The sequence below is a fragment of the Pezoporus wallicus genome, unplaced genomic scaffold, assembly GCF_028554395.1.
Source record: "Pezoporus wallicus isolate ANWC-B61680 ecotype Strahan unplaced genomic scaffold, APGP_CSIRO_Pwel_v1 contig_593, whole genome shotgun sequence".
Taxonomy (NCBI): Eukaryota; Metazoa; Chordata; class Aves; order Psittaciformes; family Psittacidae; genus Pezoporus; species Pezoporus wallicus.
In genome coordinates, this window is record NW_026642342.1 from 6,637,333 (window position 1) to 6,781,511 (window position 144,179).

Sequence of the window (144,179 nt, forward strand, 5' to 3'; positions counted from 1 at the left end):
TGTAATGAATTCCCTTCTCCTCTTGCAGAACACAGGTAACCTTCGCTACAATTAATGAAAGTTACTGATCTCATTTTTAGAGGAAAACTATGCTTTTCTTCAGAAGGAGAAGGATCAGTAGAACACATTACAAAGTGGCAACATAACAGTCAGACAATTACACATTAAAAGTGTCTTTTTTCATTTGGCATTGATTTGGAGTCAAGATATGGCAATGACACTAAAAAAATACTGTGACAATTAGTACCTTTCTGCCATTTCCATATTCCAACACTACTTTGGGACTATCCAATCGCAATGTTCATACACCAGTTTGACACAAAACTACAAAACTATCTTAATAGCTTCATTTTGATATGCAGTGTTCTGCACAGACAGGCTGTACTGCACATTCTTTGTGCCCTCAAAACCATCCCTTATTTCAAGGGGAATTTGGGCTAGCTAGAGGATCAGAACCAAATCACCTGTTCTTTCTCCTCTATCTACCTACCATAAACTGGAGAGCTGTTTTTAAATATATCTATCTATCTATCTATCTATCTATATATATATATGCATTATATATTTTATGTAAGGAAGGAACACTAACCTAATTTCCCAATTGTTAAAGTGGTAAGTTAGGCTCTGTATACATAGGTATACATCTATTTGCATAAAGACATTGCCATTAAAGGTACACACATCTATGTTAGTGCACAAGACCATTATTTGTCTTAATGTTTGTGTGTGCCTTGATTTGGTATAGGATATTAAAAACCTCTGTTATTTAAAGAGCTTTGGCCCAAAGAACAAGAAAGGGAATGTTAGAGTGTGCTCCTCTCCAATTAGCAAATCAAAACATAGTAAACCAAAAATACCTGGAACAAACTTGAAGCTTCAAACATGACAGGAAAGCAAATGAGATGCTGTAGCTGTAAGCTGAACAAAACAAAGATCACTCAAAAGTAGCTAAACATAGCTGAAGTAATAGAATGTTATTAACCAAAGAGACCTGACCTTGAGGCTTTCTTGCTTAAGACAAATAAAAATCTTTTGACCTAAGATTATCTTTCTTTTGCTTATGTTGTGTAGTGATAGGACAAGGGGTAACAACTTTAAGCTGAAAGAGGGTAGATTTAGATAAGATAGTAGGAATAAGTACTGTGAGAATGGTGAGGCCATGGGGCAGGGTGCCCGGAGAAGCTGTGGCTGCCCCATCCCTGGCAGTGTTCAAGGCCAGGCTGGACAGGGCTTGGAGCAACCTGGCCTAGTGGAAGGTTTCCCTGCCCGTGGCAGGGGGTTGGAACTAGATGATATATAAGGTCCCTTTCAACCCAAACCATTCTATGAGTCTATGATTGAACTCCTATAATTAATACCTCATGTCAATGAGAAGGCTTAGGGAAAGAAAAAGTCATACAGACAAAGCAGCATTTTCCCAAACTGGCACAGATTTCACATTGAGGGCCCACAGACCCCTAGAACAGGTTGCAGTACTGCAAAATTAGTAGCTTTGTCACGTGTTGCACAACATCCTATAGAAGATCCAACAGGCTGTGTTTACCCATGCATTGTGTGCATGTATAGACACACACTCACACACACAGTGGCTTCCCCAAAAGAAAATAAGTCTTTTTCCTTTTTTTTTTGTAGAAAAATCCCTCCTCTTTTTTCCTTTTCTTTCCCCAAAGCAATCCTTTTAAATTTAAAAAGCTGATGTCCACACACAGTCTTTTGAACCTATGCCCTCCTACGTGCCTCCGCGGCGTTAGGTGGCACTGCTGCTGGAGCAGGGGGTGCTCTGCGTGCTGCCGATGCTGTGTGCTGCACTGCTGTTCTCAGAGGCTGGTGGGGATGTAGGCACCTGCTGCCTTCCTGTGGTTTCTCCTGAGGGAAAGGGGGGGCAAAAAGTGGGGTTGGGAGAAGGGAAATAGAAAATGTTAGTTGTCATGAAAACCAATACTCCATTCCTCCCCAGTCTTTCCCTTCTGGCGGTTTGTATTGCCATGTAATGAGTATCTTGGTGACAGTCCTCAGAGTACTGCTGAAAATCTTACTAGACTTTGACACCTGAGCATTGCACATGGGGAGAACAACACAGCTGTTTTCTTAAGCATTTTAAAAGCAGCTGATGAAAACTGCCAAGATAGACACTATCTTCTGTTGTCAGCTGTCACTCAAATGGGTCCCATTACATGACTCTGACCTCTTTATAGTTTTGCTGTTTCATGAAAAAAGGCCAATGAAATATAGGCTTTAGTTTTAGCGTCAGCTTATAGAGCAGCATACTCAGTAAAAGTGGACCTGAAGGCAATGTTCTTCAATCAGCTGGACAGCCACATACCCAGAGACATGGCCAGTTTTCTTTGCGTACAAAACCAACAAGCTACCCTGCAAGCTTGACTTGATTTACTCCAAGTATAATTTGCAAGAAGTTCCCCTATAGCTACCACAGTACACGCAGCACTTACAACCTGAAGTGAGAAGTCTCACCATTTCTTGTTAATTGTTTACTGATGGTAAATTCAAAGCTCTTTGTTACTTGCACTGCCAAATCAAGCACTAGGAGTTAAAGCCATATTTATGGCTTCTGATAAAACCTAGATTTCTGTCTGCTCACCTCACACCTCTCTGGCACCTGTGGCTCAGATGCTATGAAAAAAATCCATGTCTCAACTAAGGTGGAAGTAAAAATTATGTGAATACCTAACAGATCATAAAGAGGCCATGTAGGAAACCACAACTGACATTTTTAAAGTTACAGTGCTCAAATCTGCAACCTTAGCAATATTAAAATAGTCTCTTCAAAACAGATGGCAAGACTAAGTTTGTATGACATGCACTGTAGCTGGCCCCTCCCTTGAACTCCTCTCTCTCAGGCTACGAAGCTGTGATCCCAGCAGCAGTAACAGACTGCTGCTGCTTGAGCTGCAGACCAACCATGGCAGCCAGCGCCAGCAAAGGAGCAAGACGGAAACATTTTGCCACATCATGGGCAGGGATAACTGGGAAAAAAGAAATAAAAATCAACGGCTGTTGTATCTCCTGCCTCATGAGTTTATAGTGACACAGTTCTGCTCTACATTGCCCTGATGCCATGCGCTAGTTCTGCAGAGTTCAATTTTTCTTCCCTGCTCAGGATTTGGTAAAGCTCTCATTACCCGGTGTCTGCTTCAGCGACAGGTCGAAGACTGGAAGCACAGCCTGCATCGAGAGGGTTACAGAGCAGGGACGAGCCAGCTTCCTCCCCCAGGAGCTGCTCTGGCACATCCCCATGCCCTGTGTGCTGCTGCCCAGCTGCCAGAGCCCCATGCTCCTCCGGAACGAGGCTGTGGAGGAAGTGTGCCTTTAACACTTTGTGTCTCGGGCCAGAAGATGTCCTTCTGCAGGCTGCTCAGCATTCAGAGGTCTGCTACAAACAAGGGAGCTCTGAGCACTCCTCACAGCAGAGGCTGCATCTGAACTTTGTAATGGGAACCAGCAGCTTCACTGTTAGCTTGCGCCACAGCTGTAAGTGCACCGAAGGCCCCACCATGCACAGCTCTTGCCTTATACCCCACTGGCTTAGGAATGGGGAGGAAAAGGGGGACGGGACAGGACTAAACAACTAAACCACATTGCCCAGGAGACCAATGAAATGCTCAAAAAGAGGGCGAGGATCTCACTCTTGAATTCAAGCACTCAAACCGGCATTTACCCTTGTGAGCATGTTTTGATTCTCTTTTCCCCAGTCTAAGAAATATCTATGTAGCTCATTCACAAGCAGCAGATTTCTGCTGCAGGTCAGAATCTACCCTCAGTTGTCAGTAAATAAACTGAGTTTCAGCTCTAATTTGCATTGGAAATAGCTTTGCAACCCATCACAGGAAACTGTAGCAAATCAGTGCCTGCGTTATTATACTGTAAAAGCTTTCATAAGCCTTGTTTGGATGTCTTCCCCGCAACTCACTCCCTTCTCCTCCAGCTGTTTGTGTACAAGTCTTCCTTCTTTTTGTACTACGGGATATATTTACAAAGGCAGTGATAAGCAAACTCCCCTTCATTAAAGCAAAACAAGCGAACACAAACATGAGAAAGCAGTGAGGCAGTGAATCCTACCCCGGCAGCAGGAGAAGCCTCGATGGGCGTGCAGAGGAGCCACAGCTCCCCCCGGCAGGGCCCCTCTCAGCCCTCCCTGCAGCTCCGCTGTCACCCATTTTACAAACCACATGGTTACACACAGCTCTGCGTCAGCCTGGGCATGGCAATACAATCTGCATGCATTTAGCCATAAATTCACTTATAAGCTAAACACATGTTGGTTTTGTTTCATGGCAGAGTGACAAACGCAGTGCTGGGGTCCCTGTGCGAGCCCAACAGCTCGCTTTACTCCTCCCAGCTCCTCTGGAAAGCATCTTAGGAGGCACCTTTCCTTTGGTTTGGGATACGAGCCCCCTTCCCTATGCTGTAATTCAATTGCCTCTGAAGCACCTCATCTCTAGAATGCAATCAGCAACTCTGATACACCAAACATTTGTCAAACAATAACAAATTCTCAATGTCCTCAAGCAAAAAACAATCCAAATCACAGGGACGTTATGAACACAGTCTAGCAACCACATCTGGACTGGCTGACTTTGCCTGCATTTTATTTCCTCAACACCTAGCTAATCTGCAGTGAAGACTTTTTAAAGAATATTCATAAAAGTATGTAAAGAGATGTAAACTATCACCACAAAGGCATTTTCCATTTGCCTTTTTCATGTAAACAGCTTCATGTATCTCATCTTCCTGAACCAGAACTGCTCAAAATGGACATGTCTCATTTATTGACGGTAAACAAGCTTTTACCCATCTGAATGCGACAACATGCACTTTATTATTCACACTTAGGAAAGCTGCCAGTTGTACTCCCTGTCCAGGAAGTCTGAATGTTTGCTTTTCTATCTCCATTTGCCAAATATAATTGGTTGCTATGTTAGTTTATTTTAAATCAGATCCATAAAAAAGGGAGCAGTGGGGGAGGAGGGACACTTTTAACTTTCCAGATTTTGGAACATTTTACCCTCTATACTTGCAAGACTGCCTGGAGAAGGAAAAACACACTTTCTAAGTGAATGAAGTGACTGATATTCTCTGTAACACAGTTTACATGGGTTAGCAGTCTCACTAACTCATCAGACTTGCACATGTCCCTTCCTAAACACAGTCAATTATCCCTAAGACAGATACCACCTTGACAGATATTTATCTGGTTACATTTTGAAAGTCTGCATCCATGCACACTGCAACATTTGTGCTTCTTCCTAAAGACAGCCAGGTAAATTGGGTTAATTGTGGCAAATCTCTGCTACCTTCCCTTTGCTCCTCTCCAGCAGAACCCATGCAACTGTGGAAAGCTTTCAGTCACGTTCCATGTCCTTTCCCTGACTGGAGAAAGAAAAGTACGGAGTCCTTTTGCAGAGCAGTTAGCTAAAATTCCTCCTCTGTTGCTGTAATCCTAGCCTCCCCTCTCCCTTCCTCTACTACCTGTGTATCTTAGGACATTCGTACTCCATTATTAATTTTTTCAGAGAGTCTGGAGTATTCTAAAGCACAATTCTGATGCTTTGGCAGAAATCTGCCATTTCTGCAATTCAGAAATGACTGAAATCACCAAACCCCACACGTAAGAAAACCACAAACAAACCTTCAACACAACAATCCTCCTTTAATATCTGGAGATGAAATTCTACTTATTTTATAGTTCTCTTCTGCTGCCAATTGTTTGAGATTTAAATGTTAATGGCCTATCAAGATGAACAAACTAGGTCCCTTATGTAAAGCATATTCTCTATGCTAGAATGAGTCTGACAGTAGAGACACAGTCAGAAAAGCCTTTTGCTGTATTTCATACAGGACTATAGCAACAAAAAATACCTTTCTTCAGAAATTCCCAGTTGCCATTCTCCACCAGCAGTAGCCTTTGTCCATGCTCTTGAGCATCAGCTAAATGCTTTAGAATGAGCTCCTATGTTCCAACCTTTGGTCTGAAGTACGTCAGAAAAGAAACCCCCGTGCTACTTACAACAAAATATGGGATTTCAGAGCACAATTCAGCAATGCATGAATTCTCTAATGGCAGAAGAGAGCCACTCTGTAGATGAAATTTAGAATATCTCCCTCCTCCCCCCCACCTTTATTTTAATAAAGGCCTGCAGCCAGCTCCCGAATGTTTCCACTGCAGCTGGATTATCTTGTCTGCCACAGCAGTTGGCCTTTAAGAGACTGTCCCTGCCAAGAGCCCTCACTGCGCTCTGCTGCAAGTTGTGCTTTGGAGACAGAAGATACTATGCACAGAAGAAGTATGTGCACAGGAACACAGGTTCACCTTCACAGTCCTTTCAAAATCTGAACCAGATATTCCTAGGTATTCTTTATCATTTCTGCAAATCTCTGAGGAGTTACAATGTCCCCTTTCTTTCTTTTCTTCTCACTACTTTTGTCTGGCTTTTTTCTCAACTTATTTTCATCTCTCAAACACAAAGCAAGAGCAGCTGCCTGCTCTACTACTTGCATGCAGCCACTATGATGTACTTTGTTAATGTAATTCTTTTAATGGGATTGGTCCGAGTGCTATTGCTCCTGAAGGATTTATCATGTTGGCTCCTCAGTGTTCCTTGACTACTGACACACAACATGTGTCTACATGTGTCTCTGTTCTATATGTGAACAGAGACAGAACTTCCACATATAACTTCCAATATAAATTATATTACTTTAACAATGCTTAATTTTATGTTAATAAAATCTACCTATTTGGAAATTATCTTCTTAACTTACACATTCACTCATTGAAATTGCACTTACTTTGCTTCCACAATGTTTCAATAGTATATGAGGCAGAATGATACTGTTTATACATATTATCACAACCTTTAAATTTTCCACGTCCCAATTCCAAACAAGCTTTGTGCACAGCTGATGCATTGAGAAGTATTAAACTGCTTACACAAAGCTCTTGTACTGCCAACTAGAAAAAAAAACACACAGGTTTTGTTTTTTTTTTCCAAATTAACATAAGCTCCTGGGTCATAATATTTACAAAAGCTCTGACCAACAGTGCTGGATGCTCACTCCTAAATAGCCTCCATGAGGTTTTAGATGTTGAAAAACCCTGTGGTGGGCTAGAGAAGAATTCCAGTGCCCCAGAGCCTCATAGGTTTGAAGTAACTGACTTCATTTTCCCCACATCCAGAGATCTTGGAAGGGTCTTGTCAGGTCAGAAGTGGAAGCAGTTGGGAATCCAGCAGGCTGTATGGATCCTGAAATACCCATAATCCACCAGCACCGAAGATAAGATGTTGCTAATCAAAGCCCCATCAGTGTCCAGTCTTTTTCTGTACCACCCTGCAGATTACATGCAACAAAGTTCCCAAAACTCTCTCTTCTTTCAATACAGTACTGTGTTTCTGCTAACTTATTGTGCAAAAAAAATTTCTAAGATACTGAAAAACCACCTATGCATAAAGGCTGCACCAATTCAGGCACATTCCTGGTTAGTTGGTTGGACAAAACTAATTGAGAAGACACTCAACTTCTATCAATTTAATGTCACAGTTGAAGAATGGAGGAATAAATAATTGAGGCAAAATTTCTATGTAATCAAAGCACAGGAAACATTTTCAAGTCTAGTAACATTCAGAATACATCTATGTAAATGAAGCATTCTCTCGGCCATTTGGCCCACTACACATACTGATCACATCACATTCTCAGTCACATCAGCCTAATCTAGTAACTGCAAGAAATTTTTTAAGGAAGAGTATGGGAGCCAAAAGGGATCCATTGACTGAATCATTAACTAAATCTGAAATACAAGGATGCTACTAATGATTATGCATGAGGAATACTCAGTTTCATTCATGTCCCAAGTGAGTTTTCAAGATCTGCATTTAAAATTATTTCATCAAATTTCAAATCATGTTCATAAAACATAACATGATTCCATCCCTTTAGGGAAGGGCGGGTTTCAATCTGCCAATACGCACCAACAGGCTCATGGGAGGAGGTGCTGGAAACACCCTAGTAAGAGCAGAGAGCAAGGAACAAAGCCCAGAATAGCCTCTGCAAGGTGGGAGGAAAGGGAAGACCACATTTCCTGCAGTATGATCTGCATTGAGGTCTGTGGAAGCCCTCACCCTTACCTGTGCGAGAGTAGATGAACCAGAGTGCTCCTGTTAGCAGGGCGCCGATTACAAATGCCGCAAAGGCAATGCCCACCACAGTCAGCGTGTCCAGCCCGTAGAACACAGCTGCAAAGGTAAACACACATTATAAGCACTTCTCATGTTCAGTGGCAATAGTGGTTTATAGAAATTCACATCATACTTCCATGGGAAAGACTTTTACAAATTCATAATTAATTAAGCACTATTTTAAGGAACAGACGAGCTGATTTGCATCAAGGAAATAAAAGTGATGCTTTCAGACACTGGCTTCGCTCCAAGCAACTGTTCCACATCGCAAAGGGAAAACCCACCTCAGCACACCCAAATCTGGAAAATGCTGCAAAAAATTAAGCATTTTCAGTTGGCATTAATAACTTGCCTTCAATGATATATCCATTTATCTTACAAATGTATTTCTAAAGGGCTGAGATTTTTAGCAAAAGATGTTTTTCATTTAAATGCCCTAATACTCAAGCAAACTTTCCCCTACATCTCCTACAAGTTCAGTCTGAAATCTAGGTGGGGAACGGAACTGCTGTTAAGAGGAAAGAGATGCCAGCAAAAAGTCAGTGAAAACATAAATAGAAACAATTGTTTTTCACATTTGGCAATGCTTTCAATAACTGAAATTAATTCCAGAACACAAAAATAGAAGCATACACACACGCAAATAACAGTCTAGGGGAGAGGCCCTTTTGCAGTGCCATTTCCAGGGTAACAGCATCTGGTTCCTGCATGTATTGCCCCCCCAGTGTTAACCACCCAAGCAATGAAACTTGGCTTTTGTGGTTTTCTTTTTGGTGATTAGAAATACTTAGAAAAATAAAAATCATCACTTTTAGTGATCATTTGGGGGAATTTCTTCTCACAAAATTGATTTCTAGTTTCAGTATTTTTAATGCAGTGCACAAAATGGTTTAGGCCAGTGATTAGCATTTTACTAAGCCGGCCAGGAAATGAGCTGACTGGATCTTCTCAATAGTATCCTTCAGTGGAATTTCAGTCCTCAAACCACAACCAACACCCTCACTTTACATGTGCCTGCATCCAGCAGATGTCCCTATGGACATCCGCCAGTCCAAAACCTCCTGAGTTCCTGAGGGTCTTCTGGCAAATGTCTTCTCCAACAGTTCCTATTGGCAAGGGCCTTTCAGGACTCACTTCTGGGTGCCTGTGACCAAGTTTACATATGCAATAGCTGACAGATAGTGGCTTAGAAGTTTTTTTTCTCCCAGAAGCATCATTTCTCATTCCCCTTGCTATTTTGAGCAAATTTAGCCCCAAAGACATAGGGACAAGGGCAAAGGAAAAAAACCACCTTCTTTGCACTTCCTCTTCTCTATCCATTCTTGATTTTGGCTACAAATAATCTTCACCTTCCTGCTTATTACTGTCTTCTAGTGATGCTTCTCTCCTTTTCTTCCCTTCCTATTGACCCTGATTAACCTACTGCATCAAGACAACAGAAAACACAGAGAATTTAATCCATATCAAGTCAGTGATCTCATCTCCAGCATGACCTGTAAGTGCTGGTGCCAGAGTAACTGGGGATGTAGCCAGCTGTGGTGCAGGGTAGGAGCGAGGTTTGAAGTAGAAAACAGGAGCTCCGTCAGTTGGCATTGCTGCTGAAATGCTGGTATAGGGAAGCAGTGAAGGGGGAAACAACAAACACACATCAGCAAATGCACTTCCTAAGGCGGCATGGTGTTTCTCCAGATCTGATTTGCACAGGTACAAAAGGTCACAGCCCTTCATTCTAAACGCTGATCGGAATCTTTCAACCAGCAATACAGTCAGAATTCTGTCTTGTCCCAGAATTTCACATGCACACACACACACACACACAGAGAAAGCTTTAAGATAATTTTCTTCATTGCTCTAATACTCTCTAGATAAAAGTTTAAGGCTTAAAAGAGATTTATTCAAGAGTTACTTACGCAGCTGTCTCACATTTGGCTTTGGAAGGGAAGAATCTAATTAAAAACAAAGAAAGAAAAAAAGAAACAAACCATTAATCAGAGTTCCACATACAGCTTACAAACTATGCAAGCAACCTTCAGGACCTGATCTGACATAAACGCATTAACTGTAATCTTAATCAGGAATTTCAGTAAAACCAGCCCAAATTCAATAATCTTGCTCAGCTCAGAAGAATTCTGTTCGCGTATTGATCATTCCTTGGAGAAACACATCTATAGTACAGTTCATGCATCATATGTTTTGATGGCAAGTACACTGCAATTTTTCACACCCAGATGTCACCAGGTCTGACCTGTACTAACTCTGGTTATTCCTATATGGAGCTCTTAAAGATTTTGCACAGATTGCAAAGGCTGGTTTTAAGGTGATGACATTCATCTGAGTATTCATTAATGACAAACAGGAGATATCAATAAGCTATATCACAAAAATGCAATCAAACACTGGCTATCACAACTGAAGAAAAGTCAGTATTACGGCATGATACACACTGCTTTGTCCAAATTGCATGAGTATGCGTTGATTCACAGTTTCCTGAGTCCGTCCTACTTGGTATTCTGCTTTAAAAAGTTTGGTGATATAATGATATATAAGAAATAAACGCTCATAGCTATTATATCAAAGCTATTATTCTTGGCAAGAATATCAAATATCATCATTATTATCAGCATGTAACAGAAAGAGACAAGTAAACATATACTTGAAAATGAAGAATTTTCCCTTCTTTTGATAACTGGCTTCTCTTATCTTTCTCCAAATGTGCCACCTCGAGCAGAAGAGCCAGAGATTCTGGCTTCGGCCCCAAGGACCTGTTTGGTTAGCTGTAGTTTGTTTCTGGACTGCCCAGTAACCTAGGGAATCTCATTTAAATTCTGGCATATCTGAGTGTGTTCACTGCAACAGCAGTAAAAGGATTTGGTAAGACAGTGTCCCAGTAGTTGTTTTTGTATCTTTAGCAACTGAGAGAAAGAATTGTTTAACTGCTATCTAAACACAGCAGCTCAAAAATACTGCAAATAAGTATGTTAAATTACCCTTAAACCAAGACCATGCTTCTACCTTCTGAACCCCAAATGGCAGCACTAAACTGCCAGCAATATCCTACAAGATCATTAGGGTCGCATGTGCCTACAACATCCAAAAAAAGCATTTTATTCATTATCTGTGTGATTGTCACTTGTTCTAACACACAGCAAAAGTGTAACTTGATGCAAGATTTGTGAGGAGGGCTGGACTGAAACCAGGGAGCACTGAACAGTACAAACATGGGTAAGGGCACTATCAGTTTGTCCAAACACTCCACTAGCATATCCCAAATGCCAAGAAAATGCCTTCTGAGCTGAGGGGAGAATGAATTTTCCATGCTCATTCTGCCACTGGCCTCTCTACAGAGGATATAAAGTCTGCTAATGATAGGCTGCATCGCCCACTAACAATTCTCCCCAGTCATCCAGTTCTTAAACTTATTTTAATGTGATTTGCTCAGTGTAACACAGAAGCAGCAGGAATCCTTAAAGTCCAGGAAAAGCATCTAATTTAGAATAACCAGCAGCCAGTCTTTAAAAATTATCATGATTTTCTACAGCTTTATAGCATAGAGGCACTTGTTAGCTGCTCACCTGACATCCTTTCTATGACCTCTCTCCTTTTGCTGTGGAAATAATAATCTATAGTTTCCACACTTAACAGAAATCTGAACAATTGGTAGATTATTTCTACAGAAGAACGCCTATTTCTTAGCATTTAAGGGGCCACCATTGAATATGCCTCTCATTGAACTGGGGGAGAGGGTGTGCATGAAATGCAGGAATGCAAAGGCAAAGAATGTGGCATGGAGTTTTAGACACTTCCATTGGGATCTACTGCAATAATGTAAGCAATTGAGCTTGGAAATAACTAACAAAATTAGGAGGAGAATCATTCCCATTCAGACACACAGTTCTGGTTTCTATTACAGTCAATGAGTCATTCATAAGCCTATGTTCAAAGAACAAAAGACAGCACCTTTGCAATGACCAGTTTGTTCTGACTTTTGAAATATCAAGTGCATGACTTCTTCATTTAGCTCAGAAAAAGGATCCAATGGCAGTAACTCATGTTAAGATGCTTTACAACAATGAAAGCTGGCCTGTTCCCATGAAAGCAAATGAAGGACACCACACCCCTGAAATATCAATTCTCCTGTTCAGTATTTCTTCTGCAAATCTTATGCTCGCATATTGGCCAACAATGGCGTTTAGTTTTTAGAAAGGGGCTGCTTGATTCACTGCAGAACAACTGCATACCAACAAAGCTACGCTGCTAATGGGCCGCTTTGTATGATGTCTGAAAGCTGTGATATGCTGGAGAGATTTCCACCAAACACCCCACAATTAGGCTATATCACCCACAGTGCAACAAAATGCTCTATCACACTGGTGTCTTGTAACTAATCTTTATAAATTTAGCTCATCTTTGCACACTGAGAGCTTGTGCCGCTCACAAAGACAACATTCTCAGTGAAGCCCGAGACGGGAACTGCGCACAGTGCTCCACACATCAGAAGGGCAAGAGAGCTCAGAGTACGAGTCTGTTTATTGAAGGCTGAACTTCAGTTGCAGGATTTACTCATTCCCAATAGAATAACCACTAAGGAAATAAGAAAGAGAGCTTTGCAAAAAGAAAGAGTTGCAGAATCAGGCCCAAAGCACAGTTTGAATTCTACCACACTGACAGATCAAATACATGCCTTTAATTCAGAGTGGATTTGATCTGTAAATTTGTAAAACCCCCAAAAACTAAATATGAGCTGACTTGCAGAGTTAAACAGAAGCAGTTGTTGCTTATTTCCCCTAGCAATGCTGTATGGAACTTTACATTGTTTGAAGACTAAAAAGCATGCACTGTACAAGGGACATTACAGGACTTCCGATCTGCATCCTTTTGACACTCCCCAGAAAGCATTTCAAGGGGCAAACAGCCTTTGGACATAATTGGAAGATTTTAATGTGCAAGTGAAGCTACAAAAAGTTCTGCTTAAACTCCCATGCTAATACAAAAAAAGGAAAAGACAACACACATTTTCTTCTCCAAATGCACCAGAATGTGACTGATGCTGCCAGAGGGATTCACTACAAAAAACTTTCCAGTCCCATTGTGCTGTCTGGCATTATCTCATAACACTCTTCAGCATTTCCAACTCCTTCAACAGCCACACTGGTGGGGTTTTTCCTTAAAGATTATAGAATCAAAAAAGCTTGAAAGCGGAGCTAAAATCCCTTTGTGCATCTCACCTTTTGCTCTGAATATCAGACTTTAGAGTCCCCCAGTACTCTGAAATTCCATTGTTGTTATTTCTAAATATGTATTTACAAGCAAAATAAAGAAATCATACAACAGGGAGAAGAGTACTGCCTTTGATCTCTGGCCAACCAGAAGTTGCTGCAAGTGCTATTAATAAATATTCATACTTCTGAAAACCACTCTGGTGTAGGATGGTATTCCCTCCACAATGCCTGTCAAAACCACATGCCCAGAGATCAGTAACGACAGTCAAAAACCAGCAATGAACTGCCATGATGATTGCTGCCAGGGAGATGTCTCAACTAGTAACATCTTACAAACACAGTATCATAAGATCAAACAATGCCACATGGAGCACTCTAGCATTCCAACCAGCTGTATCTTACACAACAGTACAAGTACCTTCTGGTTTTCCTTCATGTGATACTACAACAAGGGGCTTGGTGAAGGTTTTCTTGTTGTGCATCATAGCCAAAATCATATCCACGTTGAGAGAAGTGCAAGCTTCATCAGGAGGAATGCACTGCAAGTGGAAGAAGCAGTGCATGAAGTCAGAGAGAGTCACCCATTGACAGCTCCACAGTTGCCCTATCATCAGTTTTATCCTATACTCTTTACCAAAAAAAGAGGACAACCTCCAGACAACCCCATTTAATGTACTGGCAAAGGTAATTCTTAGCTGTGCCTCAGGACACAACCTTTGCCTTCATTAAGGATCCTGTGACCTTCATGACAGGTGTTACTACTGAACTCAAAAAGTAGCAATTATTTTATGATAAATCTGTTTTTAAAAATCTGGTAGCCAAAACTGTAGCTCCCATCACATGTTGATCAACATTGAAAAGTCATCTTTAAGAACCCCAAACAAAACATTTTAAGGAGAATGTGCATAAACCCCAACGAAATTTCAAATTCTTAGAGCATGTTCTTTAACAACCAATTTACAGCCATTTCCATTAGTTCTAAAGCAAAATTTGGCAGCCCTCTTTTGTATCAGTCAGATAGCTGGTATTCTACATGTCTTTGGAAATTAGAGGTAACATTGTTTGTGCTTTGCATTTTAGGTAGCAAAGATAAATTTGAACCACTTGTAAAATAAAAAGCAATTTCTATTTATCCCATGTAACCACCTAATGCAATTTAAACAAAAACTGTAAATCATGCAATGCTTAGCATCACAAGTCTTATCTATTAAAGCCTTGACCCTAGAGATAAAATGTTCATGACATCAATGCCACAGAAAAAACATTTATTCACTTCAAAGTTCAGATGACAAAAAAATATCTTATTTTCATCTAAATCAGAAACTTAAGACTTCAATAAATTACTGACCTTTGGCAGTCCTTGAGTATCTTTATCTTTGTTGGTACACAAAGTCAACTCACAGTGAAGAAAGAGCAGTGAGATGTTGAATATTGGTTTAAACACAAAGCTAAACCTCTTTTTGTCCTTCTGTGCATATGGTATCAGAAAGTTCACCTTCTCAGTACTGTAGAATTTAACAGATTCATCTTTAGGACAAATGTTTTCTATAATGGTGTAGTCAGACATTCTATCGGGATTTGAGAATGGGGAAATGAAGCATGTTTGAATGGCAAAGCCCAAGGATCTGTCAGCTTTAGTCACAGACACCTGCATTAAAGAGAGGCGGCGAGATGTCAGAAATTGCATTTTCAGTTCACATTTCACTAATATTTTCAACAATTTTTCAAGCAGTTTTCCAGTGCCACTTCCAATCTGAACTATTTTGAAGGCTAAATGTTAAGGGTAGGCTGTCAAACTGTGAGACAGAAAAGCTACGGTTTCAAAACCAGCAGCTGCTTAACCGCACAACCATGCCTAAATACAGCAATCCCTTATCTTTCTGAAAGCAAAATTAAAACCCAGTCTAGATCAGACACATAGTTAATGCCTGCAACCGCCACCTGAAATGGCTCTGCTTCCCTTAGACATACAGGCTGGAACAGAGCTGTATGGAAGTCAATTATTAACTCCATGTCTTTGTATCTGCTTGAAACATTAATGAAAAAGGGCAAAAAAAGGAAAAGGGCAAAAAAGAAAGGCAACAGACACAGCAGAGAACCCACCCCCAGCCAGGAGAGGAATGCAGAGGCAGAGAGGAAGTCATGGTCTGACATGTGGGTGGCATTCCTGGACTCAGGGGGCAGGGGAGCCTCCTAAAGGATCCTTTTAGTTTATTGTAAGTCTGAAATTCATATTCCTTTATGAAAAATGACTGCAAACTTCCAGGACACTGATGCTGTTCAGCTGGGCTGGAATGCAGGCAAGAAATGCTACAGAATAATTAAGGAAAAAAAAATTAATGGAATTTGTGACAAATGAAGCATGTTGCTCTTAATAAACAACAGAAGTGTTGTGCCTCAACTATTAACACTGCCTGATGAGAACAGTTACACAAGAAATTATTTTCTTCTTAGAAGAAATGTGCTTTATGTGCACTTAATCCTGATGTGCTGCATGTATATTTAAGGAAGAGCCTGCCAAAGTTTCCTGTGGTCTGTACAGAAATTTTTGGATGCTATGAGTTGTGCAGTGAATAAAGGCATTTTTTCTCTCCCTTATGTGAGCAGCAATCAAATTAGAAATGAAGGGATGTGCTGAAGCATCTAAGCAAGAAAGACCATCTTCTAAAATGAACAGAAATAAACACTGATGAATGCAAGTCTCAAGTCACAGATACTGACAGTTAAATAAGCTGATGGCATAAACTAGTTTAAAAAGAGATCATGTCAAGGGCAGGAATGCTACACTATCATGAAACACCATCAGGTAAATAAAGGGAGGAATGATATTTCAAGGAAAGAAGAGAACTAAGTAGGATAGTGAGACCAAAATGTGGTAAGAAAGTGACAGAAGAGAACAAAGATGAAGAAAAATAGCCAAAAGATTCAAATACAAAGAAACATTTCTAGCAGAGAAACAAAAGGGAGCTATAGAATTCTTACAGGTTGTGACCTAAGCAATCTATTGACCAAAAGAATTATGTATATTAATAACAAAAGCAAAACAGAAACAGGAACAAAAATGTTAGAAGTCCGCGTCAGCTAAAAATGGAATCACAGAAGTTCAAAACTGATACAGGTTTTCCACTGTGCAATAAGAAGAAGCAGGGAAAATAAAGTTTTCTGCCAGGACAGGTGATGAAGAAATCAGAACATGTGTCTGAATAAACAGCTCCAGAACTGGTCAAATCCAGAGGCCTGGAGCCACGGGGATTCATCCCAGATCACTGAAGGAAGCAGCTGGTTTTGTCCAAATGAAAAAAACCACACACTTAACTGAACACAACACATTTTTGCTTCAACTGCCTTAAGTATTCTCACTGTGTAGAGAATGAGGAGGAGACACAACACATTGAAACAATGACAAAAACTGCATCAGTGTCAAACAGGCACTACACTTCTGCAACATGGGCTCCCAAAGAGGAGCTACCTTGGGCAAGGGAAACATGGCACAGCACTGCTTCTGGTAACATCTTCATTTTCCCGGCCTTATAAGCCCAAAATACTGACTGTATTGGTCTGAAGTTCCTCAGCCATATTACCGAATAACAAGAACTCTGAAGTCTTCATCAAGAAATGCCAGTTCAGAAGAAGAGCTCAGAGAACACCTTGAAATTCTGCACAGAAAAGCAGATTTGGCAAAATGACCCATTTACCTTGTTAAGTTCACCCATTTTGCAGGAATCTCTTGGTTTTGACCCAAAATAGATTGTCCTGCTTCTCACCCCCCAGTTTCTGTTCTCTGCAGCAACTAAAGTACCTACTCGTCTGCCTAAAGCAACTTCACAAAACCTTTCAACTGATAAGAACAGATCTGGCGCAGCTGCATGGCCTTGCAAACCGTTTCCATTGGTTTGAAAGCCTTTTTCAGTTTGTTACCTCTACGTATACTGGTCCATTCTCAGCAACAGAGAAGAGTCCTTGGGAGGGAGCAAGGAACAGATCTGTTCTGTACAGCTCCATGTTGAAGGTGACATTGGCGATGTGTGGTTCAGGAGGCCAAAACACACCTCTGTCATTCTCTGGCTGGTGCAGCGTGCAATTAAACTGAAATCAAACAAACCAATACAATAGCATCCTGAGTCAGGGGTGGAAGCTGGATAAGAACAAATTTGCATTGTACAATACAGTGTAAATCTTCAATAGGGTCACAAGCAATATAAGAGAAATGTGTTAAAAGACAAATTATTTGCTATAGAATTCATATGATTTCTTGTGAAGTGCCTAGTACAATGGGCATTTCTCTAGTGTCAGGTGCAAACCCAAGAGGGACATACCGCTATTTCAGGCCAGCTTGAGAAAGCAACATCTCCTTCATCAGCATCCCCTGGAAATCCATTATCACCTGATTCCATGTCATCATCATCAAAGCCACTGTTTTCGGCTGGTGATGACAGCTGAATAACGATCTGCACAAAAAGGATTGCAAATGCATAAAATTACGTGATAACTCAGCACTCTCTCTTCATGATTATTATTTCTTTCTCTCTTCAGAACAATACAAAGGCCAGAAGAAGTGCACCAGCTAAGCAGATAGTGAAAAGCACGTCTTAAATAGCCTTGTGCTGAACATGTAAGGTATGTAGGGTCTATTTAGAGAATGTCCCTTAGTTTTTTTTCCACAATTCAGAGCCAGCAAAGACACCAGTCTGGGTGCTAGTGTCTGAATGAGCAGCCTAGCATTTCCATTCTATTTCTGGTACTCCTACAACCAACACTGAAAAGAGAAATGGCTTTCTAAAGTGGGTTTTTTGCAACTTAGTTTTCCTTAACGCACTCATGGAAAATCACTGCAAGTGTTTGGGTCATTAAAGGATTTTCTCTTCTGTCATTCGACTATTTTTTTCAGAGATGTACACCTAAAACCACCATATCCCTTTCTTCATTTTTCCTTCATTTTTCTCTGAATTCCTACTGAATTGCCCCTCCCTTTTTGTCCTCCTTTACACACTTCTCCATTTCTTCACCTGACAATTCCTCTTTTTGCTTTCCAATGTTCTGCACTCTGCTGCTGTAAGCCCAGCAGCTCCTCAGCTAGTTCCCCCCCCTCCAGAACTTCATCTTGGTTTTCTTGGCCATTGAACAACTGCTCAGAAGTAACATATACACTCTTTGAGAGTCCACTGCATGCTGCTCATTTTTTTAGGAGAAATGCTCCCAAATTCTGAAAGATACCATACATGTTTTGGAGTGTCAGTGAGTATCCAAGACCATTACAAGACATGATGCAGAAAGGAGAAGAGGCAAATATCCATTTTAGTTTGGGCCATAATATAAGGGCAATTACAGTATTTAACTCTAGACCTGTGCTACTCTGTAGTTTGGAGATTTTTCTATCCACAGTCTTGGTCTGGGACTGTTTCTAAAGTTAAGTGCTACAGACTTGCCAGTACAGAATGGTTTTAACCAGGCAAGGTCAGATCAGATTGCCTTAGCCGTTTTTGGGTTGGACCATCATTTGCTGAGGTTAATTCTATGTACTGGAAAGCTCAGCATGAGAAACGTGTCATTACTTTCTAACCCAGATTAGCTGCACTGTACTCAACCTCATAAACCGAGTCAGCCTGGAAGCAGTTGCTTAGAGCTTAACTGGCTCCTTAGCATCATCCCTTATTCAGAGCACTCAAGAATCCTTTCATCGTGTACATCAACTGATGGCAAATATGAATCCAATTTAGAAGAGAGAAGCATGCAAAAATATCTTCTCCTTTTTCATATGCAATTCGGGAAGAAAGAGTTTCACTTAATGAAATAATGAATTAGTGAGTAATTCAGCATATGAATTAAATGGTATTGCTTTGTGGAATCACAAAACTTAATTCCTATTTCTCCTTACAGCTATGTAGTACTGTTACGTACAGGTACATCAAAGCTGCATAGGAAAAGATGGTGAAACTTCTCTGAGACTGGTATGGATGGTCCCCAGATTGCAGTCACGCAGTTTTGTAACAGTATTTAACTCCAACTCCTCCTTTTTCCTTTGGAATACTATCTGACCACAGGAGCACACTGAATGTGGAGCCTTCATATCTCCTTGAATACAGGGACTGTGACTACAACTAGGTTTGAGCTAGACAGGAAAAGATCTGGATGCATCCCTTTTGCTAAGACCAAAGCTAACTATAATGGCTTCCTTGTCCTTGTACCACTATGATGTGCAGCGCAGGAGGCTCTTCTTTGTAAAATACTCACAGAGTTAAAATAAACAATCTTGTTCAAGATATATGCTGTTCGAGTCCCACATTTGTTCAGCAAAGACTCCAAAATGAAATGGGTACCATTCATCCTGGCTTTGCAAGAGTGATCCAACAGCGAGAGTTCTGTCCTCGTGTAGCCACTAGCCTGAAACAAAGGTGCTTTGTAAGTGGCTGAAACACAATTGTGTTAGGCTCTTGCTTAAAGTGCAGCTCAGACTACCGCTCATGACTGCTAATAGGAGGAAGTGAAGTTCATTGTACTGACATTCAGGGAAGGTCACTCTCAAAATGCTGTTGTACAAGACAGGGAATAAATGTAACATGGAACAAAGAAAACAACAGGTTCATTATTAATCTACTGATTAATAATGCTGACTCTGTTTGGTCTGAAATGAGCTAAAAACGCTGTCTGTGTCAGGCTCATTTCCACAATGGCCACAAGCAACCTGTCAGCTGGTAGATGGTAAAGACAGATCTATTCAGGTCTCATGCAGCTATCAAAAGCAGCTTCTTTGTACTATAGAAGTTAAAACCAGACTGATGGCTGAGTACAGTCGTTTTCTGACAAACCAACCCCTCAAAGCTTTAATCAGAAAATCCCTCTACAAACTACCTGATTGTTGGGAAGAGGAAACATGATTTGAGTTACAACTATATTATAGTTTCCTCACCAAACTCTACTCTGGGAGGCTGGCTGGTGATGGGTATAGAATGTTTATTTTTTATTATCAAAATACAAATAAAATGATCTGCCCAGAAAAGCCTTCCCAAATTTGAGAAAAAGAGATCACACCAACCTGCAGAGAGTCTTTTTCTACAGCTACTGTCATGACTTTGTCATCACACTTTATTGACAGGGCCATATCAGCACTGCCCTGAGCCTCTTCAGGTTCTTTATGTTTTGAGAGGGAATGCTCAAAATCATGATTTATTAATGTATCCACTGAATCCCTGGATGGGAAGATTCCTTCTCCCACTGTTTCATGTCTTCCTCTGTTAATGTGAAAAGGAAAGGTCAGGCCATCACTTAATGCAGGATTCTTTGGGGCAGGCAGTGGGTTAGCACCCAGCAATTCTGTCAGCTCTGGAGGAAGGGAATGATCTTCTTCATCATTCATCTCTTCTAAAACAAAAGAGGAAAGAAAAAGAAAATTGAAAAAAGGGAAAACATTAGGTTATTAGATATTTTTCCTAAAAGTATTCAGAACTAATAATTTTCATACAAAAAAAGAATAAAATATTATCCAGAAAAGAAGTTCCTGAAGGACACCTAAAGCACCATTTTTGTATTTTCCAGATATCTGTCCACAATTCCTGCAGTAAGGGTTTAGTTGTTATTGTGACATCTGCTCTCGGTATATTTTAGTCCCTGCTAGAAATCTGCCTCACCAGGAGCTGAAAATAAACTATGAAGAGTGGGCCCATTATATGCAAAAGGCAATCACAGAGGTAAAAGGAACACCCCATTTAGAAAATATTCTAGTTTATTGCTGCTGAAATAGCCTAAGTGAAAATTATGGCATGGAACACAACACACATTCAGTCACTCGACAGTTGTGGAACTACTTACATAACCAAAGTGAAGTCAAATGAGGCTTAACTTTATACTATGTAAATGAGAACACTATCTGCTGGCTTACACACGCAACTGCTCAGGACAGAAGTCTCAACACCCACCCCAAGCAGGTAGTTTATCTGTAACCCAAGAGAGTCCAATTGATAAAATTAATGTGAACATCAGCTTTATCAAACCAGCTAAGCAACACTTCTAGTGGCTGAAGTAGTGAATAAGCAGATGCAGCTCTACTAGCTTCAATGGACATAGGTATTTTAACATCAGTAATGACTCTGGCCAAGTAACTAATTTGAGGGCTGTATTTATTCAATTTGCTCAGATTTTTATGGTAAGACAGTTTTGTCTGAAAGCAATTTAAAAGTTTATTTAATTATCTCAAGGAAATACTATGCTCACACTTTGGGGAAAAAGTATTATAGACTCAAAGCTGAGTTTATTAACTTACAAAATATCCAGCTACTGAAGTCCATTGCAGTGAAGGCTGAGCATGGTCAGCTGTAACAGCTTGTGAGCTAGATAAGCTATAACCATTTAATTTCACTATAATTTCAGGAAATAACACAATTTGCCTGGATTTTCCTCATCAAAAAGCCACAGAATACTTCTTTTAACCAGCATTCACAGATACTCCAACACCAGCTTTCTTGATGATGAGTAACAAAAGTAGCGCAACCCCCAACAACTGACAGAGCACCTTTCAAATCATCATATTCCTGGAAATACAAGACATGTTTTCTATATGCTAGAAGTCCATTTCAAGTGTACCTGTATCTTCAAGTTGCAGATGAAATCTGTTAGCAACAGGGGCTTTTGTGTAGGAAATAACTGGACTGTAGTTATGCTCATAAGCCCACTTGATCAAACTCTCATGTGATGAAGGAAGATCAGGTATTACTGATTTACTCATGCTCATGGATCGCTCCGTTTCCTTTCCAAAACCAATGCTATTTGATGTCTGCAAAGAAAAACTTGGTTCATGATTTATCATTTAAGGATAATTAAAATGGAATAGTGACACTGACTAAACATGTTTTTTTTTACTCTACTAAGTAACAGCAAGCTGAGAACACCTTGGAAATAAACCAAACTCTGCCACCTTAGGCACAGAATTGCTGCACACATGGAGAAAAGGCCCCCCTTCCTCCCAGGCTCTGCCAGGAGTACAATAAATCAAGGTAGCTCGGAACTGTTAATCCCTAATGAGACAAAGGCATATTTACAGCTGTATTTTCTTCAAAACTCAGTCGACATGACTTCTGAGGTAAGGGGCACTCAGGATGACAACTGATTCTTTCAAATGCCCCCTTCATTTCTTTGAAGAGAGCATTACTTAAACTACATATGGGAAAACCTTTGTTCAAATGAACATTACTGAAAAAGGCAAAACATAGCATGCTCATGAAGTAGAGAGCTGATACCAGCTAATGCTTCAAAGTCAGCTCAAATCGAGGATAGTCTGTGACTCCCTGAATGAGCTTCATGCTGTGTCTCCTGCAAAATGTTGAGTATGTTAAACAGGACTGAATTCAACCCTTAATAGAGCAATACGCAAGAGCATACACATTTATGCAAGGCCAAATTGCTTCAAAGGACAGCATACACTTTCTTCACAATAAAATTTCAGATTTCATTAACAATATAAGTTTTGCACAAATACATCCATACAGTGAATTCATAATGCACTTGCTGACCTCTTAGTTTTACCATTATATCATTAAAAATAACAGCTCCTCAGAGGTGGCCATGGAATACAGATAAGCCGCACAACCAGTTCCCTTTCGTTTTACTGCATAAGTTCTGCAAAACCTTCAATTTCCTCATACAAATGGGTGAGCAAAACAAATGTAAGAAGCATCTCTAGCTGTTAGAGAAGCAGTTAGGAAACATTCACTGGTATTTCACTTGTTTTTAAGTGCTTCGCATCTTAAACTAGTATTCACACAAAGCTAAATACATACGTATTTATTTTCATATACACAACATTACTATTATGCCTATAACAATCACATCAACAACTACAGAACAAGCTGAGTAGACACACAGCAGGAAAGGCACAACGACCCACTTGTCAAGGATTTCTGCAATGTGATCTAATTGCACTTTCTATATGCAGATGACACCATTGAATGCTCTACAACAAACACATTCACTTCTATGCCTGATTACCTTCATCATATAGGCTGCATTTTTTTAAATCCCCATTGGTTTCCCTCAATGTAAGCCAATCTTAATTCTCTTTCACTCTAGAACATCAAAAGATTGACCACACCAATCTCTTTTGCCCAGATTGCTTTTACTCAGTGGTTTGTATGGACCTGCTACCCAGCATCACTGAGCTCAGCTGTACGTCTTTGCCTCACCTCAGAAATGGAGCTTTTGAAGAAAGTAGTGAATAAAGCTTGTACAGAGTCCTGATGGAATGGCACAGCACAGTTTTCGTTTGGCTCCGTCCCTCATTTCTTCCTAATGACCCAGTTCTACATCCTTTAAACACTCATAGTTTCACAACTGAAGTTAAAGAGAATTTTAGGTGCAGAGCTTGAAGATACTGTTACCAGTACAGTTATCAATGACCAGCAAAGGCCACTGAAGATAAGAAACAGAAAAAAAGCAATAAGTATCCTAATTTTAGTGCCTTCCTACTGTTTTGGGTCAAAAAAAATCTCTTATTCTTCAACAGATACTCATCTGGATATGATTTATCACACATTTTCACATTACCATATGGCTTTGACTGGTTGGAATTATTATACTACCCCAACTTTGCTGGACCTCCCTCTCTGTTTTTCTTCTCTTTTTTGCCATGAAGAGACAGCTGAATAAACATTATCTCAGAATTTTACTGTCCTAACTGGCACCTGACCATTTTGTTGGCTTGTTTTTACCTCTCCACTCCATGCTGAGCCTGTAAACATTCAGTCCTGCATTGCCTCAATGAAACAAAACCAAGCACAAGGGCTTGAAGAAATAGACATAGTGAAGTGTCTTCCCTTGCCTGCACTGCCAACACCTTCACTCACAGTAGATGAAACCGGGCAACAAAAGCCACCTTCTAACCTACTGAGACCATTTCAGGAACTGGTGGGCAGTTGTTCTCCTGTAAAGAAGAGTGACTTTAAGCTTTCGAAACCCTCATGGGTTTGTTCTGTGCATTTCACCTCCCTCACTTTTTGCCCCTCAACACACTTACTTTCTTTCTGCAACTTCACATCTTTGCCCGCTGTGCAGCCCACAGCTTTCTCAAAGGACACTGAGTCCAAAGTAATGTGAATGGCAGAGAGTCCACAAGCACAGAAATACACAAGCACTGCACGGGGAGTAAAGGAAGGACAGACTGCACACACGAGTTGCGCGCACAGCCTGGGAGGAAAGCATTGTGTGTATATCACAGGCAGTTACTTTACTTATACTATTCCCATTTTACTTGATTTTGTGTTCATCCTCTTTCAGAGTTTCAAAAAACCCAGCAAGCTGGGAGCTGAGCCAGATGACCCAAAAAGTCTTTTTCACTTTGTCTATGAACTTAGACCTTAATAACTCATGGTCCTGAGTTTGAGGCAGCTTAGCACTAACCCTTCCCTCTCGGTTTGCCAATCCCCTCAAGACAATTCCGATTAGTACTGAGGGCAAGAAGTTAGGAAAATTGAAGTGCATGGAACTGCTTCAACTAATAAAAAGAACATTGTGAAACATTACCTAATTGTTCAGTAATGTTATTATGCATTGTCTAAACTTGGGCTTGGAAAGGCCTTCAGCTTAATAGAGATACAGAAAGATCCTAAATGCTGGACGTAGAGGCTTTATAATGACATGGGGGTGTTTAGTTCTCTCCCACACCCCTCTAAACGAAGGAGAACAAATACACATTCAGAAAATGAAGCATCTATACAAATGAAGCAGTATAGCAAATGAAGCAGTATGGCAGTTACAAATCCTAATATAAATATACAGTATTTTATATACTGACATTTCCATATATAGTATTCCTTTCTCTTTTCCTTAATCTAAATAAAATGTCATGTTATGATATGAAATACGGTACTTTGACTATCTCCAAGTGTGAAGTGAACTGATGCACAATTCTCTATCCTTAGACCTATAAACAGGCCTATTCAGGACCTGCAGAATGACCAGAACATCCTTTCCCGTCCATTAAATAAATATGCATCAGAGATCAAAAGGGAATTTCATCATCCACCCTAGACAATTTTTCCATTCAATTTCCTGAGCAGCACAGTAATTTATTTCCTTTTATTTCCCTGTCAAAATCTAGCATGAAATCCTGCCTATCAATCTGTCCTCTTAGAATATTTAGACTAAGCAGCCTTCTGATCTTGTCAGAATTGCCCTTGCACACATTAAAGGGAGAAAGCTACTAAGCAAAGTAAAATTCTTAGTAAAATGTTAGTATAGATAGCTGGAGTTTGAAAATGCATCCAAGTTACTGCAAAGCTTAATAAGGAGGCCACCCAGAAGTCTTGAGCAAACATTCAGCTCAACTGCACAATATGCTCTTAACTGATCACTTAAGACTGAAACAGGTCACACATCTATAGGCTGCAAGAGCAGTCCGATTGTATTTATCTGTTTATTTCAAAGCAAGGAAAAGCTCATTTTCTTGGTAGAAATGGTGTTGAGCCACAAAGCCTATAGCAAAAATCATTCTGCATCAGAATCTCCAGTTATGTGTAAGTATAGTTTCAGAAGTTTAGCTTTATAGATCCTGGGTTTATGTTTTTTAAAGCTTCCTGGTTGTGGTCTGAGGAGAGGCAAGTTCAGTTTGAACAAACATTGCTGGGGACAGAAGTACTGGCAGGGAAGAGGGCTAAAGACTACTAGAACCACAAGTGGAAGGAGTAAAAAAGCCTTCACTTCCACAGGGATGTATGTGCCATAGTATCTAGGATTCTCCATTCTGTACTCACAGACATCTTTCCAACTTCAGAGATGAACCTGTACATCCACTCACCAAAGTAACAGCAGAAAGGGAGATGAACATCCAACACAGTGTTTAGGGTACTTCAGCCGAAGCCAAAAAGACGCAGACCCTAAATCCTTGTATTTTTACCACCTGGTTTCTGTGATGTGCTGGTCAGTTTAATAGCCCATATACTAAGTTAATAAGGAAAAAAACCATAGTTTCTGATTTTACTCCTTGAAATGCAGTTAATAACTAGAAAAGCAGCTGAGAAAATGTGATCTAGCACTGTACCACGTTTAAATGGATTCTGTATTGTTGCAAAAAATGAAGGTGTCTCAACTTACAATCACTTCCAGCTTTCCTTGGATATCATGCGACTTGATAACCCAATTGACAGACTTTTTACACTTGAGGATAAGTACGACATCTCTGACAAGTTTGGTGCCTGGTTGAGATGGTTTAATGTCAACGATTATATCCACCTGGAAAGCACTGTATGTGGAAAATAGGGAGAAAGTCAGACCAGAATGCCAGAAATTTTCAGCTATCAACCTTCTTCCAATCCATCATGTTTCCACTGTCTGGCCAGCTGATTAAAATGCTGGAGATTATCCCAGGCAACACAACATGTGCAAAACAGATTGTTACTCCACATACGCTTAAATGATTTTGAATAACAATAGAAATAAAATATTTTTTAGATAAATCATATTTTTTTGTCTCTTATTTACAAGAACTGCGCTACTCATTTCAGCTATTACTTAGAGGAGGTTAGTTATATGACTAGCAGTTTGCTTTAGAATGTAAATATTGGTTTCTTATTTCACTGTGACAGTGCCTAAATATAGCTGTTGCAGTTTCCTTTGGCTATAACGATATTAAAGCTCAAAATCATACCTTAAAAAAAAAGACAAATTAGACAGGTTAATACCAAAAAAACTGCACAAATACTATATTGGGGTGGGTCTCTGCCTAGGAAGTTAAATTGTGGAAATGACTTTGCTTAGGATCTTGCATGTGTTGAAGAATTACACTGTGCATTCTGTTTCCAATACTTCTGGATATATACTTTCTTTAAAATGAAAAGAAAAGCAGATGTCCAGCCTACTGCCTGCTGGAAAATAGATGAACACCATCCAGATTTTCAAGACCTCAGTAAAATAAGTACAGCAAATGGGTTTGTACCCATCAATAATACCTTGTCATGCAAAATATTAGTTGAATAGGAAAACCTTTACTTCCAGATTGTCTTATGGGGCCATATGTCACAAGAACGTGCTCATCCCTAAGTAAGATACGCTAAGTATCTTGGGACCTTTGTTTCACCTCCTGCAGTTTTACACATGCCCAGGTCAGCTTCTGTATGTTTCTTTCTGGATATAAACTTTGCAAAAATAGCTGTGGATAACAGATAAAACTAAAAATGAAACAAGATGAATTTATTACTTTTTACTTTAAATAACAAAACATTTTGCACTGTTATCATCTGAAAAACAAATTCCTATCGTACTACCAGCCAAAGCCAAAAGCCCAGAGGACTTGGAGACATGGCTGTCATTGCACAACACTGCAAGGGACTTGCTGATGTTGACACTGAACAGCAGCTGTTCAGAATAGGGCTGCAACTCGGGCCACTCAGAGGCAGATCATTTGGGTTTACCTATACTCCACTTCTACTACACCTCAGCACATTTTTACTCTCCCAAGGTTGACAGGCACGAATATTCCAGGCTCTGGATTCATTATCTTGCAATGAGATAGTTACCCTTCTTGCAAAGACCCCTCCTCCTACCTCTATCTCCCTGTGTGAACGTTTCATCATAGAATGGATATGCCTAAATGTAACTACATGAGGAGTACAATTAGACAGTGCTGGATATCTAGTGTCTGCAGTACATAGACAGGATTTTAATTCTACCTGCTCTGTGAGGAAATAGTATTTTTCTTCTTGCATACAGAGTTAAGCAATTTTCCCTAACCACTATTTATAAGCCTTTTTGGACAGTGGACCTCTGTCAACTCTTAACATTTCTTGCAATACACACTATCCATTAAACTCAACTGGAAACTTGACAGAAAATACTGTTATGGTTCTGCAGACCCATACTGGAACAATTATTATGGACCACAGACCACTTGTGACCTCTGGACCACTGCTTGAAAGCCACTGCCCTAGGCCTCGCTGCCAGCTACCCCTATCTGTGAGAGGTCAAGATTACTTTCAACCTCTCTCTCACTTCCTCATACAGTGGTCCCATCTTTAACACTGTCTGTCAGATGTTGCTCTCATTCATCTTATTCTTGGAATAATCTGATTGACTGAGCAAGAAGAGGGGCAGGATAGAGTCCGTAAGAATTGTGCTGTGCAGCCTCGTCCAGCAAAATCCTGGGATCACGAAGCAGAATTCAAAACCTTTACATATTGAAAAACCAATCTCTATTTAAGGCAAAGTACTAAGGTCCAAGCTCTTCTTGTAAGGTTGAAATTACGATTTCAGTTGATTTTCAATAGACAGCTAAAATCTTTGGCTGTGATTTCAAACAGATTTAGTGTATTTAGACAATACTTTACCTGTATGGATTGGAATTTGGAGTGATTAGTTCAATGATGTGAACTTCTCTTTCTTGGACTAAGTGAGACATAAGGCACCCCTCTGCCGTTTTTGGTTGTAGGTATCCCGCAAGGTAATTTAACGAGAGAAAATTCTTCTCTATGTTGCACGAGGGAGGAAAAACTTGATCTGGAGGAGGAAAATAAACGAAAGCATATGCACCTTTACACACAGATATTAGCTTACGTGCATGTATGCACATTTACTTCATTGCTGCACTATATGACACAGGTCTTTAGGCTATAAAGTTCATCTATTATCTATCATAAGCACTTATGACAAATCAACATAATACGGAATAGGAGATCACTGTTGCAACAACACAGCATATACTCGATGTAAAAGATAAACTTCTAAACTGAAGAGTTTATATTTATGGACTTAGATATTTAATGAAAGAAAAACCCAAGAAAGAGAAATCCGAAAACAAAACTGAAGCAAATTATGGAGCATTTTCCAAAATGACTAAAACATTTAATTTGTTCCTTGCATCTTTAAAAGATTTATTTCTTTTGAAATTAACTAGCAGAATATGTGATCAATTCCTTCTCCCTTTAGAAAATGTTTTATTCTTGCTATTATGAACTTAAAGTATTTAAAAGATCACAGAAAGTATTTTCCATTTCCTTACTCCATATATTTTTCCTATACACTGCATAGTATCAGTGCTGTCTGAAGTCCTCTTGTGCATGGAAAATGTAAGAGAATAATGAAGCCAGTTATTGATATTAAAGAAGTCTGACCATAATATCCCTAACTGAAATGAAGAAATTCTAGAGTAGATATTCAATCTCTCTTTTGGTTTTAACTGCTGAGCTGATGATGAGCATTAACTAGCATACAACACCAAACATAAAACATAATCACTTAGCGTAAAGTTCTCATGCCCAGCCTACACTGCCATACCCAAAGATCAATGTTTCAGTTGAAGAATGGGAATACTTTGTATTTCTGAGATAGCTTTAACATATGAATTGTAACAACACACAGAAGGACTAAGTATCATGTTCACAGGCAAAGTCCTATAAGAATGTAATTCCAAAGGGCTGGCCCTTTGACCTTTGCTTTACAAAGAAGGCTTTCCTATTACAGTTAGAAGCAAGAGAGATGCTTGCAGAACTGTGGAAAAGCTCTGAAAAGCTCAGTTGAGACCACAGTTAGCACTTGCTCCCTAAATGAAAGCTGAAATGTCACCCCTGAAGAGCATTTGTGTGTGGTACACAGCTTTGCAAGGAGACCAGAGACAGGGCTGAACCCGGCCTCTGCAGAAACAATTAAGGAAGTTTCTTCTCCTGATTGTACACAAAGTAGCCTTTGAATATTGACCTTGCTGTCTTCCCTACAGAACCTATGAGAGCTGTATGAAGCTGTTAACAATTCATACTGCTCAAGCAAAGCACTCTTCTAACATCTGCTATGTGCCTTGCCAGATTAGCCTTGAATGCAGCTGCAGTTTTGACCAGCTCCTCCCACAACAGCACAGAATGGAAAAAGATCCCAAACGGCCTACACTGAGCTTGAATTTATATCTGTACATACACACACAGATGGATATACTAGGTACTTGCTTCTCAGCTGCCATACAACACAATTCAAGCCATAAAATAACAGCCTCTGAATAGTTCGTGGATAATTACACACGTGCTATCGTTTGCTATGGCAAAGAATTTGATTCCTGCTCCAGGCACTTTCATTAAACATCTCTGGAGCTCTCAAGAACTGCTGTTTTTGCCACCACCAGCACAGAGGTTCCTCAGCCTGGGCCTCTGCTCTATAGCATGCTTTTCTTCTGCAACAAATTTTAACTGTCTTGATGTACACATTTACTTCCCCCCCATGTATTTACTCTTGTCTGTACCAGTTACCAAGATCTGTGCTGGAACAGAAAAGAAAAGGGGATCTATTTCATCTTTCTTTGCTCACCACACTACTTTTTTAGTTTCAGGACTGTCTGCTTTGGAAAGGGACTGCAGGTATCTGCAATCAGTTAAAAATCTTACTAAACCAGCCAGCAAACAGTCACATTACGGACCTCTAATCTTGACAGACTCCCAGTATGGAATCAGGTTAGCATGTAATACTCTCAGCAGAGAGGCTCTGGCCAGCATGTGATGGAGCTGCACACAGCGGCCAGCAGCACATGCCAGGCTGCTCAGATGAAGACAGAGGATTGCACACTGGGATCTGGAGTTTCTGTGGGCAGCACCTCCTTCTTACAGGCAGCAACAGACACCGCTTTATTCTGCGCTAATTAGGTGCCATCTATAGGCTGTAGCTAAGCCGGGTAAAAGTTGAGCATCCTGGCTTAACTGAGGAGGTCTTTGTGAAAGTGAGTGCCATTAATCAGGTGTAACTCTCCAAGACATGTACCCTGGGCAGCAGCAGCAGCTTGATTCAGCAATACAAATCCCATCAAAGCAGAGCATGCCTTTCAAAGTGTGAGCTGAGAATAAGCAAGGCATATAGGATTTCCCCCAGCCACTGTGATGGCAGGGCTTTTTCATGTGTATTTTGCAGTTTACTAGCTCTTAGCATGACACAGATCAGAACCTCAACTGACATTTAATGGCAGGGTATAAATGGGAGCAGAGAAGAGACTGCAGTAGTCCCCAGAGGCAGGGTGGAAACTCTTGGCAGTGCTCATTCCCCAGCAGGACACACGGCTAAAGCCTGACACCATGCAATCACCTGCAAGTATTAAATCAAGCAAGTACGATGGGCAGGATACATGCACTGGGTACATACAGGCTACAAACTGAGAGTCAGGGATGCCACTCGTTACTGGTCTCCAGCCGGACATTGAGCCATTGACCACAACTCTCTGTGTGCGGCCATCCAGCCAGTTCTTTATCCACCAAGCGGTCCACCCATCAAATTGATGTCTCTCCAATTTAGAGACAAGGATGTCGTGTGGGACAGTGTCGAATGCTTTACACAAGTCCAGGTAGATGACATCAACTGCTCTACCTCTGTCCATCAGTTCTGTAGCCGCATCACAGAAGGCCACCAAATTGGTCAGGCAGGATTTCCCCTTAGTGAAGCCATGCTGGCTGTCACCAAGCACCTTGTTGATTTTCATGTGCCTTAGCATGCCTTCCAGGAGAATCTGCTCCAAGATTTTGCCAGGCACAGAGGTGAGACTGACTGGTCTGTAATTCCCCGGGTCATCCATTTTCCCCTTCTTGAAAATGGGGGTTATATTTCCCTTTTTCCAGTCATCGGGAACTTCACCTGACTGCCATGATTTCTCAAATATGATGGCCAGCGGCTTCGCAACTTCATTTGCCAGCTCCTTCAGGACCCGCGGATGGATCTCATCACTTCCCATGGACTTGTGCACATTCAGATTTTTAAGATGGTCTCGAACCAGCTCCTCTCCTACAGTGGGCGCAAGGTCTTCATTCTCACAGTCCCTGCATCTGCCTTCCAAGACTTGGGTGGTTTGGTCAGAGCCTTTGCCAGTGAAGACCGAGGCAAAGAAGTCATTCAGAACCTCAGCCTTCTCCAAATCCTGTGTATCCAGTTCTCCTGAGAGCTTCCTGAGGGGGCCTACATTCTCCCTAGTCTGTTTTTTATTTGCTATGTACTTGTAGAATCCCTTCCTGTTATCTTTAACATCCCTAGCCAAGTTTAATTCTAACTGGGCCTCAGCTTTCCTAACCTGGTCCCTAGCTTCCCGGACAACATCCCTGTACTCTTCCCAGGCCACCTGTCCTGCTTCCACCTTTTATAAGCCTCTTTTTTTCATTTGAATTTTCCTCAGGAGCTCCTTATCCATCCAAGGAGGTCTCCTGGCCCTCCTGCTGCACTTCCTTCTGGTTGGGATGCAACACTCCTGAGCTTGCAGCAGGTGATCCTTGAATATCGACCAACAGTCTTGGGCCCCTCTGCCCTCTAGGGCTGTATCCCATGGAACCTTCCTAAGCAGGTTCCTGAAGAGGCCAAAGTCTGCTCTTTTGAAGTCCAGCTCAGTGAGCTTGCTGCACGCTCTTCTCACTGTCCTGAGGATCTCAAATTCGAGCACCTCATGATCGCTGCATCCAAGGCTGCCCTGGAGAGTCACATTTCCAACCAGCCCTTCCCTGTTGGTGAGCACGAGGTCAAGCACGGCACCTCTCCTTGTCGGCTCCTCTATTACTTGCAGAAGGAAGTTGTCTTCTACACAATCGTGGAACCTCCTGGATTGCTTGTGCCGGGCCGTACCGTCCTTCCAACAGATGTCAGGGTGGTTGAAGTCACCCATGAGAACAAGGGCCTGTGAGCGTGAGGCTTTTCCTATCTGTCTATGGAGTGCTTCATCCGCAGGTTCTCCTTGATCAGGCGGTCTGTAACAGACGCCCACAGTGATGTCTCCCATAGCTGTTTTCCCTTTAACCCTGACCCACAAGCTCTCTGTGGACTGCTCACCTGTCCCCAGACAGAGTTCCATACTCTCCAGCCTATCCCTAACATAAAGGGCAACTCCCCCTCCCCACCTGCCAGGCCTGTCCTTCCTAAAGAGCCTGTAACCTTCCATTCCAGCACTCCAGTCATAGGAGCCATCCCACCATGTTCCTGTGATGCCTATTATATCATACCCCCGTAGACATGCACACATCTCTAATTCCTCTTGTTTGTTCCCCATGCTACGGGCATTTGTATAGAGGCATCTGAGCTGAGCTCCAACTGAAGCCGGCTCATTGGCTGGAGCGGCTGGGATATCTCTACATTGCTCCAAGCATTTATTATAGGTGCTGGCAACTGACTGGGTGTGTTGGGATGGAATGATGCCCCCCTCCCCCAACACATCGAGTTAAAGCCTCCTTGACCAGTCTGGCAAGCCTCCTACCAAAACTGCTCTTTCCCTTCTTTATCATCAGACCAGCTCCACCAGCCCCCACTAGACCCAGCCTACAAGCTTGGGTCCCATGTTCAAGACACCCAAACCCCTGACTATGACACCACCCTTTTAACCAGTTATTAACCTGGCTAATCCTCCTAGCTTTTTTTAGGTCCTCCCCTGTAACCTGGAGAATTGATGAAAAGACTATCTGAGCTCCAGAGCCCCTAACCACCTCCCCCAGGGCTCTGTAGTCCTTCTTTATGTTCCCCAGGCTACTACTATCTATACACATGTATCACCAGGAGTGGGTAATAGTCCGTGGGACTTACTAGAGCAGGCAGCCTCTCTGCCACATCCTTGATCCGTAAAAAAATTACTTTTTTTTTCTTATTTAGCTAAGAAATGTGTTGAAATTAGGCTCCCTCCAGGCTAGGACCTCTGCCCTGGATTTATACTGGATGCATTAGGTAACATTTAGCTAACTGCTAAGTCTTCCTGACTTGTACAATTGTATCTTATTGAAGCATGAAGAATTAAAGTGAATTCTGCTGGAAAACCTGTACTAAGATCACTTTCATCATGAGCAGTTTTGCTTTCTAGAATCTAACAGTGATTATCATGACAGTCACTCTGCCATTCACTTCACTAAGCAAATCAAACCAAGAACAAAAACCCCACTTCTTGTACCCCCTTCCTCCAAACCCTCATTCTGGTCCCTTTAAGTTCTCACTGTGCTCACCATCCCTGCAGTATCTGAACCACCAGTCTTCTGAATTGATAGGATTTAGATGCATTCAGCGCTGACCCAGTTTGCTAGTTCACTCAGCTGCCTTTCATTTGCAGCTTCTAAAGTGATTTCAGAGACCCATGGCATAAAGCTGTAGCTTTATTCTATGAAAGATCACCCTTCTTCAGATCTTTGTCCTCTGGCTTGCACTTTGTTTGCTGTATTCAGCTACAGCCTCCACTTCTAAAATGTTATAGGTCTTTCAGCTTCAGATCTTTCTAACTTGAGTGAAGCTGAAATGTAGACAATTACATGTACTGGTCACGTAGCAAGGAACTACTTTATATGACTACTTACAGATTATGAGTAATACTAAGCTGTGATTCACAAACTGGCAGCTGAGGGTTACCTGACTAAAGCACTTGAGGAGTGTGAGTTTTGTAGGAAAAGCCTGAGATGTCCAACAGTATACACTGGGATTTGTGGAATCCAGTGATTCCATTGCTCGCTCTGCAGAGAAGCAGACCAGGTCCACATCCCACATGGTTTCCATAGAACTCCTCACACGCCTAGTGCAGTTCAAGAACTGACCCTCTCCCCACCCCAAACAGATGCATAACCCCCAAACATACACACTTATTCACTCCTCTGCCAAGAATTTAACTCAAAATCAAACATGGTTACAGCTGAGCTAGTTCATAGCAGCCTTCTCAGAAACTGTTTATTCTGGTTGCCTGCCAAGTTCCATTTTGTGTACTGACTCTTAATTAAATTGTGTTTTAACACATTCTAAGGATGATGCAAAGCTCTCCTATTTAGTTGCCTGCTTTGACTGGAGATGTGCAAGTCAACACAATTTTATCTGGTTTTTGACAGGTCTAATTAAACATTCAACTCTGCAATGCAGAGACCACTACTCCCATTTATACATTCCAAGAGCACTTTAATAAGCTAATAAATATATTCCTGAATGATTTTCTGGCTCTGAAATCCAAAAATGGTGCCAAGAAAAATCACACAGGGGAACAGTGTACAAATTTGGCAGGATTTGGATACAGCCAACACAGGCATGTTCTGATTTTGGGGGGCAAACCTCAGGCTTCAGGAAATCAAATTATCAGATACAGGTGGTTAGCAAAGAATGTTTTCTTCACAGAAGGTTTTGGGCTGGGTTTTCTGGTAGCCAACTAGTTCAGCTATGAAGGGGTTTCTCTGGAAGTACTGCTGAAACACTACTAAATTAGGCTGCTGGTTCTAGTAAATGCTGAGCCCACCAGTACAGGTTGGACATTGACACAATGTTTGACTGGGTTCTACTCTTCCCATCACTGAGCTTCTTGAAAGACAACAATTAGTTTCAACATATCTGGACCATTCACTGCAATGCAAATCAGTTCCAGTTCACTTTTACCAGCCTTTATTCTTGCTGCTTTTGATTTAAGCTAAACCTAGATGTGTGCTTTGGCCTGAACTTGGATGACATCTTCAGAAAGCAAAAAAAAACCCAGTGAATTGCAGGCTAGTCGGTAAAAAAAAAAATCTTAAAACATCCTACACCTGCAAGAAAACAAATTTCACCTCCAATCATCCTGCATCATAGAGGAAGGTCTGCTTGTCTGCTTTCCCTGTGAAGCTCCTTTTACTAACTAAAAAAAGTTCTCCAAGAATGTTGAAGAGCCATGGCTCCTGAGTTATCCCTGGTTTATGACTGGCTCAGGTGGAATTCCCCTGCAGGAGGCATGCTATGTGATCAGCACCAGCTTGAGACAAAGTTCTGCAGAGGTTCATATTGCTAAGTTGTTCCAACACTTCTCAGATACAGAGCTGCAGCCCAGACCCTACCCTAATATATGCCTGTGAAATCCTTGTGGAGCTGGAGTCCTCTCCCACCTGCCCTAGGCCACCTGATGAATTTGGCATGCAGCTCACGGGGACAGGAAATCTTTCTGCTTGGGATGAAAACACAGAAAGACACCATACTGAGCCAGCTTCTGTCTGTGAGGAAAGCAGTAATTCTTTGTCCAAAGTAGTCTCAAGCCTTATACAAGCAAAGGCTACAAAAATCCCAACCCCAAAGCCCTAATTCAGGTTGTTCTAGAAATTACCCCCTACCTCAAGTTCTTCACTTCAGTCCTTTATACAAAAGATATCCAAACAATCACCACGAGTAGTTCATTCCTTTTTAAAAAGTGAAACTTTGACTCCTGTAAGATTCTGGCCAACTGCATCCATGTTTATGAGCATAAATTTAGGGTACCAGAATCCACTAGAAGTTGCCTAACTTCAGGGTCTGGTCTTTACACTTGCTCTTATTTCTCTGCCTTCCCCCTTCATATCACATCCCTTGGAAAATGAGTTGTTTAAAGATTCAAATAACTACAGGAAGACATTCTCAGCATCCAGAAGTGTTTATCAGTTCCATTGGGTTTGTTTTGGTTTACCTTCTCCTACTTTAATATAGATGTTTCTTGATATTTTGAGCTCAGTGAAAGATGTTACTGCTCCATATTCCTTCTGGGCCCACTGTAGCAGTTGTTCATTTTTCTCAGGAAAAAGCTTTTCTTCTGTTTCTGCTGACAAGGAGAAATTTCCCTTCTCAAACTGAACAACGGAACCTAAGGACACCTGATGGGAATAAAAACATAGTTTTAATGTGGTACATTTATCCTCACAGACAAGGTAGCGGGTTTAAGCAATGTAATCTGTCACACCCACATGCATTCACTGAAGGTGATTACGGCTTATTTCCAACAACGCCTAAACTTCACATGTTTTCACATCTGCATCATGATTCCTTTTTCAGAGATGTTGTTACAAAATGAGGCACCCCTCAGCCCAGCTGGGGTGCTAGAGTCCAAGATCATCCTGCTGCACAAGTGGCACAACTGTGCTGCAAGAGGAGCTGAACTGTGCAAGCAAGGGGAGGGCAGGAAGACAACAGGAAAACTAAGACAGGAGAGAGTAAATAGATGGTGGTCTGAGGAACTGAAGCAAGACAAGGATGTGAAGCTCATTAAAACCTGGAAGTACTCAAGCAACTCCTAAATCAGAAAGAACATAAGTCCAAGCCCAATGACAGATAAAGGCCAAGAGAGAAACACAGAGTAAGGAAAGAGAAAGGCTAAGAGAAAGGGAAGATATTTATTGTTGCTTTATTTACAGGAAGCAAGGAATTGCTTTAGTCTAACACATAAAACAGATGAGTTATACATCTTTGGAAAAATCTTTACAAATGTTACACTAACTCAGGTCTTGACTGGTAAAACCATAATGCTGTTTGAAATAGTCAAAATGGAGAAACAGAAAGTGGGAGTGTAACAGGTTCTGCAGGAAAGCCTAAGATTTTCAAATACAACTTCACTGGAGTGGCAATAGCATCATTCAAGAAAAGGCAACAGCACAGGGTCAGGCTCAGATTGGGACCTGCTTCAACTTGCATTGGACTCAACAGATAAACAAGTCGTTCCAGACTGATTGCAAAGCTAGACTGTGCCAACAACAACCTTTTGGCTCTCTTGCTTCTACAGAGGGACGTGGCCAACAATTTCAGAACATTTGTCAGCTCTCAAGAGGTCCTTATATCAAGTACTGAAAGAAGAGCACTTCTTCATGTGCCCAACCTCAGGAGCCACCACTCATCTATGCAGTTCCCTGTTTCCTCCTTCAGGGTGCTGGAGGACTGGGGCCTGCATGCCCTACTCAGGCTGGTCTTTCCATCAGCGCTTGATTCCACTAAGATCTAAAACATCAAGTCACGAATAACATGTGCTTGAGTGAGAAAGCACAGAAAGACGAACAAGCTTTCAGGTGTGACTGCATCAGTGAAGATTTCTTTGGACATACTCCCTGTAGTGGTGTGTTGCCCAATGCTTGCCCCAGTGTAGCACAGCCCTTACTTCCAGATCACTGCAGTAGGCTTCAGGAAAAAAGTACTATTTTCTGTCCTAAGGGCAGAATAGAAAGAAGCTTAATGCACTCAGCTGCTCTCTCCCCCTTTCCCTTTCATTCTATTTTTTTCTCCAACCGAAAATCCAAAGTGATTAATGATGATGACTGGAAGAGTGAAAAATACATCATAACAATTTCTAACCTGTTCTGAGTATTATTTACACATTGTAGCAGGATAATGGTTATTAGTATCTCTCTCTAACCTTTTAAACAACAAAATGCATCAATAGCAACTATTTAACAAAGATTAGCTGAGGTCAGGTTCCTGTTAGAGAAATGAACTAGTTGCAACCAACTGCTGCCTTCCCTGGAGCTGTTGCTCCCAGCGCTAGTTCAGGATGTTACACATCAGTTTGTTTAGCACCTACAAATATTTGTCAAAGTAGGCACATAAATTACACACTTTGGCACATGGAAAGAATTTCAAAACTCCTCCCTGTGCTTCCAGCTATTACACTAGCATTTACATATCACATACTCTCCTCTAAGAGGAGGCCCATGTAATTCAGAGTTCAATTTGACCAGGCCTGTGACAAAAACCAGCTTAGAAATCCTTCTGCCAGAAGAGTTTCCAAAGTTTAAACTAACATCTGTTTCAATTCTGAATGATCTTCCTCATTTGCTGTTTTGCACATGACTACCATAAAACATTTCCTTGAAATGAAAAGTCTTTATTCAGCATAATGCAGAATACACCATATTTTTCCAATACTCTCAAAACTTGTCAAATAAGAAAGCAAACTCTGCCATTAGAATAAATCAACTGCCTACAAATTTATAACTATTGTTCTCTTTTCCTAGTGTTATCTTTAACATGTAGTTATCAAGTAGCATTCACTTGATACTTTCATCACTTGAAAGCAGCCACACCATGGACTGATTTTACAGGGCACCTCTACAATGCTCCTAGCACATGAAGGTTTATAGTGTTCACAGTCTCGCAGGACAACACTGACATAGCACAAGGTAAGTATGCAGGGATCACATACAGAAGAACACCACCTCTTAGCAATGCTGTCTTTTACATCTGAGGCACGTGGAACATCTTTTTGGAGCTCTGGCCTAACAGTGCTTAAAAACTGCAGGGCTTGAGGATTTAAAATATCTGAGGAAAGTGTAAGAGAAAATATTATCCCTCCTAAATATTGAGAAAAAACCCCAAAGCATTAGTCTGCAATAATGCATTTTCACTGTATTTTTCATTTGAGATACTTAAATGTTTGCTAATACAACAGCTCTCTTCCTCAGAACACACTTGGCTTTCCATTTATTCCTAATTAGACTTGAAAACCTTCTGCATCATTCTGTGGCATGACAAATGTCTTCCTCAGAGACAGATCTTATCAATGAACCCCCAGAGCACTGAGCCCTAGTAGGGAGGAATGGAGAGACAGAAAACAGAGTGACTAAAAAGTCTGGCACAAGCATCCTCCCTACATGATCATACAGTAAATATCTTTAAACAAACATGAAGCTTATCATCATTTATTTTTCTAACCACATGCTCAAGTCTATTTGAAATGCTGGTTCCACTACCAGGTTTTAGAAAGGACTGAACTGCTGTGCCTGCCAGTGTTGGGATTTTTACTACACGGACCTAAGGCAAGGTTAAGTGAGCCAAGCACGTTATTTTTTCTGGAGAGAATTCAACAGCCTCTTCCAAAAAAGGCAACCATCACTGTTTCAACACCTGCCTTGAACATTAACTGCTTACTCTTCAGAACAAACCAAAAACAGCTTTCGCTAACATACTTAGGATAAGCCAGAGCATTAAAACCAAAAAATGCTTTAAGTATTTGGGAGTATATCAAGGAGTTTTATCTGTGCACTCATTACACAGCTGACTGGATGATTAAGGAACTGCTGCCACATACGCTTTTATCTCCTCACTTCATCCCCAGTGGTTACTTTCTGAGGTTGCAGAATGGAAAAATGTGCCCCAGGTCTATTTCTTCCTGTTGTTCTGAGGACATCAGAAGTGACTGCATTAGAAACATCCTCTGCTGCCGAGTTCACCTACATGCCTCACAAAATTCTGAGGCTAAATGAGGAAACTTCCAAGCCTGACTTGGAAAAATCAGTCTGCAAGACAAAAAGATGGTTATGGTCACTAACCACAGCAAGGACCACAGTTCAACAGGCACTTCTGCACTCAGACGAAGTGAGGATCAAGTACATGATTCTGAAAATATGCTACCAAAACATGAGTATTCTATCAAAGAGCAGAACACATTTGGGTACATATTTTGATTACACACACTGTTGCTCTGCTGACCATCGGGGAAAATAAGGACTGTGATTTCCTTTGCACTGTACAGAAGCAAGGAAACATACGTCCCCCATGCTGGGAGAAAATAAAAAACGCAAACAACTTTATATGTCCCTTAAGAAAATTTTCCAGTCTTACAAAACCTGACCTTGCCAGGCTGCTGTGGTAGTTCAGGACACCAGCAACCTGGCAGATGTGCCAGATGGTGTAAGTTACTACTCCCCAGAAAGAACAACTCTCAGAACCATCCCTGAGTTGTCTCAAATACATATAGTGGTGAAGGTGAACACTGCACACACTCAAAACAGCATCTTCTGTTTCCTATTTTACCTATTTCCTTCTCTCTTTCTAAATGTTTATTGCTTTTTGTTTTCTTTGAGCCTGATCCAAGTGGGATATTTACTTTGTTTTATGACATCTTAAGTATTTAATATAGCTATAATTCAGAACTCCCAAGTAGGAAGAAGTAGGAAGCAAGTTTGTAATTTAGCCTTGAAACAGAGGTAGGGACCTTTGGGAGATAACTCATTATACAAAGTTATGTGCCCATGACTACACAGCATGAACCAATCCCTCCCCTTACAGCAACAACTACACTACTACCCACCAAGGCCCCTCCAGCACAAGGGACCAACAAAGCCACCCATAAAGCCACGACAGAAGCAAATACACCAGCAGAAGAAAAGCAGCCCCCTTCGTAGTTTTATCTGAGCTATTCAGTATCAGACCTCTGGCAAAATGTGTAGGAGAGGAGTAAGTCTGCTCAGAATGAAACTCTAAAACTTGAACCAACTTGCACAGTGGCCAACATGGGCTTTAGACTCAGCTGGTGGTTTTTGTTAACGTACTTTGATGTGTTTTGGTCCCCTTCTCCATCTCCTTGATGGAGAAATATCAGGTATTTGGGAACTAAAAAATATCTCCTTTTATGTTCATAAACCTACATTCAACATTCAGTAATCACAAAGAGAACAATTCTCTTTGGTAAGTGACTAAGAAACATGCTGCTTTTGAAATGAAATGTAACATTCGTGAATCATCTATCAGCTTTGCATGATCCTTACCAACCACAAAGGTGTGATGCTTTCATGCAGCAGCAAAGCTTTTTTTTTTTAGTGTTCATAAGACCACATACAGTTATAACAAAATTCTACTTCCAGTTTTCGAAAGCAAACACATAAAAGCAGCAGCATTATCTTAGTTATATTTTAGATTTTAATTCTACTTCTAGGAGATGCTCAACTACAAAAGATGCTGTTAGGAATTAAGGCTGCTCAACACTTTCTCAGGATGAAAGCAGAACCTTGTGGGATCAGACTCTTGTGCATCTTTATGTACCTAGAAAGAAGATTCTGGGATTTTCAAACAAAGCTGAAACTGTGCCAAACCAAGTGCAACGTTCAAAACCCCCATGGAACAGTTACTAGAATGATACAAAGGAAACAAGAAAGAAAACAAGTTCATGTAAAAGGGAAATCTGTTCCCAAAGTTTAGGGCTCAGCAGGGGTTTATTAATAGCACACAGGTAATTGTCCACTCATCTCACATTAATCTAACAACATCTTCATGGACTCAATGTAACACGCATTTGATCTGAACAAAACAATGTAGCAGAAGTCTTTGAAGGGGTTGTTTCAAGTTAGATTCAATGTAGTGGAAGAAAAGGGGAGAATAAAAGCCTATCTAAGCAACTGCAGCCATAGTTTCCACTGGAATTGATGACTCAGTAACACAACCTGTTGTGATTTATTATCTCCACATCACTAACACCAATAGCCTGCCAAAATCTGCTGCCTGCCTCTGTAAACTTCCACTAGCTAAAACCCCTGTATACTCAACTCAAAGAAGCAGAGAAGGGAAGGAGCCGTGACCATACAGAGAAGACCACCACATATACCTGTTCTAGGCCCTTCAGCCTCCTGCACGATGGGTCTGTAAACACATCTCAACTACTAAATGCCTGAACGTTGTTTCTTTCCTCACTTTTGCAGCCTGGTTTAACTTAAACCCCCAAGTCTTTCTGTCTATCAGCCTCCCTTACTCTGAAAGTGGTGCGTCTGAGCTCCTAGAGGGACTGTGAGAGGGAGCACTCAGGATCAGTGGCAGCAATGAGAAACACCAGCATAAGATCCAAGATGTGGTCCATCCACACTCCTAACACAGAGTTTTGGTTAGAGTAATGACCCATGAAGACAGCCTGCTCCTAAAGCTGAAAGAAACACCAAGCAATAAAGCCTGAGTTTTGAAAGATGGTTTGAATCACCTGGGACAGAAAAAGATCTAGTAGGAACCAGGTGATACTCTCAACAAACCAGGTTCCATAAAGTACAGGACTTGAAAGCCACAAGAAAGGAGAATCTAAAGCACACAGACCTGCACCTTCCTTCTTCTGAAATTTACTGGCAAGTTGGTATTTTTGCAATATTTCTGTCCAAGCTGAAGTGAAAGCAGAGGACACCAAGGCATCATAAGATTTCCCTATTTTGGGACATCACATACCACATATAGACACTTTTTACCACACACTGCCTATTTGCTTCATGTACTGTGTATCTTGCTTCCTAAGCCAGAAATATCACTCTTTTCTGGAACGCCTTCCTGAAGCAAGCTTTGAATAAAAATAAAAGTAGAAAAAAAAACATAAAAAAACCCAACAAACCAAAAGAAGAAAACCAGATATTTAAAGATGCCTCACTAGGGTTATTGTACTCAAACTCGTTTTACTGAATGCAAGCAATGCATCACTTTCAAACATGGATTTACCACCCTGTCATGTTCTGCCATCCCTATTTCTGACAAAATCCTTCCACCCTACTGCCAAGAACTTCAGAACCACCATACATAGCCTGAGGTCCCCCTGATATTTAGGAGAGTAAACCAGTTATACAGACTTTAGAGAAGCAGGATCTTGGGGGGGGGGGGTGAACCAGACCAGGAGACAAAGTCTCCAAGGAAACTGACTATTGTGAAAAGCATTGTAAAAGTTACTGTTATTGCTTTTAATTAGACACTTCATGTTATTTTCACACTCTTTGAAAAGGAAATGGTATGGGGAGGGTGACAAGGAATATCAACTCTGCCAAGTGAAAAAGGGCAACTACAGGATTACTTCCAGCTCCTGAGTAGAAGGAGGATGAAGATCTACAAAAAAAAAAACAAACCAGACCCAGGTTTCTATAGAAATGCAATACTCCTTTTAAATTCCTCTTCAAACTGTTACACAACACTGAAAATCTCCTGCTTTTACTTTGAATAGTGAAAGGTCACTTTTTATACCAAATTTATCACTAGTCATGCATTTCCTATCCTTCTTCACTCTTCTCCTAGCAGAGCACTCTGTTCACATCTGGGTCTGTTTAACCAGTGATTGGAAATTTAGCCTCCTGATTTCCCGTTAAATACTAGGCACAGGAAAACAAATAGCACTTGTTTTTCAGTGAGTTTTGTCAATCATCCAAAATCTAGTGCAAACCATAGAACAGCCTGTGGTTTGGTGGCAGGGATCCAAAATATGTGAACCATATTTTCACGAAGTGAAAAGAATAAACCAGTTATTGGCTGAAGTAATAAGAACATGGCCTTTTTCTTCTTATAAATACAGAAATGACTAATAATTAAACTTACTCTTCTTTAAAGCTTTTTTCTTTTCACATCTCAAGCCAAGAGCATGTGATCTGGTTTTGTAGTTATCATTAATGCTATTGCTTCTTCCATTTTACTAACTTAATACACACATTCATTCCTATTAAAGGGGTTCCTCTAAGTAAGGTTATTTGCTTGCATAACTTACTCAATCATCTGAAAAAGTAACTCAGAGAAAGAGCTGAAGCATCACATCTTGAATCAAATATTATATAAAATCACATATGTTGAAGGGAATTTGAGATTTAACACTGATTTCTGTCAGGAAATCACGAAGGATTGGGTCCTTAATTCTCACTACTTTCACTTGCCCAGTAAAGACATTCCTAGGTTAGAAAAGCAATAGAGAAGGCTACCAAATCTAAATTAAAACTAAAAAACATCACTAGCTGAGCAGCACCCATAAACCCCTCTTTCTGGGTAGTTACATTAAATTGCTGGTTTTCTGCCAGGACATGTTCACAATAAATTGCTTTAGGGAAGCAGAGAAATAACAACTTGATGGAAAGGGAGGAAATTACTTTGTTATATGAAAACTTTAAAGTGTGGTGGTGGGAGATGTCTGGTAAGGTTTTTCTGCAAGACTGACCTAGAAAAAGATCACAGGTAAAAGCATTTTCTACAGGTGTTACCTAGCTTATGTAAAACTGCAATCTGTTGCAATCTAAACATCCTTTAACTTCCTCTCCCGCTCCCCTTTTAGGTTATAATTTTGGCATTTATTTCCAGCTGAGCAAAAAAAAAAAAAAAAAAAAAAAAAATTAAAATATACATATAGCACAGATATTAAGTGTTCCCCCCTTGCTGAACTGATCAGATTTTCCCAACCATGCACTGCTCTTCTGAGCAACAAGAAGACCAACAGTCCAGGCCAGGAACACCTCAATAGAAAATGCCGAGTCCCAAACTGTTGAATTTTTGAGATACGTAAAAAATACCCAACCAGACTAATACGACTCTATATACCAGTAATCGAACGTGATTTTCAATACTTAGGTCAGGTGGAGTTCATGCACTAACCCATTTCAGGTATTTTTGTACTGAAATGCCATAATACTTTAAGTATATTTATTTTTAACACAATGAGACTTACTTTACTAAAATCACAATAATTTTCCCAGCACCACCTACTTAACCCATCAAGATATATATAACTCATGCAGAGTCTGAAAATAACCCTGTCTATGCCAAATGTATTAACACCACATTACATACTCACTATACATTCACTTTTCTCTAACACACATATAGAAATTTACATCAGGTTTTTACCAAGATGCCAATACTTAAGACTATTCACTAGCATTTTTTCTGGTTTACAGATGGGGAAAGGACGCTGAGAGGCAAAATGACAATACCGTAAGGCAACAGGCTTTAATTTGAATGACAGTTTGTTCCATTCTGAGGTTTAGGTACCAACAGACATTTTGTGAAAATGAAACTGTGAGCTGTGCCCATGAAGACAAAGCACATGCCAAGCCACTGTGCTGGGTTAAGCTACATGCATCACATGATGAATGTAAGTGCAAAACCATACTTAATACACCAAATTCGTATTTTTTTGTACTGAGAAGCATTTACCAAGGAGGCATTTTGTGATTCCCTCTACACTATATGCTCAAAGGCTAGATTTTTGCCCCCATTCATTTTAAAATTTTGCCTAATGGAGGACCAGACTCAAGGCAAAAATCCACGCTTGAACTGTATGCTAAGTTAAACCCCAGACCAACTCAGTAGTACTGTATTTTCCTGGTCTTTACAATATGTGCTGACACAAGCTTTAAATCTTTTCATCCTTTCCTTTAAATAAAGCCTTAGTGGAAACTCAAACAACAAATTCACAGAGCAAAGGCAGCAGACCATCTTCCTAATGAGGACACAAAGAACACAGAGCACTAACTACTCTCTGCTCCAATATAAACACCATTTAAGCTCAGTATGCCCTAGTTTCTCCACCTATACAGTGGTACTAACAGCACTTAACAGAGTGCTCCGGTTCATTATCTGCTCATATCCTGAAGTTCTCTTCTTTCCTAGAAATAACCTTGGATCTTCTAATGCTTTAATCTGTATTTTTTATGTATTGATTTACTCAAAACACACCTCCCTGTAACAGTTTAAGAACTTTATTATGATGCTTTACAGGGAAAAAAATAGGAGCTAGCAATAAAAAGAAATAACCGGCTAGGACTTCACTAATGGTTACATGATTCTTTAACCCTGACCTGGCTCTAGGGGTGTTGTCTTTGTCAGCAGTAAGTCCCAGAAGTTGCCATTTAAACCTCTTACCTTTCTAACTAGGGATTAATCAATGAACTGGTGCAATTCATACTTTACATACAGTATATTAATAAAATTGTGAATGAATGTATTGCATGCAAAGTCTGAAAGAGAAGCTGGAAAGTCAATGATTATTCTGCCCGAGGCTTCCATAGAGACAGACACAATAGTTATGACATTCCTATGGTATGTGTGACACAGATTTCTGTTCTGAGCACAGAATTCGTGGGCATTAAAAAAGGTTTTTAAATTTGAAATCTTTTCTGATTCAAAATACTCTGCTCTCTGGCTTGGCTATACATTTAAGGAGAAGGAGCAGGACAGAGCTGCAGAAGTACAAGGATAAGCCAAGTATTTTCAAACTAGGGCCAAGGCAGCAAGCTCTGTGCTCTGCAGCCCTTGAAGCTGTTATTTACTTACCAAGGCTGCAAAACTACAGCCCCTTCATTTCTTTTCAGCATATTGCACTCACCCACAAGTGCTGCTAGGACTTCCTCAGCATTTCCCAGTGCTCTTTTCTTCAAAAAACTTTTGGGAAAACAATGCATTTGTCCCTGTGTGTAGAGTGGAACTGTGGAAAATCCATGGGGAACAGTTGAAGTTGTTCAGCCTGTAACCTTACGGCCTATCATCTCAACCACACTAGCTACTGAGAAACTGGTAGATGAAAAGCAGGAAAGCTGATGGGCTTCTGATAACAGGCTGAAGTTAGCTTATGCCTGCAGCTAAGAGAGCATACAGAGAATTCAGTTCTGTGGCGATAGGGGATGAGGGACTAAACTGGGAGAGGTAATGGTCATCAGTACCCTGGCATTTTTTGTTCAAGCTCTTTATAGAAAATAATAGAAACCTTAACACAGTGGAAGGAAGAATACATAGAATCAGATGGCACTTGTAAAGATCCAGAATTGTTGGGGACAAAATTGTTATTCAGTTGTTTAAACATGATTAGGGATGGGTCAACATTGAGAGCCAGTTCACTCCTTGCAAGGGAAAGGTGAGCTCCCTGTTCATATCTGCACAGTTTATCTGGGAAGTAGTCCTATCCTACCACCACAGGCATGTGCTAGGAGGATGGATGAAGTACCATGACTTTCAGCCCTTACTATGACCAGCAGAGCCTAAGAGGCTGGAGTACTGAGAGGAGTTATTGGAGTCCCATCAAAGAACCGAACCTGTAGCATCTACCAGCTACTGCTGCCCCACCTGAGAGACAGCGCACTCCTTCCTGCGGCATCAGGTTTAAACCACTGTGGCAGTTCCTGAGGTCAGACAATTTCTTGTTTGGCACAAATCATGAGTGCTGTTGCTCACATTTCCAAGCCTGTTTTTGTAACCAGGAGAGCTTGAAACAGTTTTCTGAAGCAAACAGTTAGCTAATGGTACAGTTTGGGCAGACAAGGCCCTAGGCACATTCCTATTGTTCCTATGCCCTAATGCAGTCTGCTGAAGCCCTGCTGAGCCAAGCCAAGCAAGCCCAGCATGATCGCAGCCTGAACACCAGCAGTCTGCTGAGCAGAAATAGATGATGGCTTTCAGCAGAGCACTTCTGCTCCCAGAAGCAAGGTGAGGGAAGAGGGAAATCCTGGATGAGAAGAATGAGGAGGAAGAAGAGGAGGAGAGAGGGGAAGAGATAGCTGAACTAGCTGATATGGAGTGATGATGTAGTAATTGTAGGAGGAGATCTAAACTGGAAGTAGATCCAAGACTTGATTAACTGATGAAAGGTGCTGTTTCTTTTGGCCGGGATAGGAATGAGGACTCTTACAATACTGTTCTTCATCATCTTGTTCCTCAGTCATTTTCTAAGCAGACCTGAACTGTACTGGTTGCACTAAGAACATATACCAGGAATGCTCAACAAGAAGGTAACAGTCAAGAGTCTCTAACACAGCAATGAGAAAACCTAAGATTATGAATACCTTAGAAGACAAAAAAAGCAAATGTTCTTTGCACCAATCAGTAACACTGTACCAAAACCAGGATGGAGTCCTTCAGAGTTCAAAATATCAAGGATACTTCTACTCGTATACCCTGATGACAGGAAAAAAATAAACGCAGAAAACTTTAGGTGTCCAGCAAGTGGTAAGACTCCTGATGCACTTAATGGTGTCACCACTATAGCAGGTCAACTGAGAGAGCATTGTCCCTTTCCAGTGCACTAATGCTGCAGTACTGTTCATCTTCCCCTGCTGGTGATAAATAAGTGACACCATCAAGTTCCTATCTGGTACTGCAGAAACAGTTTTGCCTACCACTGTCAGCTGTGCTGGAGGAGCAAAATTAAACCCTATAAGGATATAACTAAAAATAATCAAGGTTAGTTCTGCAATTAGACTTGAATACAGTAAAAGCTGCAACTTTGATAAAGACAACTCGTGATTAGACATGATGTCACACATTAAAAATTTCATCCAAACAAATTGTCTGTTTCACTACAAATAGAAAACTTGAATGTCCTGGCAAACTGTAAGGACATGATTTACAAATACTAGGTAATATTTGGATCCTACATTATAAGCAGTGCTCCAGTCTTTCTGAGAAATAAAAATGACTTCACTCTGGGCTTAGCTCAGTCAAAAAAAGCTCCATTAGAGGAGTAAACCATAATTGTACATATTGAGCTCAATGCATACACATTTTTGTTTTGGTCACAGACCACACAACTAGCGTCCACCCATAGTATTTCCCATTGCTTTAGGGCTTCTTGCATTATGGTACTATTAAACTTCTAATCAGGACTGGCAATCTATTATAACCTCACAGCTTTCTGAACTGGAGCGGCTGCTAATTGCACGATATGCACATCCCGAAGAGGCAGGTTTGCTGTCTTTACCTTGAATTCACCTAACAAGGAATTGGTTACTTTTCCCAAACTGCTTTGCCCTAGCACCTAACTGTTCCCCAGAGCCCTACACTGAAACCTGACCTCCTTTTAACTTGTTTTTTTTTTTTAATGTATGTTTGAAAACTTTCCAAATGAATGCCATTAACCAAGTCTTGTGCGACAGTAGCTATGATACAAAGCAGGCAGAGGTTTGTGTGTACTTACAAAGAAAACTCTTCGGATTCCAGGTGCCAACCTTTCTGTTTTCAGCTTCCAGACCAGAGGCAAAGGAGAGTTGAGAAGAAACACCAAAGGCTTTTGGTGAATATGCACTGATGAAATTGGATTCAAATGTAACATGACCTACAGAGGAACACATAAATATATGAATACCTCCTTGCAAGTTTCAAAACCAAAGTGAAATTTGAAAGGTCTTTTTTATATATATTACAGCTTTCAGCATTCAGACCTCATGACTCAAGATTACAGACTAATCTATTTCCCCTCAAAATCAGTCGGCAGAGCACAGATAATGCAAAGAATGAAACAGTTAACGTTTGTGCTGTATGCTTGCGAAGCACTGCTAAAGTGTTTAAGAAAACCTTGGCAAATGCTGATGAAAAATAGCTTATGCAAAAGGTCAAACCACTAAGCTGAGACTTGGAGAACAAGGAGATAAAAAGAACTGCAAAGCAAACTCTGGTTTCTAGATGGTAGCCTACAAAGCTGGCTTAGAGTACAAACCTCATCTGCTGATGCTATTAGGGCATAAATCTAACCTGCAAAACAAATGAAACTAAACAAACAAAAAACAGGAGGGACACATCCAGAAACACAAAGCAAGCACTGCACTAATTTGTGGAAGGAATTGCAGTAAAAAACCTAACATAAACCAGGGAAAGAAAACGCCTGTCTTCAGGGACTAAACAAATACATGTGGAAAATGATCCTAGGAAAGCAGACATCGTAGAAGAGAGGCAACCTGTTAGAGGTGACTTGTAAGCAACGAGTTTGCAGTTGCTGGAAGCCTCTCCTCCCTGGCTCCTTCTGTCCCAATGCTGTCCTTCTAGAAAGGACACAATCTCAGGCAAAACCCTAACCAAATGCATGACAGAACAGCCTGCCAGTGTTTAGCTTGTAACAACTTGTAACTGATATTATACTGGTTTTGCAGTATCTAAGATTTTAAGCAGTCAGCATTTGGCTTTATAGCTCATCCTGATTTACAGGAAAAAGGCTTTAGTGCACAATGGGGAGACGATCTATCACAGACTGAGCAGGCAAGCTGATGTCTCAACAGTGGGAAGCAGGTGGGACAATCACAATTCTTCCTAGGAAAAGTGTAGAGGGAGCAAACACAGCCACCAATTTGAGTGGTGGCATGCACAAATGAGCACACAGCTAATTCAGAATTCCTTTTGTCTCTTGCTAGAGAATTTGAAAGGAAATCTGAGACATGGACGGTGCTAAGAGTTCACTGCATTATTCTTACATAGCAGTAGGCATCAGTTTACTACTTAAAGTAGTGAAACAGCTGTCTAATCCCGTAAGTACACCTCTGGGGGCACTGAGGACATCCCTATCTGTTATCCTTATTAAAACTAGTTGGAAAACTGATATTAAAGGAATAATTCTGTATTGGTGCTCAACCCAAACTGCTTTAAAGATGTGGGGCTCCTCTCTTCAGCCAGCAGCCCAGGCAGCACTAGTCCTGCCTGCAGGAAGGCTGGGCACTACCACCTTACACCTAAAGGAGCCACCTTCCTCACTGCTTGGCTCAAGCTGTATTTGTGCATTTCCAACAGAAAACACACAATACCACAGATTACCACATCTCTCCATTTTCTGGAGAGAAAGAGGGGAAGAGAGGGGAAGAGAGAGAGGGGAAGAGAGAAAAAAATAAAAAAGAAGAAAAAATAAAAAAGAAAAAAAGAAAAAAAAAGGATAAAATACCTCATTTAGGTAACTGCAGGGTGTCAGCACTCTGAATGCTAACAGGATGACAAAGACTTCAAATGCCAAAGTCATGACCTTAGCTATAGGAACTGCTTTACAGTATCAGGCTATAATAAGAAAGAAGATAACATTATTTGTTTTACAAGGGTTCCACTTTGTTGTTCTGTCTAGAAATGGAGAGATGGAAGTAGAAATAAAAAGGTGTTTAGAACTGCTATTAAATTCATGGCTATTAAAAAGCTTTCAGTAATCCTTGTGGGTTTTCAGCTGTAATCACAGCTAATTAGTAATAAGCTGTTTAAACTATTAAATATTATTACCTTGTTCTGGGGTTATATTTTTTTACAAAGCACGAAAAATACTGTAATCTAAGATGACCAAAGCAGCCCAGTTCTATCTTTTGCAGTCCTGATCTGGCAAATATGAGATCAATTTTTATTCTGATTAGGGTTTTCCTAGCTGTAAATGGCATAAAGTGCATCCAGCTTAAACTTTTTTAAAGTTTCAAAGAGAAAGTCTACTACACTAAATGGAATAAATATTAAACACATGCACTCTTAACATATGCATCCATTTTCACACCCAATGATAACTGGGTTTCCTAAAGGATACTGATCCTAAAGGTAGTAAAGGCTAATGTAACTATCGATGAAATCAGCTGTAATATAGGTTTATGTAAATAACCAAGAGTAGGAAAACAGTAACAACCCTGTCACTCTGGCCCACATATACTCAGTTTGGGTTTGCACCCTGGTTGTGTTTTCATTAGAATGTCAAGTCAATGTAAAGAAGCAGCTCCTATTAGAAATCTTTAACATTTCTGGTACTTAAAACCTCTGGTATTTATTAAAACCAGAAGTGATACAAGAAATATGACACACTCTGAAAACTTCATCTCAGAAACAGCTAGGCCAAGTCCTTTGGGTAATAAGGAAATGGAGAAGTATCTCTGTTTCAACTAATCTCAGACAAGTTTATTCAAAGCCAACATCTATCAGACAAGACAGATGTTTTAGACTTCAGGAAGATTTCTGCCTGTCGGTTTGTTCACATGAGAGAGCATTAAGAGCAATCACACCATCTTAGTGAGAAAATCAGAGACTCTTTGCAACTGGATCTACCATCAGATTTTGTAGCTGCTATTCCTTTATAATTTGGAAATTAAATATGTATATATTATGCACATATATGACTATTTCCATATATGCATGGAAATAATCAAAGTTTGAGCCATATTCAAAAGTAGCGATGTATCTATCCATGCCTTTGGCTGGAACTGTAGGATAAGTTATATCACACAATGGAATTTTCCTGCATTTCTGCCTGAAATGTGCAGATTGATCCTTAAGAAAAGCTTAAGAAAAGCTACAGGTCTTGAGCACAAAATCAATTAATTTTTCATTAGCAAATTCAGTATCTCTGTGAAAGTTTTCAGAATAAATGTAACTTTGCTCATGAATGAGACGGCAACAAACCATAGAATGTGCGATTCAGATTCCTAGTCCTAAACTTGAGAGAGAATATAGTCAATGTGATCATGCTTCTGCAGTAGCCTCTGTCACCCTTATCATCATATTTTTCATCATTTGTTTTTGCTTCAGAGGAGCAGCTGGGCAGCCTTGTCTGAACGCGACTGCTCCCACTGAGAAGTCACACAAAATTAGCGGACTCCTCAGTATAATTATTCAAATGCTTGTTCTTGGTGATACGCAACAGTGGTATCTCTTATGGGAGGCTTTTTCCTGGCCCTTGGAAAGTTTTTTCCATCAAACTGCTGTGGGGAGTTACTAGCATTTTGCCAACAACCTAGTTGCCAGGTATGTGGGTTTTACCTTGTGTAACAGTAGTCAGTGGACTATCACACTTGGTTAAGCTCCCATCCTCTTGCCCTTTTGCTAGCTTCTGCCACGGTTGTCTCCACCCACAGTACTGCAGTGGATGATCTGCAGTGTTATCTCACCAAAACATCATTTCTGCTGGAGTGCCCCCACTGTGGCTCCAGTTAAGCCAGATACTGGCTGAATCCTAAGTGTTCTTCCCTTCCCCTGGCCATCTTTGTGTCTCACCTTAGCTTACGAGCTCTCCAAGGCACATCCTTTCTCAAGTGTCTAGACAATTCATAACACCTTCTGAATACTCCACAAATTAACAGAAAGGTACCGGATCACTTCAAACCACCAAACAAAATGTTTCTAATTAACAGCCAAAAAGCTAAGTAGAATTTTTCCCTTTCTTTTTGTATTTTCACTGGCAGCATCCATATTATTAAATACTTAAGTGAAGCATTGCCCAGAAACTCCATCAGAAACCAGTTCGGTTGTTCAGTTCTGTACAGCTGGATATGAAGACGTGGTGTGAAATTCTGAACTCAGTGAACTCTGTGGTAAAATTCATTATTTTTCTGGAACTCCCATGTAAGCGTTTTTTTTTTCTTTTTAACATTAGGTATCTAAAAAGGAAAATTCTCCATCCATTCTTACAGGTTCAAACAAGCTTATAAAAACACACACATTTTGTACTTGTCAACAACATACTGTCTCAAAGTCTTTTGCATCTTAGACAGTTTGGTCAAACAATACCAAAAGAAATTTAAACCAGAGCTATTAAATGGACTAACGTACTTTTAGCTCACCTAGTCCATGTAACAAGCAGTTACTAGTGATCTGCCCAAGTTGCTTTTAAAACATATTAAGGACCAGCACTTTAACCATGCAGATATCAGCATAACGATAACAAAGGACAATCATAGAATCACAGAATGGTTTGGGTTAGAAAGCACCTTAAGATCATCCAGTTCCAACCCCCCTGCCATGGGCAGAGACACCTCACACTAAACCATGGTGCCCAAGGCTCTGTCTAACCTGGCCTTGAACACTGCCAGGGATAGGGCATTTACCACTTCCTTGGACAACCTGTTCCAGGGCCTCACCACCTTCACAGTAAAGAACTTCTTCCACGTATCTAACCTGAACTTCCGCTGTTTAACTTTAAACTCATCACCCCTTGTCCTATCGTTACAGCCCCTAATGGAGAGCCCCTCTCCAGCATCCTTGTAGGCCCCCTTCAGATACTGGAAGGCTGCTATGAGGTCTCCACGCAGCCTTCTCTTCTCCAGGCTGAACAGCCCCAACTTTCTCAGCCTGTCTTCATACGGGAGGTGCTCCAGTCCCCTGATCATCTTCATGACACCTCCTCAGCACTTGCTCCAACAGCTCCATGTCCTTCTTATGTTGAGGACACCAGAACTGCACAGTGCTGCAAACGGGACAGTAAGTCTAACACATGCCTCGCTTCCATAGATGAGCATAGCCAGAAGCTTCATTGTACAATCAACAGTTAAGCCAGACCTTCTGGACATGTGTGTCAGCAGCAGTCCTCTCGACAAGGCTCAGCTTCAGCAGCTGTTTGTCAGAGCAAGCTCCTCTTCCAGACCCACGTCTGCCCTTGCAGCCTCCTCTGGCACACACTCCTCCACACAATACATGACTAACTTGTGAGGAATATGACAACTTGGTCAGAGGTGAAAAGTAAAGATTAGAGCTAGTCTAAAAACACCTTATGACAAACCCTACAAATTCACTTTTAAAAAGCACACCAACACAAAGCATAGAACTGTGACTAGGACATGAACCACAGAGAAGTTCTGCCATTTCTGATAGATTTTCCAATGTATGTCATAAAAACTGTAGAAAAATAAAGACCTTTAAAAGATAAGACATTTCAGAGGTGCCATGTCTATCAAGCCAGGTCTGTTTGCATGTATCCATGCTGGTCACTGCTGTCTGCACAGTCTCCACAGAGTTCTTTTAAGGTCTCTTGCAGCAGCACAGTTGAGGCAGCTGCTGAGGCTCCTCTATCCCCAGGGATCACAGTTTCATGGAAGGCTGAGTATCACCACAGAAACCAACTACAAAAACAGTCTGCGGGCTCCTGCCCCTTTCCTCTGGTAAAGCAATTTGTACTACGTGAAAGGCAAGGGCACAAATGGTGAAAACTGATCAAAGTAAATGCTGCTGGTAAAGTACCATTTTGTTTTGCCGACTTCAAGGCATCAGATCACAGCCTCTGCGTTTTGTTCTAAAAAGATGAAAGTCAAGTGCCAAGGATTTGTAAGGTTGAATTAACTATTCCAGTGTGAAGGGCTTTAGAGAAATTCATAGCACATTTTCCAAAACAGCCATTATGAATTTGTGCTAATAAATGTGCACAAAATGTGCTGTGCTGTATTGAATTACACTGCCCAGGCTAGGACAGCTGTTCTTTAATAGAGAAAAATGAATTTTTAACTCTCAGACCATATAAACACATTTTCTGACTTAAAAGTGATGCACTTAAGAGGGATTTGTGACTTCTTAACTCACTGCTCAGCTGCAAAGATTAAGGTAATCAGTACAAAGCAGGTAAAATACAGAACTGAAATTTGAAGATCTATACCTGTCACTGCCCTCTATTAAGTGTTTTCACTCTTTTCGTTAATATGTAATAGACAAATTACTCTGGTATTGTAGCAGTCAAAGAAACTAACATGAAGAAACTTATCTTCACAATTCATCACTGTGTAATATTCAATATAAGAGGTTTAGAATTTCTACTGAAATCCACATGAAGAACATTAATGTCCATACATTGTTTCTAAAAGAATTCAGTCAAGGATTAATCCATGAATCCACTTCCTTTGGTGGGATCTGGTACTGCACTGATTTATAAAAGTGTTAATCAAATGCTTTAGGATGGATCTCCAGGCCAGTTTTTCTTCTAAGATGAAAGCAAAAGTGTATTCTTTAGGCAGGCACTGTGAATTCAAAATGGAACACTTCCCTCCTCCCCCTGCCTTGTGTTTTTGCTATGCTCACTGAATATTGTGTTACACTTTTGATACTGAGCCAGTTATAGTAGATTGCAACGTCCAGCTTTTGGAAGCCAACAGTTTCTGAGAGAAAGTTTGCTGATTTTTCCAAGAAACACAAAATATATTCACGTGGTGTCACTGCTTAAAGGTACTTTTGTGTAAAGGGTTACATCTTCACACTCTTAAATCAAACTATGGTATAAGCCAGTTCCTAAAAGCACAAGATCCCTGCCACACTCATTTGCACAGGGCAAGGACCTATTTATTTTTAAAACTTAGCCCAGCAATGAGACAGAAGATCTTCAGAACAGCATCACAGAAATAAGTATCTCCAGGAAAACTGCAATGCCATTAAAAACAAGCACTCACATCCACACACAGTTACTTTTTCTCCTGCAGAACTCAAAGCTGTGCCACCCTTACAGCCCTTGCCAGGTGCACCATGCTTCCGTCTTTCTGTCAGGCCAGCACTAAAGGATGCTGCTGGGGCAGGGACCAGCCCCTTTGGGAGAAAGCAGGGGGGGCTGCAATGCATGAAGCACATGTGGGGAGGGAAAGCCTTTTCTTTTTGAATTACTGCCAGGATGAGGCACGGTTCAGTCCTCGGGGAAGGGGTCTAAGTCCCTGGTAGCAATTACCAGGTGTGTGGAAGACTGAATTTATTTCCAAGGCTCATGTAACACTCTCATTTTAAAATAAACCCTTTGCTTATTTTATCCTAAATACATAGTTGCAAATGGACTGGTATTGCCTGGACCTTCTCACCCACACTCTAAGAAGAGAATCAGATTGACTAAACAGCAGTTATAGCTCGGTTCTGAAAATCATGGGAAAGATTCACCCCTGGCATAATTCTAATGAAGCATTAAGCGGGACTGATGTGGTCCCATACTACTGCAAATCCGCTGGCGCTTATGATCTACCACAACCCAGAATGGAAAACTGGGCTCCAAAAATTATGCAACAGAACAGAAAGGTTGATGAGAACTACCCAAATATAAACTACAGACCATTGCATGCTCCTGCACCACATGCATGCCAGAATGCACCAATAAACTATTTTGAAGTATACATGATGCTCTCAGAAGGCCACTTTAAAATGAAGATGCATTATTAATGGCTCAGAGCAGAAATGCAGCCTCAGCTTGTGTGCTCAAGAGAAGAACTAAGCAAAGCTCCCTTCACCCTCAGTGAGGACACAGCATCAGCTCTATATTTGGCACATGTTATCCTCAGAGAAAAGCAATGTACTCAGATGTAACAGTACTTTTAACAAAGATCTAAAGTTTACCCTCAGAACCAACCTGAAAACTGACCTGCCCATCCACTGACATGGCAGCTGTGTCCAACAGCCTGATAAACAGAGTCCATTTGAACAAAACACTAATAGCTTGCAGCATATTCAAATGTTGTCTGTAGTTCTCCCTCCAGTCTATGTTCTGGTACCTTTCTAGCCCTAAATATTAAATGACAAAGCTGAGGACTTGTGTAACAGGATGGTATTACAGCACATTTAGGTATAGACTCCTCACATGGATTTGTAATTCAGCTGCTCCAGACAGACTGAAAAATCCAACCACAAGTAAAATGTCAAATACGTTATGTGCAAGATGAGCACAGTATAGTACAGTTGCATGCTGTATAGAACTAAACATGCTGCTCAGTATCTGGCAGTGCTGCCATTTTCAACTGCACCAGTAACAACTTTCTCCTCAAAAGTTTAAGAGTAGGCAACTGTGCTGGCAAGTTTTAACTGGAAATGCAGTGATGGAAGTGCCCATTCAGAAAGCCCCACAGCTCACGCAGCATCAGACAGTTCATACACAAGTAGTAGTTCTTACACAATACTATAAAATAGTAGTTCTAACTTCATGAAAACGTTGGACCGTTTCTGCCCATGGCTAAGTCACATAATTTATCTTCAGATAAATTTCAGTTAATTTCTAGCATTCCAAAGTTGCTATTTTAAGCTGGAGCTGCCAAATGCAAGCACATTGTGTTAGATGATAATAATTTATGCAAATAGCTAGGTAATCAAAATATTCAGAGCAAAGCTATTCCTAATACAAATAACTTGACAAACTGGCAGGATGGTTACTGAAGTCCTAATTTGCACTAGAAAGAGGTATTACTTTCACAGTAAGAGAATAAGAAAAGTGAAAAAACTTGAGGCTTTATGTAAGGACAGCAGATTTAGAACTCAAAGGGTAATAACTGTATTAGCACAAGTCATACTCAGACTGTGCTACTTCTGTGACAATGATCTTAATGGCTGGGGGGGTTTAGACTGGAGACAAGAAGGCTCATGGGGGACCTTTTCACTCTCTACAACTGTTTGAAAGAAGGAGGTAGTGAGGTGGGGTTGGTCCCTTCTCCTAAGTAACAAGCAATAGAACAAGAGGAAATGGCCTCGAGCTGCACCAGGCGAGATGTAGACTGGATATTAGGAATGATTTCTTCATCGAGAGGGTGCTCAGGCACTGGAACAGGTTGCCCAGGGCAGTGCTGGAGTCACCATCCTTGGAAGTATTCACAAACCATGTAGACAAGGCCCTCAATGATATGGGTTAGTGATGGCCTTGGCAGTGCTGGGGGATGGTTGGACTTGATCTTAAAGGTATTTTCCAACCTGGTTGATTCTATGATTCAAAAGTATAACCCAAAGAGCTTACTGATAAATTTTATGTAGACATCATACACAGTGTAAACTGTCTACTTGAGTTTTGTTTATCTGAGTAATACAAGATCCATCTTTCCCTGTGTATGTATATATTTCAACCCAGTTTTTTACTTCTGCTGTGTTATCTCATGCATTATATCATTTGGAGAACCAGAATTCTCCTGAAAAGCAAGTTTTCAAAACCATCTCTGCACAAGTATCTCACCCAGCTCTGACAATCAGATCTGATCTTCACAGGCCACCCCTGCTGTGGGCACCTGCAGAACAAGGACTGCCCACAGTGACAGCCCCAGGGATCATTAATGGAAAGCCCATGCCCACCAGAGCAAGGCTGGGGCCACTTCACACATTCCTCTTGTGACCCAAAATAGATGCTCAGGCTCCCAAAGATAAAGTGAAACCATTTGTGCCATCTGCCCTTCCACATAGTAACTAAGCTTCCCAGCTCTTGAGACCTAAAACCACAATGTTTCACTCAGCTTTGCATAAATCATTAGATGCCAATACTGTTCACATGCCATATAATGAATCCTAAGGGGAAAGTCATCCTTTTATACATCTTGTGGGAAAATCTCTTGTTGGCTTTAGAGCTGTTTAAGGGCACAGGATCCATTCCTGTAAGCCACAAGTACAGTATCTCCCCTACTGTTCTTAAGTGGCCTATTCACAAAATGGTATCACATCAGACTAAGTTTTACTTTAACAATTAAGGCAGCAGACTCATGTGAAAAGCCAACTTTTTCCCAGACAATTCTGCACTTATGTGTAGATATATTGCAGATCTGTGCTTTTCTTCGGTCAATCAGTTGGGCTGCAATGTAAGTTTAATTTTATACTCCTTTTCCTTTCTCCCATCCCTGTACTATTACCAGATAGTTGCGTAACATAGTGCCCAACACCCTGAAAAAACAAAGGTGGGGAGGGAAGGATTTAACCACTAAATTGAGGGATATATAGGTACATACTAAAGAGCAGCTTCTACCCCAAAGCAAACGTTTCTTAAACTGACAGGTAGAAGCCAGATGACAAACTGCTCCAGGACCCCTTTCCTTAAATGCATTTGGGGCATTCTGAGCAAATCTACACAGGCGAAAAGCCTGTAGGTAGCCACAGGTAACCACAAGATTCCACCACCTGTATTTTTCAGTTGGTTAGATAGGTGCTAGCCACCCAACCAGAAATTACACAGCTGCATTAATGCGTTGATACCGTGGTGGTACATCTTGCCTCCCAACACCTCTCATTAATCAGAGTATGATAGTAACTGTGGGTTCAGAGACTCAGAATTAGCACTATCTCATCTCTGCCAGTAGACACAGCAAGTTCACAGTTCCCTCAACTGCAGAACAACATGCAGATGTAACAGAGCACATGGTGTCACAAGAACACCACAGAAAAACTGGAATCTGAATACAGAATTATCCAAATCTCAGGGTAAATCCTGAAAGGATGAACACTTCTCACTTGTTTCAAAAGCTGCAGGTGGGGAAGGGGAAGAGGCTGAGACAATGAGGCTTCACAAAGCAAAAAACATTACAAACAAACATGAGATGATGGAAAGACTGCAGGACAAAGGGTTATGCCATTTGAAAAACATATAAAACAATTTGTTCCTGTAAGGTTTTTCAGCCAGATCACACATAGATCTAACAGTGGAAAAAAGAAACGTCATTCTACAGGTGTCTTTTAGAGAGGCACAGTCACACTGGGATGTGTAAAATGTGGAGTTCACGTTTTTATTGGACATGTAAAACCAAAGTCTTGCTTCCCAAGCCAGAGTAAAGAACAGCGTGTGTGCATGAGTCATAAAAAACTAAAACACTGGGCAGCACCACCAGATTTAGGGAACAGTTTTGTTGACTTTATTGTCAGTAACACACCAGCCTGAGTAGGAGTTGGTGCAATACAGACTCTCACAAATGTATTAGGAATTAAATACAATGGAAACTGCTTTTAGAAGATTCAAAGTAACTGTAACCAACACATTGTCTTCTTACTCCTCTGCAGCAGGTCTTCATTCTTCCCAAGTTTTTTCTATTTGGAAACTTGAGAAAACAATCAGAACTTTTACTACTCCCTGTACAAACAAAATAGTATTCAGGGAACAGTTCAAAGAATGAACTTATGATATTGATTACATAGAAAAAAAGGAAAAAAAACCATAATCACCAAACCCCCAACGAACCAAATCTTCTATTTAATCAGGCCTTATATATATATATATATTGTATATGCTTGCAGAATCAAAGCCATGAGAACTGACAAAATGTGCCAGAAGACATTAACTGAGGCTGCCATGCAAGTATTTGCTTACACAATGATGCCACTCTGTGCACTTATCTGCACTGTGTTGCAAATTCTTGCTTGAAAACAGGTTTACTGAAGAAAATACTGGCATGCTTTCCACCTAAGTGTAAGAACAGACTGCTTGTGTGTTGTATTTTCCCCTGTCGCTTCAGGTGCATTTTTCAGCATCCTCAATGCAAGTATCACTTGAAACCAAATTAATGGAGGAAAGAAGCAACGTTCCAACGGTCTATTCTGAAAGGATACTGCAAAGCAAGTGCACTGTGCTTCTCTGCAAAACTAATGTCATGCAGAGTCACATTTCCCAACAGGCCTCAAAACTTTACTTACGTATTTGCATGCGCTAGCAGATCATGTTTGTGCAGAAGAAATGAAGACTCTGCATCCTTGAGTGATGACAAAAGGGCAAGCCAGGCTTCAACCAGCCTTCAGGGTTAGAGAATGCCTTTTATCTCCAGAAAGGTGACATGTTTTAATACTTTTCCCTTACTGATAAGATTTGGCTCATCATCAAATATTACTTCTCATCTAGAAACATTGCCAGAGTCATGTTTATCACATACAGCATCAGCTCCAACCAGAAGAAAAATACTTCTGTATTCTAAATTGCCATGGCACTTGTTAAAGAGGCACTATCAGCTATAAATTACCTGTAATTCCTTCAAACTTTTTCAAGCAATTTAAGTTTCAGATGCTTGTACCTCACGGTGGTGCTACTTTCGCATCTTCTTTAAATAACAAGTTTTACCCCTGCAGAAGTACTCTGTTTATGTGTCACAAGGGAAATAAGATGCTCTTTTAGAGAAACACAAACTTGAGTATATGGTGTTATCAAAAGCATAATCTACATTAAAAAAAAAAACCAACCCACAATTAAACCATTTGTGCCTCTTATATCTTGCCACTGTAAGGTTTTACTTTTTTAGCTGATACAAGAGGAGCATGATGGTCAGGCACAGCTCTACACAATTTATATTGGAAGTTTTCCTCAATGCTGGGAGGTTGGAGGAGAACAGCTTCACTGAATACAGCTTTTGGTTCAAACAGACACTCCAGAGAACAACATAAAGATAACCACTCATGACAAGTGGTGCTCCAACACCTCTCTCACGTATAGCAGGGGGTTGGAACTTAAGGTCCTCTCCAAGCCAAACCATTCTAATTCTGTGAGCCCAAAGCTAGACTGGAACCTGCCCATCAAGTTTGTGATAGAAACAGACTCCTGTTTGTCATGACTCCTGAAATGTCATCACTTCCTTAATTACCTTTTCTTGGGGAAATTAACTATAGACAAAGCAGTAATTCATAAATACTCCAGGGCATGTCAGAGAGAAGCTCTGAGGAGGGGACTGGAGACCACAAATGTGAATCACAGTTTAGGACAAAAATCAAAACACACTAAGAGAACATGTGAGTAATGTGCAGTGTGCTTACACACACAAGCAGCGGAAGAGTTCATCTAGTAAATACAGCAGCAGTAGCCCCCTTTCCCTCTACAGTACAACAACTGCATAACAGTACCCACTGGGCACTTGAAGCAGAGGAAAAGAAGAGTCCATCAGGTCATTTTAAATAGCAGTCAGCAAAACTGAACAATATGAGAGACCAGAGAAGTCGTTCTGACATTCTTCTGTTTGAACCCTTTAGCTATCTGTGCTGGGCCTTGGCATGGCTTCAGTCACTGTTCCATGCAGCTCTGAAACCGAGAACAGGTCTCACTTCCTGCGCACAGCAAACAGTCCCTTTTCTAACCGTGGAAAATACCATGACTTTCCAAGGCACGAGAAGTCACTGCTGCCTCTTTAAGGGCAGCATGCAGCAAGCCATGCTCCTGCAGGACAGCAGGCTCTGCACAAACAGACTCCTCTGGCCGACACATGACTTCCGCTGGCAGTTCTGGTGGGCAGGACTTGAAAAGATTGCCAAATCCCAGTGACCAGCAAATCCAGAGCTGGCTAAAAACATCCCACAAACACTGCAGTCCAGAGCAAACAAGATGAAAAAAAAACACATTAAAAAAAGGCTGGATTTTATGCAAGCACAGATGCTTCAAAGTGCTAATGAAGAGGAGGAAGAGGGTTGTAAGGGTTCTAAGAAACAGAGGCTGGGTGGCTATTGGATTCTTTGTTTTTTAAAGACATGGCAATTCAGTGTTCCTTTATAAGACATCAGTGCCATATAGCGTATTAGCTGCATGCAAGCTGCTGCTTTCAGTAAAAATTGCATCACCTGAGAAAGACACTGAATGATTACAATTTCTGTGGAGCACGCTGTCAGTATCATTTAGAGCTTTAAGATCTACTATGTGCTTCACTTCTGATTCAGTCCAGCACCCAGGCAGCCTCAAAAGGGCTTTTGAACAAGGCTGTGGGGAAAGGGAGTAACAACAGCCTGTGAAACCACGCTGGTGAGCCAGCAGAGCTACCGCAGGCTGCGGGCAAGCTTTGGAAAATACTCAGGATCAAGAGATGCATATGATGAAGGACTACTGCTTTCCAAGCAACAAATACAGGGTATTCCTGGAGTATGTCTCAACTTGACTCTGAGACCTCCCTGGCATAGAGCGCTGGTGGAAGTAGTAATTCACCTGGGCTTCCCATTCTCGGTCTTCTGATGTGGGCCCCTTCCCTCACTCTTACAAGTGGTATGCAGAACACCATGAAAGAAGATGGTGATAAAAAGCAGCAGTCAACTTCAAGCTTGACACAGAGGTTTGCAGGCAGTCAAACTGATTTTCCACCGCCACACTGCACATCCTAGTTGGACTGATAAGGATGCCTCTCCATGATTTTGTGAGCCACAGATCACCAAGGAACAAGCAGTTACAGGGTGAAAGTGATCAAGTTGATCTTGCTGGGCTCCATGTAATAGGAGAGCTGGCCTGCATATAAGAGGTTGAAGCCAACCAGTGTTTTGGAAAACCTGAATGCTGCCACCCAGACCCAGATATGGTATCTTAAAATGTCCACAGTGGCCTACAAAAACATGCAGTACCACACTTGGTACTGCAGGAACAGGAAAGATCTACAGCCCCACTGAAACCCTGACAGCTGGGGAAGCCAGTATGAGCAAAACTGCAAAGTCAGGCACAGGAAGCAAGGGGCAAGAACTTCCCAAATAGCAAAAGTTGTTTCCCAAACTACGCTGGAGTTTGTCAACTTCCAGTATGGAACTGGCTGGCTAGCTAGATGTCACACTCCAAGTGACAAAGGCCACCTTTCCTGGAAGACACTCTCTTACTGGTTGACCCATGAAGCCGGATGAGATCAGCCCAGACTTCCACCAAACTTCTCCCACATTGTAGTCTTCTTTTCAGGGTTTACCTTCTCACATTTTGAACGAAATCATCTGCCACCAAGTTACTGGTCCTCTCATCAGAAGTCTCACCTCAGACTTCCCCATCCACAGAAAGACTAAGCATCTCCAATACTGCCATCCTCCTTCACCCCCAGACAGACTAGGCAGGAACAGTCACCTGCACTACTCTTCTCTCAAGCTATCTCACTATAGGTAGTTCATGCCACGCCTATGCATATACTTGCACTGCATATACTTGCATATACTTGCACTGCATATACTATGCATATACTTGCACTGCCATTTGTATGTCTGCTGCCATAGCTAGATATCCATTACTGCTGCCAAGCAAGCGTGGTTAGAAAGTTGAGACACAAGAGCAGCAACATTCCTATGCAATGTTCAGATCTGGTCTGTACCCCAGCAGAGGCACAGGCACGGTGCTTTTATTATCTTTGAAAGCTTCTTCTAAAGTGGCAACTGTTTTTCTTCAGAACAAAGGCCTTTTGGCCAACCAGAAGTACCAAATATACCCATGAACAGCAGCGCAGGCTTCCCACTACACTACAGCAAATGAGCGTAGGGCAGATACAATGCAGCCTTGCAAACCAAGCAACATGTCCTTTACTTCCCAGCTTAACTCTGCACCACATGTTCTGTTCAGCTCACCAGAAACATCAAATTTGTACAGCCAAGTGACCTGGCAGTGCACAAATCAAATATTAACATCAGTAAAGTCTGTGGTCTTTCTCAAAGGTTTGATCTCACAGGAGTAACAAACTCTTTGTTCCTGAGCTTCTTATTTTGCTATAAGTTTAGGATTGCATTGGATAATGATCCAATTACTTTAATTTGGATTATTAAGACCAAGCTGCAGGGTGCTTCAAAAGTACAAATCAAACCAGCCTGTCTTGTCAGTTTTAGAGCAGCTGGTCAAGCTGACATGGAGAGCTTAGCACTGAAAAGCCATAGGAGAAAAAGAAGCTGAACTTATTTTTACTGTGTGAGATCCTAAAGTCTCAGGAAACAGCCTAGAGCAGACATTGACGGATGCTAAATGGAAACTTACTTTAACAAATGCACTCTTAGAGGAAGAAATAAACAAAATGGAATCAAACCAGTGACTAGGTAACAAACCCGTCACTAACTCCAGCTGTCAAATAACAAACCTTGGATCCCCTTCCTGCCTGCTGAAGACACATGACCTCCAGGGCCCCCCAACCATGGCCCTGGTGCAGCAGGTCAGCATGCTTAAACCACACTCAATAAGTGGCCCCTTTATCACAGCTGAATCTCAAGGCTGTCCCCAGATCTCTGGATGCCTGAGCATGAAACAAAACATTTTTCCCTGACATAGCCTTGGGTAAAGCTCTTGTGTTAAATTTCTGAGAACAGTTAAATGAACACACTGGGAGCTAGAGTAAATATGTGAAAATATAGGCAAAATGAACCAGGTTGTCATCACCCTCCTTGTCCATGTCTTCATAGTCCTAAAATACATAACCACTGTGACACAAAGGAATTATCTTGAATTCAGGATGCATTGCAAAGGCCAGGATGTAGAAATACATTATCAGGTGACTGTTCCAGAGTCTTTTCCCATCACATTTTTACAATGTAGAGGATCTCTTCAAAAAGTAGTTAAACACTGGACTTACATAAGTTTGCCCATCATTTTATGACTTCGAAGTGGGTCAGGCTCAGGAATCTGAGATACATTACTAGTAAGTACCTGGCTATTATCATTAGCCAGCTCCACAGGAACTAACAGGCATTTTAATAGCAGGTTTGCTCTCAAAGGAAAATATTTTTTTATTCTGAAACTGTTGCCAAGTAACAGTGATTAAACCATGGGGGAAATCTATCAAATTACTGCAGCCTCAGTGGCATTACTCAAAATTATAGAAATAAAGATGAGTCCTTGATTTTCCTGCCTTCATTTCACGTAACACGTGTTAAACATCTGTATCAGGCATAAAAGCTATTGAGGATGAGGATATCAATGAAAACAATAGTGAATCCATTTCCAGGAACTCTGTCTCCATGTATTCATATGTATTCAATCCTAAATATTCACATGAGATTAATTTTATATGCCACTACTCCGCCTTTAGCTATTTCAATTGTGGCTCCATGCCTGAAGCAGCTCAGGGAAATCCAACTGACTGGTAAAATTCAAGAATCCTCCATTAACTTAGGACTTGATAACTTCATCTTCAAATAAGTTTTATTTTCTAGATGCATTTTTTCTGGTGCAATCTCTAGTTTCCAAGTGCCTCCACAAACAATAACCTTTTTTTATAACGGAACACGCAGCTCCATGAGAAAGCAACTACCTCCATTCTAAAACCAAGGAAACTGAAACAGTGAAGATACAGGAACTTTCTCTTCAGCTTTGGGTAGAGTCCAGTAGTTGCTGACTTTTAGCTGAGACCCGGATCAGAGTACAGAAATGCACACATGCACTCACTTCCCCAGGAATACTTGATCAAATAAAACAAACAGAAAAGGCTTGCATTCCTCATGCCAAGTTCAACATAAACACTTGTGGCTATTACATGCACCCGTATTCTATTTCCTATGATAAAGCATGGTCAATATGAATTGTGATAAAAGACATTTCTAAGAAATACTGGAAAAAGATTGGAACTTTGGGGTTCTTACTTGAAGAAAGTGCCTTCACAGTCTCTGCAAATGAGATTTCATCCCAACAGGGATTAATGAAGTAAAATACAAATCCCTTGAAGATCAGAGATACGGTCACAGCATTTGATCACAGATAGGACCAGATTTCAGCCTTAACATGAAAGCAATATAGTACTGATTTAGTTTTGCAAAGTTTCAGAACTCATAAACCCATAAATTTCCAGTTCACCTTTATTATTTATTCACATTTACAGGTAAGAAAAAGCACCCAAACTTCACCAATCTTTACAGAAACCCTGCATGTATCACAGGAGGAATATGCCCCTGCCATGCCCTCCCCTCTGCATCAGCCACCCCTCCTATGCTTAAATTTGCCAGCACTTGTCTGTATATTCTACACAAGTGTCAAAATGAGTTAAACTAATGCATACATGTTTTTATGAGAACCAGGATAACTGCACAAGTACGTTTAATGCATAAGCCCTCCAAGGAATTTGCTAGGGGAAGTTTACACTCCTCCCAGCAAGTAAGGAATGTGTAATTTAGCAGCATCTAGCACAGGGCAGGTTAAAAACAAAACAAAAACTGACCTCCTCCCCCAGAGAAAGCCTTCACTTAAAGATTCTCAGATTTTGCATTCCACATTATCAGAACTTCAACCAACCTCTGAACAAGTGCATGATTTATTTTAAACATGCTTTTGATGCTGCTAAACCTAACTAAGGCACTGTCAAACAAAAAGACTGGTTTTATTCTGGAGTATCCTGGAAATACTGGATGACAGAGATCTCTACCTTTGCTATCAGCATTTGCAGGCAACAGGAAATACCTCAGTTGGTAAATCAAGCTAATGTAACTGAGGTGATGGGTACATTCTACTTTAAGACAAAAGGCCACTTGGAGCTGGTTTCTACAATAACGGAAAAGATAACATTTGGTCTGCTTTGTTTCCCGGCCCTGATCCTATAAGTAAAATCTGATTTTTCCAAGTTGTTTACGCTCTTTTGCTTGACACTGTTGCCAGCAAGCCTTGCTCCAGCTTCCTGTGCATTTTTAGAGCAGCCATCTATCTCCAAGGAGGGGCTGTGACTGGAAACTGGCTGGGAGATGAGGGAAGGAGCTTAAGGGGCTACAAATCCTTAAGCATGTTCTGTGCTCTACGCTTTGGTATACCAAAGAAGCGCATGGAAAGGACAGCTTGGGACAAGCTGCTTTCTTACCATAAGCGTGCTAAAGGAGGCACAAGCAGCCTCTTTCTGCTAGACAGCAATTATTTTTATTGCAAGCCAAATATTTAAATCTCATGTCTTTCTGTCAAGGATCAGACAGCAGTGGCATAGCCTGCAGCCTTGTGCACATGTGACTTGCTCACGTTGTGTGCACACTGTTACACAAGCAGTGCCAACAGCATCAAACCAGAGCGAAAATTAGGATTATGCAAATGGGCTCTTTGAGCTGACTCATTCTGGTCTCTTGGGAGGCACAAGCCCCAGCTGTAGCCTGCTCCATCCCGTCCTCAGGCACCCTTTAGTAACTAAGAAGTTACCAGTTCCCACTATCCCATGTTCTCACAGTGAGAGCACTCTTCTGCCTGTTTTCAACAAAATTTGTGATCACCTTGTGAGATCTACCACCTCCTATATTAAATTTGTCTATGACTCGTTAACGGACTTAAAGGTCTCTGAGTGATGGAAGAGGCAATGACAAATACATAGCAGAATCACATACAGCTTTAGCTTTCATGCCCAAAGAACTGATTGTACCTATACTTTGTCAGGCATTCACAGTGTACTCATCACACGACAATCCAGTGCCTGGCAAACTAAGAAAGGCTTTTAAAACCAAACCAAACCAAACCCCCCCAAACAACACAAATATAAAAATCTCTGTTCCTCATTCGGAGCCCCACAAAAAACCCAAAGTACTTTTCTGTTCATTTAGTGACAGATGAACTGAGAAAGACCTGACATTTTTGATTGAGGGCAGCCCATGAAATGCCTACTGAAAAAATAGTAAACAACTTTTTCATCATACACCAGACATTTCAGACAGTGTATACACTGAAAGTGAACACAACAGTTCAAGTTTCATGGATGCATCCAAGACACATTGAGCTGAACACACCACAAACTCAACAAAGCTGCTATTGAAGCCAGTGGAAAGACTTTGATTATGTCCAAGAGTATCTGCCTTTATTTAAATCACTTTATATAAAGACTCCACTTAAAAGTTCTTTCAGCACAGATAATAGACCCTCTTTTTCTAAGCTTTTGCCTGCAAGATCATCATCTTTGTTCTCTCATTACAAATTCTGCTAATTGCGTACATGCTCATTGCTCTCACAGGACACAGTATTAAGGATTTGTGTGTGTAATACTATGAGAACATGAACTAAGAAGCTCAGCTGTCATGCCACAAAGTGTTTTCTTTTCGGCACTCTGTTTTGATGTGTTTTGAGAGTAAACAACAGTACTGCACACTTAACATCAAAACTTTTCTGCTTGTGCTGTTGCTTTCAGAGCAGCTGATGTTCTTGCCCGTCCCTCTGAATGCAACGTACATAAATAAGTAATTGGATTGTACTTACGTACTTCCATAGTCAGCAACACTTGCTTTCTGTATGGCAGTCCCCCCACAAGGAAACATTAAGGATGTATTACAGAGGTAAAAGCATCTGAACTTAAATATTTGTTTATAGTGGCCTTGGCAGGGATCCAAAGGTATTCATGCTGATTTACAACACATTTAGGTAAACGATCTGCTTTTGAAGGCAGCCAATTCTGCAAAGGCCTCTTGTAGATCTAAATCTGTTTCTTATTTCCTTTGCCCACCCTGCCACCTTTTTAAAGTGTACTTCGTGGTTGTGAAAGGTGATGGAGAGAGTGGCTGGGTATAGAAGTGGTTTACTCATGACGCACAAAGCATAGGTGGAAAGTATCCACACACACTGTGCATGCTTCCTTCTGGTCACAGATCAGAAATAGCTTCATTCAGCAAATTAATGTAGAACAATCCCATTTGCAGACACACTTGCAGCCAGGGATCAGGACAAAAAGCAATTTCCCCTTTACCTCTCTTTCATGATGGCCAAGGCCCTCCTCAGGATTTCTGAGATTGAGGACATGCACCTCTTGTGGCAAGGCTGTTGTGCCTCGGCTTGCACAGCCAGACAACACCGTGAAACTCTCCAGCAAGGCATGGACTGGGTGTGAATTGTTAACAGGCGACAAGACACATTCGCTCCTAGGCACAGGACCTGCAGAGGAAGACACAGAGGCACGTCATTTGGAGAAAAGAGCTATACACAGATTACACCTGTCAAATAAGCATCATTCTTTTGGTCATGAAGCCCATAGGAACAAAAGCAGAGACTTTGAGTTCGTTGCCCACAAAATGAAGACATTTATTTTCACTGAATACACTAACTCGTTGGTTCATTTCTCTCTGAAAGTTTAAGTATGAATTCCAAATTGAAGGTAGTCCTGTCTTTACCAGGGAGAAAAATCAAGGATTAAAGAGGAAAAAAAAACCAAAAACCAACCAAAAAAACCCCCAAAGTGGTTATAGTGGTAAGAGGAATTGGGTCATCTTAGATGTGAATTATTTGTTTATGTCAAACATTGTTATCTCCAAGCATTGAAAAATGCAATCATGTACATATAACAATGAAAAGTTAATCTCTAGTACACAGATAATTACATCAGGAAGGATTTGGGAGAGTTGGATTTGTTGCTTTTGAAGCAGTGCTGATTTATAGTGAATGTTGTTCAAATAGATTGTACAAAACAGCAGGCATCTGTCACATGATAAAAATGAAATGTTTGTTTACTGAGTCTATTTTGTGTCTGACAGCAATTATCTATACTGATAACAGATATCTAGTCCAAAACAGAGTGTACGCCCTTTCAAATAATCACCACAGCATGATGTAGTGCCATACAGTTATACAGTACGTGAGACAGCGCGATGTGATACAGCAAGATAGCACAAAAGCTAAAACATAGGGAGCAGTTTACATTTAAACTATATCTCAGGAAACTAAAGCAAGACAAATATTTATGAAAAGCAGCCCTGCTTTTCCAAAAGGACTCAAACCCACCCCTGACAGTAACAGATACTGTATGTTTTTGATTCAGAAGGTCACAGGGGAGCACAACTGACTTAACCCCTGATTTGCACCAAAATCACTCAGATGAGACACGCATCAACCAGTCAGTTCAGAGGCTGCAAGGCATAAAAGAGAAATATAAGCTAGAAGCATGACTTCCCCCCCCCCCTTGGAGAGCGTGCATCTGCAATAGAAGTAAAATGCTTCTTTCAAATCCAGTTCAAAATGAAAGCAAATCCTCAGCTGATCAAATGGCAGAGCTCCATCTGCTTTTGTGAAGTCTACATCCAGCTATTGCAGCCCCAGAGGTCCTTTGACTTATGTGCACACATATGTTTAATTATATTAGCACTGATTATAAAGGCAGTTCACTCACGACACAGCTAGCAGCTGGCTGTTTAGAAGGCAGAGTCCGTCTTAAACCAGACTTCATCTGGAAAAAGCAAAGCCCCTGAGCACAGGGAGATTTCCGCAGTGGCTTGGGCCATGCGTGCCTTGTCCTGCCAAAGGGGCCATTCCTGAAACCCACCAGTGCATAGTACGTATCCCACCAGCTCCCCCAGAACAGGAATATTTGTCAAAGACAATGCTCAAGACATGAATTACGCATGCCTGTGCTTGGGAAACAGGATAAACTTTCTACTCGGTACAGAAGGACCTTGGTAGTAGCACTGACCACCAGCCTGGAGGATTTAAGGTTCATTTGGGTTTAATTCCTTCTCAAGAATGTGTATACAAAGTGTGACTAGTCCAAGCAATGATACTCAGTTCAAAACCAAACCAAAACCAAACCACTAAAAACACAAACTATGAAAAAGTTGCCCTTTGTAATGGTTGAAGTAGTATTTAGAATTTGTAACAGTAACACAACCAGCAGAGAGGCCTTGTTTTCCTGATGTAAAAGCGTAGATCAGAGAACATACTAATCAATTAGCCTAACCATTGGTGTGCAAGTCCTGCAGCAGACCAGGTTACACAAGCTGCACAAAAAGTATTTCTGAACTCCACAAGCATTTCTTGGGCTGCGGAATAAATTGAGAACCAAGGAGTGTTTGTTCCTTGAATTCCTTCTTGCAGACCAGAATGGAGTTAAGATGCTTCTATCATAAAGCACACATGAAGAACAAGGTGCAAGACTCAGAACTCGACAGAAATGGAGTTGTTGACAAAAACAACTTAGGAAAGGTTCAGGAGAACAGCTACTAACTCCCTCTCTGCAGAGGGGATTCCATTGCGAGCACCTATTTCCATGCAGTACATCTACCAATCCTCCCCTCCAGCCTTCATCTGATCTTTATCCTGTACAAATGGGCCACATTAGAAGACATCTGGATTTTCCCCTCAATTCCTATGAGGACTCATCCACATGAAGACAACAGTGACTGGTACATTCAGGCTGTCTAACCGACTCCCTTGCTGGCACCTCAAGTGTGCTTAAGCAAGCCCTTCTTGCAAGGCCCTCTGTTCTGCTTGACATGAAAGACTGAAATACTCCCAGAGGGAGCAGAAGTTCACATCCTGGATAACTGTGTGCAGCTGAGCTTATCTACACAGCAAAGAGCAGAGCAAAGCATGCCCGCTCTGCCTGCACTCCATAGCGGCTGGAAGTGGGCCAGATCTCCTGCAGAAACCCCATCACCCCACTGGCATGCCACTTCTGTCAGCTCTGTTTTGAACAAACAGGGCACAGAGCTGCTCTAAGCTGCTCTATAGAAGAAACCAGTGTTTTTGCAGAGTTCCTGCATTTGATAGAGTTGCTTTCAGGACAGCCTCATAAGCAGCTGGTCCTCAAAATCAGAACAGAAGATCAGAGTACCTACTGAAGGCTTGTTCCACTGCATTCAGACCACATATGTAGGCAAGGCTGCCTACATAAAAGAAATGATGGTGGGGTAAGTAACAGAGGGGCTACTCCAGATGAGGCATTTTTGCCAAGTTTCATGTAGGTGCTTGTGTAGCTATGTCCTAGAGCCATAATACAATTCCTAGGAGCTCAAGACTCTCATAAACATTATTTCTCTTAAACGTGCTGCTGGCAGTACCAAACAGCAATCTTAATGCACTGAAATACACACATTTGCCCAATCACTATATGGGGTGTAGTGCCATGCCCAGCATACGCTTGCACTCCTGGAGGTAGTTCCAAGTGAAAGCAAAACTTGTCTCTAGCTCACAAAGTCCACTGATGGTCAGCCTGTCCATGGCACAAGCCACCTTCTCTCCATTTATCTATTTCTTTATGCATAAAATCGCCTATTTTTACACTGCACACACCCCAGTGCTGCCTGAGTTATTCATTAAACATTAAGTAATTTTATTTCCAGCACTTCCTACTGCATTTGCAGATCTGTCCCAGTCAAAGACGGGTAGGTGCCACTACGAGCACCCTCACTCTAGTGAGGGCAGCAAGAGCTCTCATCTTTTCAAGGTAGCTGCTCTGGCTCTTGGCTCCCTCACAGACCCCTCCTGCTCATGCACATTCCTTCCTGCCACCATTGGAAAGCTAGTTACTCCCCCGAGGCAGTTTAAATCCTAAAAATGCATATTTACCACAGTGAAAAAAACCAAACAGCAATCCCTTTTTATGACACTACAAATCTGATTATTTATCATTTCTGCACCGCCTGCTTCTATTTGAGAGCCAATGTGAAGCCACAGCCTCATCCTGCCTGGATTTTACTGTTGAGCTGCTCGTCCCTTTACAAACACCAGGACTGGGCTCTGCCAGCTTCCTGCTCCAGCCCCATGGCCCATTCCTGCTGACCTCACCTTCATCTGCAACAAAATTCACCATCGTCACTGCTGAAGGGCCAATTCATCCAATGAACAATCCAAGACTGCCTCATCAGCTCCAAACACATACAGATACTCTTCTGCATTCATCCCCATCGAAGTGGCACTTAACGAGTCAAAAGTATCTCCCAGTTTATGCACCCTTGTGTTCCTACAAGCCTTTAGCTTCTTCCCTGTAAGAACACAAGTGTGCACGCACAGCCATCACTGGGCTTTTGTTTAACTTTGGAGCATGCATCCAGTTAACCTTGTTAGCAAATCCTGCCGCTTCCCACAGTCAAACTTCTGTTGCCTAATGCCTCAAAAGCCTTTTGAAGATGGAAAGCAGGTTAGGCAGTATTATAAGAACCACTTATTACATATGTGTTTTATGATGGCAAGTGTTTAATGATGGCAACTGTTTAGCAAATTTTGAGTTCTAGAGAATCATTTAGTACTGAATTATTTTCCACTTCCAATTAATAAGTCTTTCAAAGGAAATCTTCGTGCAGACCCAACCTTGTTTGATACAAACATCTGGAACCTATTCAATGCAATTTTCAACATTCTTGTTTCCCATATCATTCATGCTACTAATGAGCAACATGTGTTCTGCTGGAAGAAAGTAACAGAAATGGGAGTAAGACACTAAAGGGGATAATACAACAACCCAAGAGCAGCTCATAACTGTGATGGATTTTATTCAAATTGTAAAGGCTAATATACATTCTGCTGTACTTCCATGGAGATTTCTACACTGTTGTCAGCTGAAAAGCATGACCAGCTCCTGCGGATTATGTCAATCTTTGCTGGAGGACACATGGCATGCTATAGTGGTTCCCATACGCCACACCAGAGGATACAAGCTACACCAATGGGATATAACACTCCTTAGGAGAAGGACAGATCTGTTCTAATTGGGTTTTTGACTTGAGCAACACTAGAGATCCCTGTGCTGTTGGGCACAAAGTAATATAAATGACTGCAGATCCTGCTAGAATTCATCACTTCATATGCTGAAAAGCGTATCTCGGAGGAAGCCGACTGTCCAAGCAGAGATTTCAGTATGTCCAAATGACGGACTTTCACAAACTTCTTTTGAAGAAGGTTAATTTAAGGGTATTTTTTTACATCAGCTAGTGACAATGACAACTGGAACAAGGAGGAAGAAAAGAGACAGGATCCTTCAACCTACTTTTGAATGATAACAGGGTTATGTAAAAACAAGAGGAGGGGAAGCCATTTTCTCTGGAACTGAAAAGCTTAAGATTCACTGCAGAGCACTTGACTAGATTTAGCAATAACTTCTTTCTATAACCTTTATCACTCATTTCTAAGGATACAAAGTGCATGGGCAAAAGGCCACTGTTCCTTGTGGAATAGTTACCACCTACACAACCTTCCTCTCATTAAGGGTTTCTCACCGAGGGAAGCATTTATACCACATAGTTGTACTCAAAGATTCAAGCAACTTAGAATCTACAGAAAGGAGGAGTGCCTATCACTTAAAGGGAAAACATAAGTCATTACTATTATTTAGTATGGGTGGCGCTGTAACAACAACTATTAAATTCCTTCCTGCACACCCCTTCATGGAACACCACCTGGGAAGCCAAGTGGCTGGTGATTCAAATAGAGTAGAGGATAATGGAAAACCTCTACCATCAATACAAAGAGCGGCTTTTACTAAAGGTGACCATGAAAAAACAGCTTCAACTCCTAAGTGAGCACTTGAGTAAGACATCCCTGCTCGGGTTCAGTCAATTTTGGCAAGCAGCCTGAAGTCCTGAGAGATGGAAAAGATGAGATGGTAAGAAATACCACAGCTGCTTTGTGATGAGAGGCAGTGGCATAGAGGAAACTGCAGTGTTTCTCCTCATAGAAAAGGAGAAGCATTTCCACCGTGATCACCACCAAGAAGCTGGACTGTCAAAGACTCTTCCTGGACTATGCAATTTTCCTCTCTGAGTAAGTGTGACCACAGTAAGATGCAGGGGAGAGGAACAAGATATTGAAAGGAAGAATTGTACATAGGGCCTTCACACTAGCCAGTAGGAAGACTGAAGTAGAATATTACTATCCAAAGCATTTCGTATTTGTACAGATCTACTGCTGATTTTTGCATCTTCCAGACTGTTTGGCTGGGAGGGGGAGGAGAATGTTATGGTTTTCTTGTTCTATACAGCTCATGGCAGCAGTTCCAACTCTGAGGAAACACAGCACATGCAACACAAAATGATACTGCTGCTAATCTGCCATCATTTTGGTAAGCAGGAAGAAATTCAGTGCCAAACAAAATTTTGGGGGTGTTTTAATATCACTTTTCTGCCTTAGTACGTAGTCAGAGAAGGGTGGGACTAAAAAGATTGTAGATACATTCTAACAAAAAAAAAAAGCAAAAAAAAAAGCAACTTCTGGATGCTTTAAGAAGCAAATTTTAAAGTGTGGGGTGGGTTTTTTAGTTATTTAACCTTCATTTTCAAACCCTCCTGCAATTACAATAGGATATGCTCAATACTGCAATAAAAGCTTTGAAATTTTAGAGGGCTGGGGAATGAGATAAAAGCAATAAGCTTACAGTATTAAATAAATTTCATTCTTATTTGGATATTCTCTCCTCTTTCTCCTTTCTACATGTTTACTTTATACTAGGACAAAAAACCTCAGTGACATTTGGCCTTTTCACAGTATGTCCCAACACTTATGTAATATATTACTTAAGTAATATAGTAGTTTAATTTAAGTAATACATTACTTGAAATAGATATATAGATACATCTACTAATATGTAGATATTTTACAGTATGTCCCAACACTTACTTATGTACTTACTTTAAGTAATATATCTAAGTAACATATCTACTAATAAGTAGAAGACCTACATATTAGGTCTTCTAAGCCTTTCCTCATGCAACTATGACTGCACTGAAATGCTACAGGTATCTCCCTTCAATAAGACTACTTACATGAACTAGGAATTACCCACAAAGAGTATTTTAAACCTTAAAAGCTCACATTTTCCACATTTGTGGAGTAACTGATGAGAGTTCATTCAATCACTGCATCTTAACCACTGACTGGTATCGATGAACTTAGAGCAGATTCTACTTTAACAGAAGGAAAAGCAGACCCTTCGTGCACTGCAGCCAAAGCAGGACTGAAATAGAGTAAATGTTAATGAAGGCCCTTGAATGCATTTCAGGACTTCAGCAGAAACTGACAGAGGAACAAAAAAGTGTGTGAGAAAACAAACATGCACTGAAAATTAAGCGGGGGTACATGAAAAAGGTACTGAAACCACAAACACAGCATAGCTGTTGTACACAGGGCTGGGTAAGTTTTCCTTCATATCCTGATTTTTCAGGGAGTTCTTTTACCACCACATCTAGCACAGTCGTCTCAGCAATGAAAGAGTACTTTTCATGATGCAACTACTTTTGACTGAATTACCACAGGGGCGAGGGGGACAGGTTTAAAGTTACAGGGGAAAAGATTCATGGACATGGACTGATTTTGGCTGTTTTTAAAAACCAAACCAACCAAAACACCTCAAATCTCAACCTCCACATACATCTATTCTAAATGAGCTATAAAACCTGAACTGAGAAGAGGAAGAAAACCCACTATATCCTCAAGAAATATTTCATACAGATGGCAAGATTTGGTTGTAGAAAGAGTTAAATAAAACGTATAAGCTGCACTAACTAAAACCATGTGCTTATGCAAAAACACAGCAGAGTTTCCCCATTCCAGTACTTGAAGCCCACTGATCTTCAGCAACTCCCCTTCCTAACACTCCCCTTGCTCCTTCTGTCTTTCTCAAAGGGAAAAAATACCCAAACCAATCATCTGGAACTATGCATTAATCTACATACCTTACGCTGGTTTCTGTTGTTAGTGTTTCAGTCACACTCCTGCTCTGTGTGCTCCCAATCCCCAACTATCAACCCCCAATTAATTCCAATTCCACTATCACCAACTCTGCCCAGATTTATTCCATGTAGGGGCCAAACTATTCAATATTGTATTTAAACTGCAATGTATTTTGATCCTCTATTTTCTGTAGTCTTTCTAGACGTTTCTGTGATGCACAGTAAAATCTACCTAGCATCTTCTGCCTGCCCACTGGGAATCACTAGGACCCACTGATGACATGCCTCATACCTTTCTTGGGTTGCTGTTATGTTTGGTACAACCTTCTGATGCTGGTTTCTCCTTCTAAGCAAAGTAATCCTTTAGGCCTCTCTGGAGAACATGTTGCAAGATATCCATTCTCACTGTTTCTAACCACTGGTAAAAACATGAGGTTTATCTCATCTGTTTAGCAGAGATGATCTAACTTCAAACAGTGCTTGCACAGATCTCACATTTTTTTCCATGCAGGAAAAAAGAAAACACAAAATGAACAACAAACTACATTTCAAAAGTAGAAAAGCTTTCTTCTACTTTCTTCAAAATAGGCTTCTATTGATGTTTTGTCCTTACCAGGACATAAAATTGATGCAAGTTCAATTGGAAAAGTTTACCATCAAATAGAGCTCAACTTCTATTGCAATGTACTGCTATTTAGAAATAATTAATTATACTTAACCTACCCCTTTCATGAAAATAAGTAAATGATCAAGTCCAATTAATTCTTTATGCAGCAAAACTTATTTCAAAGGCTGAACGAGCACAGCAAAACTAGACAATGTCAGTAAGTCAGTATCTTGCTTAAAAAAAGAAACTCCATCTGTCTTGTTTATACACCTCAAATCAGTTAAACAGAAAAGTCAATGAGTTAAAAACCTGTTTGGTTTAACATCTGCTGAGCACAACTTTAAGATACAGCTATGCATGAGGCATAATCTTAGAAAACAAACATCTGCACCTGGAAAACAAAGAAGTCTTTCAAAGTAGATGTACTGTACCACAGAGCTCCATTTCATGTAACCTCTTTCTGACCAGAAGTACCGTCAGATCTCTACCTTCTCTTGAGGTCTGCAGCAAAACATTGCTTATGGGAATTCCTCTCTAGTATTTTTCCATGCTTAAACATCCAAATACTTCCATACATGTTCTCTCTCTCTTCTCATCCCTTCTCCCAAGCGAGTATTTGAAAAACACGCCACTAACACAAGAGCATCTTTTTAAACTGTATAAACAGAACAGCATGAATGTGTTGACTTTCATTTAAATATATCCAGAAAACACAACCTCTGTTTTCCATGCCCAAGAACTGAAAACAAAGTAGTCCACTATTCATATTTCAGAAAGGGTTGACAAGTTTTTCCCATTGGTATCCTCAACTAGTAGAAACAGACAAGTTTCCAGCAACTGGTCTAAAACTCAAGTGTAAGTCATGCTCTTGTACAAGTCTCAGGTCCATGGAGCTCCTATCCTTTTTCAGCAGTAGCTAACATTACTCAGACTGAGGGCTTTCCCCACCCCAGACACGGCTGTATTTCAGAGATGCCTGACTTCCATCACAAATTCTCTAAAATGCAAGTAAATCATTTTGCCTTAACAGCCTTAATGGAAGAACCAAATGTAGCATTCAGTTTTCACCAATGCTAATGGATGAATTTGTCTTAAGCACCATGATTGTACAAAAAGGAAAAAATGAACAAATTATTTGTAATATTCCTTGTTCATTATTCCAAACAGCAGCCAAACTTCTTGTTGTGAAAGTCTCTTTTCCCCAGAGATAGCCCATAAATTCTCTCAGATTTATCCCTCTTTACCGTAGAAAGGATAGGAAGTTGCATGAAAACAATGAATGGGAAGTGCACTTTTTATCAGACAACGACAGGAAGCATTCTGCTTGGTTTACATGAGAGCTCTGTATTAGGGCCAAAAGCTGGGGCGGCGAGGGAGGAAGACTATGAAAATGAAATGCCTGCTTAGAACAAAAATAGCTTAAATAGGCTTCAAAACCATTGTATTTTCAATAAATTGAAACTCCTTAAACCATCTTACCCACACTACTGCTGTTACTGTAATGAGTAAATTGAAGATGACAGAGAGGAAATGCCAGACTTCATAAAATCAGTTTCAAGAGGCAAAGAGAAAGAACCATACTTGCCTTCATGATCAGCTACACAGGAATTCATGCATCATCAAAAAGCATGCATAAAAACACGTGCAAACATAAATCAGACCTCAGCAGTCTATGCTTATTTAAGAAAAAAAAAGTCTTTTGAGCCTCTCAGCAAAGTGTTACCTACTTAAATTGCAAATGTATACTTCAGTTCTTTGTATACTGGTACTCTGGAAGGTGCTGATACAAGTTCTAATGATTTTCAAACCAGCACATGAAGTGTTAATACCCCATCTGAGGCAGCATCAATAACTATAGAAGGTGGTACCAAAATACACAGTAATAGTAAGATTATACAAGATACTCAATTGGGGGCAGGATTTTTGGTTTAAGAGGATTTTGTTTACACTTGATCCCCACTGACTTCCATTTGGAGATACATGCACAGCCATCTTTTTGCCCAAAATACATGGTGCTGTACTGGTTGTCCAAGGGGCACTACCACGCAGTTAAGAGTTTATAGCCCAAGTCTTACCTGATGGCTAATGAGAGTACCCTCAAGGAGATCAGAAGAGATTAAAGATGTCTCATGTTAACTGAATCAGGGTGCAAACCAACCAGAGTTGATAGCTACTCTTTCAATTTCCAGGCTTTTATAATTGTTGTTACTGGAACTATTAGACACTCAATAAACATTTCTAAACCATTACAGCATTAGAGACTTCTACAAACCATTAACAGATTTTCCCTTAATTCAGAACATGAGCATCATTTTTGATAGGTCATCCAAGCTCCAAAATAAATTCATAGCTAAAGTTTTCCTTTTTATTTAATTTCTTTTATTTGGGCCCAAATTGCTGCTTCTCCTTCACACAAAGACACACTGAATTTTCAGGGGCTCTGTCTGCACCTTTTTTTTCGCTATGCACTCCTTTCCACAGCTCTCAAACTTCTCTGTAATTTGTTTTCTGCTCTATACAGCCCTTATTATTACATTAAACAGTTCCTATGCAGTCACTCGGTTTCACCAGCACTTGTCATTCACTGCAGCTACATACATACAAAGGACTCTTCTTTCAGTAAGAAGCCATGCTTTTTTATCTATCAATTGGCTTATTGGCAAGTCATTTTTTGGTCTTCAAAGAGGAAATAATGCATTCTGGATGTTGATGCATATTGATGCACACACATCTGGAGAGAGAGAAGTGACTTCCTTGCAAAGATATCTTTCTGATGAGTGAGATGTGGAGTACCAGAGGGTGCAGCTTTAAGCTCAACAGCAACTTGCATGCAATCTTCTTCTGCTTGAACTTTGTCACTACCCCTGGGGGCACATGGGAGACTTCTCATTCATGTCTAACACATCTGAACAACAGGCTAGCAGTCACTGCCTCTAATCCTTGGCCAGTACTGGAACATGTGGACCCTGCTTGCAACACCAGGCATTCAGTGAAAAGCAGATGAAAAAGGCTTTTTGCTTTGGTTCCCTCTCCTGCCCCTTGGTTTTGCCTGTCAGAAGCCCTTCTATGCTGGTGTATAGGTGCTCCACTCCAGCATGAAGCTTTATAAGCCTTCCCCTCCCTAATCCCAGCTAGCACGTCAGGAACATCACTTTATACTAAAAAAGGGAACATCTGCTCAGTGCCGAATGTGGAGAAGATCTGATAAACACGCCGCTGGCCACAGAGTCAGAACAAGAGCCGCAGCTTTGAAACGCATGATGCACATGCTGCCAGCCAGACCGGGATGTGTTGGAGCTGCTTTTCCCACCTCCTCAGCTGCAAACGGGCTGGAAATGTTCAGCAGTGGACAGGCCCCTTCATAAAAGGCAAAAACGTTGCTCCGTTACTTGGGCTTCCAGCTGTGGCAGCTGGCAACTGCTTGCCTTTGTCCCATCAAAGCAGCGGGCCTCAAAAGCAGCACAAGCCAAAGGGAAGGAAACAGTCTTGGGAGAAGATGGCTCCACAACTGAAAGAGCACCAGCCCTTTCCTAATTAAAAATAACAAGATTCCAAGTTCAATTGAAGGCTGAATTCCTGTAACTGACCCTTTAAGGATGAGTTCACTAAACGTCTCACTGCACAAACCTTGAAAACCGATCCTTGTCAAATGCTTAAGCAAAACAAATCTTCCCTCCTCAAAACACTTAAAGTTTCAGCCTTGCCTTGAAAAAAGTAAAAACTTCATGCAAAAAAAAAAGGGGGGGGGGGAAGCAAAAACTGCTATACTCTTCCCCATCCCCCACTCAGTTAACCAACTCTGCTCAGCCTCTGTTGCAGAATCAGCAAGGAAATCAGTTCTGGAATATGCCCTGCTACAGGTTTTCTCTTCAGACTTGCTAATTTTATTATCTGGTTTGTTTTTAACAAGGAAAGACCCTGTACCCAAGATGTTTGACTCTGCATAAAGGAGAGGAGGCAACATGGGGTTGACCCCAGTACCGAGGAATGTTTATGTAGTCCTTGATCTATCCTGAACTCAAGGACAGCATCCCCTTGGACACGGGAACAGTGTCCACACTCCCCTATCTGAAAGCTATAAAATTAAATGCTGCCAAATGTTTTTCCAAGTTCATCAAGGTACCTCAGGCAAGTTGGCTGAATCAGGCTGGTGTTGAAGATAGCTCAAACTACAGCTCAATCTCTAACAAGGGCTATAAATGTAACAGAACAGTGGTACTAGAACTGTGGTCCACAGGTCATTGATGGCTCAGCTGCCCATACATGGTCTGTGGTATGTGTAACCATACTTCAAAAGGGTTGACTACACACCTGGGTATTGCTGCAGAAGACAAAACTATCCCATGTTTCTGAGTTGCTAGGAACAGAAGTCAATCGGAACAGCCATCAGTAAGCGCCATCAGTAAGCGCCATCAGTAAGCAGCTGACCTGCTTACTTTAAGGCTTTAAGAAGCATTTATCTTCACTATTTCCATATATGCCAATTATTCCTCAAAAAACATCTCCCATTTCTGATTCAAAATAAGAAAAAAAACCCTTATGTTAGTTTTCAAGCTCCTCAGAAAAGATACACATTAATCTATAAAGCCCATTTAGATCTGATTACCTTAAGCAAAAGAACAAACATATGTTAATAGAGATCCACAGGCATCTGCCTATGTTTTATAAACAGTGTCAAGCGACATATTGTAGAACAAGACCAAAGAGAGTTTTCTAAAGTCCACATGCCAGAATCTTTAAAACATTGTTTAAAATACTTATTACCAAATATTAAATTCCCTGCTGTGTGACAAGCTCAGCTACAAAATTACTTTAACTCTCAAGATAGGCAAGTAACTCCAACAATAAAAAAGAAAGGCCTACCAAACCTTGCAGCTGCCTTTTCTGTTTAAAACAGAAGCGTCATTACAGCAGAAATACAAAGTGCCTTTAAGTTATCATGGTAATAGGCCTTAGCCTTGCAAGCTAATCCCCAGAGTCATTTTTTAAGCCATATGAGTGCAGTCAGCATTGGCTGACGGTAGGCGTGATGGCTCATGTAGTTCAGCAAGACCATGGATATTCCTAAAGTCAGCAACCAGCTCAACTTTGCTCAATGTATTCAAAAGCTTGCAACCTTCCCCCCCCCCCGCCCCTTCCCCAACCAAACATAAGAACGCACCTTAAAAGATGTTCCTCATGCAATTTTAGTAGTGAAGAATCAGGGAATTCAGGTTTTGCTGCTACAATTACGATCTCCCTCCTTTGTATCTACTCTCAATTTGTACTTGAGATGAAAAACTTCAATTTATTAGCCTAAACAAGCCTCCAACGTGAAAAATCAGAAGACAGCTAACAGACTAAATGAAACACTTAGAGCATCTTAAATACAGATGAATGCTCCAGTGGTCAAAAAGTAGCTCAAAGTAGGATTAAAATAACGTTGTTTCTAAGAATTGCATGTATTTCAATGCCTGCATCCATTCCACCCAACTAGCTGTTAGGGTCATGCCAAAAATGACCAACTGCTGCCAGGTACCTGTACAAAGATACCAGCCACTCCAGTACAGGGAGATGATCAGTCAGAGCCACCGTACACAGAGCTGGGAACCAGAAAGTCTGAATCAGCAACACAGAATTTAAATGACAAAATTCAAATCCCTTTACATTATTGCTTTTTACTATGCAGGGTGACTTGATAGGCAGTTTGTTGCCTCAAAGGAGGAAAAAGCTTTCTATGGGAAGAAAAAAAGCACCTCTGATTCAGACCAGCTTTGAAAGCATCTTGTCATGAAGAGCTGTATCTATGGTCTTTAACCATAAAAAACCTTTGTTAAAAATTAAGGAATAAGCATTTCCTCAATAACAAAGAGGTTTATTTGCTGGGCACAGTATCTGTTCAGATCAAGGGCATGTTTTTTTCTCGTCTGGTGCTGCTTCTATTAAACTGTCGATATTCAAAGAATTACATAAATACATCTGCTCTTCAAGCTCACTGCTTTTGGATTATAGTTATGAAAAGCAGAAAACATCTTTGTTTTTTCCTCCCCAAACTGGAAGAAATTGAACTTTGTCCTCTTCATAAGGCTGACTCAACAGGATGAGTGGAATACAAGTGCAGAGGTCAAGTGGCCTGAGAAATCCCTGTTGCAAATCTCCACACAAAAAGGCTGATTAGAAGCAACAGAAACAATACCTGAACATTAACAAGCTCAGTGCTTACACCACACTCTGAAAACAGGCTCTGTTTGAAGTGTGATGTTACATATTAAACTCAACTTTTAAACTAATATTGAAGTGGGAAAAATAACTAACCAACCCTCCACTAATCCAGAGGCCATTCCACCATAGCTCTGTGTTACCACCATCACAGTGAAGTTATCTCCAAGCAAGATGACCTAAACCAGAAACGCCCGGTCCTAAGACCTAGACAAATATTTTTCAGAGTATTTTCAAAGAGTCAAGGATCTGAGGCTATTGAAATTCTTGCACTCAGCAAAACAGGTCCTGCTTTCCTAAATACGTAACTATCATTTAAAAGGAAGCTTAGCACATAAGATAAATGCTTTGCCCCTGTGTGACTCCAGGGCCATATTTTCCACTTTTATAACCTGTTAACATTACTACCACTAATTTATAGAGCAAAAGAAAATTAGCAGTTGAAAAAGTGAGCTTGTCCTTAGGCAAAAAAAAAAAAAAACCAACAAAAAAACCACCTTGATTGCTTTTAAATGAGACTTGAAATTACTGTATTTACCTAACACAGTTCTTTTTGAACTATTTACACAACAAACACCACTTGTGATTTACATCTTCCCTAAAAAAAACAAACCCAACATATTGTTACACACAATGAAAGAGAAACTGAAGGTCTAAGTATGCAATGATACAGCACTTGGCCAGAATACCACTTTACAGCATATGCCCCATGATCTCTCCAATTCTTTCCTTCAGTCTTTGCTGTCTGCTTTTTCTTTTCACAGCTTTGCACTCTTCTCAGTCAAACTCTGTATTTACTTCCTTAAGCTGAATGAACATAAATGTCTTGGTTGATAACATCTTGTTCACAGTTCTTGCTGTAAGTTCAAGAACACCTTTGCCAGTCTGTTTCATACCGTTTTTCATTATAATCTCTTTGGGGCAGGTATTACTTGGGCCTTAGCAAAAGGATATCCATTCTGCTGGACTTACAAGCACCCAAACTTAGCTATTCCTATCTGCATAAACATTATGTGTCACTAGGTCATCACAACGGAAGTCCATGTTGCAGGAGGATAACAAGCATGACGTGTTTTAACACACAAGTGTTATCTTGTTTGACCAGATAGTACCATGTGTCAAATCACAGCATAACCCAGCCCCATGAATGTTGTGAGATGCCAATTATATGGGGAAAAAGAAGACTGTGTGCACCAAAAAAGTTTCTATAACAAACAGAAATGCTAGTCTCGAAAGGCTGAAAGAGCTTTAACACCAAAAAGCTACCTAGTTTTTTAGGGGACAAATACATCTACGTTTTCAACAAATGCTGCTTTGAGTATTACCTATGTTTGTGGTTTGCTTTTCAATACAAAGTGATTCTTTTGGTAGGCATCATGTAGCCATGCTGTAGCCTTCAACTCAAACTTTTAAAGGTTATCCTTTCGACATAAAATTGAGCTTCCTTATGCTTCAGCACAGCAGTAATCAGAAAGAAACCTATAAACAGCATTACAACATTAAAGAACAATTTTTCAATGTCAAAAATATCCACAAGTTAAACTGTATTATACATTTATCTGGTTTTTAATTGAAAGCTAATTTGGGGATTGTGTAAGAACTTCCGTAGTTCATTCTCCCTTCAAAGATTTGGTGGGAGTTTTTCAAACAACAAGCCTTAGGTCTGGTAGTCTGCTTTGTAAATAAAGTCTAAAGGGTATTATCCACACAAAGAGCTGAAGGTCACTACTCATTATCTCATTATATGGCCTAAGTATGTAATGTGTTTTCTTCTGGGATGTGATAATTAGCTTTGTGTTTCTTTGTTTTTAACAAGAACTTGAAGATACCGGAATCTCTTAAGGAAGCAGTGAATCATATTGGAAGGCTGTGTGCAGTAAGAATCAAAGTTACAGCCCTTCCTAGAACTTGCAATTTCATGGCCTCCACTTCCCAAAGGAATCTGCTCTTGGATCCCTGCTTTTAGGAAAACAGCTCCAAATGAACACGAGTACCAATACGCCAGAATTTTCTGGTGAGGAACATCTCAATATACACATTCAGAAAAAGAAAATTCATTCTAAACAAGCCACAAAATCCACAGAGACACCACGTGTTTTCCTTTCCATTGAGGATTTAAATCATGGTAATATACTTGCAGTTTAATCAAGTTAGGGCCAGCAAGTATGTATACTGTAAAGCAGCCAAGTCCTAAAATCATTCCCTTAAACCCAGCATACATGCTGAACACTGTAGCAGCACATACCTCCTTCAACTCCCATTGAAATCCACAGGTTCTTGTGTGGATGCTGGGGTTTTATTATCTCACAGGGTCAAGCTCTTAGTCCTTCATCAGGCAAGAATTCAGATGAAATCCATGGGAGATTTGCCAGAGAAAGGACTAAATGGAGAGTGAGAAAGGATGACTCTAAACAACTTGGGAGCAGATCTTTATAGGGAACAGAGAGCATGCATATTGTACGTCTGATTCATAGGGAGTTATTTAGCTCATGCAGATGGCAGCCACATGTAAAAAGATTTGGCCGTATATATCCTATACTTGCACCTCTTCTTCATTAAAAGAAAGAATGGCTCATCACTGAACAGGCATGATTCTGATTATCTCGAACGTACATTTTAACAGAATGAGTCAGGAATGAGATTCAGTCAAAGCTGCTAAAGTAGCCATAAAAGTATGTAACTTCAATTGTAAAATAAAGCACTTACTAATCAGTACCCTTGAGGTTCTTCTCTGCCCTTTAGACCCCCACCAGAAATGAAACTAACCCCACACCACAACAAAATCATTCTCAACAGAAAAGTAAAATTGCTCACTTAAGAAATCTCTCTCAAAAGGTGATCCGCAATATCAGTCAGAGCTCTTAAATGAATTACTAATGCCTCTCTTTCCACTTCCCTTGAGGTAAAGTTTTGCTTAAGAACTTCCTTACTAAATGATACCACTCTCTTCTTTCTACCTAGGAAAGAATTCAATGCCCTGCTCTGTGCACCCCTTCTTCCTTTCCAAAATGCAAAAGCATTTTCTCCTTCCTCACCTCCTTCTGCTCATTTCTTTCCTTATTAAGCACGTGCTCTTTGTGTTATCCTACTGGATTACTCCCCATATAGTTTTGACAAGGCATCTGAAGAAATGCAGAGATGCAGTTCTACAAGAGTTAACCGAGTCCACATTTTGTTAATGTACTGACCAGCTGCTTGTTAGCTGTAACCACAAGGAGCATGCACACTGGCAGTTAACTGTTAAATGCATTTGCAAAACTATTAATAAGCTCAAATAATTCAAGCCCAGGACATAAGTACAGTGTATACTCCCAGGCGAGCAACAGATATAAAAAGAGAACTGAGATGGCCTCCATATGAAATCACAATGGCTCTTCTCCTCAAGTCATCTTTTATTGACTTTTGCCCCCCCTTTTTTTTTCTTATTTAAAGGGAAATTGGTGAAAGGAGTTTTAACTCAGGAAATAAGTCATTTGTGCCCAATGCTAACATAACCTTTATAAGGCATGTATCACAGTATCACTGCTGCCTGGAAAAAAAGTCTCAGGGAACCTCAAAGCTGATTCAGGTTTCATGAAAATATAAAATGTTCACACACACACACACACACATCTAAAGTACCTCCCTTGCAGAGACCCCACAGAGCTGAAATCCATCTCTCTGTATGGCAAGGGTTCAAATCCCATTTAACGGCTTGTCTGAAGAAAGCAAGAGCCCCCTTGACACTATGGGCAGCAGGGACTCGCACAGGGAACCCTACTGCCAGTGATGCAGTGCAAGTAATTGTCTTTTCCAGTACACAGAAACTCTAGATGCTCCTCCTTGAATGATCAAACAAACAAGGCTTCAAGGAGGGGAAAAAACAAAAGGCAGGTAGATTCTGTAAAAACTAACCACAAAATATTAATTAAATGTAAAAGCCTGAGGATGTTCATGCTGCAAGAACACAGAAGCTTTCTCACCACAACTTAACTGGAAGCAGATACCACAATGAGCAAGGTGGCTTTTTCCTTCCAGCAAAAAGACAAACCAACAATCCAGCCCTACATAGGGGTGAGCAGTGAGAAACCTTACAAGTGAGACTTTCAAAGTGACTTGGCAACATTTACAACAGCATAACTCTGTTTTCAAGTGCAATCAGTAAAGGATAGCGGTACTTAGAAAACAGTCTCAATATTCTCTAACTTACTAGATGCAAAATAACTTTGCAGTGGAGTCAGCAGTCTGTGGGGCCTCATACATACTTTGCAAGCTTTGAAACAATCCCCCAGAAAGAGCATTAAAAGTGAGTAATATCCCTTCCTGTTAAACATTAGAGGTACACATAAGAACTGTCTCTGAGTCAGCACTTGGTGTTGGCAGTCCGCAGAGTAAAATCTGCTTTGCTGGAATTTGTAACAATCCAAGTGTGCCCACTGCTATGCATCTCACATACCCATATATGTATTTTTTTAGTTAGTACTATTATTCTTGTAGAATAAAATAACAGTCAAATGACCCACTTCAACATATCCATAATTAGGGGGTAACATAAGGTTTTGATTTTGGGGAAAAAAGCTAGGCACTATCCTTCCCAGCTGACAAAAGTTGGATATAAAACAAATAGCATTTTAATACAAACTGACGCATTTTAATACGAACAACACTTACTCAAAGCAAACAAAGAACCCAATGCAGGGCCCGGTTAAATCACCCTAAGGGTTCTTTCATACTGTTTGATAGGGTTGAGATAAACTCAGATGTTTCAGGAACACTGCAACCTAACGCCCCGAGTGTGAAGGGCTCCAGCTCAGTCCAGATTCACTTACTGCCTCTCATCTAACCATTTTAATAGGAAAAGCATGTGAGTTTCAACATCCCATCTTACAACGGTGCATTTCCTTTCCATAATGTATTGTTGGAATTTCCATAATGTAGCATTGGAATCTGCTATGTTGGCAAACCCTTCCTATTGGTACAGTTACATCAGTTACATGAACAAAAAAGCATTTCTGACAACCTTTTGTATATTTTTAGGGTAAGGAGGCTGAGCTAAGGCAGTAAATCAAATGACTTTGTTGCCATATGTTCCAATTCTGACAGGATATGTTTTACTCAGTAGATGCAGTATAAATGTGCCACCAGGTGAACCACAGATGAAGCTACTCAAAGTACTTGAACAATACTTCAATACTTGACTTCTAGAAGAGGAAATACAGTTTTGATCTAGTACAAACATGAACTGCTACAAAAAAAAAAAAAAACAAAACAAAGGGAGGCCACTACTCCTGCCACCTACCTTCAAGAGTCCCTGTGTTTGCTCTAGCAATCATGAAGGTGCAGGGAAAAATCAACTGCTCTTCTAGGACTTCAAAAGTTCTCATGTAAACACACAGGAGCCAGGCTGAAACTTACTCTTCCTATCAGTGAAAAAGTGGTTAAACTTCCATTCCTTTCAATGAACTTAACACCCATTATTTTACTAACAGCTCATGAGATTTGTGATCATTTATTGGCTGTACAACTGAGAGGCAGCCTTCACATTACATTGCAAGGGAAGTTACTTGGTTAAGCATAAGCCTTACTATCCACACTTTAAAAAAAACACCTTCTACTGATCCATCTGAAGAGTGGTACCACCATTTTCTAATGGAATACAAACAACTGAATAAACAGACACACCCCTGAGGTCAACACAGACCTGACTCACAAGAGAGAAACAAGGCAGAGCAGCTCAGCAGTCCCACTGCTCTCATCCCTACTCCCAATGCCACAAGATTGCCTGGAAAAGAAGAATGAAGTTCTTGTTCAGCACAAACACTCTTCTCTATGGATAACAAGGCTACAATAACAAATCAAACATATTCAGAAATAAAGCACGGAAGTGTACTCCCATTCACCAATTCTTTAACGGCCCTTAATATAATCATGAACAGTTTAGTTAACCACCTAGGACAGTCAACTGCAGCTTTCATTCACCATAAATGCAGAGAGAGACCCCACATATAACACAGAATGTTAAGCCATTGTATAAGAAAAAATGTTTACATTTAAAACTTCCACAGTAACTGCACTGTTGTATTTACATGTTCTTTGAGATTATCCAGGAGATTACAAGGACTGTTGTTTAAAAAGTCTGTGCCAGCCGCTCTGTGTGCACAACTGGAACATTACAAAGGCATCAAATACTCATTTGTGATGAGATCATCCTAACTAAGAAAACATATTGATGTACATCTTGGATATAGACAGTTACACTGAGGCATGAGCCACAGGAGGAAGAATGCACCCCCAAGGAAAGAAGGGAGCAGACAGCATCACAGTCATGGCAGGGTCCCACTGGAAGTAACAAGTATGAGCCCCTTCATTGGCGCTACAGCAGGTTCCCACTAAATCTCTAACTGTACCACTCACAGCTTATTTAACAGAACAGTGTGGAGGACCTAACAAGAAAAAGCAAATCAGAAGTGGAAAAGTAACATCAGAAGACTTTGGACCTGGATAACTGACTGTTACCCACTTCAGGCCATGAACCCTAGGATTAATTCCATTAAGGAAGCAGGAGCTGTACTACACTGCTCTCAAATTTCTGCCAAAAAATTGTCCTAGAGACGTAGTGTTACAGGACCATGTCAGGATCAGACACCCAATGACTGGTTTTGAATGGGATTAAAGGGCAGAAGATGTAGTGACTTTGTGCAGAAAGTAAATATCGACCCTTTCCAGGTTGTAGGGCTTGTAGGCCAGGAAGCAGCCAAACGAATCCTTGGAGAAACATTCCAGCAAGGGACTCTACCAGGGAGCACTTGGGCACCAGCATATAGGCTGGCACTGAGGAGCACTACAGAAAAATCATATCCTTTCTACTGGAACAGAGTATTGGTCCTTTCAAAAATTTAAGGAGAGCAAGTGGAACAAGGAAGACAACACAGGTATCAGAACCGAATTCACTTAATTAGTTCACTCAACTAGAGCAAAAAATGTTTACTGCTCTAATTAAAATTAATCCAGGCCATCAAGCCAAAAAAAAAAAAAACAAACATTGATTCATTGCTCAGGAATACTCCCCAATAAATCCTGATTTCCTTTCAGCACTTTTGTCAAATCACAGACAGATATACGAGTGCTTGACCTACAAAACCATCTTAGGTGCATTATGATTTCACTGGAGAAAGAGGGAAGCTGCATTCTAGGACTTCTCAAGGCAGGGGGGCTTCTTTCTTAGCAACAACCTTTACTTGAAATGTCTTGGACAATTTCCTTTGCTGAAAACTTTTGCTTGTGCGATGCTGAAGCAACTAGAAGAATTAGCCAATTAGGTTTTCTCCATTTCTTTAACACCACCATCAAGCAGCTCAATATTCAGTACTGTTTCATTAGAATTCTTTTCTCCTGAATGCCATCAATAAAATTGAAGTTCAGTTTGGTATGCACAAGAGCTGACCTACAGGCTTCTTGCTGCAAATGGACTTTTGAGATCCAGTAAATGTAACAGACCAAGAATTAAGTAACTTTAGTTTTTAAAATTCTTTCATTCAAAACCACTCAGAGTCTTACACATTGCTTTACTTTTTGCATGAGATTGCTTAGAACAACCACCCTAGCTTTGATAATTTAAAAAAGAGAATTGGGATTTCAAGGGAATTAACAAGCAACAGAATAGGGCCTTTTCCAGGGTTGCTTTTATTTTTCTGCTACAGGCAGGAAACATCCCTTATTCTAAGCATTTCAGTTACATGATCCCCCCCCCCATGTTATAAAACCTATTACTAAAGTCAGCTGGCTTTGTAAGAAGAGATACTGGAGAAGCATTTGCCTGGGTGTGACAGTTTAAACAATTGCAATCCTTTAAAAAGCCTCGAGTCCTTGCTATGATGCATATTTTAGCCCTCTTACTTCCCTCCGTGATGATATCAGAGAGCTCAAACATTAGCGTTCAGTATGGCCATGAGGCTCTACTTCAGCAAGAAAAACAACTACTCTTGGCCTAGTTCCAAAAAGCAACTGAGACAAGTAATATCCAAGGTAACCTCTGAACAGTTTTCTTGCCAGTTTTCTCAAACACCTACTACTTTCTCAGCCTAAAGGCGAAAATATCCCATAGAACAATTAATTACTGCTTTGAATTCATTAGTGTTATAAGAGGAAGTTTTGCCAGATTGATCTAACATTTCAAAGCACAACACGCAGAAAACCAACAACTTTCAAAATTACATAGTTTAACAAATTATCTTCAAAGGTGAAGTCTGCCCTAATGCAAGAAACTGAAGCCACATATTAAGCTTCTAACATGTTGCTCAAAATATGCATGAGATGTAATGTAGTCCTATCTGCTAAGTTTTCTTCTAATGATGCAAGAAAAGAGAACATTTCACCTGAAAATCCTTTTGCCTACAGCTAAAGTGAGAGTGTTCCATACTTCCACCCCTTTGCTTGGAGTATGACTGATTCTACTTCCTGTAGAATATAAACTTTATTTTTTTCTTTTAAATAAGGGTTGGCATGGCAGGAGAAGAAAGAGAAAAGAGAAGCAGCTCCATCAGTTCAGGCACTCCTCAGGACATCCTAACTAATTTATGACTTGCCAAAACTTCAACCAGCTTGCTTCTTATCTGAGATCACAAAAAAACTTCTGCATTTCAGCATCCAGGAGTCTAAACACAAACAAGGCAGGCAGAAAGGATGACAGACCTTTAAATAAAACCTCTGCCATTTTCATGCCTCCAAAAAAAGGGCAGGGGGGAGGTTTTGAAGAATTAATGAGATAACAGCAGCTAGCACTGATGTGATCCAAGTACTTTAAAGCTATTACTTGAGCCCTTCAAATAGTCCTGCATGGAAGATGACAGGGCAGAACACATCTGTTTTACATATTAAGAGACCAAGATTGAGAGATGAAATAACTCGTGATGAGATCACAGAGAAAGTCACTAATCCAGACACAAGCCTTTCATCTTCCAGTCAAAAGCTGAGGCTCATAGGTTAGGCCTATGCATTTAATATACTAAGTATAAATTAATTATGTAAATATAAAAAAATATAATTAATATACTTATGGCCATCAGGCCACCTTCATCTCCACAAGAAGAATTGATCCAGCCTCTGGGCTCTTCTCCAGGAGTTTTGGTCATGGCCAAGGACAGGCCACAGCTGGAAAGAATTGATTTGTCAGCCCCTAACTCACTCCACCCTCTCCCAAAGGTCCTTCAGACACAGGCACTTGTATTTAGTCACACATAGGGTGAACACATACACACCGAGTCTCACAGGGCAATTGTGAGTTGGCTGTGTGAAAAGTGTGTCAGTCAGCAGCCTGGAGAAGACTCCACCATGGAACTCAGACACAGCAGAGCACTTCCATACTATTGCTGAGGCCTGAAGAACAGCCATGACATTGTGATGCTCAGTGCCCATTTACTCCCACTGAGGCACACAATCTTGTGGAGAAAAAAAAAAGATCTCAGCTTGACTTAGTGGCTCAAATCAAAACAGCTTGAGGAGAATCTCTAATAGAGCAGATGTTTTATTGCTCCATTTAAATGGAAATTAATAAAGGAAAGTTTTATTTATTCCAAAATGAACTGCATCAAGCATCCTTTCCAGACATAAAGCAAATTTGGTGATCTAGAAAGAGAAGAAAAAGAGGACGAGAAGTAAAGATAACGACAAAAATCAACTCTTCACCCACTCATGGCTCCAAGTGTTAGTAAATTAATTAAAAATTTTAAACCAAAATAACAACCACCCAAAACACCAAACCTGTTCCAGAGGCAAGCAGAATTTTGCTAAAGAGATAAAACAGCAACAAACCTTACAAATGTTCCCATCACCTAACTCCAAATTCCTTTGTTACTTCTTCTATGCACTGCTTCCAATAGTGAGAGTAATGACATTCCTTGTTTAATTCTTCCCATCCCGGACAGGTAATATCCTTTTTTTATTAATTGCCTGTTAGTAAGCCTCACAGTGTAGCAGCTGCCCAATAAGGGAACAATAGATCCATCCTATAAAGTACACTTAAAAATACGAAGAAAAGCTCACTGTGCTTGGAGCAGCTACGCTTCACTGGAGTTATTTAAAACCTTTGCTTTTGTCACCTCGGGTCAAAACTTATCCTTCCTGAAATACTACTGACTTAAAACAAGTTTACACCAAAGAGGAATCCAATTCAGTGCCTTCAGGTAACAAAACATGGCACAAAGCCTTCGTGCTAAATATATATTTTTAACTCCAAATTCATCTCTTCTGTGACTTACAGCTCGAGGGAGTTCAGTTCCTTTTCTTATCATTAGCTACAGTGGATGAAATTATTTCTCTTTGAAAAGGAATATATCTGAACCCTCTATTTTCTCTACACTATGCCATAACCAGTAGTAGAACAACAGTATTGATTCATGCAAATATATGTCAGTGCAAAAAGCTTGCAAAAGACTTGCAGAAACTCAATACATTCTTCATGTAAAAGTAACAACTGCTTTTCTAAAAGCAGATGCTCCATTTCTTGTTGTGACATCCTAGGATCACATGCAGGAATGCTGGGTTTGGGGTCCTAGAGCCCTTGGAGCCTCGTTCTTCCTGTTACAGATAAAACTGATGCTTGCACATGCCCTCCTTAGTCCAAAGGACAGCATTTATATGACCTTGAAGCAAAATAAACAAACATGCACGGTTCAGCCCATCAACACCTGAGGCCATTCTGATGGGAGGAGAGTAATTCCTAAAATCATAACAATGCAAATACTTGTTAGTTAGAAGACAGTTATTTTCTGGTATGTTCCAGAGTACCCACTTCTTTACTCTGTAGACCCTTGAGTCAGAAAATTTTTGTACCTCTCCTTGACATCAGAGTCTGACAAAAATATTGTCTCTAGTTAACCAAGTACGCCCTTTTCATTTTTTTATTAACGAGATCAAGGGTTTGTCTTATTTTTAAGATAAATGACAAATGGAGAAGCTAAGAAAGAGTTAAGAAGGGCCTACAGTACAGAAAGGGTATTAAAAGATCTAAAAGCAAAATCTCAATTCCCTTTGGAAAACAAAAGGATTATTTTTAGAACAGTATTTATACAACAATTATGTGATGCTTAGGACTTGTTAAAGACAAGTTTCTCCTTAAAAAACTTCAACAGATTTCCTTAGAAAGACAAGGATTAATGCCATTCACCAGTCTATGCCATAACATTTTCTGCAGAACTACTTTTCATCAGTTGAGTACTTCCCTCCAGAGACACTATTGTGTCTCAATCTATACTGACATATAAATTTGCCTGCATCTATACATACAAGTACATGGACTTGACATTTCTTAGGATTCCTCTGGCATCATCCAGAGTCAGTTTTAGTCAAAGAACCAGACTTTCATGTTTACCCATCAACACTCTCGTTCAGCAAAGCACTTAGATACACGCTCGGCTGTTTTGCTGAATTAGCACCCACAACCCAACATCCTACTGCTCCGTGCGGGCACAAAACTCTGCTGAAATCCAACTGTTTTTTTCGCGTCAGAGCCTTGCTGATACAGGAAAAATGCAGTCTGCTAAGTTTGAGCCATTCTAAGTCTGTGATACAATTACCTCTTCTAAAATACATAACCTTTCTCTGTATTGCGATGCTCCGAAGTTCTTCAGAATTTTTGTGTGGCTTTGGAAGATAAAAATACTATTTATGCATAAACCACAAAGAAACAGCACAGGATCTGACTCAATTGAGCTGCTCGAGAGACAGGCAGAAAACCAGATTAAAAACCCAAATTTACACAGGAACAGATCACTAAACTGCAGTGCTGAAGAAACATTAACTCAGAGGACCTAGATTTAGTCTAACTTCCCAGTTCTGACCAGTCTTTGTATTTAAATTGCTCACTTGAACACATCATTTACTGCTTGTATTACTTCTTTTTTTGTGTAAAATTTAGATAAACTATCAATAGTTTTTATGTCTATTTTGGCTTCTCAAAGCTATCTCACCAGCTCACTGACATGAAGTTAGGAATTCATCATTTGGCTCCCTATCAGATAAACAGCTGACATGAAGATGCTTCAAATCACCATCATGGTGCTCAAAGGATTAAAAAAAAAAAAAAAGGAAAAATGAGAACATTTTTCACCATTGAAGGCTCATCAGTGGTTCCTAATTAGTATTTCTCAGCACTGAGAGCATGACAGGCTCTCACAAAAAGAGCATGGCAGCAGTACAGGTATGAGACAAGCAAGCCACAGCACGTGAACCAGCCTTCTGCTCCTCTAACTCTTCTCTCAGCTTACAAGTCATGCTCAGGGTACTGGTTAATATCATCCTCTAAAAGACTGCCTAACCAGACCATAAAGGGATAGCGCTGGGTGGCTTTTCAAAGAACGTAAAAATTGGCTGATTACAGAATCACAGAACCACTTAGGTTGGAAAAGACCATTAAGATCACCAAGCCCAACCGTTACCCCAGGACTGTCAAGCCCACCACTAAACCATGTCACTAAGGACAAACTCGTCTTCCCCCCATGGCTGTCCCTCATGATGTCCAGTCACAGCCACCCTTCATCTGCCCCTTCATAGTGGCCCACAGTATACATCTGCCAGCCCAATCCCTCATGGCCACCCCTCACAGCCCATGGCCACCCCCCACAGCCAATGGCTGCCCCTGCTCTCCCCTCAGGATCTCTCCTCACAACCACCCCAGAACTCCCTTCATGATCTTCCCTCATGGCCACCCCCCTCCTGTCTCCTCATGATCTGCCCTCACAACTGCCCCAGCACCTGCCTTGTGGCAGTCCCTGCTTTCCCTTCACCATCTTCCCTCACCCTACATGGCTGCCCTGCTCTCCCCTCATGATAAGCATGAATTCCTGCATCCTGTATGGAATAACCCTATGGAGATACATAGGGTTGGGACTGACAAAAGACCTGAGAGTTATGGGGAAGCAAAGTGGGAAACACAAGTCAGCTGCATGCCCCTGTGGTACAGAAGAATGACTGCACATGGGTATATTAGCAAGTGTAACCAGCAGGCTTATTAATTTATTATTTCCCTCTATCTAGCATTTCTGACATTTCTAGAGTATTGTGCCCAGTCTCAAGAAAGGCTAGACTGAGCCCGAGAGATTCATCTGATCAGCTTCACCGCATCACTTAATGATTATGAGAAAGAACTGAAGGTAAAGGGAGATGGAGAGTGAAATCTCTATCCGCTCACAAGTTGCAAACAGTCTGTGCTTTACTTCAGCCCTAATAATTCCAGGGCCAACCTCTGTCCCTTGGTTCTCATCCTTTAACCACAATTTAAACAAACAAACCCCCCCCCCGCACCTCTGGAAACAAATGTACTGAGGAAAAAAAAAAAAAGCTTACCATTTAATTACATTGGGAAAATACCTAGCAAACACTGTTTAAAACAAAGCAATGTGTGTGAGTGACTCCCAGCATATGTATTTTTAGGCTGTGTTCTTTACCTACCAGTGGAAGGACTTTCTATTATACTTTGAAAGATCATACACTGTTTCTGCAAACACCATGTTTATGGTCAGGGGAAGCTCCTCTTCAAAGCAAACCAAAAATGATGTCATGACAAGGACTGTTTCTTCCTCTTGTGATGCTTATTAACATGGCACCCACCACCACCATATCTGGGGGGGGGGGGGGGGGGGGGGGGTACAGATCCAAAAGATACACCAGATACAGGCAAAGAGCCTTACTGAAAATGAAGCACACATGCTCTGAACCACACAAGATTACTTACAAGAACAAGTATGCAGAAAGAAAGAAAAAAAGCTAGGATAACAATAGAGAGCCAGGGAATAAAGAGCTGTTGAAAGAAAACCATAGAGACAGACCGAAAATAAGCAGATAAACCAGAATGGGCATTCTTACAGTAAATGGGTAAATTCTTCAATATATCACAGAATCCTAAGGGTCGGAAGGGACCTCAAAAGATCATCTAGTCCAACCCTCCTGCAAGAGGAGGGTAACCTAGAGTACATCACACAGGAACTTGTCCAGGCGGGCCTTGAATATCTCCAACATAGGAGACTCCACATCCCCCCTGGGCAACCTGCTCCAGTGATCTGTCACTCTCACAGTAAAGAAATCCAATATAAGATATCCAACTCTTACAATCTCTCCATCAGCCTGACCACAACCACAAAACTCCACAAAGAGATAAAAAAATAATTAGAGCAATTTCCACCTTTAAAAGCTCATCAGGTGCTTCCTAATTAGTTATTTCTCAGAACCTTTCATAAGAACCCTTACAGCCCCTACAGGACAGCTTCACAGAGAGGTGTCTACAAGGAAGGCACAGGAAACACTAAGTATGAGGGAAGGAGAATACAGCTACATGGGTGAATTGAGGTTGGTATCAACACCACAGCTGCGCTGCTTTGTCAGCAGCAGGAATGATCTGCACTGCTGGAGGATCTACTCCAGGAAGCTTGAATGAGACCCTGGGCCAGGGCAAGTCCACAGGCTTCATCACCTTTCTATCTTCCTCCCAGCCCAACAGTAAAGCAGGAAAGAAAAACAGAAAAAACAAGTTTAAAACACATTCCCATTCCTTCATGGAAGGACCTATCTTGTTGATGGCTTAGCCCTCAGGGTCTAGGGCAAGTATGTGTCTCAGCTGCCCTCCAATCAGACAGACATCATGCACCCAAATGCACAAATTTGCCAGCAAGTAAAATAAATACATTTCAGACTTTGATTTAAGCCACATTAGGATAGAATATTTTTGCTCCTAAGACTACAAATCCAGACTTGCTTATGAGGTTATTCAAGGCTATAGCGTGTGCAGTTCTAAGTGTTTATGTGGAGTTCCTATTGCAGGTTGCCAGACCTTAGTCTAAGCCCACTTCAAAAACATAATTCCTTCAGACAGGCAGGTAGCTTGCCAGCAGTTCTCTTCTCCATCCTGCCTTGAACTTTCCATGGGGAAGAAAAGGCTCACAGTAATCGAGGTTTTCTTTGCAGTCTTTTTCTGTACAATTAAAGATGTATAAATAGGAGCTTACAAGAAAGCCATGTACAAGCTCAAAGTAAATCAGATTCAGATAAGCATTTAGCTACATACATCTGAGCAGTAAGAGAGGGTAGAGGAATAGACAAACATTCTTTGAATACTTATGCAGACCATTTTCAATGTGAAGTTAGCAAGGTGTATTCTTCAAGCTATCAGCATGAAAAACATGCAATTTTGTAGCTTGCGTTTGAATATGCATCTCTGTGCATCATGCCATCCAACACCTGGCGCTTTTCTGAGATAGACTTCACACATTAGTACCTTAAAATGCAAGAATGGAAAGAAAATAAAACATTAACACAGATTCTGTCCAGAAGATCGCCTATGTCTAAAATGATAACAATGCTGAAGGTACTGGAATGCCAGCAACAAAACCTAGACCAATAGCAGCAGTGGCAAACAAGAAAAAGGCGTGCTCTTCTCCAGCAGCCTCACTGCTTCAGAAACCAACAGTAAGCTAGAAAAACCTCAATATATAAAACTGAACACCCTCGGGAGGTGGCATGCTGCCCCCTGCCTCCCCCAGGCTTTACCACAGGCACACAGGGATTTCATTTATACTTCTTAGTCTTATTTATACTCCTCGGTTTTATTTATACTGGCTTGGTAATGGTTCAAGCCTGAACAAGCAGGGGTTCTGTACACCAGCAACTAAGAGCTGAGCTTGCGGTCCCCTGGCCATCACGCTGACAATAGCTCATGGGCATCTGCCACACAACTAGAACATGCTGCTTGCTCCCATCTCTATTTCACCTATAGACACAAACTCCCTGCCTTTAAAGTATAATTGTTTAAGTTAACAGGACTACTAACAGAAAAACACTGCAAAAGCTCTATCTAAACAACCTTCAGAGAACAGTCCTTCCTTGGTTGTAACTATATCTGCCAGAGATCACTCCCTGACACACACACTTCAGAATACATCAGTTCTTTATTGCTCTTATCTCACTGTACTTACTATACTCTAAAGCACATTAAGTAGGTGTTCTCATTAAGAATTTATTGCAAAAATAAAAAGCATGAAAGAAAAACCAAAACCCACAGGACCACAGAGTGCTTCTTCACCTCCTCTTAAACTGTGACCCTTTCCACTCCCTTCTGCTATCTACTTCACATGAAGATAGTGGGAAGAATGAGTCGCCACAAGAGAAGTAACTTTGAAACTAGCCCTGCTCTGAGCACGGGGCTGGATTAGACTCCCAGAGGTCCCTTCTAGCCAAAATTGTTCTACTATTCTCCTTATGAATAAGCATCTGATCAAATCCAAGTCCATCGTGCTTTTTTTAAGAGTTTGCTTCAAGAATAGCTGCCAGAGGAAACACAGAATTAGGGAGTAAAACAAAAAAACCACAACAAACTTCAGGACAGACATGCTAACAACCAATAGTAGTACTGTGCTTGATAACACTTTTAAATTAGTGGGTTAGTTAAAGCTGGCATTAAGAGGTAAGCTGACTTCTTGGGCAAGCAATCTCTTCAGCAGCAAAAGGGAATTGTGGTTGTGATCAATTAAAACAGTTTTTATTTTCTTCACTGGCACCTTCTTTCAAAGCCGATTTTTCTGCATCTCTAAATTCAGATTCATTCCCAGCAATCGCTCTTCTCAGCCAAGACCAGCATTCACATCCTCAGCTCAAGCCGCAGACGCACTCAGACACACCCTGTATTGCTGCAAGTTCATCTGGAATGAAGCTATTGCAAAACCTTAGCATCATGTACTATTAAACAATCGAAGTTACTAATGTTGGATGGATGCCCTCAGGAGGTCAAGCCCAGAGAAAGTCCCACAAGGCTTGAGGGCTTGAAACAACATAATTTTCCATGCTGATGATGAAAAGAAGCCAAACTGTAGCACATTTAATTGCTCAGCCCTGTCTCTTCCGAAGCTGGTCATCTTTTCCACAGTGAGGACATCTCAGATTTAAGCAAACCATCTGTCCACTGTCCACTTCTCCCACTATCTCATTTTGACTAACTGTATATCCACTTGGCCTCCTCTCCAATGACCCACGCTGTATGCTGGACACATAAGAAGAGGCTTCCCTTTGCAACCACAGGAAGAACTTTAACAAACAAACATAGCGAGAAGAATCACTTCAGCACTTGAAGAAACTACAGTATAGGTACTTGAACTGTACAGATCTCTCTGTTCCAAGTTACTGTAACACAGTTTTTACTTTGATGAACTAAAATAAGGGGGATTCATTCTAGATTACAGCCCTCAAAGGCAGCACTGAACTGAAAAGGGGTATACCCTTTCAGCCCAGCTCGGGAGAGAGACCCCAGCTAAGCTTCACCAGCACAACCCTGCATCCAAGGAAGTAAAAACAGCCTCTTGGCAGAGCTAATAGCTCCACAGCATCACATACTGGCAGAGCTACCCTGCTTTCACTCCCAAAGGCTTCCACAGCAAGCTTTATAATATATGTGCACCACACACTTCTGTTACTTTCTTTTTAGAATAAATAACTGCAAAAATAATTTACATTACAACTGCAGTTCTTTAATGATTTTAAAGGGGAAAACAGGTGCACGAAAACACTCACACAGGAACAGCACTGCTCCTCACATCACTGTGCCAGCAGTTATGATCACAATAGTTTTATATAAAACCCAGCTGACCTACATTTTTCTAGCATGAAAAAGTATTTCTGATCAATAATTCTGAATATATACAATAAGTTCCAATGAATGCATGATTTACATAATGTCACCTACCTGCAGCTGCAAAGCACAAAATCATCAAAGCAAACACTGAAGTCGCACAACTTGAAGACATTTTTGCAAGCGCTGTATCTTCTCAAATCAACTCCCTTTGTAGCTCTTCATGTAGATTTACTTCCTTTGAAATTTGTGGTGTGTTTTGAAATCAAATCTTCCAGACTTCTAATTGCCTACAGAAAGAAGTAAAAAAAAATAATCTGAATACAAATATCACTTACAGAAGCATTACCAGGTATTTAAAATTATCACTCTTGTAATAAGAGAAACAGAATTCTTTCTAAAAGGACTTTATTACCAGATAGCCTAGGTACTGACAGCTCAGTACTCTTCCCTCTCCCGAACTTCTGTGCAGCTGCTGCTCTTTCATATTACACATTGTCCAAGTTGTGATCTTCTTGGAAGTGAAATCCCAGAGTTCTTTCTGTCAACTGAAGACTGCCAGTAGTACTCATAGCTTCAGACATGTTTATTTTAAGTATTCAGACTTTCTCTGGGACATATAAACATTTGTTTGCTTAATTATCTGCTGTTACCTTTATTACACCACAAAGCAATGTTTCACATGTGCTTTAGCTGGTTTACCAGTAACACGATAAATTTAACTCATTATTTCTCAGTATCACAAATTCTGAAAACTTTTCCAGGCCACTTGACAATAAATACAAACACAAAGCTGCTCAGAATCATTATGTCAAGAGATTTCGAGACACAATATACCAGGTCAGTAAAACAACTTAAATATGCTATACAAATAAATGGTGATACAGCTGATGCCCACAGGCGTTAAAAGCATAGGGAACTCTGACTGTAGAATGCACACTGCAGATTCTTGAGGGGAAACACTCACTAGATGTGCAATATCCTCCTCCACTTTTTTAATCTATTCTCAGTCATCTAGAAGTCTATAATGAGACTATAGACCAAGCAGGTAAGGAACCAGAATGTTGGTATTGTATTCAATCTAATACAAATCTTACCTACTTTACTTCAATACCAGTTTTCAGGAGCAGACAGTAACAGATGGTGCCTCAGCAACCACTAACACTCACCACAGAGCAATGCAGGCAATTACTAATAACCATCACGGGGCTAAGTGAGAGCAGAACATTGAGTCAGGACCAACATCTGAACCGCAAAACATGAATACCATTCAAAAAGTTCTTGCTGACACTAAATTGGAATGAAGTGCAAAGACAAAAGGCTAGGCTCTGTTATGCAGCATGTGCTGTGCACAATCAAGTCTGCAAAAGGAAGACCTGCACCTAGACCAGCACTTCAAGACACCTGCTCATAGCACTGCTATGCCTACAAGGAGAACACTAGAAACTCCTTTGCAGAACCTCTCCATAGGTTAGTTGGCAGAGCCAGCACTGCCCTGTGCGGAGGGAGCTGCAGCCACCCACCAGGAAAGGTGTGTCAGTGCCCAAGCACTGAACTACGGCCTCCACCAGATACTTCCCTCAGCACCCTGCTCCAAGCACCTCTGACTGGTCTTGGCAGTGCCCAGGTCTTCTGTGTAGAAGAGCCCAGGAGTGGCTCTGCGGATGCTGAAGCACCCAGACACCACACTGCTGCAGGACAGGAATAGAGCAAGGAAAGAGTTGAGTATCTATCACAACACAGGGTTTCTTGCAGGTCACTTTCAAGCTGAGCATCCTGTAAGAAGCACATTTACTTTTGTTCCCTGCTGGCTTTTGACACTGGATATTTTAGGTTAAAATTCTATAACTGGTTCTCTCTCATGTGTACCTCCTCGTGGCCTGGCTTCCACTGACTTCGAAACATTGTCATACCACAACAGTGAATGAAGGAAACCCCTAGAGAAAAGCTAGTTCTGCTAACACTGCCTACTAATCTTTATCTTCTACCTGCTAGTGCTTAATCTGGGGAAAAGGAGTTGACTCTTCATTCTGAAGAGGTACACATCACTTTGCAGAGCGCAGAAAAGATCTGGGTATCTTGTTACCTGCTATTCATGGAGTTATGTATGATTAACGTATGACTGGATACTGCAAACTTTTCCATCAAATTCAGACTGTGATTACCTGTGAAAAGATTTATCAAACGAACCTAAAACCTTGACCTCAAAAATTAACAACCTGTGAAACTATCCTTGGACATTTCAAGCAACCTTAGCCACAAAACCAACCTCAAACTGCATTTTTGTGCTCTGCCATGCACTGTCCTTTTCAAAACTGGCCCTGAATTTAGAAATAAGAGATTAATTCATCTAAGAGAAAAACATTTCAATAAATTAAACAAATACCTACTTATATATCATTCACATAAAACACCAATTCTGTATCATTTCACTTATTCCATCTTAAAACATAGCACTGTTACCAACGTTGAATGTTTCCTCACTTACAGGTTCACCAGCACAAACTATTCTTTGCTAGGATCAACACCACCACACAACCTGACCGAGGTAATAAGACACTGCAACAAACTTCTATCACTGAGAGCAAGACAAACAACACAGCCTCTTAAAGCAGCAAGAGCCCACCCCAAAAACCCAACCAAGCACGATTCACACAAAGATTTCTTCTACAACATTTTATAAAAGATGGATTTTGAAGAAAACAGTTCTGGAGAAGGATGAACATGCACACAAACACAATGCTAGAGAGAGCTCAAAACAGGAAAACTTCATAGAACAGCAGCTTCCTTGGGCAATTTATAAGGCTTGTAAAAATTACTCATCCTGAACATACTGGAAGCATTCAGCGAGTTCCTAGATATCTTGCATCTCTCCTCAGAGTGCAAAGTTATACAGCTAAACCCTCAAATCCATGAGGGATACCAAACTCTGTGGTAAATTAAGGTAAACAGGAATAATAAATTGTTGACAAGAGTGTTGGACAATCCTGCAATACAGAAGATTTTGACCCTGAAAATCCAAATTAAACAGGTTTCATGACAGAATGGCAAGCCATAAGGAATTCATGACTTCCACTGGCCAGTCAAGCACAGGAAGTTGAAAACTGGTGTTGTCAATGGTTACGTGGACCTTGTTTAGGCTAGAAAGAATTAGTCTCTGCAAGTCTCTTCCAGCCAGTGTGTATTTCATGTTGACAAATGAAGGAGGTTTTGGAAATAAGAATTCTATACACTACCTTGTCCCCTGAACACCAAAAGCAGCAGCATCATGCAGATGTGGCACATACGGACATGGCTTAGTGGTGGACTTGGCAGTACTGGGTTAACAGTTGGACTCTATCATCTTAAAGGTCTTTTCCAACCTAAACCATTCTATGATACTATAGTGAACATCATTTAGGAAGTCAACTCTAAGATGGAATCATTTTTTGCTATTTCTCTAGCTAAAAAGAAACCTACTCAGTGAGAGTATTCAGCTGATAACTCCATAGTTAAATGTTGCCATGAAGAAAAAATATCAAATAGGGCAAATCTTGAGGTTTCTAGCCAGTGTCACCTATAAAAGACCATCATAATGTCCTGCAAGGCGTCATTAATGAGCATTCTGAAACTTGAGTTCCTGATGTATAACCATTCCATCAACAACAAACAAAATATTAATCAGAAAAAGAGTAACTACAGCACAAATGCTCACTAATAAACTGAATAGCAAAAGACAAGCCATTACTTAGATCACCCTTCCACCAGCACAGACCTCATTCTTCGGTGAGGTTTTTTTAAGGCACACAGCTGTTCAGAAAAAGGGAGCACAGGGAAAGAACTGGAGATAAAGCAACGCTGACAAGAATCCCATTCTGTGCCGACCACCTATGTATGTTAAAAGGCCAGTTACCATTCAACTTCAATTTGAGAAAAATTATTTAGAAGGGAAAGAGAATATATACACATTGCCATCTCTATGTAAAACCGAGAGTCATTTGCTGCCTGCCACAAGCCACTGACCAGTAACATTTACAACACGTAAGTCAGAGCAGGCAGTATATGAAGGGAAAGCCCTAGGCTTCTACACTGCAAACCAGGAAAGTCCACACAACAGGGGGACATTTCCTTTGAAATAAAAGAAGAAATCTTTGTAAAGGGACCACAAACCTAAATTATTTATCCAAGCAGTAAACACAACTGCTAGTTCATTTGAGATTCAAAAGAAATTTCCAAGAGAATCATCTTTTCCTTTGGAGTATATCTGGGTGGCTATTTCTGTAACTGAGGTCACAAAAGAGCATATTAGAAATAGGATCAAAAAAAAATCCAATGAAGAAGAGCAGGAGAAGCTGACATGAGAGCTCAGGTTTTCCAAACACTTCATGCCAATGCTTTATACTACTAGAAGCTGCAAGAAAGGCTGGCAAAAGAGGGCATCTGCAGCCAGAGCCATTGGAGACTCTGCCTAAGAGGCACACACTCGGCTGGGGTCATTTTCACTGAAGGTTGCTGTCACAGAGGCCACTGGTCCTGAATAAAAGTGCACAAGAAGGCACAAAAGAGCCTGTTTTGTTGAGAAGTATCATTTTGCAGACGCAATCAGGAATGAGAGCTACTGGGAACATCAGGAAGAATCTTATCACTACTAGATTTTATTAGGTCTGAGAGAAGACTGGGGGAAACACATTGAAGTGCGTGAGGACAAGAGGAGGAAGTATGAGGTTTTAATGTGGTCTGAAGTAGGAGCCTCTGATGTCTATGAGAATTTTAATACATTAAAGGGGACAGGCCACTGCTCTAAATGTGAGTTTCTTGCAAATGAAAATGACCAAGTGTAAACCCTAGGATTAAGCTCTGCCTTCAGAACATTTGAGCACCTTTCTACTCAGCCTATTCGTGTACTTCTAGCAAAATACCCATAACATATTACTCTTGGGATCAGTGATCTCCTTAACTTCAGTTTGTACCACTGGTCTTCTGCTGGTCAGTTTAATTTTGCCTACTTTTTCAAAGCTTCTCTGCCCAGCTTAACCTAGCAATATATGTGCCTGCAGGTGGCCATGACCACAGACCTGGTGGCGTTTCTGTTCCCTATTAAAAGGCTTCTATACCATAGGAATTTGCCACATTTATTGCTGAACTGCATTCTTATTGCTTTATTTTTCCTTTTTTATTTCTGTTCCCTTAAGCCTTTTCCCCAGTAGTCACCATCTGTTTCTTTAATCACAAACTACCTTTCCCCATACAAGTTCTTCCCTTGCTTTAACTCTATCCTCCTCGATGTCTAACCTTTTCCTCTACTGCCTGAAGAATAACTTCCACTTCCTCTCCTCCTTATCAACATGGACTCTGGTAATTCCCTCCTCTTTCCACACATGGTGCCAGAAGTTGCACAGCTCTCTACAACAATGATAAACACTTCTCTACCAAAAATCCTCCTCTTATATGTCACAAATCCCACTGAAGTGAATGGGGATACTAGAGTGAAGCCAGCAGGATCTGTCCCTTTGTGTTGTTTTGCCATAGCAACGTGAACCCAGGTTTCTAGGCCATCCAAGGCAGCCTTTACAGCCAAAACTTTTTCACTTTTTGTTTGTTTGCTTTATGCATGGCAACCATTTCACTCAACTAGGTTTTCTCCCATTGCTCCATGTTGGTTCCCTATGTGAATGCATGAACACATGCATGCCATGCAGATAAAAAGGCAATCATTTGTAATCAAGTAGACTCAGGATCAATAAAAGAAACCCCCTCCCCCCACAAATGGTTAACTACACCAGTAGCTCTTTCAAAACCTCTTCTATTCCTAGATTTGTTAAGTTTATTCATAATTCTACTCCTATTAAATATACATGTTAGCAGATTTCTTTATTAGATCAGATTTATCCTCTGTCAATTCTGCATGATTTGGACACATACAGGTCAGAAAGCTAACAGGGCTAGAAAACATTAATGTGGAACTGAAAATTTGTATCTATTTTTTTTTAATACCTACATCCAAGGTATATATACATGAAGTCGCACAATTCAGAACTCAAAACAGTAACTTATTCATAAACCATTAAGGGGACAGATTTAATTTCAGGGAATACATGAATACATGAATAGTAATAAAGAATAAAAGTCCTGACATATCAAAAGCCTAAGAAGAACTAACCCTGATGGCCTCCAGTTCACATGCTGCTGTGCTTGTAATGGGACATTTCAACAAGTCACAGTTAAAGGCTATGGGAACTGGACAAGTGCCAAGGGAAGATGTTTTATGCCATTTAGCAATTGTGCCCCTCTATTCCACGTGACTTTTGTTTTAACATTTTATTTATTTTCTTATTAATGTATTACAATGCAGCCTGTCAAATTACAGGAAGCCACAAAATATACACAGATAAGTCTATAAAAGATGTGAAACCATTCCGCCTTTTTAGTAACAGTTCACTGAGGTTGGTTTTGTTACCTGGTACGTATTTTGCCCACAGCTGGCATGAAGCTCTGGTCTGGATGACAGCAGCTACTATCAGTAAAATTTCATAACCAACTTTCCCTTCAGCTTCCCAACATATTTCTTTTTCATCACCTGACTTGAACTGCTGCGAGTTTAGATGAGAAAAATAAAGTCGTAACGCCAGACACTGTGAAGTTTCAGCTGAATAATCATTGCACAACATAGCACAAAAGTAAGAGACAGTCTACAGAAACAGGATAAAAATCATTCTGCTTAATGTTCCCAGGACTTCCTTTCCCCCAAACAGAGGGAGGTATGCAGCTAAATCTGCATAGGCTGAGGGACAAGGTTTTGCTTACCAAGCATAAACAAGAGAATAGCCTCTTACAGGATCAGGATGTAGGAGGCTTTCAATAGGTGGAAGGGAAGGAAGTGCACTTCGGGAGTCTTTTAGTGGAAGGAGTACACAAGAATCTTCCACAAGAAGGAGGCTGGAACAGATTCCTTTTTGACAACAGCAGAAATTCCTAGAGGTTAGCATATCTCTACAGAAGGAAGCACACAAGGCACTGAAGACAGAGTTTAGCAAGACCAACATCCTACATGTAACTTAAATACCAAATCAGATGTTTTCTACTTTAACACAGAGCACTTGGGAGCATCCTGTTTCACAGCATCTCTAAAGGGAGTGGGGAAAACAAGATGTCGGGATGCTGTACTGTTCCTGTACTATAATGGCTCAAGCAATCTGCAACCTAGTATCAGGTTCAGCCCCGAATTTTCTGTGCAACTCAGTCTATTCTTTCACAACCAAAAGAGTTGTAGCAGGACCTTGATGTGCCCACAGCAGCACCACCACACACACACCCCCCCCACCCCCCCCCCCCCCCGTAATGATCACCTAGGAAAACAACACTGCTTTAGGGAGTTCTGCTTTCATCTTCTTGTTAGAAGACGGATAAAAACCATCTCACTGCTCTTATATCAGGGAATACCAGTGGTACAATTATACGCCATGTTCTGATGAATATTCAGGTAGCAGAAGGAGGAAAAAAGCAGACACTTCTAGAAAGGTACATACATAAAGACTGGGTTAAAGTTTTCATGAAAGCTCAAGAAATCTATGATTCTCATATCTACATTTAAATAAACCTCAGGTACCAAATGAACTCAACCAGTAATATCTCACCACAACTAACAGGAGCAAGGCTAATGTTTTTTAAATGGGACTTGCTGTTTCTGAAAAGCATACCCTGAAATAAAAACATTTCTAGTGCACAGGAATCTTCAGGCTGAAAACGATGATCATAAATTGCACAAAACAAATCTCTATAACCTTTCCTCCTCATAGTTAATTTTATTTGGCCTAATCGCTTCATTTTTTTATGGTTTCTAATTGGAAACATAATAGGTTTCCCGGCACTGGACTATCTTATTCTACACAAACACAGTAGCAGCCAACAACCTCACACAAATTTCATTTATCTTAAGTTTTACTTGGCTCGGTTTCTAATTGCACACCTAAACTAAACAGATGACAGCTCTAATGTACCTATCAAGACAGATAAAACTCTAGGGAAGGCATCTCCTTGTGGAGAAGGAGCCACAGCAGGAAGGAAAGTTACCAACATCTCAGCAAGGCTTCTTCCACTCAGGGTAAAAGAGTTCAGCAAATTGTTCTATCAGTGAGTGCTTGATGCTGTGGTTTTTTCAAGACTGAAGTGCAAACCCTTAGCTCTGTATCTAGAAATAATCCAGCTGGAACCTTTCTACCAGAAAAAAAGTAAAATCAATCTCAGCTGGATTTAAAAATCTTTAAACAACCTTTAAACATTTAGAGAAGTAGTTCTGAAACCATGGCCTACAAATACCTGAAATTCTCTGGGTTAAATTGTGAGAAGCCCAAAAGGGGTAATAATGAAAAGCAAGACTATAGCATTAAGCACAAATTTGCTATATAAAGATGCAATCCCCTGGGAGGCGGAAGAGGGAGGAGAGGAGAAAGCTGGACAGCAAAGGTTGAACAGGATTGAAAACCAGCATTTCCCATTATAGGGGAACTGGATGAGGTGATACAAATCAGCCCTCCCCGCTGCCACTGGCCACAAGATATTATAAGATGTAAAGTAACAGGTTAGTATTTTAGCTAGTAGGTACTTTAACCGCATGCATTACCAAACCACATTTTGGAAAAAAAAGAAGGTAATGAGTTTTGCTTTCTAGAATAAAGCACACTCAAGAAAGAAGGTAGATGAACAGATTATCTCTTTGGGTTGCCAAACAAGAAAATATACACATTTATCTAACGTTAGCTGCTAGCCACTACATTTTCAGATGCGTATATGGAAGATTGGAAACTTCTCCCACACAAATAGGGAAGGCCTTAAACTGCCTCACAGTTCAAAAAATGAGTCAAAAGGAGCTTCTTCACTTTGCGTAGGGGTAACCTACCCTCTCCCCATTTGTCAGACAGATAACCAGTGTAATTTAATTTATTGGGCAAGAAACATATTCAGGACAAGGTAAACTTTTACATAACAAATTATCACTTAAAGCACTGCGATGAGGATTTGTTTCGATCAAGACACACATCACTGTCATGTTCCACTCAGAGTGGAGATACTCCCCTGTAATTTTTACCATGCAGAATTTCCTGTCTTTCAGTATTTTATATCAAATGCACTTATAAAGACTGTAAAAAGCTTTGAATGCAAGCTTAGGGAGATGGAAGGCCACAATAAATTCCTGTGGTCATATAAATAATTTGTGCATCTCGTATGGCAGAAGGAAATCACTACACCTCATCACTGGAGTGAACCACATCACCAGATCTACACGGATTCAGACACACTGGTCATTTAAACTCTGGAGGGAGGAACTAATCCCTCACATACCATAAGCTGTACATACTGGAGGAGTGACTTGGTCCATTAATGTAATAGGTTTAACAAAAGAAAAGGCCCACCTTTTCAAACATAGCAATAGCTTTTTTGTAAATCAGCAGAATTTTACTTTACTCAAATCATTGTCAAAAAAAAAGTATCACATTCTTGATGAAATACCATCATAGTTCTCAGTTACAGTTCAAGAATGGCTCTAGTCTAACAAACAACTTCTATAAATCTAAGACAAAAGAAAGAGGACATAGAAGTCTTCAATCCACCTCCAGCTTCTTGGCAAAGAAATACACGTATTCAGCAGATCTGTATTATGCAGTCAGCTCACTGGATAGTTTGGGATTTTTTTAATTGTCCCCAACTCACAATAAACCTACACCAATGTCCAACAGAAAATGCCTGTGCTTACAAAGGAAATCAAAGCATAAGTGCATTGGCATTCTTTATTCTTTTTCAGAATCACTAATTCTTATAGATAGCTTACAGATCACAGCCCCTATTGCCTTCTCTGCAGAAATACAACCTATACATGTTAGCTCTATAATTAACCTGTTTCAGACCCATGACCTCTAGATAAGCTATTCTTCTACAATCTAAATAGGTCTCTTGCAAGGTCACAACTAAACTTATATAAGAGGGGCCCCTCCAGTCAACTCCCAAAATCTTACAACATACTGCAACAGGAAGAAAAAAATAAATCTGAACTTCGCCAGCGACTGTATTAAAATTAGACAGATTACTAAAGTGCTACATGTAATGCAATTAAATTTGTTAAAATGAGCTATATCTGTCTGTTGTTAAAGTACTATACACAGAACAAATATGAAATACTTTCACATTTTCATCAATAAACTCATTTATTATAAATACAATAAAAGACCATATTTTGCCAAACATGATTATTTGTAAGGAGTACAACAATATTAACAGCTATAGTGCAATACAGAAACTGTTCTTTGCTGAACTTGACAAACCTTTTTAGATACTCAAGGTCATAAAGGTTGTTCTTAAAAAAAAATAATCTATTTTGCCAGAGTGGAAATAAAAAATGTGGAATATACACAAAGTAGCAGCTTTAAAGTCCCCCTTTCAGTGATTTCCAGAGACGTGTGAATCTTGTTTCCTTTTGGCTACCACAGAGTTAATTGTTGCTGTAAATAAATAGCACAAGAAATGCTGCTCTGTTGGATGACTGCCAGGACATAAAAATGTGAATCTACAGTTAAGGATAAAATAATTCCAATTGCACTGCTTCCTTGCTAGTATGTTTTTATGGCAAAACATGCTTATATTCATGAAGTGGCTAGAAACTAGCATACTGCTGTTGATCACCACAAATATTACTGCTGTCCAAGTAATGCCTATGTATAATACACAAGAATGCTGTGGAACTAGATCAAAAGTAATGTGATTGCAAAGATATTTGCAATCAGTGTTCCACGGAGGATTTTCTGAGATTTACAATTGCCCGTGACTTGGTAATTCATATCTTAACAGAATACTATTGGAGATATCAAACAAAACGGTTCTAAGACAACTTAGGCAAAGCTTCAGTGCTATTTTCCAATGACATTCACAAAGAAATCACGCTTTGACTTTACACATTACGTACTTCAGCATCACCGAGAACTGTAAACGGGAGGAAGTTTTGTGATTCCACAAAAACAATGGAAGAGGGAGACTGTCAGTGGAACTTAGAATGCACCTTTTTGTACCTTCAGTAATTGGCAACATCACATAATGCTCTTGGAGAAGAATGCACAGCCACTGGGATACACATACACATGGTCACTAAAATAAAGGGAGGAAAATTCATATGCAGTCAATACCTCAGTATTCAGGCAGTGCCATTTCAGAACCAGAGAAGCTTGCATCTCTTCCTTTAAACCTACCCTGTGACTTTTCAGTTTAAATGTCTTTTGTCTCCACTTCTCCTGATACTAGGAGAATATAAAATTGTTATCGCTCACAAGTACCAAACCAGCTACCGCATGGTACATGCTCCCAGGCACATTTTCACCCCAGCATCAGTGAAAGACAGCTTAAGTCCAAGTATAAGCAGCAAGATAAATCACATTTCCTGCAGGGTGAGAGCCCATTCCCTGGCTCTTACTGGGGAATAGCTGACATGCTGCAAATTCCCATTCTTCACTTAGCATTCAGCAATCTGTTTGTATACGCGTACCTTAAGTATTTGCCATTTGGCTGTATCATACTCATGCTTCACAGACTAGAAAGCAGTAAGGATCAATGCAAGTCATCCAGGTGACCTTCTCAGGCACAAGACTTTGCATTTAGTATTCCTCACACACAAGATGTAGTCAATTTTAACACCAATACAAATTAAAAAGAAAACTTATTATTGATCTGTGCTGAGAGTGTCACTTGACCTTTACAAAAATAAGCTAGTAATGACTTCTTAAAACCTAAGAGAATATCTAAAAATACTCTCTCTTATGGAAACCCTAAATACTAGGAATAGTTTCTTGTGAGACTACAGCTTTTTTGCAACTCAACTTTAGCTTTCAAAAGTTCTATATGCAACCACAAACATGCTACAGCAACAGTTTTACTGTGGAAGTACTTTTGTCTAGCTCATTTTCAAAAACTTTACAGGATTGCTCAAAATATTTCTCCTTTTTTGGGTTTAATTAATTCACCTCCAATATCGTCAAAGAGATAAGTGAAGATAAACCTCTAAGTGAAGATAAACCTCTAATGATCTTTTCAAGTTTGGTTCTGGCTAACATGACAAAAATTCCATTCAGAACAGTGGGAGACATGCCTGTTAGCAAACTAGTATTAAACATTCAAAAATGATGTGTTTATTCCATAGTATGGTGGTTTTTTTCCAAGTAAATTGATAATCATCTTCTAAGGAAATACTATCAAAAATATAGGCCCAACATTTTAACAAACTGCAATTGTGGTAGGAAGAGAGATGTTACAGATGGAGAGATCTGTGTTCCCCCTGCTGGCTTAGCAAGTTAACTTCAAAACACTATTCCTAGAGGTAGGCATCAAGATGCTGAGGTATTAAAAGATGTTCTGCATGCCAGAGAAGAAAAACTGAAGCTTATTGTTTAAAAGAAATCACACCCATAATAGATAGTACTGACATGCTTTGACTAGGTGATCCCATGGAGACCCAAAACATGCATCAGAACCAACAACCAAACAAGACCTCCCCAGAGAGAGAAAGCATGGTAGAAGAGAAAAATCTGAAGTGTCACTTTAAACTTAACAAGGTTGGACTATAGCAAACAATTGGGGGAAGCAAGATTCAGAGTAAAGGACTCTTCACCGAAGGAAGCCAAGAACCTGCTCCCCCTCCAACACCCGTCCCTCCCTTCCTCCCCCAGCCAGCTGGGAATGTGGAGCACTGGCTGCAGCTGTTGGTGTCAGCTCAGGTCTGCGTCCTAACAAGAGCAGTTCCTCAACTAGCACTCAAGCTCTGTAAGCTTCCATGGGTTCAACTGGAGCCATTCAAAGGGATAAGCATCTGCCATTAACATTTTGTTAATGCTCTACTTGGAAATACTTTTGACAGGGCACCTGTCTAAATTAAATTGGACAGGTGCTAGTTAAAAGCAATTTATGCTAATTAAAAGCAATTTATGTTGTGCCTGGCATTCACTGAAACAGACATGGACTTTAAGGGAAATAAAGTATTCCTAGCAAGAAGCAATGAACAAATACATTTTGTCTTTGTAAGAAATTGTATTTACACATGTAGTTTTAAGTCTTCCCCCTACAAGACTACAATAGCAACAGCACTCCCAGTCACCATGAGCCGAACATAACCCATCCCACAATCACAGAGCAAGCAGCCCTCTCGTTATGGGTTTTCTCCCCAGGTGGAGGCCAATATCAGCCTGCTCGGCCTCATGCAAAAGTAGTAAATATATGCTTAGCTTGGTATAAATACAGACCCATTCAGGAAAATTTCCTTCTTAGAACAAAATCATGACGCTTGTTCATCCAACTCTAATTCGTTATAAACCTATCAAGAGGTTTCTACTGAAACTGAACTGCACTGGTGATCAAACGTCTGAGAATAATAAACGATGGAAATAACTTACAACACCTACATCTTAACAGAACTGAAATAAGTAGCTTTACATCTGGTTACGTTCACAACCAGGGGAAAAGGTGCAACCACACACACAGCTACACCTGAAGTCCTTTCTGTTCAAAGGGACAGGAAGTATCATCTCCCATACTGCTTGACTTGATGACAGTATCTCTGGAATTCCAAGTACATCCAAAACTGGGGAAGTTGAAAAAGTTATTAACTTGTATCTAATGTCAATGGCATACTTCTGCTAGAGAGGTGCAACTCAGAAGGCTGCAGGCAACTGACCTCAGCACGTCCCCCACAAAGCCTGCTACAATAAACCCCACAGGCCAACAACTACTCCGTGAAAAAGTACTGAAGTGACACGTTACCGGTGTTTGTACTTTTCTCACACACACCGAATTTACACTCTGCTAGTACACTGCTAAGCTCCCAGCTGGGCTCGTTAAGGGTGCGATACCTCGACACGCACAGCGGTGCTCGCATCTGCAGAGGACTTACCTCGGTGCCAGCGAGTAACTCGCCCGGCACGTCCCATCCAGCCTGACAGAGCCCACATTCGCTACGACACCTGTAGCTGCTACTCGCCACAAGCCCCCTGACGACCCTGGGCTTAACCCCTGCACGCACGGGCGGACGGACGAAGCCCTCACGGCTGCACAGGGCGGACGGGCGAGCCGTTTCCAGCGCTCCTCACAGCACCCGCGGACACACCGCCCGGCCCCCGGAGCCGGGCAGCCCCGCGGCGGCCACCGCCACTCTCCCGCCGCGCCCAGGGTGACATGTCCCGGGGGACCCGGCGCTTCCGCCCGACCCCGACCCCGGCCCCGGCCCCGGCCGAGGTGGGGGTCGCGGGCGCCGCGCTTACCTGGCAGCAGGTCCGGCCTCGCCGCGTCCCTCAGGGGCAGGCGCGCAGCTACGCCATGGGCGCCGGGACGGGGACAGGAGGGGACGAGACGTGAGGGCAGCCCTCGCCGAGGCCGCCCAGCGTCAGCCGCTGCTGCCCGGCCCGCGCAGCGCGGGAGGAGGCGGACTCCGAGGAGGCGTGCGGCAGCCCGCCCGGCCCCCAGCTCGCCAGTAACCCCATCGCGGGGCTGGGCGGGGCGGGGCGGGGCCGGCGGCGGGAGGGGCCGCGCCGCCATCGGGAGCGGAGCGGGGCGGGGACAGCGCCGTGACGGGCGCTTCCGCCCGCCCTACAAAGAGGGTCGAGCGGCTCGAAGCCGTGTGAGGGACTTAGAGGGGGCTCTGTAAGTTGGGGGGAGGCTGTTTAGCAGGGCCTCTTGCGATAGGACGAGGGGTGGTGGTTTTAAACTAAACCCGGTGAGATTCAGGCTGGTGCAATGAGGGTGGTAAAATCCTGGCACGGGTTGCCCAGATGAAGATGTCCCTGCTCATGGCAGGGGGCTGGAATAAATGAGCTTTGAAGGTCCTTTCCAACCCACACTACTGCCTGATTCGGTCAATGTCGAAGCCATTGAATTCTGGAGCAAAAAACCATCATCAAGGGAGCTGCACTATGGATGAGGCCTTTCTACACATACCTCAGCTTAACAATAATTTTCTCCTTCAGCAAGGATAAGCTGAGAGCTCATTTCTGATACAGTCTTGCAAGACTACAAGGACTCATTTGTGCTGCTCTACTGCTCTCATTACCTAAAAACCTTTAAAAATCAAGGTAATTCTTAGTGCTACTGGAACTTTGCAAACATTAATACAGCAAAGTTCTCATCTCAATATTATCCAAAAAAGCAAATTTTCCTGCATAGGCATTGAGACCATGCTGAGACACAGAGAAATGCAAAGGACTTCCAGAATGCTTCAATAAAACTTTACTAGTTTAATGTGTTTTCTCAGGGGGGTGTCAACAGTTTTTATTGTGCTGGTCTTGTTCACTACCAATCAGGCTATTTGTCACTGAATCACCAACAATGAGTTCCTACATCTACCCAAGCAAGAGGTGTGTTTAGAGCCTTCAGGCACTATTCAGCCACTCCTGAAATGCCAGCTTGCAACCTAGAAAAAAACATTGCCACTTACACTTAATTTTGATCTCTACCTATTTGGATGAGTCTTACGGAGTTCTGCTGCATGTGCCATACACCAGTAACTGGCTGGGACATGGGAAGTGCTCAGAACCCCAAGACTAAGCCTCAAAACATCTACATGATCTGTGTATGAGACCTCTAGCAAGTAAATCAAACGCTGCTGTAAAAAGCATTTAGTCTACATTAAATATTTTGGTGAATAGGCTTAAAAAACCTGCAGAAACAAGTAAAATGCAAGTTCAGACTGCTTGTTGGCAGCCTAGGGCCACTTACATAAGTTTTGATTTATTTTTAGTGTTCGAGAAGTTGTGCATGTTGGAGCATGACACACTCTTATCATTCTCAGTCTATATGTAGGATGCAAAATCTCTGCATGAGAGATATGGAGTCAGGGAAGGTCCCTTCAGCAAAAAAGAAAATTAATACTCTACAGCACTAAGTGCAACATATGTATTGCAATGCATACTGTGTGTCTGCTCTATTTCCGCTAGCCGAAATTCCAGAGTGCTGATTAAAAATGGGATTGAAACTTCAGCAAACCAATTATTTTAAATACTCAGTAAGGTCCCAGTCCTGGAAAGATTAAATTAAATATATTAGGTTTACTCAAATGAGCAGCCATGAGAGCTGTTCAAGTGTGTCAAGTCAAATGTGTGCACAAGTCTTGGCAAAATCAGATTCTTTGTACACAGATCTGAACCCAGCCAAATTGTTTTTGCTGTTTTCACTGATGTTGGTTAAGAACTGATTCTTGTCCTTGGCGCCAACTCTGTTAGGTACTGACCATCCTTGACCATAGTTCAGACTTTGCACCACTTCCTCTGGTGTCTGAAGAAGTTCAATACTCTCCAGGACATGCTCAACACTAATATGTAGTTGATGTACATGGAGTGCAAAGGCTGAAGGTATGAAAAATTGCTACATGAAAGTACAATTATATGCATGGGTTGGTTCACACAGAAACATTTCATGGCACAATAAACAAAACCACCCAATTTCCTGTTGAAAACAAGGAAAATTCCTGTAGTCTTAGCTGTGGTGTTCAATCTTTGCAGCTGTGGAACACAATTATATATGTAGTTTACATTCCTACTTACTTTTTATGTATTTGCTGATCTAGCGATTAACTTCTTGTCCCTCCTTTCCTTTTTTTTTTCAGACAGCATCAATTCTGAGTCATTAGCACTAATGCTTTTATCTGCACAGTCCCATGAAATACTTTAGGGATACTTCTGTGGGTAACAACCTTTAATTCACTATTCACACAAAATTATAAGCCAGCCTCAATTACTAACTTCACGTTATGGCCATAAAGCTCTAACCTGCACTGAAGAACCAGCTGAGTTCACATGACCCAAACCAGAAACAGCATCAATCTCGAAAAATGGCATTCAACCTGAACTATTCCTTCCCAGGGAATTTGGATACCACTCTATATTCACATAATCACAGAATAGTTTGGGTTGGAAGTGAGCCTTAAAAGTCATCTAGTCCAAGCCCCTTAGCAATGAGCAGGGTGATCTTCAACCAGATCAAGTTGCTCAGAGCCCCATCCAACCTGGCCTTAAAATGTTTCCAGGGATGGGGAATCTACCACCTCTGGGCAACCTGTGCCAGTGTTTCAACACCCTCATTGTAAAAGATGTCTTCCTTACAGCTAGTGTAAATCCACCCTCTTTCATTTTAAAACCATCACCCCTTGTCCTTTTGCTACAGGCCCTGCTAGAAAGCTTGTCTGCATCCTTCTTACAAGCTCCCTTTAGGCACTGGAAGCTGCTCTAAGGGATCCCAAGGGCATTCTCTTCTCCGGGCTGAACAAACCCAGCTCTCTCAGCCTTTCTTATTATTTTAGACCTTTACAGTAACAAGCAGCATACATACACCAGCCTTCATCAGCCTTAGATCAAAGGCCTTCACATCGCATTCTTCAAGATACACATACATCCCATATTACTCTGGGTTTACAGGAGCCTGAAGACTTGGCATTAGCCAGGTTCTTGAGTACCCAACATGCTGGATATCCAGCAAGGAGCTCAGTTTAGCACATTTACCACTGATTCAACAAATAACTTCAGGCACAAAGTTTTAAGCAGACACTACTGAAGATAATAAAGCATTACTCATAGTTAACCAGTGCTCATGTATTGAATCAAAGCCACAGCGTTCAACTTCTTGTGAAATCTAATTTCCCATAAAGTAATTTAATACATTGGAGTTTAACAACAGAATTAGTTTCTTGTTCTCAAAACTCTACCATCCTAAAACCATTATTGCCTAGGTGATTTCCAAGGGTTTAAGGAACACAGAATCCTCTCTGCCTTCTGTATTGACGCTAAACTGGGGCCTTGGGACTAAACATGGAGCTGGGGACTATGTGCTGCTATAGCTGGTACAGCACTAAATATACTTCCTGCTAATGAACATACTCTTCACTGCCACAGGTACAAGTGGGCTTTAAATAGCTACTGTAGGATGTTGGCTTCTGATGATCACTTGCCTATTTATAGCACTATTAGTACAGCACTAATTATAATTATATATTATATATATTTTATAGTATACATTATATAATAGTAATTATAATTCATGCACTATAGCACTAAAAGTACTTCACCCACCAAAAAGAAATAGAGGGTAAAAGCTCTACAAAATATTTTCAAACTGAGAATAAGAATTGGGTTAGAATTGGAGATTATAATCCTGAAAACACGGACATGCATAAGTGAGCAATTTATGCTTTCTTGTCATAAAGTATTTCAAGATCACAGAAATTACACTCAGACTTACTTTCACAAAACTCCATCTTACTTCATGCAGTGTCTAGAATCTTTTCAAGGCTAAAATACTGTGCCAGAATCAAAGATGAGAAGGACCACACTGTTCTAAAAACTGTTTGTTTGCTTTTAAACTTATGGATCATGTTCTACATTAAGCCAACACAGGTTCTGTAACCCTTGCTCCAGAAAGCATGCCAGCATCTATGCTCCTGAAATGCTAATGCCCCATCCCTGGCAGTGTTCAAGACCAGGCAGGACGAGGCCTTGGGCGATAGGGTTTAGTGTGAGGTGTCCCTGCCCATGGCAGGGGGGTTGGAACTTGATGATCTTAAGGTCCTTTCCAACCCTAACTATTACGTGATTCTATGATTCTATGATTGGTAATTTTCAATGCCCAGGAAAGAGTAAATATCCCAATTCACATTTCAAAACAGGAACGCATGAATAAGCATCCTGCAAGGGTATCATCTCGTACATAAAACTGGCTTGGAATTGGAATCAAGTACAAGGAGTGTGTTCAGATGACTGCAGTTTTTGCCAGGTGATCGATTCTGCTCCTCTCTGAGGTAAAATGCTATTATTTAAAATTAACTTTGCAATTTAATTTGAAGTGTTTTATTGTACAGCTGGAGGCAGGGAAAGGAAAGGTCTAAAAGCCTTAACTGTAAGTTGCTGAGTAGTTATGGGTTGTTATGCTGCGTCATTATAGTTATATGACTCTACCTATACAACCTTTAATATGAAGGTTCAGTTAATAAACTTAAGTCATTAAAAGCTTTTCAGGAAATAACTCATTAATACCAACTAATGAGGTAAAATTCTACACTCCTCACTGAATGATTCTGCATTCCTTGAACACCTAAAACTTCTGCCAAAGGTAAATAAATGTTAATGTTGAACTGTTCAGTTTGCCTACACTTGAAAGTTAATTTGGATTAATGCAGGGAATGAATTTCAAGTGCAGCAGCAAATCTGGAATTATTCCAAACAAAAGCCATAAAAGGTACCATGGGTTTTGACCTCAAAACTGATGCTGCATATCCAATTTGAGTAACACATTCTTAAAGATTTCATATTAAAGTAAGGAAAAAGACCAAAACCCAGCATGACTAACCATCCCCTTTGTGCCTCCCATTCTCACCTGCATGCCTTGCAGAGGCTCCCCTATACCCAGCACTCCTCTTTTACTGACTGATATGCCCCTTACCCTCCTTCCAACATTCTTCTGATAAGATGTTTATAGGCCCTCAACCTAACAAGTGCAAACACAACAGACCAGAAGAGGGAGGAAAGATGGATAGATTGTATGAGAGAAGGGGAAAATCAACAAAAGATCAAACAAGAAGTATGTGAAACTAGCATACCATCAGTGCTCAATCACTTCTTTCCGGCCGGATCCCATTCCTCATATAGCATGTTGTCTGTCTACAGCCCAATCCAAAACCTAATCAAGTAGGCAGAAGTCAACAGGTGACTTTAAACTCTTCAGTTCTGGACAATAATTCATTTTATGTTTGAGCAAACAAACCTAGAAAGTAGTCACATTAAAAAAAAAAAAACAAACAAACAAAAAACCCTTTAACACATACTTTCAGATTCAAGCCTATACATTAAATAGCTCATATTCACCCTTGCTAATCCTTAAAATATGGAATTATACATATGACTAAAATTGCACATGTGGTTTGCAGGATCAGGTCCCCAACTGCTGGATTCTGTTTTCAAGTTTATATGGCATGCTTGTGGTTTCAAGATTATGTTATGTGATGGAATTCTTTGCAGCCAGGATGTCATAGGCTAAAATCTTCTCATGGTTATAATGGCCTAATTACTTTTTTTTTTTTTATTTATGTAATATCCACAGGGTGCCAAATGTTTTACTGAAAAATACCAAGACAAAGCTGCTGTTTAGAGAGTGAATAACTTCAATTAGCAAAGGTGAGTTGAAAGAAAGGAATGCAAGACAAAGTAAATGGGCACTGAAGTTTGAAACACTGTATTAACTATGTGGCTTGGATATTGGTTTAGCCTTTTGACCTTTTGTTGGCTTGTTTTTCTCTTCTTCTTCCCTTCCAATCCGATTTGATTCCAAGGACACAATCCACTGGCTCTTAACACAGAAATAGAAGGAGATTCAAATACAGCCTTCCTCAGTATGAAGCAGAGCCAAAAATCAAGCATGTAGATACACAGTCATTATCTTCAATAACATAGATTTCATCCAGCACACTAAAATGCCTGAATTAAGTCTACTTAAGCTATATTTCTATCCCAGAATAAATGAATTGGCTAAAAGTTCAGAATCTAGCTAGAAATTACAGTGAAATAAAAAAATTTCATGTAAAGTAAAAAAAACAAACCAAACCAAATCTAACAACAAAGAAAACCCCAGAAGTGCAAGTCCTTATTTTATTAAATAAAGCTACTGCTTTGTTATCAGTCTGTTTGCAAAGGGGCTTGAGGACGAGGAGGTCATGAGATGTTTATAAAGTGATACAGCAGGATATTTCTGGAGCCCAGTTTAGGTAATCACATTTTAAATTGGAACCATAGAATAAGCCTCTTTTTAGTACAGTTTGTTTCCAAAATTGCTTCCCCCCCCCCCCCCCCAGCAAAAGTCACCCATTTAAACCTATGAGTTATATGATCTTAAATATCAACCTTTGGCAACATTTCTGGATATGGGGATCACTGATTAACGTATTGCCAGGCTCCAATTTATTTCTTGTTTGGACTGCAAAAGTTCAAGGAAGGAATTTGCTCTGTGCTCACATTTAGAATTCCTCCTGGAGAAAACACCTCTATTTTCCTTTTGCAATGGAAATTACCAATACTACTGCAAAAGAAATGCGTGAAAGTGTTTAGTTTTGTAATTTCCTATGCGACTTACAGTTTAGATCTAGCTGTAATTACGAATTAATATAAAAGTTTTTTCTTCATATATACTGTACAGTGTTAGCTATTTCAGAGGGTATATTCTTTTGTCTTTGTGTATACGTATAAGAACTAGTCTTTTTGCAAGTGTTAAGATCTCAATTTCATCCCTCCAAGTGATCTGTAATACATTACATTCCTTATTTTGCTTTGGACTGCTACTGATTAATGCCTTATGTTGGATATTTGTTTGTTTTTCCCACATGTTAGTTCATCGTCCTTGAAATTACAATAACACATATGCCAGGGAATGTGAACTCTCAGTCTTTACTGTCCTTCACCGAGTCTGAGTGGAGATGTAATATTTGAAGGGTTTACACTTAAATTTGACATATAATTTGCTGCTGACTTACATGTCATACATTGATTCATAAAGTATCAATTATTTAGTGTACATGTGTGTGAATTGCTATCAAAATCCATTCTTGCTTGCCATTCAAATAAGCCAGATGTAAGTCTCTTTTTCTTTCGCATATACACAGATGATCAAGAAAGGTCTTGAGAAAAGAGAGAAAGGAGGAAAAGTCACTCAGCCTCCCACCTGCTCCTTTACCAAACTCTGAGAGAAAGATTAGTCTTTCCAATTCTTGGGTCTCTTGACTGCACTAGTGAGAATGGGGCTTGTGGAGAAACGCAGTCATTCAACATGCAAGTCCACGCAGAGACGCTGAAAGCAGCTGAAAGAACCTTGAAATAAACTGATCAACACCACCAATCACAGCACAGCTCCAGAACCAAAAAATGTGAACTGTCAGTCCGCAAGCAGCCCAGAGTACATTTAACTAGCTGTATTTTCATTAATATTCCTCACTAAGGGCCCAAACACAAGCCTTGGTAATTCTCACAGCTGCTTCTTGTAACCCGCCAAGATTCCCCAAGATTGCACAATTTACAAAGCATTGGCTGTGTTTCTGAGTTATCTGTTCCCCAGAACTGGCAATGTCAAACATGAAGGCAATAATGAGCTGAAGGACATCAGCAAACTAAGGACGTCAGAGCCAGTGCCCCCAGTGTTATCGCATGGAAATCACTTAAAAGCAAGGACAATTCAGACCTTGCTATATCACTGGACCGAGAACCTTATGTACAAAACAGGTTGCTTACACTCACCACGTGTGAGCTGTGCATCTGCTGAACCACCTGAAGTTTGTCAGACAGACAAAAGAATTCCACACTCAGTGCTGTTGAAAACTATGGACAGAAAGAAACAATCAAAGGCAAGTTATACATTTAGCAGAGATCATAAATTTATGTATCTAGTAAATTCGCTATTCAGGCCCTTCAATTTTGCCACCACCTTAAGGATTCATTTTATCTTGAGGACTGGGAGTTCCACCTGCACCAAACTCTTTTTTCTGAGGTATTTACAGGCTGGCATGGTAGGTGTCCACCACAACAATATAAAGCTGCAGGAAGTTTCAAAGCTTATACTGAAAAATGCATGCTTTTCTGAACTAGCCAAAATGTACCTAAAAAGTTCAATTTGCAGAAGGTGTGACTGAAATTACTAAGACAGAAACGTTATGAGCTTGCATTTTCATTTTGATACTTCATTCAGTTACTTTTTTCGGGGGGAGAGAAGCGGAAACCCCCCAGATCATTTCTATACAACATACTCTTTTTTAAAACATGGAAGGATAGCATTTACCTACTCTACAAAATTCATTGATACATCCAAGTACACAACAACAGGCAGGAGAATCTGTAAACCAGAGAGCTGTTTGTTATCTCGGATAAAGAGAACACATTTTTTCATGTTAATTAGACAGCTATATATTTAGACATCAAGATATTTGGATATCAAAAGGCAACAGAAGCAGAATAGTTAACTACATTGAAAAGTGTCCTAACGTATGAGCCACAAACTATCACTATGAGGGTGAGAAAGGCCTCATGCTAAATAACATTGGCTGGCCTCCATTTGTCTCATCCCGTCTCTCCCATGAAACAGACCAACCACTTTGTTAATGAACAGTAATTAATTCCAGAAGGGACACGAGGTACAAGAGATTCCCATAACTGTTTTAAAAAGGAGCAAGGCGTGATCAGACTGCGAGTATCTCTCTACTAACAACTAGCACTGTACAATGGGAAGGGGTTTACAGAACAAAACTGTGTATGTTGAGGGTCTGATGTCTACATTAGACGCAGCTTATGGGGAGTTACTTCCAATCAATTTCAGAGTGGACGACATGTCCATTAGTTGCTGAAGCATCTTAGGTCCCAGGTCACAGTTTAATTTCACCCAGGAGGAATCCTATTTGTGTACTCTAAGACTAAACCATCTTGTGAACCAAAGCCCCAAATATGGGAATGACCAGGAGGTCAATTTCCAAACCCTGCTCCTGATCCAACCTAAAATGCTGAAGTGGGAATATCCCAAATACCTCACAGAACACAATCTTAGTCTAATTGCTGTACAGGGACTCACATGGGCCAGGGAAACTAACAGACAAGAACACTGCAGGGCACTGACAGCATTAACACTTGCTGCTTGCCAAATTGATGCATCTAATACTATTCTAAGATATTCTCACTCAAAGTGAATTCAAATTCATGAAACATTTAAAACCTCTGCTTCTAAGCATTGAAATCTGTGTTAATGCAGAGAAAAAGCTTTTTATGTAATGCTCTGTCCTTCTTTATTCTTATTGTGACTCAATGTGGTGTCCAGGCTTTGTACTGGCTCTCTGTTGGGGAGATCTTCACTGACTGTCCGTGAAGAAATTGTAGAATCCTTCTTTCCAATCCTCTTTCTCTAAAACAAAACACAAATGACTTTTCCATTACGCTGGGAACCTTACATATCCATACCTGTATGTATGAGGCAGATATACCACAGGAGACACTGTCCTGTGCTTACCTTTATTTCTAGAATATTTTTACAATGAAAAAGTAAAAGCATTTAACCACAGTCCTATTTCATTGCAGGGGATGGAATTCAGATCCTGTAAGCGAAAGCAGCTGGATTCTTTGGGTCCAGTTTTCAGTGTTCAGAATATAAAAGGTAGCAAAGCCTCTTTAATGCAGAAAAGATTACAAAGGTAATTTCTTAAAAGCTGCATAGTAAATCCCACATACATTCATGATAAAACAGACTTATTTAGCATAGGTATGAGAATACTTCTTTTAAAGCCAAAACCAAGAGTGTTTTCTCTGATGCAACATATTTTCTTTCACCTTATATGTAAAAAAGTGTGAGGGCAACAAAAGAAGCCATCCCTCCAGCAGAAAGGCTAAGGTAGCAAATGTTAGGTCAAGTCTGCAAAAGACAGAAAAAAAATGACTGAGCTGCTTGCTCTCTTTCTAATTCCAAGAAATGCAGTTAATGTTTGAAAGCAATTCCTATCCTAAGTAGTAAAACTAAATCCCAGGTTGAATTTTGTGTGTTTTTGAATTTCTGTGGGTAAAAAAATCCCCAACCAACATATTCAGCAGTTTAGTTGAATTTTCTTGTTCTACATGTAGTGTTTGAAATACAGGTTTGTTGTGCTAGGCAAAACTTAGTCCTTGGTAACTATTAGCATTTTATTAACAACACCTATACATATATTTTTTAGTGTAACCATGTACATCTCTCATAGGGGCATAAGCTGGGGACCATTCTTAGCCTGTACTTGTTTTCCCCATGCAGCCACACATGTGGTGAGCAGCTGTGGAAGTTGTAAAATTGTCTTTACACGCTGCACATGCTGTTGTACGCAATATGCACACACATTATGTATGAAGCAAATCCTGAAGCAAAATAATGCACTGGATAGATCTTTTTTATTTATTTTTGTAAATATTTGGCTTCCTTTAAACAGAGACAAACTTTGCTTCCTTAAATTCCTTCGACGAAATAATAGCACTTAATTATTCTGAATTGCAGGTTTGCCAGTTCTTACCACAAGCAAGTCTTTTAACCACCTCCACTATGGCAAAGAATCAAACGCTGTCAAAAACTGAATCTGCAAAGCAACCGTTTCTATGGCAGTGTGACCAGCTCCACCACAGTGAAACACAGAAATGAGAATGTAAATTGTTACTTAGGTATACATTTTCCTCCAGGGTGCTATGAGCCAAAATTGAAAACAGCTGACACTGAGTCACCCTTTTTTGATAATAAATATTGCTAATATGAATCTGATGTGTTAAAGGGTGGGGGGGAAGCTCCAGAGACCAACACTCCCCTTGTTAATATTCTACCACCAAACTGAAGGAAAGGTGGAGTGATTGCCCCATTTCTGCTGAGAGCTTATTCTGAAGGCAGTTAAATCAATCTCCACAGAGATATCTTATCTGCAAGGCTCATAAAAAATATCTGAAGAGTAAATGGTTAGCATTTGGAATGGACCACACTGCACGAAGTAACAGTTATTTCATAAGAGATTTCCCATGGTATATATATATTCCCCAACCCAGCTACGTCTTCACTCCCACACCCACCACAAGTGGTATTACTTGAATGCCGTGCTATACTATTAATATGCTCAGGGCAATTTTAAGCAACAAAGAACATCTAGCCAAGCACACTAAAAGTATACTTTATTTCTTGGTTATTATTAAAAAACAGGAAAGCAGATCCATTTAAATGAGAAACACCTCCCTCTGCTCCCATCTTTCATCTGCCAACAGATACAGATACTGCACATGGGGCTTATCACACACTAGAAAGGAAAGCCTTATACAAGCCCACTGTTCATTTAGCTATGTAAATGTGAGCAATCTTTTCTTAGGTCACCTCTTTTCCTGCTTTCTTACAGTCCTTGTAACATGTTCCAAAGAATAAGCATTATTTTGAAAACATTCAAAATTGTAAATTTTTAACGTATTCAATTTAATACATTTTGAATGTATTTTTACCAACTGTGCGCTGTGAAAATGTGCCATCACTTTAAGCTTAGTTTAAACTTAGCATGTATGAAAATACAAAGCCATCAGTTGCACGTATACACGGTTTGCAAGTCTTTCCTGCTTAAACACCATGTGTGTTTTCTGTATACACTAAAACTGGACAGATTAAACTTGAATTATTTTCCTTTCAATAATTAAAAAAAAAGAGCAAAAATCAATTTAATCTGATTTATGGATCTGATTAAAGAGCTTACAAAAACTGTCAGCTAATTCGAGGAGATTCACAAAACATTTTCATTACAATATCTAATTACATTGCTCTCTCCATTTTCTGCACACTACACGTCAAAAAACTCCCAAAAGAAGACAACTTTTACAAAGTGATTTTACTTTGCTACTTTTAGTATCAACTTATGTTTGTTCTTCATTCTGGAACAGAGCATGGATTATTCTGGTATTCTGATTTAGGGCATCATCTCACCCATCTCTGCCAGTGAAGTTTTTAGGGAACTTGACCCATAATATACATCTTGTTAAGCTCCAGTTTAACCAGTTACTGATGTGTTCACCAGTAAGTTTATAAGTTGCTCCCCTCAGAGTTAATTAAACTGCTTGAGCGTCTAAGTTGTGTTGACTAAAGCTGTAACGAGGTCATGTGCCTGAAGAGATGCAGATTGGAACCCCTCACTATTTCAGTTTACATGAGTTCAGATCTCCTAGTGGTACTAACAAACAAATACTAGCCAAAGACCAAGACTCAAATGAAAATGAGACTCAGGCTGAAATAGGCAGAGAGAAAAGTACATACTATTTTGTAGGATGCCTCATTTTTTAACTTGTAGAATCCTGCGTTACTCAGCTGAGGTCCCAGTGCTGGTAGCTCTGCTTATTGGGAAATTTCACACATTATTTGACACAAGGAAGAAGGGCTGAATCAGGCCACTTTAGATTAAAGAGCCTATGAACTTTAGCATTGAAACATATGTTCACCAGACAATCTGCTCTCCAAGAACTTAGGGTTTTTTTCTTTTATCACACTAATTGTCATGTAGTTAAGCCATTCTTGACACACAGGAGAGAGATCAGACTTCTACCATAAGGATTATCCACATAGCTACTACAAGAGATACTAGAATCAGTTTCTGCAAGCATGCAGGGGCTGGCTTTTTCTCCAGCAGACATCTTGGAGAAGGGGAGGAGGGGAGAGTTGGAGAGATCCTTCAACCAAGAATGTAGCTTCCAAGAATGACTTACAGATGTCAGAGTAATGTTCTAGGATCTCTTCCTATTAGTCCAAAGCTATTATTTGTAACATATGCAGAATAAAAGCCCTTGCATAAGACTGTAAACAAACTTCCCAACTAGAATTAGCTGTGGCTCAGCCAGCTTCAGCCCTGGGGGCAGGGAGGGGCAAAGGGTGTAAAAGGGGTCTAATTTTGTAGTATTACACTCTGGTTTTCTTATGATTTTACTGTTACTTTAGAGCTGGGATGCCTCTATTATTCAGGTTCCAAATCACCACCACAGAACTACTGGAAATGACAATGATAAGGCAAGTAAAACCACACCCAGAATTACGAGAGATACTTGAATTGAGACATGCAGCAGTAATGAGAAAATATAGGAGTTTATGTTTAGAATGTATGAAATTGGCTGCCAAAAACAAGAATGAAAAAGCATAAGAAACATCCACGTTGGGCAGCTCATATATATTGAGGAGATATGATATTTAAGTGCATCCAGCTTTCATAGTAAATAGCATTATATGTCATTAATCATATTTCAGCAGTAAATGGTAAGATGCTGAACACCTCATTTACTGTGAAGCACTTTCAAGGTTTCCATTTTCATCTTCATGCTGGTTCTTACTTATCAGATGAAACTCTTAGCGTAAAGCAGGGGCACATAGAAGGGGACGTATTTCCTTTACCTTAATTGTAGTTTTTTACCTCTCAGTTTGAAAGCTTTTCTGTGGTTTTTTGCACTTTTTTTTTACCAAACTAATCTTGTTGCAACCTGCTGTAATTTGGGGCAAGAAAGATGTTGTGGCAGCAGGAGTCTTATCAACATATGTGACAGGTAACTCTGTCCTTTCTGCTCCTGTTAATTCACAGCACACAAGGCTGTGAGGCAGGGAAAGCCCCTTGCATGAGTGGATACAAGGGGAACTGAAGATGCCTTGGAATCAGCAGCACTGGCCTTTCTGTGTTCAGAGATGTCAGACAAGTAACAGTATCATTTTACTTAGAGGCAAAGCATTTTGCCCAACAGTTATTACAGTTACTCTGTAATAACAAGAAGCAGCAATGCAGAAAGTGAAATGTTTCTAGCACCAAGGTTAAGCATTTTAAGACAAGTCCAACAGCTCTTGCTGGAAACTTTGCCCAACTTGAGGACTGGAACTTGACAACACTTTTAATCATAAGGGAACAATGAAAGAATTGAAAACTATTTCAAAGTAATGGAAAAGTATGTTGCATGTTCAAAATTTTACAGAGTATCTCTTTCAAAAGAGCTTCAGCAACATCATTCAATTTAGGTTTCCCATGAGCCACAAAAAAAAAAGAGAATGTATTGAAATTGAACAGGCCTTTATTCATATTTCATGAGCTATTGGAATTATTTATGTTCCTACATAATTCTGCTGGAAACTGCAGCTGACTGAGCACCACCTGAGAAACTTCCATATTCTGTGTAAAATCATACAGACAAGACAAGATTTCTTCATATGGTAAAACCTGCTGAGGTGCTCAGACCCTCACTTGAGGGCAATAATTGCCAGAAAGAGGCAGATTTTGCACAAAACACCAGTCTGAGATTTGTCTCAGTGTTTCATTTTTCCTGGTAGCACAGCCCATGAGCAGGCACTTATTCTGCAAGAATTCCTCAGTTCCAGCTTCTTTAAGCTGTCATAAACCTCATATTTACAAACTGCTGCAGCTGTAATGAAGCTTATTGCCATCTCTGTTCATCACATCCATCAACACATAACACTTCTCAGAATCTAACATTAATGCATGTAGTACAGTGTGTTCACAACATACCTCAAGCATCCTGTAAGACTCCACTTCAGCTCCTCTATCTATTCAACTGCTTATAAACTCGTTCACAATTATTACTGTATGTACCGTATGTAATTATGTACTGACACTTGAAAACTACTGAGATGCAATATGAAATGTTAGATCAGTTTTTTACTTGTTCATGTTTTCCTAGATCATCATTCGTAATAAACAGAAATAGAAAGGACAAAATAGAACTCTCAGTTACTGTTAACAATACAAATACTTCTATTAAAAATCAGTAATTGCATAAATATTATACATACGGATCTATACATCTGTAATATTTGCTCTTCATTCTAAGCAGTGCAATGTCTCAGTTATGTTAGGATTACAGAAAGGAAGAGTACTTGCCATGCTACAGCTGTAACTGCTGCCTCTGTTCTGTGGCAGCCACAAAATAAAATGCAAACTTTAAAAAATGATTCTATCTCCTTTTCAGCAATTTGCAAATTCTGCAACTGTAATTCAACAAAATGTGCTTTTAAAAAGAGCAGTAAATGATTTATTATTCTACTATAAACCTACCTGTACTGTCAGCCTGAGATTTTAGCTTGATCAATATTTGATCTCTGATTCATTTTTTATTTAAGATATCATTCTAAAATATATAGTTTTATATTCCTAAATTGAACTTTGTCTCTGTTTCAGTAGTTCTCCTAGAAGAGAATACTATATATATTATAATGTATTATACACTCCTGTAAGTATAGCAGGACCTAAACTAATGTAAGATATTTGGTTTAATAAAGCAAGTTTTACCATGTTAAATCTACCCAGGACTCGTTTCTTCTTTAGTGAATAGAAAGATACAGTTCATAATTACTCAGTTTTAACTCTTGATGAGTGAAGTCAAGAGCTATGGTGCCTCATGAGAGCTGTAACAAATCCTAGGTTTGATCCAGCTCTTATTACCTTTAACAGCAGCTGAAGTGGGTTCCTTTTTTTCCCTTGGTATCTCCACTGTACTGCATGCAAACAGTCCTTTTTCATTTCTGTTCTTTTACCCTTTCACACATAATGTGTTTATTTATAATGAAGTAAAATAAAGACTATTTCCTGCTCAATATAGGGATTTTTCTCAGTCACTTTTTGATGTTACTTTTTTTATATACTTTTTAATAATTTTTAAGTTGATTAATTGGATTAATCAAATACCTGAATAAATGCAGAGCACTTCCACCTTCCACTGAATTACAGCGGTTTAAATCTACTTTAGGACTAAACCCTCAAGATGGAACATTCTTTTAGAATATATTTCCATAGGGTTATTCCATACAAGATGCGGGAAATCATGCTTGTCATGAGGGGAGAGCAGAGCAGCCATGAGGAGAGTGGGTGCAGCAGCCATGAAGGGAGATCATGAGAGGAGAGCAGGGGAGGCCATGAGGGGAAGTCATGAAGGGACAGCAGGGACAGCCATGAGGGCAAGTTGTGAAGGGACAGGAGGGGCGGCCATGAGAGGTGAGGGGAGATCATGAGGGGAGTGCTGGGGTGGTTGTGAGGGCAGACGGTGAGGTGAGATCAGGGGCAGCCATGGGCTGTGAGGGGCGGCCATGAGGAGTAGGGTTGGCAGCTATGTACTGCGGGCCACTATGAAGGGGCAGATGAAGAGTGGCTGTGACTGGAGATCATGAGGGGCAGCCATGAGGGGAGATGAATTGTCCTTAGTGACATGGTTTAGTGGTGGGCTTGACAGTCCTGGGGTAACGGTTGGGCTCGGTGATCTTAATGGTCTTTTCCAACCTAAGTGGTTCTGTGATTCTAATATGGCTGTAATTTTATCTGCCACTCACATACCATAAGAACCTGTACAGATAACTGAAAATATACAAAGTACCTGGATGAAATATCTTCCTCCAGCATGGATGTTGTACACCTTTTATTCACAGTGAATACACAAGGTACAGTGGGATTTGCCTCTTGCAGGCAGCAAGTTTTACTGAGAGAGTGCTGAAGGGTCACGCTGTTAATGAGTCGCATCATTTCCTGCATTTAGAATATTCCAGAATTGGATGGATAAAACAGTGGATTTACGTTTGCAGGAATCACCTGGAAAAGGTATAGGAAACATGAAAATAAGTTGCAGTTTTTGTTACTCAGAGGCAGAAAAGCTGTCCAGAACAATTTGCTTTTAATGGCTCTTTTAGCTCAAAAGAGGCCCTGAAGTGAAGAATAAACAAACTGTCACAGGAACAGAGAGGAAGTCTCTTAAGATCAGGGTTAAGGTTCATTGGTACAATTGCTCTAAGGCAAAACATTACTGCACCTTGGATTAATCTTGGCATGTAGATAAATATGAAGGTACAGCAGTAATGCACATATAGTGACTTTTTTGTAACCCTTGCACATGCGATACAGCCAAAAGTGTAACACAAAATGCAGTGTCTTGTAGAAAGGAAATAGAATTCTACATAGGTTGAAACAGGGGTTTAGAAATTCAGAAAACTGGATGATAATAAACCAAAATAAATACACTTTGCTGTTGCAGTCTTGCACAAACTGTATGACCCTTGTTTAAGCTAAAACAGAGACTCCAGCCAGCCATTTATCTCAAAGAAATAGACAGTCTACCCAGCTACAACTTGCCTGCAGCTTCTTTTCCATCATCTAAAAAAAAGGCTCTATCAAACCCCTCTTCCCTTCTCTCTGCTCAGTAGTCACTGTCCATGAGTACCAGAGTCCATTATTTACCCCCATGTCTCTCACCCCCAGCAGCATCCCTGCCTGTCCCAGAGCTGAGTCAGTTATCAGCACACAGTCTGTGATCTCAACCCGAGTAGTCTGTTCACCTTTGCCACCTTCAGAGCAGCCCCTCTATCAATTGTTCAGCTCCAGGTGGCGGCCAAGGACAGTCCATGCTGCAAGAGTGAGACTCGGCAAGGACTTCTCGTCTCCTCCCGTGTGAGGTTCCTCATTCCCTCTCTGTGGACTGTAGCTAACGAAACACCTCACCCCACAGAGAAGTCACATACGGCCATCCTGATAAGGTGATAAACATTTGCGACTATTGAAGGACCGTTACTGTTGCAGGAGCAGAGCTGTATAAAGCTGTAGGTCCACACTGCTTATCCTTCCTTGTTTATTTGCACAACACAGCTGAAGTAGAGGATGAAGGGAGAAAAATATTCTTCCAATAGCAAGCATCTGCATCCCAGTGCAGCACTGTATTATCATTTGTCCTCCCTAGTAAATAGCTCTGGCCAGCATTATTTATTAGAGCAAGAGCAGTAACAGTCCATCAGACTCCTGGACAGGGCAGACGCCTGAGGACTGCAGTGGCCACTTACTAAGCCTCTCCATTTGCTGATACAGCGCTCCCTTCACAGGCTCCTTGGCACAAAGAGGTGGAATATTCCCACTGGCCTCAAATATTACTTCTTTTTTTCCATTATGGTATTTTAGCAACTGTTGCGCTCTCCAGGACTTCTCTGGCCTAAAACAAAGTTAGAACCAGCACTGACAATAGAGGCTCTCCCAGGCCAATTTCTAACATGATCAAACTGTTCTTAACATAATGTGCCTGTAGACACTAATAGCAAGAGCTGCTGCTGACATACACAGAAGGAGGGGTTAGCAAAGGAAGAAAGTCAAGAAGGCCTTGGATGAGTTTTCCACAGAAGTGGATGCACAAATGCACAGGCGGAAACAGCAGAGCAGGTTCCCTGCAGAAGGACAGAGGCTTAGGAGCAGGACCTCATGCTCATGAAATCACTCACCAGTTTGGAGCCAAGAACTTGGATATTGCAGCTGCATAGCAGCTTCTCTTCACAGAACCACTACTCTGAAGCATCAGCATCCGTATGCTCAGCTTCAAGTCACTTCATACAAGCAGCCACAGGAGCTGCTAAGTCTGGGAATGCCTAAAAATTGAAAGAGTTCTTCAGATTGCCATTACCAATGAGTCTGAGCTTCAGTAATCTTCCTTGTGACTCACATAATCTCACTACAACTATTTGAGATTTCTAAGCACATAAACACACAGATCACATTGCACACGGGTTATTCTCTCTCCATATGAACAAGCAGCTAGCAGGTTTTAAAATGGTTTGGCTTTAATTCAGTAGTTAATGATTTGGTTTGCTTTTACAATACAGTACTACATGGCTTCTGCATATGCAGAAGAGCCAAGGAACAGATTACTAAGCTTTAAAAAAGTCACAAAATGTCATAATTGCCTAAAAAACAAAGCCATATTAAGACTGTAAAACATACGGTCAGTTACCACTTAGGAAATCTCACTAAACCTATAATCCCATAAAGCCTGTGACAAATTAGCAGATGCTTGTATAGTAAAATCTAAGTACAAATTGATTAAAATTGTTCAAACCATTGTAGCCCCCCTCAGAAACGCACATCCTATGTCATTTGAATTTTGGTGTGCAGGTTGCCTCTTAATCCCCCACCTGCCTTGATCCAGACCCAGGAATGAAGGGACTCTCTCTGATTGCCCATATCAACTCCCTAAACAAGTAGACTCCTGGAAACACCTCATATAAAAATATCTCTGGGTCTACAGGTGCAGGGTTCTCAGCTCAGTCTAACTGATGGCCCCGACTACACTGGTATCCGAATGGATTTTTGACACCCCCATCAACCTTCACTCAGCTCAACAAAATTACCCTCTTACACTGGCAGACATTTACAGCCAGTTCTACTGTGCATAGCCCTCTGACATGAAAGAAGTATCATTTGTTCAGCAATGACAGCAGTGGGGAAGCCCCTCTCCCTCCCCAAAAACCCAGTAATGACACTTGGGAATCAGCAATGTGAATAGACTCCTGTTCTAAAGAATACAGGCAGCTGATCTTCTAAAGACACTGGAACCCTGCAACTTAACTTTACTGAATTTAATCTATTCACATTCACAACTGCACATGGAACTAGGCCACAGTCCTCAAAAATAAGGAATAATGTTCCCTTGGAACTGATGTATCTGTTTTCTTTATTTACAGGACCAAGTGAGAGCAGGTTTGCCACCCACAAGATGCCAGTTCAAAAGACAACTAACCTCTGAAAATCATGGAACCATAGAACAGTGCCACACATGCCTCTCAGATGATGTTCTAGCCGAACCCAGGACAGACAAGCAGAAAGAAACAAAAATCCCAACAGAGCAGTACAGACCAAGCACACCCCCTCCTCACATTGTCTCACAGTTCACTGGGTCAGATGCTTCCTCAAATGCTCCAGTAATTCTGTTCTGGCAGTGTAGAGGATGCCACAAATTGCTACCACCCCCTGCACCACTGTGGTTCCTTTGCCCTGGCTTATTAGCTTAATTTAGAAGTATGCTAACTTAGAACTAGAGTCTCATCCTGCAAGATCTTTCCTTAAAGCTTAATAGCTAACAGAATAACTGTCATTCTATAACTGTCATTTCTTTCTTCAGTCACACATTATGTGTGAATTCAGTGTGAATTCTCTCTTCACAAATGTCACAAGAGTATGCAAATGTCACACTGCTCACACGTTGAGTGTGAGACACGTTGAATGTCTGAATAGCGATAGGATGCTTTCTCCTGTTCTGAACAAGCAATCTGATAACAAAAGTCAAGGCCAAAGCCACAGAACCACACTAATTACCGTGAAACAAAAAGAATAAACTTTCAGCAGCTCTGAGATGACATCTACTGGCAGGAGATTGCAACAGTGTAGGACACAATCGGGAAACAGATGCTTTGTTAAGGATCTCCAAGTCATCCCTGGGACTGATCTGGGACTGGACAGGATGAGAGCTCATAGAAGTCTAAATTCTATGCAATTCCTCTGTAAGGGTGGTAGTCTCTCACAGAGAGATCAGGAACATAACTGGGGGATGTAACTCCTCAATCATCACCTCAAGTTCTGCATGTCAAGAGGTTTTAGTAATGTAAATAATTATGCTGAAATTCATTTTAGTCAGATCTGCTTTGGGTTAGCTTAGATCATGGAGGTTATGAACAAATAATAGCTTGCAAATGTGTTCCAGCAGTTCACAAACTTCTTAGGTCTCAGCTGAAGCACAGTAATTAGTAACACGCACACTCTCCTGGAGAGCTGCAAGAGTCAATGCAGCTTGCACAAAGCCACGAATAAAGAGGGTATAAATTCCAAAGTATTCTGAAATAAACCATTAGTAAATCAGAAAAAGAGTGTTTTCTCAGAGACCTGAACTAGTAAAAAAAACCACTGCATTAACAAAATCAATTCACTATGCAGGTAAGACTGCAGATGCATCTTTCACACCCTCAGTTTCCCACATAGCATCATGAAGAGATTGGCAGTGTGGGGAGCTTCCAAAGATTTCAACATACATGAAACTGGACTCAAGTACTCTGGAGTAATTTCCTCATGCTGAGGATTTGGTTCTGCTGGTTTCACACACCAAGGATGCTCACAGCAACCTGGGATAGTGGAAGGTACCCCTGCCCTTGCAGGGCTGTGTTGCAAGCAATTCCCCTTTAAGGGTCCCTCCAACCCACACATTCGATGGTTCTATGTTGCCTTGCGGCTGCATACAATAACAAGCAGGGACCACCACAGCTCATTCTGCTGCAGTCCCTCGATTGGGCACCAGCTGAATGCTGAGCTAGAGAAGGGTGACATTGCTCCACACATGGCACCACTGTGGTAGGTAAGAAAGGCAGCAGGAAGCAGGAAGACGGCACCTCCCTGCCATGGATGCAGGGATTGACCGGTGTTTCCAGTTGTTAACAGCTGACACCTGCCTGTATAGGTGTACCTGCCATGGGGCTCTGCCACAAGGTCTCAGCTGAGCTTCCGTTCAAACTGCTCTAAATTACACGACTTAATATCTTTTAGGTAACAGAAATTAGACCCCTAATGTATGACTAAATTACATGATTTAACATCTTTTATATAACAGAAATGAGATTCAAAATTGAAGCGTAAATTACATGTCTTTTACATGACAGAAATTAGATCCCCAAATTATGTCTAACTTAAATGACTTAACGTCTTTTAAAGATCAGAAGATAGATCCCCAATTCATGACTCAAAACATGGATTTTACCATGTACTCTTGCTTTAGGCATACCTTAGAGGACCTGCTGGTTCTGAGAACCAAAAAACCGGAACAAAGCAGATCTCTGCAATGGATGCAAGGTTTGACTGTAGTTTCCTGTTCCTATGGGCCACATCTGCCTGTACAACTGTCATGGGGCTCTGCCATGGGGTTTCACATGAGAAGTTCCAGACAACTGGGAAACTGCTGCCACAGATTCTGTCCATTCTGTTCTACATGGCAGAAATTAGATCCCAAATTTATGACAAAATTACATGATTTAACCTCTTTTACATAAGAAAAACTAGCTATCAACTTCAATGCCTTATGAAACTTTGTCACAAATTAGGGATCTGATTTCTGTTACGTATAAGATGTTAAATCATGTCATAAAGAGTAGTTTGGCCAGAATGTGTGGCAGTAAATTCCAAGTGCAGCTCTGGTGGGCAGTGCTGCCACCATAGGACTGATTCCAGAGCACTTGAGTGCCACTTTGATGTGTGTGGAAAGCTTTGGATGCTCCCCACACTGCCAGTCTGTTCATGCTGCTGGCCGGATTGTACAGGCTGTGTTCTGCAAATAAGAACTTGTGGAGAAATGGGGAAAAGTGAGGCAAGATCATTTATCAGTACAGTTCCTGAGCCCTTTTTGTTTTCCCTCTCCCCTCGTGGAGACCTCATAGCAGCCTTCCAGTATCTGAAGGGATGCTGGGGAGGGACTCCTCATTAGGGACTGTAGTGACAGGACAAGGGGTAATGGGTTAAAACTGAAACAGGAGAAGTTTAGATTGGATATAAGGAGGAAATTCTTTCCTGTTAGGGTGGTGAGGCACTGGAATGGGTTGCCCAGGGAGGTTGTGAATGTTCCATCCCTGGCAATGTTCAAGACCAGGTTGGACGAGGCCTTGGGTGATATGGTTTAGTGTGAGGTGTCCCTGCCCATGGCAGGGGGGTTGGAACTTGATGATCTTAAGGTCCTTTCCAACCCTAACTATTCTACGAGTCTGTGATTCCCTTCTCCACCACCCTGTACTTTCTACATTGAATCATGGATGCAGAGCGCTATCCTAGACAGCAGCATGACTTTAATGGCTGTGTTAATATATAGACTTTTCTGCAAGGATTCCACCTGCAAAATCTCTGGGTTTTAGCTGCAGAGCTCACAAGCAGCAAGCACCCCAAAACTGCTATACAAGTTTAAGGCTGGCAACCCTGAGCCATGCTCTGCTCCCCCAACAAGTTTAACCTAACTCGATGTGTAAGCATCTCCCCGCACTTGGATGTCTGTTGGCTGAGTCTTAGTATCTTTAAGCTTCAACAGCTTTAGAACATAGGCATGAGTAAGGGAGTTTCAGATCTGCCCCCTTTCACCTTTGCTGTAGGAAGTACGTGGATATATAAGCAGGAAGGAGTGTGCAATGGGGCAGTGGAAGAAAGTATTTAAATAATGAAATAACTTGTATTAAAGTGACTTAGAGGGGCAGGGATGGCAAGGACTTACAGACCTCTCTGCTACTGCTGGCTTGTTTCAATCTGTTGGAGAAGGATTCTGTAGAATCTTTATTTTACAAGGTAGCCCTTTGTTACTGCAACCCTTCATTTACTCTGAACATAACTGACATTATTTTGTAGCCCGACGATGACATTGTGATTATGGCCCAAGAACTAGAAAAAATGTTATTGCAGAGTATAGCCAAAGCACCACTAGAAGTGGCAACATTTCCAACAAAGGAAATGCTAAAGGAAAAAACTCAGAAGGTAAGATCTGTATTCTATGTCAAGTTGTTAACATATTAAACAAGCAAAAGCAGGAAAAAACCACAGGGAATCCTCCACAACTTGACGCAACTCAATCCTGAAGCAGTCAGGATGTTCTCTATCTTCCCAGAACATATCAGACAAGTAAACACACTGCTGTAAGCCTTTAGCAGGTGCAGTGCAGCCATAATGTCTTTCATAGGCGGTAGCTAAACTTTGTATTTCTTACTAATGAAGTGTGTTTAAGAAGGTGTAAACATCAGGATTAACAACCTCACTGGCAGTGCAACAGCACAGCTTCAGAGGCAAACTCCTGATGAAATGAAGAGCTCTTGCACCAGAAAAGGGTGATTCAGTCAAAACATCTCAAACTTCTGCGGAAATCACTCAGTAAGTGCTTGGGCACAGGGAAGCCTCATTACAAGGGGATGGGTGATTAGCTGCAACTTACTACTTAGCACTGACTTCCTATGTCTTCTTAATTGCTCTTACAATGTTTCACTTTCACAAAGTGGTCATTACTACACCTAAGCTCTCAACGTAATTTCTGTTAAGAAATGTGTTGGAAGTGAAAGTAGCTTTTTGGTTCTCAAATGACTCCAACAACTTGTTGAGATGCTTTCATAACACCATCTTGCTTGTATTAATGCTGTTTAAGTCCCCTCATTTGCTTTGCACACACAAATATGCAACTAGTACAAATCTTCTAAATGCTTCTTTTTGAATTGGATAGTAGGATCAAGGAAATATTTCTGTCCTGTCTTTTGCAGACTTTGGCTTTAGAGACTGCTCTATACACACAGCTTACTACAGACAGACCAAGCAGCAAAGTGTGCATGTAGAAAACAACATGATCCTCTTCTTGGCAAGAATGTTTTTACAATGTATATGTTTCAGCGTGATGTTTCTTGAATATTTCCTCTTAGTTTAATCTACTTGAAGACAAATATGCATAACTTAGTACAATACTGTAGGGGAGGTATTAACTGTGCAGAGTAGAGGAGGATACAAATGTTGCTGTATGTGCTCTTGACTGTATTCATTTATATAGCTTGGGTGTGGAAGAGTGGTTCTGTCGACAACTGTTCTGTTTGATCATGAAGGAACTTACAATGCAACACTTAAGACCTAACTTTGACACTTCGTGTTTTAAAATAACCAGAACCACAGCAGCCCAGGCCTGTAAGCCGTAAGCAGCCTCCAGTGGTGACTCGAGAGCTACAGCAGGTTCCACCAGCTCAGACGACTCCTTTTATGCCACCTGCAGTCCCAAAAAGAAGTTAAGTTTCCCCAAATAGCTTTCAGAGAGAAACATACTGAAATTGCTCCTGCAGGCATCAAGAGCAAAACCATAGGAGCCATGCTCACTGCAGGATCTTTACAGAACTTCTATTGTGATAGAAGACAGTAAGAGATCTTGATTAAATCTTCTGAGTCTCTGCTAAATAACTGAGCCAGTATTAATTCAAGAAAGTAAGCAGAAATTGGGATGACTGCTCGGTACATCTTTTCTTATAAATGTTGGGTAAAGGAGAACAAAAAGCAGAGAGGGGAAGAATGCTCCACACAACCCACAGCTCCATCCCACCCACACCCAGCAAAGCAACTGCTCTGCAATATGATCTTTGAGCACGTTAACAGTGAAAATCCCACTTCAAAGTTTTCATAACATATTAATAACCTCCCATCTACACCTGGAACTAAATAAATGGTACAGTTCACCAGCTACTATCAGCACACTTTCTATTCCTTGTTGGTATGGTATTATGATGAGTAACTGCAGTTTTAGCTAGAAATAATTGTTCTTTTCCATCCCCCTGTTTCTGACACCTCCCTGTATTTATGGTTACAGAAACCTCCTCAAAAAAGGCTGGAGCCAGGAAGAATGGGACAACCTCTATGGAAAAGCCTGAAGTAAACTGACTGGAATGGGCATAACATTTTTGACCTAAACAATGGTTTCTTACGTACAAAACTACTGGAAATGACACGACTGTATGAGGAAATAAGGAACAGGGCTTGAATGCTGCTTGTTCTGTGGGACTCATTTACATGGAGATGTAAAATGTGCCCTACATCAAAAAAAGCTTCTCTACTTGTGTAGAAACCGATGTCCTGGGACAAGTCCTGTGGCTTTTACCTCTTACAATCACTGTGGTAATTTCATGTTGGACAAAGGAGAAGGGAAAAGAAGAGAGGGGAAGAATGCCCCACGCAACCCACGGCTCCATCCCACCCGCACCCACAACAGGAAAATCCATAAACCATACCTACCGTTATCAGGACAGGACACTTTATATTACTTATTGTTATGTTCCTACTATGAGCAACCGTAGTTTTAGCTAGAAATAACTGTTCTTGCCTCTAACTGCTCTATGCCAGTATAGATAGTGGGCGTTGATTCTTGTCAGGGTTTAGCTTCCCTTCACAATTTCCCTTGAAGCTTTAGTTTCAATATATTTTGCTTTCTGAAATGGACAGAAACTACCTCTTCAGACTATAACACGCTGTCCTGCAAGAAAGGAGGAAAAGCAACTCACCCGTTCCGTTTTGCGTTCCCCATCCAAGGCAGCAAGTCACATGCATTATAAGGCTAAGGTCTGTGCAACGCCTTCCCCAGTTTAAGGCAATCACTACACAACCTTGCACAAAGAAAAGCTGCCTCAGAACTGAAGTAACAGAGTGGATCTTCACCCTGGGCCCTAAGCTGGACTGGAGAAACTGGCCTCACAACAGAAAAGCCAACTGCTCTGTTAAGGCCTAAAGAGCTTCTGTGGGTTTCTCATATTCTATCCACTCCATCACTCAGAATCTAGGAGCAGTTCATGCTCTAAATCCACAGTGCTGATGTAAGAACTTGCCCTCACTACCACAAGATGAATGAAATCTAATTCTTCCCTAGTGATTAGAGAAGCTGGAGCTACAACCACTGCTCAGACCTTCTACATCTTTAATCCTACAGCTGTAAGATAAGCTTGTTTAGCACTTCAGAACATAGTTTGAAATCTAATTTCTGTTTCAGGTATCCAACTGAACTCCACAGGCTGCCAGTGCTGAATGGTTTAGAACAGGAAAGAAACAATAGGCCTATACAAGTCAAAGAAACTACAAACATGGCTGTGAGGGAACTGCTGATTCAATATTCATGGGTCAAGAACCCAGTATGTATTGTCATGATAAAAACTGTAACTGATATCAGGGGTGCAAAGTTAAAAATGTCTGTGAACCTGCCTTAAAGAAATAAAGTGCGGAAGCCTTGGAGATCAATCTATTTGCAGAATAACGGAGGGGGTGCAGTTTCCCCTTGTCCTCAAAAAAAAACCCAAAACCAATACCAAAACCAAAACCAAAACCAGAAAAGACAGCAAATCAGAAAGAAAAAGCTGTTAAATAGATGCTTGGCTCTTTTTCTGTGTCTAGAATGGACACATCTCCCTTGTGTCCAGGGGAACTGGTGTTCAAGTAACTTCACAGTCTTCTAGTTTCCATTGGAACAACAGGCTTTGAGACAGCTTTTTAATGCAAAATCCACTATTCACTGAGATAAATCCACCCTGAAGGTGCAAAATAATCAGATGGCGGAGAGGTGGCAAAAAATGACAATTCTGCATCACCTATGGCTTGGGAGAGAGGAGAGCTGGCTATCAATAAAGATCTCAGCATGGAGGTCTGGCAGCAAGCACAGGAACAGGCTCTTAACAGCCAGAAAACTTGGCAGGAAGAACTGGAACTGCTTGAATTGTGTCTTGAAACAGCACAGCTTTAACCTACTTTAAGACTAGAAATAGTGTGGTTTGGCTCCTCCTTGGTTATTTCAATCATTCAGCCAGCTTGCCACTGGTAAATCTCCCTCCCGCATAACAGTCTCAAGTCCACTGTAAATGAAGAGTGGACAATGAAGTGACAGATGAAAAGACCTAACAAGGTTGATCCCACTCTTGTATATGAACACCTCTCCGCTGCATCTTTGTCTAAATTCTCTCTTTTACTCCTGCAGCTGAAAAACCTAAGACCAGGACCAGCAGCACCGGTACCAGCACAGCTGCTTCTAGGTCTTCAGACAGAAGCAACTCTGAATTGGGTCAGTAAACTTCCCCTTGTCATCTCCCTCCTCACTTACCACTTACTCTTCCACAGGCTTGACAAGGATTTCAGTTACTCTTGAAGGTCTGCTCCATGTTTAAGGCCCAACTCACAGCTAGTAAATGAG

The 144,179-nt window shown here is 40.7% G+C and overlaps 1 protein-coding gene across 3 annotated transcripts; it reads right to left on the bottom strand.

Annotated features, from left to right (window-relative positions):
• Positions 1-534: 534 nt before the first annotated feature.
• Positions 535-114,707, bottom strand: TGFBR3 (transforming growth factor beta receptor 3). 3 transcript variants are annotated; one of them, XM_057429069.1, is made up of 17 exons: positions 114,594-114,707; positions 102,268-102,443; positions 70,081-70,265; positions 49,500-49,637; positions 36,750-36,933; positions 28,720-28,888; positions 26,492-26,639; positions 21,992-22,181; positions 20,448-20,770; positions 19,646-19,795; positions 17,731-17,862; positions 17,333-17,500; positions 14,763-15,062; positions 13,833-13,953; positions 10,106-10,141; positions 8,145-8,252; positions 535-1,866 (listed from the first exon to the last, which is right to left on the bottom strand). In XM_057429069.1, the coding sequence occupies exons 2-17, from the start codon at positions 102,326-102,328 to the stop codon at positions 1,748-1,750; spliced, it is 2,532 nt and encodes an 843-aa protein (XP_057285052.1). In that variant the 5' UTR covers positions 102,329-102,443; positions 114,594-114,707; the 3' UTR covers positions 535-1,747. The 3 variants fall into 3 exon arrangements, with proteins under 3 accessions (XP_057285052.1, XP_057285051.1, XP_057285053.1); XM_057429068.1 differs by having other exon boundaries at positions 20,448-20,773; positions 114,594-114,705; XM_057429070.1 differs by lacking the exons at positions 102,268-102,443; positions 114,594-114,707 and adding an exon at positions 90,228-90,327 and having other exon boundaries at positions 20,448-20,773.
• Positions 114,708-144,179: the final 29,472 nt, after the last annotated feature.

Coding starts and splice junctions, on each gene's coding strand:
- TGFBR3 (XM_057429068.1), bottom strand. CDS start 102,328: ATGTCTTCAAGTTGTGCGACTTCAGTGTTTGCTTTGATGATTTTGTGC. Junction 26,640..28,719: donor CCAAATTCCAATCCATACAG/GTAAAGTATTGT, acceptor TTCCACATACAG/TGCTTTCCAGGTGGATATAA. Junction 22,182..26,491: donor AAGGAAAGCTGGAAGTGATT/GTAAGTTGAGAC, acceptor TTTTCTTTGCAG/ACATCAAATAGCATTGGTTT.